The sequence below is a fragment of the Muscardinus avellanarius genome (genome assembly GCF_963383645.1).
Source record: "Muscardinus avellanarius genome assembly, chromosome: 7".
Taxonomy (NCBI): Eukaryota; Metazoa; Chordata; class Mammalia; order Rodentia; family Gliridae; genus Muscardinus; species Muscardinus avellanarius.
In genome coordinates, this window is record NC_137793.1 from 75,859,357 (window position 1) to 76,003,535 (window position 144,179).

The 144,179-nt window shown below is 39.7% G+C and overlaps 1 protein-coding gene and 1 pseudogene across 2 annotated transcripts; one reads left to right on the forward strand and one right to left on the reverse strand.

The window, feature by feature from the left end:
* Positions 1–29,616: 29,616 nt before the first annotated feature.
* Positions 29,617–30,349, forward strand: LOC308265106 (small ribosomal subunit protein uS2-like; annotated as a pseudogene). Its single transcript has one exon. The product of its transcript is annotated as a small ribosomal subunit protein uS2-like (transcript).
* A 1,575-nt stretch (positions 30,350–31,924) lies between these two features.
* On the reverse strand, positions 31,925–99,413 carry CENPF (centromere protein F; the record flags this gene model as incomplete). The annotated part of the gene is made up of 17 exons (XM_080699582.1): positions 31,925–32,131; positions 36,126–36,304; positions 38,344–38,820; positions 40,195–40,354; positions 41,058–41,210; positions 43,054–45,903; positions 47,781–51,169; positions 53,568–53,703; positions 59,379–59,501; positions 66,864–66,992; positions 68,364–68,489; positions 87,369–87,571; positions 89,245–89,536; positions 92,086–92,177; positions 92,549–92,670; positions 97,294–97,490; positions 99,252–99,413. 17 exons carry the CDS (start codon positions 99,411–99,413, stop codon positions 31,925–31,927), a joined length of 8,997 nt encoding a protein of 2,998 aa, XP_080555708.1.
* Positions 99,414–144,179: the final 44,766 nt, after the last annotated feature.

Sequence of the window (144,179 nt, forward strand, 5' to 3'; positions counted from 1 at the left end):
CACAAAAATTAAAATTAAAATTAAAAATATAAATAAATAAAAGGACTAAAAAGGAGGGCTGGGGGTGTAGCTCGGAGGTAGAATGCCCCTGGGTTCCATCCCCAGTACCACAAAAAGAAAAAAGAAAATTATAATAAACAACCATGATACTAGTTTATGTACCTCTATACTATATATAGTTTTATCACTATTTTTGGAGTGTGTTTCTTCTACATTAAAAAAAAAAAAAATGTTCGCTGTCAAACAATGTGCTAGGCCAGGCATGGTGGCGCACACATGTAATTCCAGTGCTCAGGAGGCTGGGACAGGAGAATTATAGCTTCACATCCAACTTCAGCAATTTAGCAAAGCCCTGCACAACTATTAATGAGACCTTGTTTCAAAAAAAAAAAAAAAACATGACTGGAAAGTAGCTCAAAAGTAGACCGTCCCTGGGTTCTATCCCCAGCACCACACACACAAAAAGAAAAGAAACAGTGTGCTTTATTATGCTGGCAGCAGCCTCACACATCTAATGTTCATCATCTCGTAATTGAATTATTTTCTCTTGTGCTTGATTTTATCTCATGTTTTATTCATTCTGGCTCTTGATGCTATAATATATATCAGGGGCATTCTACCTCTGTGCTACACCCTCAGTCCTATTTTATTTTTAGTCTTTTTTCTTTTTTTTTTGAAACAGGGTCTCACTAAGTTGTGGAGGGCCTCACTAAGTAGCTGAGGCTATCTGCGAACGCGATCCTCCTGTCTCCGCCTCCCGAATACTGGGATTACAAGTGTGCACCACCACGCCCGGCTGGCAGTTATGTTTTATACATTATATAATAGCCCACACACGCACACACATATAACCTAAGTGTGTGTAGCCTGCACCATGTAGGTTTGCATAAACATACTCTGTGGTATTCACACAATAATAAAAATTACCTAATTGTACATTTTTCAGAATGAATGTATCTCTATCATTAAGCAGCACATGATTGTATATGACAAACTGTAATCATATATAAAGACAAGATGAGGGAGCGGAGAGGTTAACAGGGACCTGCCCTAGGCTGGATGGGCAGAGCATTCTCCGTGGGAACCACATGTAAGCTGAGATCTGCAATGCAGAAGGAGCCAACCACAGGGAGGCTCTGAGCCAAGAAAGCTGTGTGGGGGGAGTCCAGGGGAGGGTTGAGGACATCCTGATAACCCCAACTCATTTCTTTATTACAGTATTTTCAAGTTGTAAAGGGAGTCTAAAGTATGGCTTATTCTCTCCATCTGATCTACCCATAGGCTGACAAATAACAGGACCCAAGTGCACCCACTGGACCTGCAAAGAGAGTACCCAGAATCCCATTCATCAATGCCTAACCTACCACCAACCGCGAGGGTACAGCAGGGTTGAAAGGCAGAGATTAAGAGCAAGAATTTCTGCAGAGATGCTGTGATTATGCTCTGCACCCCGTCCCTCCCTTTATCTCTCCCACGAAGGAGGGAGGCACGTTGTTTCACGCTCATGCTTTGAGACCTAGTGAGGGACTCAGGAGTCTACCCCATGGACTGGTGTCTGACCCACCTGAATGATTAGAGGTGCAAAGCTCTGCCATGTGGAGAAGCAGCATGAGGGGTAGTGCCCTTCCACACAGGCAAGGATGTAGGAGACACTCACATCAACCACGGGCCTCCTGGGTCTTGTGGAAGCCAGGCTGGAGCCACCTTCTGAGGCGCCTTGCACAAGAGGTTTAACCAAAACAGTCTTGTGGGGTGGAAGGCCAGCTGCCCAGAGACTGAGAGTCATGTCTTTGAGCAGCCAGCCATTGCCCACATCACAGAAATGGTCACTGGAGGTTCCCAAGGGAGAGTCTCCTAAAAACCCGCAAGATGTTCCCTAAGGGAAAACCTAGACTTGCATTTGCCAAGCCTCATGAGCAATGAAGACGGATCAAGAGAGTCCAGTCTCCCAGTGCAGAGCAATCCTTTACTTCCTTCTTCTCTGTTCTGAAGGGGCCGGAAGCCAGGGCTGAGCTGGGGTTGGAGGAGTAGGACTAGGTGTGTGTTGGGGGGGGGGGCTGATGTCATCTCCTCCTTCCTGGTTATAGGATGAAAAAGCCAAGAGAAGGGCACACTTACACTTACAATCTGACTGAAGGTCCAACTTTACTATGTACCTGGAACTGGATCACATAGAGAACTGAAATAGTACTGCCCTGGGCAGGAGGTACACAGAGGCCTCTCCATTATCCCATCATACCTGGAATAGCTAGAAGGCCTAGTCAAGAATATATCTCGGAGCCAGCAAGGTGGTGCACACTTGTGATCCCAGTATTTAGGAGGCTAAGACAGGAGGATTGCAGGTTCAAGGCCAGCCTCAGCAACTTAGTGAGACCCTCAGCAATTTGGGGAGACCCCATTTCAAAATAAATTGAAGTTGAGCATAGTAGCACACACCTGTAATCCCTGTACTTGGAAGGCTGAGATGAAGGATCACAGGCTCGAGGACAGCCTCAACAAGTAGTGAGACTTGAATCAACTTAGCGAGAACCTGTGTCCAAATAAGAAATAAAATTGGGCTGTGAGTGTAGCTTGAAGGTAGAATAGCTCTGGGTTCAACCTCAGTACCACAAATTTAATTAATGAATGAATTATTAAAAGGGCTGAGAGTAGAGCCCAAAGGTAGAATGACACTGGGTTCAATTCTCAGTATCAAGAGAAAAGAAAAATTGTATGTAGGAGCAGAGGAGAAAAAAATGTAGACCCTACTGAATTAGTTGGAAGATTTCTGGGTGAATTAGGAAGAAAATTAATTTTAACCATTCAACAATATTTATTGAATGCCTCTAATGCACCATGTACAATTCTAATACTTGGAATACATTAGTAAACAGATAAAATATCTTTTCTTATATCACTCACATTCTCTGGGGAAGAGGAGATGAAAGACAGTCAAGTAAGTGTGATAGGTATACTTTGTATAATATGATAAAAAGTGATTAGTGCAGTGAAAAACTGACGAGGTGAAGGTCCTTGGAATATTGAAAGAATTTAAATCAGATGTTTATTGTGGGCCTTATTCATGTGGGTGATATTTAAGAAAGGGGATTGCTTTAAAATATAATTCAGATCTTGTCACTTATCTGTGCAAAATTCTGAAATGGTTCCTGAACTCTTATTGCTGGGTCCAGGAACCATTAAGAGGATGGGTCAGCTGGGCATGGTGGTACAGGCTTATAATTCCAGTACTTGAGAGGCTGAGATGGGAGGGTGATAGGTTCAAGACCAGCATCAGCAACTTAGCAAGCCTCTCAGCAACCTAGCAGGATTCTGGTTTAATAAATAAATAAATAAATAAATAAATAAATAAATAAATAAGCCAGGCATGGTAGCACACTCTTGTAATCCCAGTACTTGGGAGGCGGAGACAGGAGGATCACAGGTTCAAGGCAGCCTCTGAAATTTAGCAAGACCCTGTCTCAAACTAAAAAAATAATAATAATCAAATGGGGTTGGGGTATAGCTCAGAGGTAGAATGCCCCTGGGTTCAATTTCCAGTACCAAATAAATAAATTTTAAAAAGGGGTTTGGGATGTAGCTCAGAAGTAGAATGCCCCTGGGTTTAATCTTCAGCACCACAAAAAGGAGGTAGAGCAGAAGCAGAGAAAGCTTCCTGGAGACCGTTGCAATAATAATAATGAAAGACTGGTGCAGAAGGTAGTTATGAGAGAGGCAAGAGGTGGACACATGCTGGATCTATTCGGAAAGGAATTTCCTGGAGGGTAGATAGGAATATGAAGAGAGAGGGAGAAAGAGTGTGATCAGACTGACTCCGTCTTTTTTGCCTAAACAACCAAAAACTCATGTGGGACAGACAATTGGTAGAACAGATTTTGCGATGACAAAAATTCTGGATCTGATGAACTCTAAGAGGCCCATTAGACCACCATGTGGAGAAGATGCAGAGAATATCAAATAATGGATCTGGAGTCCACAAGAGATCTGGGCTAGAGTTTTCCATTTGGAAGTAGAGACCAAGAATTGTGAAGAGTAACTCCACTATGAGAGGAAAGGCAATCCATCCAACAAGCAGGAGGGACTCATAAGAAACCTTGAATCCAAAAGAAAAAAAAAAAACTAAATTTGTGGAAAACCAGAGCAGAGATTCTACTAGATTTCATTATTCAAGGACATCGGCATACACATTCTTTGGTAATTTATCTATCAACAGATGACTGGATAAAGAAAACGTGGCATATACACACAACAAAACTCTACTCAGGGATAAAGAAAAACAAAATTATGTCATTTACAAATGGAAAAACGAATGGAACTGGAGAATAGTATGCTAAGTGAGATGACTCAGTCTCAGAAAGCCAAAGGTTGTGTTTTTCTCTCATATGTGGAAGTAGAGAGAAATTAGAAAACATAGGACTTTAACACAGAAAGAGACCTGTAGAATAGTTGAAGGGAGAGGGGAGTAGAAGAGGGAAGAGGGAGGACTGAAGAGGAGAACAGTCCACATAGTACTACAGCAATATGTGAAAGCATTGCTACCGATCTCAGTAGCAATAACTCATGTGGGGAGTGAGGTGGGTGGGTCGTAGAGGAAAATACGCCAAGAACAGTCTGTGTTTATGTGTGTGTGTGTGTGTGTGTGTGTGTGTGTGTGTGTGTGTGTGTGTGTGGTACTGGGGTTACTGGAAGCCCTTCTACCTCCGGGCTACACTCCCAGACCTATTTTTACATTTTTTATTTGGAAACAGGGTCTCCTAAGCCAGCGCGCATGGCTGGCTTGGAACTTGCGCGATCCTCCTGTCTCTACCTCCCAAGCGCGGGGATTACAAGCGTGCGCCGCCACGCCCGGCTGTGTGTGTATGTTTTTATCACATTGAACCTCTCTATGATGTATAATTGTAGTGCACTAACAAAATAATTTTTAAAAAAGAAGTTTTTGCATACTAGCTATACTCCTAAAGATGCTCTAGGTATTTTTGCTTGCATTTTTATGGTTTGTACTTCTTTATTTTTTATTTTTATTTTTTGCTGTATTGGGGGTGGAAAATAGGTACTGGGGAGCTACACCCCCAGCCCTAAATTTTTTTTATTCTTTATTTTGAAACAGGGTCTCACTGAGTTGCAAAGGGCCTTGCTAAGTAGCTGAGGCTGTCCGCGAACCAAGATCCTCCTGTCTCAGCCTCCCAAAGGCTGGGATTACAAGCATGCGCCACCATGCCCAGCTCGTGTTTTCTTCTTCTTCTCCTTCTTCTCCTTCTTCTCCTTCTTCTCCTTCTCCTTCTTCTCCTTCTTCTCCTTCTCCTTCTTTTCCTTCTCCTCCTCCTCCTCCTCCTCCTCTTCCTCCTCCTCCTCCTCCTCCTCCTCCTCCTCCTCCTCTTCTTCTTCTCCTCCTTCTCCTTCTCCTTCTCCTTCTCCTTCTCCTTCTTCTTCTTCTGTGGTACTGGGGATAGAACCCAGGGGCTCCTCCGGGCTACACTCTCAGACCTATTTTATATTTTATTTGGAAACAGGGTCTCTTAAACTAGCTGAGGCTGGCTTCGAACTTGTGAGATCCTCCTGTCTCAGCCTCCCAAGCATGAGGATTACAAGCGTGCACCACCATCCCTGGCTGTTTTGAACTTCTTAAAAAGAGAAATGCCCATGTATCTTCCATACTGAAGGGAAGAGGCTGCCAAGGGCAAAGTGTGTCTAGAAAATGGTATACAACCACTGAACCCTCAACACAGAAGATGTTGTGTTCCACATCTCTCCCTTGTTTTATCTTTACTCTTAATTAATATTGTCTGTCAATCACATTATCAGATTGCTGGCCTTGAAAAGATGGGCCTACCACTAACCTATCTTCCTAAGAAGTACCCAGGGCACTTTCAGCCTACATTTCCAAGACAACCTCTTACTCAAACCACCTTGACCTTCTTTGGAGCCCAATCAATTCTGGTAACAGAATAGACACAGTATCTTCCTGGTAGAACCAAGTAAATAAATATTCCAATCATTGTTTTCAATAAAGATTAATTTAGAAATCCTTAGATATTAGGATTAGGTTTTTCTCTAGGAAATTATTTAAAATTTAGAGCCCCACATTTCTCTGATTTTTTTCCATAGAGAAATATGTTAATTTCTTTAAACTAACCAGTCAGTAAAGAATCTTTCTGTCAGCTGGGCATGGTGGTGCAAATCTGTAATCCTAGTACTTGGGAAGGCTAAAACAAGAGGATTGCAGGTTCACAGCCAGTCTCAGCAATTTTGTGAGGTCCTCTGCAACTTAGTGAGACTCTGTTTCAAAATAAAACATAAAATAAAATTGAATGCCCTCTGGATTCAATCCCCAGTACCACCAAAAAAAAAAAGAGAAAAATATGTCTGTCATATTCTCTGTCTGTAAAGTATTCCTTGGTAATCCATGATTGAAGAACTCAGAGCTACATTCCTACCACTGTTTCCCAGTGAGCCTCTAACCACAATAAAAGGGAAATTTAGTCTCCCTCTCTGTGGCCCAGACAAAAGATTGCAACTAGCGGTCAGGAGAGCAAATGAAATGTCACTCTGACCCAAAGGTTTAAAAAGATGTAAAAAATTCATTATGAAAAAATGAGAGGACAAGAAAAATGGTGGTAGTCGTGTCTGGGGCTGGCTACCTTTCCAGGAAGGGTGGGGCTAGCACACAGCAAATAACAGAAGGTTTGTTCAGCTGAGATCTAGCCTGGAGGTAGAATCACCCTCAGCATCTCAGTCCTCAATCCTGTGGCTCTGACAGTAAGCGGAGTTCAGAAAACGATGGGGCAGACAATGAAAAAAAAAAAAACTAAAAGTGAAAACAGATACAGCCCAACAACACCCCCACACACACACACACATACACACACACACAAGCACACACACACTCTACACTAAAACTCAAAGGATTTAGCTTCGATTTAGAAGGCAGCAGAGAAATTGCTTCCAAATTAGCCTAAGAGGGTTGTTTACTTTGTCTTGCTCAAGTCTGATCTAATGATCCTAATGACTCTAAGTGTTCCTAAATTATTCCCCCGACTTGGTTAGATTTTGTATTGGGACCACAGTTTACACACACACACACACACACACACACACACACACACACACACACGCTGACTTATTCAGCATACAGTCAACAGAACTCTCCACTTGCCAGCATTCTGTGCCTCTTGTCAGTACAGTGAGTCTTGGAATTTCTACTCTAAACCCCCAATGTGGTTACAAGATTATGTCTTCGGAATTATCAAAGTACAGTTTCAGAGTTTATCTCTCTCTCTCTCTCTCTCTCTCTCTCTCTCTCTCTCTCTCTCTCTCTCTCTCTGTTCCTAGGGGCATTTAACCTCCAAGTTACACCCTCTGCCCTATTTTTTTATTCTTTATTTTGAAACAAGGTCTAAGTTGCGGAGGACCTCACTAAGTATCTGAGGCTGTCTGCAAACCACGATCCTCCAGTCTCAGCCTTCCAAATGCTGGGATTACAAGCATGAGCCACCACACCCAGCTTCTCTTTTGTTTTCGCCTTTTTAAGTTTATGTGATATTTCTCTCTGAATATCTCACCATAATACCTCATTGTTACTACCTGGTAGAACTTTCTGGAAGGATAAACATGTTATACAGCTGTGTTGTCTGATATACTACTACTAGCCACACATAGATATTGAGTAGTTGACTTAAAATTAATGTGTCTAAAAATAGACTTTTTAATTGAATTAATTTGAATTTAAGATTGATGTTAAAGAGCCACATGAGGCTAGTGGCTAGCGTGTATTGACCCACATGCTCTAGAATAACAAAGAAGACATTTTCCTAGACCTGGTATCTGCAGTGTAACAGAGAAGGTGTTACTGGCCCGTAGGCAGTCGCTGCCTTCTGGTACGAGAGCATCTGTAAAACCCAATGGCTCTATCCATGCCAAGCAGAAGAAGCCTATTTTTTACTCTATGGTCTATGGTAGGCTGCAGCAAGCCCGCTGAGGGACTATCGATGAAGGAGGACCATTAGTTTCCTAGTGCTGCCCTGGTAGAGTTTAATAACTGGGGAATCTTGCAACAATATACATCTGGTCCTAGGGCCTCAGCCTTGGACTGGGAATTCCACCATCGGTGACCCTGGTCCTCAAGACCTCAGACAGACTGAATCATATCACCAGCTCTCCTGGGCCTCCAGCATTTAGTGGGACTTCTTGACCTCCATAATCAGATAAGCCAGTTCTTTTATAAGTCTTCTGTTTATCTGGAGAATCCTGGCAGATACCGCCATGCCTATGAGATGCTTAGGAAACCAGGGTAGCATGAAGATATGGGGTTGAAAAGAACAAAAAAGAAAGATGGTCACTCAATCAGCATCTCTAAGGATCAGGATGACATTAGCTAGAATCTCAATAATACTATTTTGAGTATTAGATAGGATGCTCTTTACTTTAGGACAATAAGAAGAGGTGTCTATGTCCTGCATGTTGTTGTTGTTGTTGTTGTTGTTGTTGTTGTTGTTGTTGCTGCTTTTGCAGTATTGGAGATGGAACCCAGAGGTATTTCACCTCCAAGCTACACCCCCAGCCCTATTTTGTAGTCTTTATTTTGAAACAGAGTCTCACTGAGTTGCAAAGGGCCTCACTAAGTAGCTGAGGCTGTCTGTGAACCGTGATCCTCCTGCCTCAGCCTCCCGAATGCTGGGATTACAAGCGTGCGCCACCACGCCCGGCTGTTTTGGGTTTTTGTTTTTTTTTTTAGGGGGGTTGTTTTGTTTTGTTTTGGTCCTGGGGATTAGAACCAGGGCCTTAAACATACTAGACAAGTACTCTACCACTGAGCTACATCCTCAGCCCTTTTTCTAATTTTATTTATTTTATTTTATTTTGTGGTACTGGGCATGGAACCCAGGGGCCTTCTACCTCCAGGCTACACTCCCAGACCTATTTTACATTTTAATTTGGAAGTCTCACTAAATTGCGGAGAGCCTCACTAAATAGCTGAAGCTGGCTTCGAACCTGCACAATTCTCCTGTCTTAGCCTACCAAATACAGGAATTACAAGCATGCACCACTACACCTGGCCCTTTCTCTAATTTTATTTGCCCAGGCCAGCCTCTGACTTGCCATCCTCCTGCCTCCACCTCCTGAGTAGCTGGGATTATAGGCATGTGTCACCGCATCCAGTTGTCCTATGTCTTTCTATACCAGCATCTTGCACACTGCCTGATGCTTGGGAGTTGCCCAATAATTGTTAAGTGATAAACAACAACAAATGAATCTTGGGAATTACCATGTGATTTTAAAGTGCAGGAAAGGCCAGGCGTGGTGGCGCATGCTTGTAATCCCAGCATTTGGGAGGCTGAGACCAGAGGATCGAGGTTCACAAACAGCCTCAGCTACTTAGGGAGGCCCTTCACAACTCAGTGAGTCCTTGTTTCAAAATTACAGAAACTAGCCGGGCGTGGTGGCGCACGCTTGTAATTCCCGTGCTTGGGAGGCGGAAACAGGAGGATCGCGCAGTTTCGAAGCCAGCCGTGCTGGCATAAGAGACCCTGCTTCAAAAATATAAAATAGGTTTGGGAGTGTAGCCCAGAGGTAGAAGGGCTTTCAGGAACCCCAGTAACACCAAAAAAAAAAAAAAAAAAAAAATTACAGAAACTAGCCGGGCGTGGTAGCGCACGCTTGTAATCCCAGCATTTGGGAGGCTGAGACAGGAGGATCTTGGTTCGTGGACAGCCTCCACTACTTAGTGAGGCCCTTTGCAACTCAGTGAGAACCTGTTTCAAAATAAAGAATAAAAAATAAAGCGGGGGTGGGGGGTAGCTCAGAGGTATAATGACCCTGGGTTCCATTCCCAGTACCGAAAAAAAAAAATTACAGAAACTAAAAATTAGGACTGGGGGTACAGCTTGAAGGTATAATGTCCCTGGGTTCTATCCCCAGTACTGAAATAAATAAATAAATAAATAAATAAATAAATAAATAAATAAATAAAGTGCAGAGAAAATAAGGCTTACAGACAGTCCTGAGAAGTTAATTGGGAGTTGGAGATTCATAACCCAGGAAGAAAGATATTAAGAACTAAATGATGACATATGAAGAACAAGCATAGTTTCCAATAGTGTTGGATAAACAAATGACAAAATGAAGAAATGAATGAATGAATGAATGAAGTCAGAAACTCAGAGGTTTCTTACCTAAGGCACTGGTGGTATAACATTAGCTATTAAGATAGAACCCTCGGTATGAAATCTCACATAGTTATAAACACCCGTGACCATCCTGCTGATGTGTTCTGTGTCACCTACTTAAAGAATAGGGTCAAAAAAGGATGCTTCCAAAGGACATAACAATCCACTGCACTGCAGCTGCAACTGGCCACCAGGAGCAACATCCCCTCAGGCTCTCCACAATGTGTCCCGCTCTGTCTCTTTACAGAGCTCCATTTACCCACGTGGGAAGGGAAGATAACCTATTAGTACCCATCAGTTTAGACAAAGTATTGAATAGTGAGTGTCTATTGGTTGGCAAGTCAGCACTCCCCTCTGCATCTCTGCTTCTTTAGCTATCCCAGGTGCATTTCAAAAAACTTTCCAGCCTTCCTTAGCATGAAGAAAATAAGGAGAAATGCCAGTGGCAAGGGGAGCCCACTGGGCCTGTTTCAATGGGGAATTATCGGTTCCATGTCAATTGTTAAGTGTCGTCGGTAGCATCCCTGCATGTCTGCTACATGGCTGGTCCCCACAGATACTTGAGTTTGTCATCTCTGCTCAAGCCCTGGATGCCTCCCATCTTCATCCACAGATGTTCAATGAAGTTCCTGTCTTCCTTCTGCTGTTCCATGTATCTCAAAATACTTGACTTATTGACATTATCCTTATATGACCTTTAGGACATGTCTTTGTCACAGCCCCCTTCCCATGGAGGACCCTAAGCAATTCCTCAACCTCTCTACTTACCCATGCTTCTAACCCTCTTATTTGCTAGTTGTCCATGCGTTGGACAACTTCCCTATCTTTTCCCTTTCTCTTCCCCTCCCCATGGTTGGTGTTTATTACTGGAGTGTGTGTGTGTGTGTGTGTGTGTGTGTGTGTGTGTGTGTGTGTGTTTCATAGGGACATACATTTTACCTTCAAGCAACACCCCCAGCCCTATTTTTCAATTCTTTATTTTGAAACAGTCTTACTAAGTTGTGGAGGGCTTCCCTAAGGAACTGAGGCTGACCATGAACTGGTGATCCTCCTGTCTCAGCCTCCCAAGAACTTGAATTACAAGTATGCACCACTACATCCAACTTTATTACTGGATTTGAATAATAAATTCTTGAATACCCTTTGATTACCTAAAATGTAGGCACAATAAAGCAGGAAGAAGAAGGTTTTATTATAGAGTTAGATCCACTCAAAGATTACTATCAGTTTCCTAATAAAATTAAAATAATCACAAGATAAAAAAAAAGAAAACATTTTTCTGACTGGCTTTGTGTTTCTGTCTAACCAAATAAAATCTATAAAGTATTAGGAACTTCAGCTTCAGTGGGCTTCTATGGTGGCCATAATTTGGCTTGTTTCCAAAATAATAAACATTTGGTTCAGAAGCCTGTTCAAAGGAAATAAAAAGGCATAAAACCTCCATCATTCAATATGGCTTTTATTAGAATAAATTGATTATCCAAAAACCTAACATGATCACAGCTCTGCCAAGAGCCTGGCAAGCAGCAATTGTTGATATAACCCAACTCCTAATCAGCTATTTGCAACTAGTGATGACTTGATAAGTTTTCCCATGCATTGCTCCTTCAGCCAAATGGATGAAGAAAAGGAAGGGAAGAACCTGCCAAGGGAATAAAAAGAAGCACCAGCTCTATTTTTTTCTCTTTCTGATTATAAGAAAATGTGCCCATAAGCAAAGAAAATTACAATATCATAGAGTAAAAATAAATTTCTCTTTCTATCCCTGAAAGAAAAAAAAAAGTTGACTTACTAAACTATTCCTAAGAATGAAAGTATTAAATGAAGAAGTTCAGTGTCACAATGCTCCTTCTAAAGCAGAAATTCTTTTTTTGTGTTATAACATATCTAAAAATTTAAATCATTGCAAGGCCAAATGCCAGTTCAAAAAATCTTTCATTATTACTTAGTCATACTTTATTGAATGTTGAGTCCAGTTCATTGAGCTTCTAAAATTCCAAAAGCAAACTTTTAATCATGTACATTGAGTAATGATAAGCATGTCAAATTTTAAGAGAGAACTTGGGACATATTTAAGACACAGTAATGATTTACTAGTAGACAATAAAGTAAAAATTTTATAGCAGCCTTGAACAACAAAAGCCAGTTTTTCATTCTGTCTTTCACAATAAAAATTTTTGAAAATTAAAGAAAAAAAATCTTACCTCATTTTCTCTTGACTGATTTTGGTAAAAAAATATATTCAGTTAGTTGATTGACTCTCTGAATCTTTTACATGCTTTATAAAATCCCCCCAAGCTTCCAAGTAACTATCCTGATATCCCAAAGGAAAAACATATTTTGTATCTGCCTAAAAATATGATAAAATTGTCAAAGGTTCATAGAATTAGTTTTATAAATCTTGAAATATGTCATAGCACTATTTGTTCTTTAGTGGCATAAATTTTCAGCAAAGCGGTTAATTCCATAAATATTCTAGAATAAAACAAAGGAGAAAAGCTATGTATATATGGGTTTCATAATGAGTTTTAGATAGAACACCAAAAGCATGACCTATGAAAGAAAAAAATTATTAATTTCTACTTCACTAAAATTAGAAACTTCTGTTCTGCAAAAGATATGGTTAAAAGAATAAAGAGATAAGTCACAGACTGGGGTAATATCCTTGTAAAACACATATCTGCTAAAGGACCTGTATCCGAAATATATAAATAGCTAGGTGTGGTGGTACACGCCTGTAATCCCAGCACTTGGGAGGCTGAGACAGGAGGATTGCACAGGTTCAAAGCCAGCCTCAGCTACTGAGTGAGGCTCTCTGCAACTCAGTAAGACCCAGTTTCAAAATAAAGAATAAAAAATAGGCCAGGGTGTGTAGCTTGGAGGTAGAATGCCCCTGGGTTCCATGCCCAGACCCCCCCCCAAAAAAAAGAATAAAGAGCCGGCCATGGTGGTACATGCTTGTAATCCCAGCACTTGGGAGGCTGAGACAGGAGGATCGCACAGGTTCAAAGCCAGCCTCAGCTACTTAGTGAGGCTCTCAGCAACTTAGTGAGACCCTGTTTCAAAATAAAGTATAAAATAGGTCTGGGAGTATAGCCCGGAGGTAGAAATGCCCCTGGGTTTCACCCCTAGTACCACAAAACATATACATATAACACTTAAAATTCAACAACAGAATATAAATTATTTAAATAAGGATGAGATAGCAAATAAGCATAGAAAAAGATGCACAATTTCATTTATCATGAAAAATGTAATTTGAAATAAGAATGAAGCATTTCCATATACCAGTTAGAATCACTGAATCCAAGGCACCGATGATACTAATGCTGACAGGATATGAAGCCACAGGATTCTTATTTACTACTGGTAGGAATGCAAAGTAGTACAGCTACTTTGAAAGTTTGCATGGAAGTTTTGTAGCTAAACATTATCTTACCACATGATCCAGTAATTGCTCTCCTAAGTGTTTACCCAATTGACTTGGTTTTTCATGTCCATGAAAAATTCTGCCCATGAATACAGTAAACTTACTAATAACCATCAAGCTAAGAACTAATTGATGTTTCTCAATGGGTAAACGGATGTATGTGTTACATCCATACAATATTATTCATTGATTAAAAGAAATGAACTATTATTAATCTATGAAGAGACAAACAGAAACATGAAATGCATATCACCTAGTGAAAGTCTAGTCTGAGAAGCAACATTCTGAATACTTCTAATTATATGACTGTTATAGTTTGGATGCAGTTTGTCCCCCTCCGAGGTTTCTGTGTTGGAAACTTGCTCCTCGCTATGACAATAAGAGAGGTGATAGGACCTTTAAAAGATGGGTCCTAGGGAGAGGTCCTTGGGTCATTGATGGCACTGTCTTTGGAAGAAATTAAAGTAGTTCTCATGAGACTCTGAGTTAGTTTTCGCTAAAGTGAGTTGTTAAAAGTAAGCCTGACCAGCCGGGCATGATGGCACACGCTTGTAATCCCAGCATTTGGGAGGCTGGAGGACTGCAGTTTGAGGACAGCCTCAGCTACTTAGCGAGGCCCTTTGCAACTCAATGAAACCCTATTTCAAAATAAAGAATAAAAAATAGGGCTGAGAGTGCTGCTCAAAGGTAGAATCCATCCCTAGTATCACACACACACACACACACAAAAGTAAGCCTGACCCATGAGTCACTCTTTGGCTTCCAGTATGGCAATATCATTTACCATTCCCACATGTGCCTCCACCATTTTGGTCCCATCCACTATGAAGCCTTCACAAGACCTGAGCCAGATGCCAGTGTCATGGTCTTTAACATCCATAACTGAGAATTAAATTAACCTCCTCTTTATAAAATTTGCCTGCCTCAGGTCTTTTATTACAGTAATAATACAAAGACTAATATAATGATCTAGAAAATGCAAAACTATAAGCAACAATAAAATATCAGTGGCTATTATAATTTCAAGGGAAAGGAAAAAGGATAAACAGGTAAAGCTTCATGAATTTTCAGAGTAGAACTTCTCTTCATGATACTGTACTAGCAGTTATATAACATTGTGTATTTGTCAAAATCCATACGCCGGGTGTAGTGGCACATGCTTGTAATCCCTGTGTTTGGGAGGCTGAGACAGGAGGATCACGCAGGTTCAAAGCCAGTCTCGGTGGCTTAAGAGACCCTGCTTAAAAAAAAAAAAAAAAATATATATATATATATATATATATATATATATATATATATATATATATATATTAGGTCTGGGAGTGTAGCCCAGAGGTAGAAGGGTTTCCAGGAACCTCAGTACCACAAAAAATTCCATAGGAACTTATGATACATTAAAGGATGAAATTTATGCATATTTTAAGTCAGTTAAGAGGTAAGGGTATCCCAGGAAGGAATGTAGCCTGTTATAAGATAATCAATCTTACATAGTACGAAACAACAACAGTGAAGAGTGGAGGGAAAGGTGCTGAATTCGGGAATAAGATTCTGTAAGACTAAAAGCAAAAGGAACCACAGAAGAAATGCACTGTAGCTGACACGGTTGTTTCCTATGGGAATATGAGTTAAGAATTCTAATACTGCTACATATGTGTACTAAGTGAGCAATTACACAAATACATGATGGAATGTAAAACACCTGGAAGCCAAGTGTTGGAGTAGAAGTTTAGAGATATGTAAGAAGAGGAAGCCATAATCATCCATGTGATCATGAATGAAACATATATATATACACATATATACATATATATATATACACACACATGGGTTATGTATAGAAATGTGTGTATAAACACATTCACTTCTTTGCTTTGTCAGCTGAGAAAGCATAAAAGAAACAATACTCCAATATGAATAAGCACACTGCAGCATCAAAATCTAGGTTTGTATTATGAAGATCCAGCAGAAGAAGCCAAAGTTCTTTGGGAAAATGGCTAATTCTAGGACAGGGGCAGAAAATGTATAAGATGAGCCTGGAGCAACTTGTAGCCACAAAATAAGGAAGAGCTCGAGAGAAAAGAGGGGAACACTGATGGAGGGTGTTGAAAGGACACAGAAGCCAACTGAAAGAGTTCCCAATGTCCAAAGCACAAGTCATTGAAACAAGATCAAATGGCATTGAATTAGAATCCGAAGTATAAAATAAATACGATGAGTCTTTACTGATATAAATAAATGATTAGATAAACTTATAAATGGGGGAGAAGAGAAAATTCTCCCATTCAGAACAATTTTAAGTAACTTATTTAGGTACTCTATGCTCAAGGAACAGGAACAAAGCTTCTCGCACCCTAAGTGTGGGCTTCCAAAGAGAAAACAGACAAGAATGAGCAGAGTAATGTTGTAACAGAGAAACCTGACAGCCACAGCCCAGAGCCAGCTGATCCATAAACATTTCTAGAACAGCCATGAACATAATCATTCATTCGTGGTTAATGAGTGATTATGATTACTGTCCCTTCATTTTAAAAAATTCTGATGGAGAAGCAGAAGTAGCTATCACATGAGTAAATGCTGCGAGTACCACTTCTAAACTTTGAAGTTCTCAAGGGAGAAATTTTCCATTGATCTCAGGATACACAACCTGAGCCAAAGCGTCTAATGTCCATACACACTCATGCTGAGCAGTGTGACTACTTGAAGGGACTACTTAAGTCAACTCTGTTGCTCCCACTGGGGCTCTCCTCCCTCTGGCAGTAGGAAAGGCTCGGGGTCATCCAATCCTGGGGATAACGATTCTTACAGTGTTGTGTGTGGCCTCCTCCAGGGCTTTAGGAGTGTCACATGAGAGGGATTGACTTACATATTCCCAAGTCAATCTGTTTACTCCCAAGTTGGCCCCTCTTTTTAGGTTTGTGAGGGGTCAGAACAACACAGAACAGTATCGGTTCTTACATGATGGAAATGGAAACACGGGGTTCTTGTGTTAAACTATTAGCATCAAGCTAATTTTGTAGAAGAGAAAGTAGTTTCTAGACTATGTCACTATTTGAGACACATTTGGCAAAAATATGAAAAATATGAATTTATTTAAAACATTACATTATCTCTAAACATAGAAGATAACAAACGTGATCTGTCATTAGTTAAGGTCCAGTCTACAGAGAAACATGGTACCAGTTTTATTCCAGAGTGGAAGAGTGAGGTGTGGTGGCTCATGCCTGTAATCCCGGTACTTGGGAGGCTGAGACAGGAGGGTTAAAGTTTCAAGAGACCAGCCTCAGCAATTTAGCGAGATTTTTCACCACCCTGGCAAGACCCTATTTCAAAACAAACAAATAAATAAATAAAAAGGCCCTGGGGTGTAGCTCACAGATAGAATGTTCCTGGGTTCAGCCCTCGGTACCACAAAAATAAAAAAGAATAAATTTGATATAAAGAACTGCTAACTAGCCATTGAACTGAAGAGGCAAAATAGAACACAAAGAATACACAGAAGTCACAACTATAGTTAATAGCCACCATTTTTAAGGGCAGAGGTATAAATTATTAAAAAGCTCAGAGGAAGGGCCTCACTGTTGCGAGTTCTCTAAGGGAATGTGATGAGGTTGACACTTATTGGGAAGGCTGTAAACTGAATCCAGATGCTGCTACTAACATCAACCGTCACTGCCAGAGTGCAGAAAGAAGGCTGAGAGTGATGCAGATCAAGAAGCCAACATCAAGGAGCTGGTCCTTCCCCTGACTTCCCAGTGTCCCTCAAACACCTAATTACAGAGAAAGCCAGGAGCCGATCGCAAAGCAGAAATGCAGTTTCTTTGACAAAGCAAGTGTAGAAGGGTAGGTTGGAAGCAGAGAGGAAAATCTTTATAGTGGTATTTTCATAAGGTACCACTGAAGAAAGAGGGAAACATTTTAAAGCAAAGAATGTTAAATATATATACATATATATATATATATATGATGTATGTGTATGTGTGTGTGTGTGTGTGTGTGTGTGTGTGTGTGTATATATATATATATATATATATATATATATAGTGTGTATGTGTTACTAGGAGTAGAACCCAGGGGCTTTTCTACCTCCGGGCTATATTCCCAGACCTATTTTATACTTTATTTGGAAACAGGGTCTCACTAAGTTGCTGAGAGCTTTACTAAGTAGCTGAGGCTGGCTTCGAACCTGTGCGATCCTCCTGTCTCAGCCTCCCAAGCACGGGGATTACAAGCGTGCACCACCATGCCCAGTTCATATATATATATTTTTTTTAAATTAAGTAGGTTAAATATTTCTTCAGAAATCTTATTTATCTTTTTTAATTCACTTGGAAAACCTATTCTTCCTAGACAATAAACAGACAGATGGCAATCTTTCTAGAGCATAGAAGACAATTTCACAAACTTTAAATGTATGAGGAATGGATATCTTGGGTCCTACTGTACCTGAGAGTCATGTAAAATAATCTTATTATGAGAGAAAAGATGAAGTGCATGAAAACCTTCTGGGCTCCAACTTCCTGACCTTTCTGTGATGAGATCCTTGAAGTATATACCATCTCAGCTTATCTCATTGAAAGATTGGGAACTCGCTGTTCTAGATGACAAACAAATAGTTATCAAACAAGTGGGAGGAAAAGTGCTTAATTGGATAATAAGAATAGGTCTTGGATAATGAGAATATATTATCTTGGATAATAATTTCTGGGACAGAGTTTAATCACAGGGTAATTTTTCCATGAGGTGTTCACCCAGTCCATCAGTTGAAGCAGCTGTGGGCTAAGATTTAGTTGTTAAGATGCATTTGGTCTGGGCTTAACAAAAACAAGCCCTGGAAGGGGGCTTTTTCTATCAGCCAAGGCTAAGGTTGACAAGTCAATACATTTCTATCTTTTTCTTCTCCTTATATCCTATATATATTAAATTTATATTAAAATATAAAAGAGAAGGCAACTGTTATCCAAGTAAAAATCATTGATGAGTATCCATCGGCTGGGCCTTGTATTTAAGCTTGAAAAATAAAAATTCTAGGACACTGTATTGTCACCAGGGAGTCTTCATATTCAGATGAGAAAGTAGGTATATACATAAATATAGCACTTTTATCGTACTGATTGAAATGACAACCAAATGAGGCCACCAAGTCATCCCAAGAGGAGATAAGCAAAAAGGTGGTCAGAGACTGGCCAGAGAAGATGGGACTTCCACTGGGCACTGGAGAATTAGGTAGTGTTACCAAGGAGAACCGTCACCTCACAGATCTAGACTGGGCTCTACCGCTCATCTGCTCCAAAATTCGTTGGAGTCAAGTTGGTAGAAATACAGGTTTTATTCAAAATCAGCTTTGAAAGGAGCATAGAAAAACCTTTTTTTGGAATCGCCATCTTCCAAGACAGATAGCTTTTTTTAAGAGAAGAGGTGGCAAAGAGGACAAAAGGCAAGAAATATACATGTGCCGATTTAACTACCCAGAAAACCTGTCAGTTTCACCTCTCAGCCTTTACTCTCAGTATGAGGAAATGCAGAAAACAAAGTTTAGCAGTTAAAACAATTTGGAGCTTTAATTCTCAGTGTGAAGATGTTGTCTTTAATTGGAGAGGGAGTCAGTTGCAGGAGAACTTGGGATCAAAAAAGATCTCAAAGATGCTGAAAACAATTTGAAAGTAGGAAAAGGAGAAGGTAGATTAGAGAATTGAATCATAAACCATGTGACGAGGTTTGAGTAAATACTTGTTCTACGCTTTAGTGAAATATGTTTTGAGGCATTATCATAGCTACTGAAGCTTGAAATATAAAAATCATTTAACCCTAGAGTTTTCTCCTTTTTAGAAAAATCTAAAAGACTACAATTACATTGTTGTTTTTCCATGTTCAAAAATCTATATTCAGACTTCAAACTATTTATAGTTTGGCTTTTAAATTTAATCACTCAACCATACGTCAATCAGTAACTGTTTATTGAAGTTTTCTCCACACAGGGCCCTGTGTTAGGAAATCACCAAGTCCACAAAGAATTTTAGGGTATGTTCAGATTGGAGACATTGGACATGACTATACACACATACACACACATATATATGTATACATATATATTTAAAACAATGAGTGATGATTAAGACAATGTCTGGTGATTAGAAAACGAGCATAAAGTGTGGTGATAACAGTTGTGTTTTGCAGTATGGAATGTAGGTAGCATGTCTGCAATTAAAGTAACTGCCACCAGATAGGTGCCACAGAGGAGAAAGGAGAAAGAGGAGGAATGGAAAGGTTGGTTGGGGAAAAGGAAATGCAAGATGGCAGTAATCCATGGGATGCAGGAAGGTCTGTAAGGAATCTGGGACAATAAACAATCCAAGTGGCTGGGAATTAGGGTCAATGGGCACAGAGAGAAGGAGATGAAATCAGGAGCGTTTTAGAGGCTGGAATGAACAGTCCTTGGTGATTGATGATAGGTAAGGTCTGAGGCAGAAAAAGAAGCCAAAGATGTCACCCAGGTTCCTGGCCTAAGACAGAGTGGATGGAGTGCCATTTAGTTAATTGGAGGAGGAGGGTTGGTTGGGAATGTGGGGAAATATGTCATCTCTTAATGATGGGGGATATTACTTCTTTTTGGTTTTCTGTATTTCCTAAATGTGCATTCATTACTTATACAATAAAAAGCACAATAATTCATTATATTTAAATATCAATATGTAGAATAAAGGGATAAATTAGGTTTTGATTCCAGACTGTGTTGGAACCATGGGTGAATTCTTTTTACTTCTGCATTTTTAAAAAATATTTTCTAATTTGCCTACAATGGGTGGGTATATGAATTATATTTCATAATTAGGAAGAGAAACTTTGTGTTTTGTTAGCTTGCTTTTATTGGTAGAGAGTCAAAGCCGTGTTGGGATCAACAACAAATAAGTCAGCTTGGTCAGGAACAGATGAGTCATGGGTCCAGGCTGAGGGAAAGGAAAATAAAAGGGAGCAGGATGGAGACCAGCAGAGAGCCAGGGTCCAAATGTCACATTCGGACAGCCTTGATAACTGAGCCGATTCCAGAATGATTTTCTCCCTCTAGACCGCTGAGTCTAAACTGAGAAGATTTTCTCAAGAGAGGGAAAGTGGGGTACATGGAAAATTACTGAGTTCCAGAGTATAGCTTTTGCATGAAAATTTCCTTCCCAAATTTCATGCAAAGATGAATGTTTAAACACAAAGTGAATCTCATTGGTGACTACTGTGGGCACATGAAGATTTTAGTTTCCAATATCACTGGAAGGAATCATGAACCATTGTATCAGTGAGGACTGGTTTTTATTTTTGTATCTTCCTTACTGACCATCTCTGACCTACTACCCTTCAGATTATATTCATAACCAACTACTTATGAAATGGCTATGGTATCTAAGTCTTTAAAAGCACCCTGACTTCTCTGGAGACTAGGAAATAGTTAACGTGAAGATTTAGTAGATGAAGCCATAATACAAAAAAAACTTCTGTAATTGCTTATTTTCTTCAGACTTTGAGTTAGCAATAAACAGAGCAGAGAGTCTAGAAGAAACCCTGATAAATGGCTGTTTCATTGGCTATGTGGTTAGTACCTTACCTCTGTGGCTGTGCCATGAAAAGTTAGTTACTTGAGAAGAAATGTGTTCTCAATGGCTCTATTACAGATAAAAATAATTTTTAGAGTCAGGTTGGGTTCTTAGACATTATTTTCTTCTTTTTTTCTAGATTCTGTTACCATTCCATTGACTTAAAAAATATAAAACTTTACTTTTCCTCTGACCATTGCAAAGATTCTTCATCTTTCTCTATTTGATTTTCAGCAGCGTGTGACCCTCTAACACCTTTCTGTGAGATGTCTCTCCATAACTCAGTCTTTCTGCCAAGCAGTTAATGATCTCCAAAATAACAGGACAGCACTCCCACCTGAAGAGAGTAGTGAGGAAATATTTGGAAATGTCAGTGCTCATTCTCTAACTTTGCCTTGGTTTTCATAATTGTATAATTCAAGTAGGTTGTTCCTGTAAAGAGATGGAGTCTGGGGAAAAGAAGAGGAGGCCTTAAAATTCTGACAGGTTATATCTGAGGTAGGGGTGTGCGTGTGTGTGTGTGTGTGTGTTAGTTAAAACCCAAATTGAGTAAAAGGCACACACTGTTGTGTTTGAAAGCTACAAAAAGAGAAGCCCTAAATACATAAGAAGGCAGGGTCAGAGTAGGTTTGGAGAAAAACCTGGTGAGAGAACTGAAGTAACCCTGTGATCCTGACACCAGAATTAGAATGAGCATTTGTGCTCCATGTGCAGAGCCCTGTGATATTCCTCTAACCTGTATACACATCCGTCTCTGTGGCCACCAATCTAATCAGAGTTTCCTACTGGCTTCATCTAGTATTGTCCCCTGGTCTTAAAGGCAGAGCAGAAAGAGGGGTTTATTTCACCTGCTAAAACCAAGATAAACAAGCCCTATTTAAAAAAAAAAATTTGTGTATCTAGAATATACATTTTAGAATATAGTGGGTGGTAGAGAAAAAATTTTTTCCCATTCAGTATCTCAAATTTATCTTTAAAGCAATAGAGAATACTTAAATAATTTAACAATATTGTTATAATAAAAGTTTTAGATATCCCAAAAGTTATTTAATTTGGGGTGATTGTTATTATTTAATTATGTGACATTTGAACAAATCACAATAGGCAAAGTAATGAATCACCATAAAGGCAGAAATCAAGAGCTGAGTGCAATAGTGCACACCTGTAATATCAGATACATGAGAGGCTGAGGCAGGATTACATGTTCAAGAGCAGTATGGGCAATTCAGTAAGACCTTATCAAAAAAAAAAAAAAAAAAATATATATATATATATATATATATGGTACTGGGGTTTTTAGAAGCCCTTCTACGTCCGGGCTACACTCCCAGACCTATATTTTTATATTTTTTTATTTGGAAACAGGGTCTCTTAAGCCAGTGAGGCTGGCTCCGAACCAGCGCGATCCTCCTGTCTCCGCCTCCCAAGCGTGGGGATTACAAGCGTGCGCCACCACGCCTGGCCAAACTAATTTTTCAAAGTGCTAAGGACATATGTAGCTCAAAGGCAGAGCATTTGTCTAGCATGTAGGAGGTTCTGGGTTCAATCACCAGTATCACAAAAAAATAAAGTAAGAAATTTTAGAAATATCTCAATCAAAAGACATTAGAAACATATATACTTTCTTTATGAATTCCCCTGTGTGGGTAGGTTCATTTTGACAATAAAATTAGGTTTCATACAAGTGCTCCATAACAATCTAAGCAGAGCTGCTTTCATGACAGACCTGGGGGGAAGAAAGATCATTAAGCAACTAGATTTAACTTGGTAACAGGCCAGACTCAAAAAAGTATAGACAGAAAAAGTATTGACTGCCAAAAATAATCCGTAATCTGAAAGCTTGTGGATGAAATGACAGAATTTTGTATTTTAAAAATAATATAAGCCAGGCGTGGTGGCTCACACTTGTAATCCCAGCGTTTGGGAGGCTGAGACAGGAGGATCGCGGTTCATGGACAGCCTCAGCTACTACTTAGTGAGGCCCTTTGCAACTCAGTAAGACCTTGTTTCAAAATAAATAATTTTAAAAATAGGGCTGGGGGTGTCGCTGGGAGGTAGAATGCCCCTGGGTTCCATCCCCAGTACCATAAAAATATAATAAAAAATAAAGGGAATCATTGTAGAAATAAAAAATAATTTTTTTTTTTTTTTTTTTGGTGGTACTGGGGTTCCTGGAAGCCCTTCTACCTCCGGGCTACACTCCCAGACCTATTTTATATTTTTGAAACAGGGTCTCTTACGCCAGCGAGGCTGGCTTCTAACCTGCAAGATCCTCCTGTCTCCGCCTCCCAAGCGCGGGGATTATAAGCGTGTGCCACCATGCCCGGCAAAATAAAAATAATTTAAAATTTTCTAGCCAGGTATACTGTTAGTGGTGCATGCATATAACCCCAGTACTTAAGAGACTGAGACAGGAGGATCAGAGGTTGGAGGCCAGCCTCAACAATTTAGTGAGATCCTCAGCAACTTAATAAGACCCTTCTTCAAAATAAAAATTTTTTAAAGAGCTAGGGTTATAGCTCAGAGGTATACTACCCCTGGGTTCAATCCTGGGTTCAATAATAATAAAATAACTCTCAACTTTCGAACAGGACAAGAAGTTCAAGGTTGGCTCAGAAGTTTGTTATCGAGGACCCAGTCTCGTCCAGTGTCTAATTTGGCAGCCTCAGTGTTTCAGAAATGCCTCCTTTCTGGTTTCAAAAGTGGTTACTGCAGGGGTGGTCGTTATAACCAATTGCTGGCAAAAGAGAGTTGATGACCTTAACTAATGCTAATTATCCTCCCTCCTCTGGCGATGAGTCCATAGTCAATGAGCAGACTGCTGCCCAACTTCTGAACCAGTGAGGCTCCTTCGACAAGAAAGTAAATAAAGACAATTGAATCACCATCTCTGCCACAGCAACAAAAAAATGTTCTGTCTGAAGACAATTAAAAATAATGGCTAAACTTGGTTTACATAACATCTCTATTCACTACAATCTGGGCCACATTTGGGAAATCAGTGTGAGACTCTTCCAAACCAATATATTCTCTTCTTAAGTGAGTTTATGACGAACTCAAGAGGAAAAACAATCTAACTTTATTATACATATTAGAACAAGATTTGGGATGCTAATTTGGACTTCTGGTTTCCTTAACAGATCAGTAGGCAGAATCTTCAGTAAATCTTTTCAATAAGAACTTGTTTTGAGTTCTAGGAATGATGGATATCCTCCATTTGATAGCCCAGCCATGAAAATAGTTACATGCAAATCCATGAACATCTGGTATTTCCACAAAGGAGTCTCTGATGGGCTCACAGGTTGAATACTCAACCTCTGAAAACACAGAGCAGAGCCAACATGTATCTCACCCGTTTGCTGCAAGTCTGTTCTCTCCAAAGGAAAACGGCCTCCACATTCACTACACCCACTAACAAACCTGAACCATGGCATTTCTGTCCCTCCCCACATGTCCAAGGAAATGACCATAAGCCACTGTGCAGACATATATGTAGACTGCACATAAATTGCACAAAGGGAACTTAGCATTGTGGGCTAACACAGGGCACCCTCATGACCCTGTGCTGGCCTGAGTTCAAGATGACCATTAAAACAAACAGATGATATCCAGGACAAATAACCCCACTCTCTCCCCACCATGTGGACTGCCCAAGGAGCCAAGGTCTAGCAGGAGGGAGTAGGCGCACAGCCAGCAACTGCTCTGTTAGATAACACAGCTGTGATTTCAACACCAAATGCATCTGTTCACATTTAAAACTCAGGAATATCCCAATGGTTCGCTGGAAAGCCTGTAACTATGGAAAGCCACCCATTTTTCCATCCCCTTGCTTCTAAAAGTAGAAGTTCTCTATTCTTACAACAGTATAATTTTTACTAGAAATCTGGATACCAAATCCCCAACTCTATTAAGGGTTTAAATGAAGTAAAATACATTTTCCTTAGCTGTGGATTTGTCTTAATCCCTAACAGAAGGCAGTTTCCCCTGTGGGGTTCTGAATGAAATTCTAAAAAGAGGCTGCCAGGCAAGTAGCTGGCTTCTTAGCTGGCTAAACCCCTTTGCTGTCTGCTCGGGAGGACTACGGTAATGTACAAAGAGCCCGGACTGCAAGGTCAAGGCTACAGTCCTGTTCTGACACAAACTTAAATCTGTTTGGGCCTCTTCTTAAATGGCAAAATAAGACACACCTTGCAAGATTATTTTATATCAGAAAAGATAAAGCAGCTGGGCATGGTTGCTCACACTTATAATCCCAGTACTTGAGAGGCTGAGACAGGAAGATTGCAGGTTCTGTAGAGTTGACATAAACCAATTGTCATTTTGTCATTAGCTTTCTGGGCTTGAATTTAGGTACAATTTGCAATGTTGTTCCTCTAAGGAAATATATTCTTACTTCCAAACAACTGATTTATATTTGAACTTAAGGAGCATAAGTATAAGTAAATTTCATAAGACTGCATGCAGTATTTGCTTTCTTTGGGCACTTTTAATGAGCCAAACAAAACAGTATATGATTAATTAGCATGATCAGTAATTGAATGACATGTATAAATGTACAGTGATTAAAACTTATTGCAAAATAAGCATTAGTGATATTGAGTCTGATGAAAATTTTGTAGGACAATACTTGATCTGAACTTAATGTATGATGTAGGGTGAACAGGCTTATCTAACAATGTTATGCAGCACTATTTTTTAAAAATTATCTGCAATCAACTCTATAAAGAATAACATTTTATTGAGTGCAAAATCATCTGACTTTCATTTCTAATGTCAACATTATACTAAATTTTTATAATCAAAGCCTTATAGTCAGATTTTAGATTCCCAAAACATTCTTTGAAAGGATTTACCTTAATAATGCTTCACTTAGTAATCATTGTAAGTAGTTATAATTATTTATGGGTAAAAAATTTATAGCTGGTCCTTTATTTCAAAAATTCAATATAAAGTAACACATCAGTCACAATATCGTAGACTCAAAGAAATCTCCATTGCACACAGACAGTAGAAAAATTAATTATGTCATCTATCTGTACAATCAGAATTATCTTGAAATAGCCTGCTTCTAGAGGCAGAACAAACAAAAATGGTTGAAACTCACTTGGGTGCTTTCTAAGCAAATACTTCAACTCTCTGATCCCATTTCATCTTTCATCTAATGAGGATAATCCTCATTTTCCAAGGTTATTGAAAAACACATTATAATTATTAAGGTCTCCCAAGATCTAGCAGTCAGAAGTTCTACAGGTGTCTGTTACTTAATCTCAGCCTATAAAATGGGATTCTAAAGTCTACCTCACAAGGTATAAGATCTGAACAAACCTGAGAAAACACCTTGTGAAATGCATCTAACTTCCCACATGGCGCTAGGTAGTAGAGCCAAGGCCAAGTGAGTAGTGGCACAAGATGCACAGCTGGGGCTGGGCTGGACAAACTCTAGGACCCCAGGGTTTTCTAACTGGAATGGCTGGGTTTTGGGAAGCACCCAAGGTTCTATCCAGTGCACTTAGCATAGTCCTTCCTCCAAAAGAAAGCCCACTTATCAGATTAGAAGTGGAGGACAATATAGCTCAACTACTGACAGTTACCAACGTCAAGTACTTAGTGTTCTCTTCAAGAAAAAAATGCCTCTCCCTCCTCAACCACAAGAGAACTATGAAAAACATGCCGCAGATCAGCTTACTTTCTAACTGTGATGCAATAAACCTACAACCTGAAAGAATGGATCGGTTTGTTTTCCACTTCAGTTTCTTTCAAGATGTATTGCCACGCCCTAGATGATTCTGGAAGAACTTGGAAATTCTAAAATAACTATCAATGTTCTGAGTCACCATTAAGAGTAAATACTTAGAGGCCCTTTGCAGACTCAAACCAGCAGGAAAACGTAGGTCTCCTCTCCCAGAGTTAGGGAAAGAAGTGCCCTGACTTCTGTCCAGCTTCGAACATCTGAAAACTTGATTGCTTTAATAAAACAAATTGAAAGCCAGGTGTGATGGCACATGCTTGTAATCTCAATATTTAGAAGGCTGAGAAAGGAGGATTGCAGTTCGCGGACAGCTACTTGGTGAGGTCCTTTGCAATTCAGTGAGACCCTGTTTCAAAATAAAGAATAAAAAATAGGGCTGGGGGTATAGCTCAGAGGTACAATGCCCCTGGGTTCCATCCCCTGTACTGCAAAAATGAATGAATGAATATAAATTAAATAAATAAATAAATGTTATTGAGACAAATTTCAAACAAGGTATTTGGAGGCAAAGTGGAGTGGAGGGATGTCTCAAATCAGCCTACATTTTAATGATGTTTTTTATACCATCCTTATTGAAGATGCAGTCCCTAGCCAGGCATGGTGGGGCATGCCTGTAATCCCAGTACTGGGAAAGCTAAGACAGGATGATCTCAGGTTTGAGGACAGCAAGTAGCCTCAGCAAGTAGCAAGACTCTTAGCAACCTAGTGAGACCCCATTGCAATAAAAAATAAATATTGAAGCTAGGGTGGAGCTCAGAGGTAGAATGTCCCTGAGTTCAATACCCAGTTGTGTGTACATGTGCTCATGTGCGCGCACGCGCACACACACACACACACACACACACACACACACACACACACACAGGGTTTCCTTGTATTCCTGACAACTGCCAATAACACAAGAGGCCATTTCGCTTCCTGTAGGGTATGCAAGAGAACATCCCCTTGTACAGGAAGGCACTGGACTTGCAGTTCACTGACTGTGGTCCATTTCACCCTACGATTAGTCATCTGGGATCTTACTTGTAACTCAACTAGTTTATAAGGTACCTGATTGCTGGGAAGAGAGCTGGAAATGTAGTCTATTTATTGTTCATCCCATTGGCAGTTCAGCTCACATTATAACACATACTGCCAGCTTGAAAAAAATACTAAGTGACCTGGCCATCTCTTTGTTTTTAGATTTTGAAAAATCCTTTACAATTATAAAAATAAAAGTGTTAGCTGCTAGGCAAGTACTTTTAGATCAAGCTCCTATGCTTATGGGGTAAGAGTTGCTGCCCCTTTAAATGACAGTTAACTTTCATCCCAGTGATGATTTCAGATAAGGTCCTCCAGAGAAGACAACAGGAAAAGGTTTAAACCAGCCAGTAACCCAGCCCCTCTTCTCAGTGACCTAATCTCTACTTGTTATAATGCTAAATTCTCCACCCAAGAGACCTTCCCACCTACCATTTTTGAACATGGAAAGCATGGAGTAGCATGACCTGGAACGCAGTGCTCCAGAATGTGCTGCCTCCACATGAGTCTTTCCCATATGAATATTCTTCCCAGTAAGCACCCCTTGGCTTCTTTTGAGGGGGGTTAGAGGCACTGCTTTGAGAATTATCACCAGTGTTCCTCTTATTTGCTACAAATAATGTCTCTTCATTCTTTTATCTCCAGGTTGTTTAGGGCTTTGCATTCACTGAGGGGTGAACCCATTACATTTAGTTGCAGAAGTATTCTTGTAATGAAAGCAAGAGCTATAACACACCCAGGAAAAGACGAACATGCTTTACAGACCCAAGACACTACTCCCGGGACAGACTGAGTGGAACCTCCCAGTTACTAGAAACAGCCAGCAACTCTGATAGCCTGATCCCAGAAATGTCTATTGGGACCATGCTCTTGAGCACGTGACAGCCCTGGGATGATTTATAATGAATTTGTACCAGACCTCAACTCTGAGCAACCACAGAAACAAGAGGAAAGTAAGATATTGCTTTCATTAGATGAATACTAAGTTTGCTTAATAATATTGAAGCACTATCCAAAGTAGAAACCTATTTGCAAAGGAAATTTTTAAATATATATAAAATTTTCACATATATATATATATATATATATATACATATATAGTCAAGGGTTAAGCATCAGTCTGAACTGAAAGTAAAAAACAAATTATCTTTTAGCAATTCATGTGCTGAAAACTTTCTTACCCTAACTCAATGATATAAGAATTTATTCAAATGTTTCCAAACTTGTAAAAGTACACTGAGAATTCTACTACATTTAGAATGGCAATCAAGAATACAAATAATAAATGCTGGTAAGGATGTGGGGGGAAAAAACATCAATATACTGTTGGTGGGAATGTAAGTCAGCACCACCACTATGGAGATCAGTATGGAGGTTTCTCAGAGACTAGGAATAGAACCACCGTCTGACCCAGCCATACCACTCAATATTTATCAAAAAGAAATAAAATCAGGAATAAACCTAACACAAGATGTAAAAGACCTCTACAACAAAAACTATAAAACATTAAAGAAAGAAATTGAAGAAGATCTTGGAAGATGGAAAGATCTCCCGTGCTCATGGATAGGCAGAATAAATATCATCAAAATGGCCATTCTGCCAAAACTGATCTATAGATTCAATGCAATTCCCATTAAAATACCAGCGACATTCTTCAGAGACCTAGAAAAATCAATCATGAACTTTATATGGAGAAAGAAAAGACTCAGAATAGCCATTGTTGCCATTGAGAACCCTGCTGACGTCAGTGTCATATCCTCCAGGAACACTGGCCAGCGGGCTGTGCTCAAGTTTGCTGCGGCCACTGGAGCCACCCCGACCACTGGCCGCTTCACTCCTGGAACCTTCACCAACCAGATCCAGGTCACCTTCCAGGAGCCGCGTCTTCTGGTGGTGACTGACCCCAGGGCTGACCACCAGCCTCTCACAGAGGTGTCTTAACGTCAACCTGCCCACCATCGCGCTGTGCAACACAGACTCTCCCCTGCGCTACGTGGACATCGCCATTACCTGCAACAAGGGAGCTCACTCTGTGGGGCTCATGTGGTGGATGCTGGCCCAAGAAGTCCTGCACATGCATGGCACCATCTCCCAGGAGCACCCGTGGGAGGTCATGCCTGATCTCTACTTCTACAGAGATCCTGAAGAGATTGAAAAGGAAGAGCAGGCCGCTGCTGAAAAGGCGGTGACCAAGGAGGAATTCCAGGGCGAATGGACTGCACCAGCCCCCGAGTTTGCCGCTGCCCAGCCTGAGGTTGCAGACTGGTCGGAGGGCATCCAGGTTCCCTCGGTGCCCATTCAGCAGTTCCCTACTGAAGACTGGAGCGCCCAGCCAGCCACTGAAGACTGGTCTGCAGCTCCCACCGCCCAGGCCACGGAGTGGGTCGGAACAACCACCGAGTGGTCTTAAGCTGCCTAAAGACACCAGTGAAGTGGAAATGAGGTTGGCGGGAAATAAACATGAGTTTTTAAAAGCAAAAAAAAAAAAAAAATGTTTTGTAATTTGAAATGGCTCGTAATTTCTGCATGTTTTCAAAACTTTATCAATATATGGAGCTGGAAAATACCACCCACTTGTATTCTTACTGTTATGATTTAATGGGTAGACACATGATAGCTAGGCACTGAGCTGGACACAGTATATTATCCTGCAATTCTTTACGACTGATATTCTTGGGGGAGGGAGTACTAGGGGTGGAACCCCAGAGCTTTTCTACCTATTTTATACTTTATTTGGAAACAAGGCCTCACTAAGTTGCTGAGAGCCTCACTAAGTAGCTGAGGCTGGCTTCAAATCTTTGAGATCCTCCTGTCTCAGTTTCCCAAGCGCTGGGAATTACAAGTATGCGTCACCATGCCCGGTTATGACTGATCTTCTAAATCATCATTTTAATATACCTAAATAATCAGTAAATATGTTAGTATCGTGTTCAAAGAACTGTATTACTTATCCAAGTATTTTAACTTTTATAAGTAGTTGCTGCAGTTAGAAATGGTGCCAATATTCATAATACCATTTAGAAGCCAGGCGTGGTGGTGCACATGTGTAGTCCGAGTACCTGGGAGACTGAGACAGGAGGATTGAAGATTCCAAGACAGCCTCAGCAAGTGGTGAGACTTTTGTCAACCTAGTGAGACACTGTTTCAAAATAACAGTGAAAAACAGGGCTGAGGGTGTAGCTTAGAGGTAGGATGCCCCTAGGTTCAATCCCCAGTACCAAAAATAAAAAAAATAATAGTATCATTTAGGAATCATTTTTACAAAACATGGTATTTATTTATTTAGGAAAAAAGGCCATATTTTAATACAACATCAGCAGACACAACAATGCCACCAAAGAACTATAACGGTCTTTTAAAAGAGAGCACAGTGACAAAAAAAGAAAGACATGATATACCATACCTCTAAGGAGCCCACAACCAGACAAATCAGAAATAAACACACCTCCCACTGCCCCACACATCTGTACAGAGTGTATAAGCAACAATTTATAAGGCATATTGGAAGAGAAAGATGAATATACCCACATGAACATATGTACATGTTTTCCTTAGAAACAAATAACATGGTTTTCCCTTCTTTTACTTAGCTCAGAGAAACTCTTGATCGTCTAAAACTATTTTATCCTTAACATATGTAAAGGAAAGATCATAAAACAAAAGTTTGCATTTCCTGGGAGTTATCTATTGGAAGGGTAAAATGTTTTCGGCATTTTAAATGTAAAATCCACTTACAAGCAGAAGTTATTGTGCTTGCCACTACTGTAACATATTACCAAAGCTTTTACATAGTACTATCCACAGTGACTACGTGATCAGTGCTTTCAAACTTTTCTAATACTTACAAATGGGAGCTCTATACTTAGATTAGAAGAAATTATTTGCTCCCCCCTGATAAAGTGCTCCCTTTAAAAAAAGAGTCCCTGCAGGCAGACTGTCATCTGTTCAACTACTGCCAAGGCCCAGGGGTCTGACCCTTGAGGCTTCACTGGACCCTGCAGTTCTCAGTGCCCCCGGGCTCAGGTCCAGTGTCTGGGCTCAGGGCAGGCTGGCCTCGCGTGGTTCTCAGGCCCACTCCGGGGCTGTCAGCTGAGTTTCTTTCAGGAAGACAACTGACCGCCAAGCCAGATTTTGTGGTGGGTTCTCGGAAGGTGGTGCCTGGATTCACTGGGCTCTGTCCCGTAACCTTGACCTGCAACACACACATCTTTATTAGAGGTTTCAATCGCATGCACATGTCTTGTAAAAAGTAAAGCATTATGTCACTGAGTTAATCAGATGTATACATTTGACATTTTCTTGCCTGAGAACAAACCCCACCTAACAGAGGAATGAAGACGATGCCAGGAATGACCTCTTACAAGTCATCCAACTTTCCTCTGATGGCCAGAGACTTACTCCCATGGCAAGTGACTTACTCCAAGGCATTTTCAGACCAGAAAGTGAACTCTTAAAGTGCAAAGACTGCCTTGTTTACCTCTGTATCCCTAACAATATGCTTCATTATGTGATAAATGTCCAAAATGAAGATCAAAACCTGTCTCCATATGTCCTAAGCCCCTGCTGCCACTTAAAATGAGTATAATCCAAATAAGTAATACTAATTTCAAAGAGTAGAAGCTTTATTTTAAAATTCATAAGACCTAGAACCTGTTCCTTATATAAAGGTGTTTTAAGCATTCTCCTTATATTGTTTGTTTCCAAACTGAATTTGAATTAGAGCAGAGAGGGAGCTAAGAATAAAGTCCCCAAAATATTAATTCCCTCTCAGATGCCCTGTCTTTTAAAACAAAGATGTAACCCAGAAAATGTGATACTGAAATATTAATGAGGGCAGGGGAGCTGAGACGTATTAATGGTAGAGAAAAAATGTATGGGATCAAAAGAAAGAAGAGCAAGACAAAGTCTACAAAAACTTTACTCAACCAAAGTTAAAGGCAACAGTAAAAGATCCAAGATCTTTAAAAAAGAGAAAAAGGCCAAGCGTGGTGGCACACGCTTGTATTCCCCGCACTTAGGAGGCAGAGACTAGAGGATCATATAAGTTCGAAGCCAGCCGAGCTCGCTTAAGAGACCCTATTTCCAAATAAAAATATAAAAAAAATGGGTCAGGGAGTGTAGCCTGGAGAAGGGTTTCCAGGAACCCCAGTATCACCAAAAAAAAGAAAAGAAAAGAAAAGAAAAGAAAAAGAAAAGAAAGAAAAAGAGAGCTGGGCGTGGTATCACATGCTTGTAATCCCAGTACTGCTGGCAGGCTGAAGGAGGAGGAGCACAGGTTTGTGACCTGTCTCAGCTACTTAGTGAGGCCCTCTGCAACTTAGCGAGACTCTGTTTCAAAATAAAGAATAAAGCTGGGCATGGTGGTGCACATTTGTAAACCCAACACTTTAGTAGGCTGAGAGAGGAGGATCATGGTTTGAGGACAGCCTCAGCTATTTAGTGAGGCCCTCTGCAACTTAGTGAGACCCTGTTTCACAATAAAGAATAAAAAGTTGGACTGGAGGTGTAGCTCAGAGGTAAGATGCCCCTGGGTTCCATCCCCTGTACCACAAAAAAAAAAAAAGAAAGAATAAAAATAGGACTGGGAATAGCTTGGAGGTGGAATGCCCCTGGGTTCAATCCCCAGTACCGTAAACAAAGAAGAAGAATAAGAGGACACCAACAAGTGTTCAGCGCTGATGTTGAGAAGATGTGACAGATACTCCCTCAGAAAATGACTTCCAGGGACCCACTTCTGAAGCAAGAAGAAAGGAAAATGGAAATTATTTTTCCATTTATATCCTTTCTATAAGAAGTATGTGGCTTTAAAAGGCAGTTAAATACTTTTCATTACAAGAAAACATAGTGAATCTGGCCAACAGATCAAACCCCTGGGAAGTCTGCTTCTATTAAAACTCAATCATGTGCAGGACACTGAAAAGGACACTGGAGAGTCCTTGAAGGGCCAAGACTCAGTGGAAAATTACCATCCAGGGAAAGTTAAAGGAAAAAAAAGTTATACTGGTACAACTTTTTTTGAAAGACAACTAGTAATACCAAAGAAAAAGGTTTCCCTAGAATGCATCCAATACAGGAATGTTAAATCATTAGGTTCAACAGAGACAGAGAGAACACAACCAATAAAAACTCGAGCCAGCCAGACTTTTTTTAATCCCAATCAAATGCCTAAAGCATACTCCTTGTCTCTATTCTCCAGGCTCAATTTCTGTAATAATGAGTTGAAGAAAATGTACCTGTGATCAGTTTAAACCTGTGGCTTTGATCCTCACATTGGCTGGTTAGCCTCAGAATGGCCCAGAACTAGAGAAGGCCAAAATTCACCAAGTATTTAGTATGCACCATACCCGTCTTACCAGTGATGTCTCCAGCCACATTGGAGAGACAGCAAAGAGGTGGATGGCTCAGTGAAGATGCATGTGCACTACCTTGACAGCATTGACAGCACCACCGCCATCTATGACAGGCTTTATGATTTAGTGCTGACCCTCTGGCACTGACTGCCAAATCCAGGTTCAGGAGATCAAGTCTGCAATCACTGGCTCCTCTGTCCCCAACAAACTAAGGAGCTCCTAGGCATATTCAACCTCATGACATACACATGTAACGTGTAATTTACCCATTTATTTTCCCTTTGAACTCACCAAATATTAAAATGACCTAAGGAAATTCTCTCTCTCAAAATTTGGCCAGTCACCTTAAGCGAGAAATTATAATCTTTAGTGTCTAAGCAACTGCTTTAGAAAATCATACTTTGTTCTATATTTTTTAACTAAATGATGAAATATGCTTAACAGATGGGCAAGCATTTGCAGGACAAATCAGAAAATGCTTAATTAAACTGAAAATTACTAGGCTAGGTTTTGAAGAGCTTGAACCTAATTATGAAGTCTCCTACACCCTTCTCTCAAGAGGACCCACCACCGTTCACTCGCAAGTATACAAATTGCTCAGCATTTATAACTGCTAGTGCCTACTGAACTGCAGGCAGCTAATGCACAGAATACAGATCTGCAGGAAACCATGGTTACTACAATGGAGCAATGGACTGAACAGCAGTGTGGAGAGCAGGCCCCCTAGTGTGTGAAGCTTTCTCCTAAATTATAAATCTGAACACCACATGCATACTGCTTTTACCATCAATTCCTCATAAAAGGAGGAAAAAAATGACCCATGTGGTGATTTTATAAGATGATTTCCTAGGATACCTTTATAAACATGTTTTACTGAGGTCACTTCAAGACATTCACAGCTAACATTCACTCAATAAATGTTTTTTGAATGTTAGGCTTTTCATTAGATATGAGGACACAGGTAAACCTCAGACACAGTTACCTAATTCTACAAATCAGAAAACAAATTATTTTAGGAAGTAATAGCTGCCTTATGATCATGGAAGAACAAAGTACTAGCTAAATGTCAAAGATTTATGTTTTAAAGAAGCCAAATATTTCATTTGCTCTCAAGTATCAAACAGAAATAAACATTGCTTTTTACTGAAGGATAAAGGGAGCTCCTAATTATCCACCTATGAAATGACACATCCTATACAGGAATCCAAGCCTGCCTCCTCCTAACTCCTGTGAACATAAATTTGATTGCAGTATTAGGAATAAAGATCTGTAATGCAAACATTCTCTATGCTTTGAATAGTATTTTCTGGTCTGTTATTAAGGTACTCAGAGGAACACAGAGATCACAAAGATCCTCCCCTATCCACAATAATCACAACAAAGAAATCTACAAACAGAACTTCTTTCTTTAGATGTCTACTGAAATAATGCATTTTGCAAAAAGTAAAGAATTAAAGCCATTAAGAATCAGTAGCTGAGGCAGGTGAGCAAAAGTGACAAGTGTGAAACAAACACTGTGGAATACCCATGGCCAGAAGGAAAACTAACTTTTCAAATCCCCCAAGCAGTCATGCTTGACTCTTCCTACAAATCCAGAGTTTTCCCATAACAGAGCTATATCCCAGCAAACTATTTGTAAGTAGCCTGTTGGGTCTAAGATGAGGTTGTGCTGCGAGACACTGCAATGCTTATCCTCTGGCTCATTTATACCATATTAGGAAGAAAGGGCAGTCTTGAAAGGGCTCCTGAGCCAGAGGTGCAGGATCCAACACTGATCCAGATACCACTGTGATTTCTTGAAAGGAAAATAAGAGATGGATGTTCACAGTAGTTTACCTTTTGTGATCTGCTGCCACCAGCTGTTGGTTTGGAGGATTCTACAAGGTTTTCTTTACCCAGACTTGGTGGGGACAGGGCTAACTTCTGAGCAGCAAGGCGCGGACTGCTCCTAGTGGCCATAGTTGTTCTCCGCAGGACATACGGGCTAGTCTTTCCTGTTGGAATGTCAGCAAACCCTAAGGGCAAAAAGGTGACTGTCAACACTGCCAGGCCCAATACCATATACAATGGAAATGACATTTACTAGGCAAAGTTCTAACCAAAATAAAGGTAATGCCAACAATTCTTTCAGCAAGAGGACAATGTACTAAACTTCACAGTTGCTTCATAGTTGGAGGGTAATTAAGTTGAATGAATAAAAAGGCTATCACTTGTTAGAAACAAACAAAAAAAAATTACCCACAACAAATAAAGGGCGAAAACACTTTCACAGAAAAATAAAATCTGTGTTTTCTATGTAGATATTCTATCTTATGTAAGATGTGAAAGATCCCAGCAGGCCTTATTGTAAAATGTGCATTGGAGAAAATGAGAGGTTTTCATGGTTAAAGAAATTTAAAAGACCAGCTCTTGTTTAAAAAGGAAAAATATAAGCTGGGCATAGTGGCGCACACTTGTAATCCCAGCATTTGGGAGGCTGAGACCAGAGGATCACGGTTTGCGGACAGCCTCAGCTATTTAGTGAGGCCCTTTGCAACTCAGTGAGACCCTTTCAAACTAAAGAATAAAAAATAGGGCAGGAGGTGTAGCTCGGAGGTCGAATGCCCCTGGGTTCCATCCCCACACCCGCAAAATAAATAAATACATAAATAATTTTAAAAAGGGGAAATATAAAATGAAAACAGCAACCTCACACGCCTACAGTCATACAAGACTAGGTAGGACTGGCCTTCCCAAGAGAGACTTCAAACTCCTTCAGGATTATCTCCTTGGTGACTGATGACAAGGAGAGAAAACCAATCCCAAGGACAATAAATGATGACACGTCACACTCCACAACAGCATTAAGAGCTAAGCAATGGTTGTTTTAAAGTTTTTTGGGTTTTTTTTTTTTTGTGTGTGTGTGATACTAGGGCTGAAACCCTGGGCCATTATACCTCTGAGCTACATCCCCAGGCCTATTTTTTAGTCTTTTTATTTCTTGAAACAGGGTCTCACTGAGTAGAGAAGGGCCTAGCTAAGTAGCTGAGGCTGTCCATAAACTGCAATCCTCCAGTCTCAGCCTCCTGAACGCTGGGATTACAAGCGTTCACCACACCTGGTTATTTTAAAGCTTTAAAAAGCAAAAATCACCCAGAAAAAATTTTCCAGTCTGCTATGGAATTATGTTTTTGTATAAGATTGAGCCTGACATGGTGGCACATGCCTGTAATCCTAGCTACCTGGGAAGCTAACACAGGAGCAAGTTCAATGCCAGCCTAGTAAAACCCTGTCTCAAATTAAAATAAAAAGGACTCGCGATGTAGCTCAGTGGGAGAGTGCCCTGAGCTCAATCTGTAGTATCATAACTAAAGAAATAAGATGGAATAAATAGGAAAAAAATCTGTCCATGTGCTTGGACATTGCTACAGTATTAAATTCCTATGAAAAATTTTAAACTCTGACTTTCCATTTCTGTACATTTTTGTCTCATGAACCAGTAACAAGCAGTTCCTAAACGAGCCTGGTATACACTTGGGGTGGCCCTTAGTTTTAGTTTTTGGGTTTTTTTTGTTGTTGTTGTTGTTTTTTTTTAATTAAAAGTATGCTCCCGCCAAGGTGGCTGGCCTCCTTAGGCCAACTGTCCAGTTTGCCTATCTGGGTCAAACCCAACTCAGAGAGAGAATGCTGAAAGGTTGACTCAAATCCCCAAAAGTTGAAACAGGCTTTTGACCATCATTTTTCAAATCAACCTGCTCTTTTGGTAGTGTGGCATAAGTAATTAGTCTTTGTCATTCTCTAATGACAATAAGAAAAATATTACATATAACTTACCAATTTAAAAGTGGACTATGTTTTGGAAAGCTAATTAGGATTGTTGCTAATAAGAATTACTTTTTAGGATCTGAAAAGTAAATGCCTCTTTTTATGTGTTAATTTTTCAAAAAGAACAAAACACATAATTTTGGTTGTTGTTTTGTATTGCCGGTTCTAGAGACTGAACCCAGGGCCTCGTGCGTGCTTAGCCTTGAGCTACACACTCAGCCCTGCAATTTTGTTTTTAAATGATGCATACCTTTCTTTACAACTTCTGGAAGTCCCTCTGGCTCAAACTCAATATCTTCTTCATCCTCGGCAGAGTGAATACAGTTTTTGATGGTTTTTTTACTTTTTTTAGAAAAAGTCTCTGGGGTAGAAGGTGTTAGTCCTCCACCATTCTCCAAAATCCCACTGGACCTCTGCCTCTTGCCTGAAGCTTTACTTTTGCCAGATGATAGCTTCTTTTCACTACCAGAAGGGACCGGAGATGGCCTTGGAACATCTAAATTTAGCAAAGGAGAACTTCGCTGATCATGTTCAGGTTGCTGTGAACTCAGACGAGCAACTTCTGTCTCTAACATCTCTTTGGCTTTCTCTAACTTTTCATGGATTATAAGCAGGGCACAGTACTTATCCAAGTATTCATCTGCCTCCTTGGATTTTGCTTCCAGAGTTTCTTTCAGTTCTTTGATCTCAGTCATTAATTCATCTGCATTATCATTCACAACAGCACCTGTCCAAAATAAAGTACCGTCACATGATGTAACTTGATGCTGCTTTGCTTAACACTGAGTATTGCGAAACAGACAGTCTTGAGGCTGTGCTTTGAAGTTTCTAAACAGGCTAGGAAGATTTTTGTCGATTCATGTTTTTATAGATCAAATAATTCTTGTTTAGGAAGTATCTCATCAAGGTACATATTCTAGTACAATCATTGTATGCTCTTACTGGAATAGCTTAAATAAAACCCAACCAAATCTCAGATTTCTACTTCCGCCAAGTCACTAAACTTCCTTGTAGAGCTAATTAGATGAAATCAAATTAATTTTTTATATTCCCCTTTCCCCATCCACTTTTTCCAACAAATAAGTGAATGAACAACAAAAGTGAATAAAAGCCATGAAGTATCTATTAGATGGCTTTGGGAGACAGGAGGCGGCCAGCAGAGCCGGGTGTGGTGGTGAATGTTTATAATCCCAGTACTTAGGAGGCTGAGACAGGAGATCACAGGTTCGCAGCCAGCCTCGGCTACTTAGCGAGGTCCTCCACAACTTATTGAGATCCTGCTTCAAAATAAAGAATTAAAAAATAGGACTGGGGGTGTAGCATGTTGGTAGAATGCCCCTGAGTTCAATCCCCAGAAGCACACATACACAAAAAAAGCCAGTGGCAAAGAAAGTGTGAAAAGGCCCTGAAAACACCTGGAGGTAAACAGAGGGTCTACTAGATAAAGATGAGGGCCTTAGACAACTTATAGCTGCCCTCAGCGACATTAAACCCATCAGGAAAACTCCCTGAAAACCGAAGCAGCTCTCAGGGCTCTTCCCTGCCGGGGAGCCTGCAGGGTGGACCTGCACTCCAAGTGACACCACACTGGCTACCATCTATCCACACAGGAGGCAGGTTCTGCTGGGGGCCTAAGTGGAGAGAAGTGACAAGGACAGGTTTTTTGTTGTTATTGTTTTATTTGGCCTACACACCTTAATACATTTCTACACACCTTCCCTTTGGTTGACCCAGGAGTCTGAGCCAAGCTCAACCAGAATCAAGTATTTATAAAACTAGCAATGCCAATCTGCCTTCCACAAAGAAACAACTTCAACAGACATCAATATAAAAAATTCTTCCTAAAAAACAATTAGCCAAAGTCACCATTGGGTTTTGCATGTTTTATAAAAGATAAATTAATTCTATTTCAAAATGTAGCCTTCATTCTGCAGCCTATAATGACTCCAAGCTAAGTTAGGAATTCAAAAATTAAAAAACGGATACTGCTAAAAATTGGCACTTAAAATAGAGTACTAAAAACAGTTCCTATGCACACACACAGTGTGCTAATCCACCACTGGAGGCAGCCTTGCAATTGGCGCGCCCAGCTAACACCCACCTGTCTTCTGCTTCTGTACAGCCTCAAGTTGGGAGAGTTCCTTCTGCAACATTTTCTTTTCTTCTTCCAGCTGTTTACAGGATTTGAGCAACAATTTTATTTTTCCTTGGGCACGATCGTTTTCTTTTTTCAGCTTATTTACGTATTTTAAATGGTCTGTCTATAAAACATAAGCAATTTCCTTTAAAACATTGAATTTCTTTATAAGTATGTTGAAAAGCAATTACAAGACATAATAAAGAATCACATTGTAAATTCAAGAATTATGTACAAAACAGAACATCTGAAGATGCAAAAAACAATCCCTCTCCACTCAGTTTCCTACATTTCCCAGATATATAACGTAGTTCTGTCATTCCCTTTTCTTAAATATTATTTTTATTTTTACTTTTTTAAAATTTTTTGTGGTACTGAGGGTGGAACCCAGGGGCTTTCTACCTCCAGGCTATATTCCCAGACCCATTTTATACTTTATTTGGAAACAGGGTCTCACTAAGTTGCTGAGAACCTCACTAAGTTGCTGAGGCTGGCTTCGAACCTGTGCGATCCTCCTGTCTCAGACTCCCAAGCTCTGCGATTACAAGCCTGCGCCACCACGCCCGGCTGTCATTCCCTTTTATAGCATCCCAAGTATCTACCATGGTTCCTACAATAGTGTTTCATGGCTCCTTCTACACTCATAACAGTGTAGATGGTGGAGATTTTCACATATCTGGTCATGACACATGACATAAGCCTGGGGTCATTTTTTTTTAAAACTAAAAAACTCTTTGGAACATTACAGAGGGTCTTAGAAAAACCAAAAGGGATAGTGTGCACACTGAATTATTGGAGTGTGGTGAATCTGTCACAAAGAAACTTACTTTGCTGCTCTTGAGTTCTTCTACTGTCACTTTCAATTCTTCAGCTAGCCTGTTTTTCTCTCCACTAAATTCTTCTTTCAGCTCTGCTGTCTTCTGTACCATCTCTTCCATTTCCCTCTGTAGCTCAGTTTCCTTTGCAGTCATTGTATTCATCTGAAATTTAGTCTTCAGTTAACCACTCTGGTACAACCTTGTCCTGACATTTACTTTACCATGCAATACTGAAATGAAACTTGGCTCACCTTCCCTTTTCTAATCTACTAGACCAGCATTCCCAAAACCTGCTGGCAATCTTACTGTTGTTTTTTTTATCAGCAAAGATTAATAAGAGAGAGCAAAAAGGAAAAGAATAACAAGGGCAGATAATATTATTGAGTCTTATAATCATTCATAAAGGTATTAATTTGCCAGGCATAGTGGCATATATCTGTAATCTAGGTACTTGGGAAGCCGAGATAGGAGGACTCTCAAGTTTGAAGCCAGCCTCAGAACTTAAGAGAGGTTTTCAGAAACTTAGGGAGCCCTTGTTTCCATTAAAAAAAAAAAAAAAAAAAAAAGTCTGGAGGTATAGCTTGGAGGTAGAATACCTCTGAGTTCAACCCCCAGCACCACCAAATTATCAGTTCTTACATCTCTACCATTCCCCACTCATCTTTGAGAAATGTGCCTATGATTACTCAAACTATGTGCCTATGATTAGTAAAGTTTTGTTTGTATCCCTTGGAATTGAAACAGCCCAGTACAGTTTGTCTCATCTCTACAACTGCCATCTTTTGTGAGGTATACAAAATCTAAAATTTGGAAGAAAATAAAGAATTACAATGGCTGGCCATGGTGGTGCACACTTGTAAGCTCAGTACTTGGGAGGCTGAGATAGGATCAAAGGTTCACAGCCAGCCTCAGGTAAGTAGTGAGGCTCTCCACAACTTAGTGAGATTCTGTTTCAAAATAAAGAATAAGCCAGGTGTGGTGGTGCATGCTTATAATCCCAGTACTTGGGAGGCCAAAACAGGAGGTTCGTGGACAGCCTCAGGTATTTAGTGAGGCCTTCTGCAACTTAGTGAGATCCTGTTTCAAAACAAAAAATGAAAAATAGAGCTGGGGGTATACCTCAGAGGTAGAATGTCCCTGGGTTCTAACCCTAGTACTGCAAGAAAGAAGGGAAGGGAAGGGAAGGGAAAGGAAGGGAAGGGAGGGAGGCAGGCAGGCTCAGAGGTAGAATGCTTCTGGATTCCACCCCTAGTCCCACAATTTTTTTTTTTTTTAAGTAACAATGAATTGCATTTCCTGGACATCTCTTTTAACTATTTGCGTAGTAAAATAAATTAATCTGAAAGAACCACTTTCCTAGGTCAGTGATTAGTGGGCCAAAAAACTTAACTTTTCCTTAATAGTTGAGCCTCTTGGTGGCAGATCTCCCCTTTAATCATCAGCTAGTAAAACAGGAGACTGCACAAACAGAAAGAATAAATGAGGGAGCTCAAAGCACAAAGCCTTAAGGACAAACATGGGAAGCCAAGAGGCTGGGTGCAACCCAGGAAGAGGTATATCCCTTGGTTATAATTATATCAATATCATTAAAAGTTATTTCTCCTTAAAATGAAAAGGGTAGACTGAGGCAGGAGATCCCTTCTGATATTAACTAGTACCTGGTTATACTCTCTGTAGCAGTGGCTCTCAACTAGGTATAGGGAAACTACCACACTGATGTACTGTAAGAAAGGGAATTATAACAAGAAATAGGAATTGTACATAGTCCAAAGCTGTCATATTAAAAACCTGATTTAATCTATGAAAATACCCCACAGAACATGTCAAAGCAGTCACTATGGGCAGAGCTTACTCAACCTTCCTGTAGTTCAAGACCCCACAAACACAAAGCTTTTATGAAGTTTGGTTCAATGCAGCAGACAGCATCTAGAAGGAACTGTCATTCATAAAGTGGTTTCCCTCCATTGTGACTACTATCTAAGTATAAACAGATAATGCCACTTACTTTTTCAACAAAGGACATTTTTTCCATCTTTGTCAGATCCAGTTCCCTCTCAAGATCCTTGTAAGAATGCTGCAGTGCTTGGAAGGTGTCCTGCAAAGTGTCATTCCTGGATTGCAGCATTTGAACCTTCTGCTCCAATTCTACAGTCAGATTTCCCAGCTCTATTTTCTGCTTCTGCCAAAGTTGCTGCTCCCCTTCCACCTGCGAGAGTTTAGAGAGGAGCTGCTCTTGGTCTTGGATTTGAACTTTTAGCCGACTAACTTCTTCATCCCTCTTCTCAAGTTTCTGTTTGCCATCTTCTACTTCTTGAATGAGACCATTCATAGAAGACTGCAAAATAACATATTTATTTTTTACCTCATCAAGGCTCTGCAGCAACTGAGCCTTTTCAAGTTCAAGAGAGTCTACTTGATGACTCAGATTCTGTTCTTTCTCTTTCCAGGCCTCTTGCTCATTACACAAGGCTTCCATTTTCTCATTCAACTCTTTTAATTGTGTTTGAAACCTCTCTACTGTAGTTTCAGTTTCTTCTTTCATCTGTGCTTTTTCTTGCTCTTTATCCCGCAACAGGTTTTCAAATGAAGAATTTTGTGTCTCTAATTCAGATACTCGTTCTTGTTCTTTTTGTAAGTCTTTTGTCAGAATTTCTTTTTCTGACTTTGTTCGAGCAAGATCTAATTCCAAAAGTCTCAGGTTTTGTGCCATCTCTTGTATTTCTGCTTGTAGTGTCTCTACCTCTGCTTTGGAATTCTCTGCCTCAAGAACCACACGTTCTTGATTTTTCCCTGATAGCTCTAGTTCTCTTTCAAGGTTCTCAACTCTTTCTCTAAGCATATCTGCATGATGCTGACTTTCTTTCAGTTGTTCCAAGACCTGGAGCTGCTTCTGTCCATCCACTTCTATGCAGACTTTCAGCTTTTGAATGCTACTTCTCAGCTGATGCACTTCTTCCCCTGGTGGGTCTAGATTCTGTTCCTGTGCCTTCCAGGTTTCCCGGTCATTAAACAAGGTTTTTACTTCCTCATTTACCTCTTTGAATTGTACTTGAAATATTGCCACTTCAGCCTTACATTCTTCTTTTATTTGCATTATCATTTGCTCTTTTTCTTCTAATAGGTGTTTATATGAAGAGAGCAACTCATCTAATTCTGACACTTGGCCTTGTTTCTCTTGTAGTTGCTTTGTCAAATTTTCTTTTTCAGACCTACCTGTGATAAGGTCTAATTCAAAAACCTTCAGGCTACTGGCCATTTCTTCTATTTGTGCTTTTAGATTCTCCACCTCCGCTTTGGAATTCTCGGCATCAAGAATCACCATCTCTTGGTTTTCTTCTGACATCTGCAATTCCCGCTCTAGATTCTCCACTTTATCCTTCAGCGAATCATTCTCACGCTGGCTTTCTCTCAGCTTCTCCATGACCTGCACCTGCTTCTTTTCATCGGCCTCAATGCGGATGCTCAGTTTCTCGATGCCTCTTCTCAGCTGATGCACCTCCTCCTGGGTCGAGCCCAGCCTCACTGAAAACTCACCTTTTTCCATCAGCGCAACCTCCAATGCCTTGGAAATGGTCAGGTTTTCCTGTTCCATCTCGTTCAGTTTAGCCTGCACGCTTTCGGATTCCCTGACCAGCAATTCTTTCTCTTTGTTCAGTTGTCCGATTTGGCTCTCCAGTTCACCTGCTGCCAAGGACAAGGCATGGGAGTCCTTTTCCAAACACTGCAGCTGCTCCTGGAGATGAGCTTTGTCTTTCAGCAGCTCAGCGACATCACAGGACAGAGTCTCAAGTAATTCTGTTTTATCCTTGACCTCTGCCTCTACCACTTCAATGTGATGGAGACTCTCACCATGACGAGACTCTAGCTCTTGAATTTTCTCCTTCATCTTTTCTGCTATCTGGTCCAGTGCTTTGTTTTCTTTTGACACAGTATCTAATTCTCCATGAAGATGGTTTCTCTCACTTGTGACCACCGATAGTTGTTCTTCAAGACAAACTATAACTTTCTGCTTATTTTCACTATCTTTTTCTAAATGTAGCTTCTCTGTTCGAACAATCCCCAAGTCAGCTTCCATGGAGAGGGCATGCTGTTCAATCCTCGCTTTCTCACGCTTGATCCTATTCAGCTCATTTTCTACATCAAGACATCTCTCTCTCCAGGTGTCATGCACTTTGGCTACATCACCTTCAATAACTTCATGTGATGATTCATCTGTGCCCATTTCTGAATTAGAACCCAGGCCTTCTGAAGCTTCTAGTCTCCTGCGTAACTCCTGGTTATCACAAGAAAAGGATTCCAATCTCTCACTTAAATCAGATTTTTCTTTTTTGAGTTCCTCGACTATTTTTTCCAATTGTGTGCATGTTTTAATCTTGGTCTTTAGTTGCATCTCCTGCAAATCAAATTTTGAGTCTAACTCTTTTATTTCATGTAGCAAACTTTCAACTTTATTGTTTTGGTCCTCTATTGTGTGAAGTAATCTCAAATTTTCATCTGATGTTTCTTTCACCTGTAGTTGAAGATTCTGGATAGACACCTGATTCTCCAGAAAGTCCATGGGTACCAAAGCATTAGGACCAGAAAAGGACAATTCAGAAATGCATTCTGAACAGCCCTCAGCTTTGTCTTCTGCTGGAGTCTCATAACTGGTTTCTGAGGATTGCTCCCTAGAACTCTCTTCTGCAAGTCTGACCGCACCAGTCTCAGTGATTTTCTTGATCTCTGAACCAAGGTCCTGTGGAACATCTTCATCACAAATCTGATGAGTGTCCTGAATGGGTGTTTTTTCTGTAGTTTCTGAAGTATATTCTTCTGATTCTTTTATGTTACTGCTATCATTTTGTCCCCGAGCAGCCTGTAATCATAATATATATGTATGTATATATATATAACAAGAAGGTGTTTAATATTTTAAGAGGAATCAAAATAGACTCAGTAGGCTTAATTATTACTTTATAGAAAATGGTATCTGGATTCTGCTAAGTACATCTCTCTATATAGCCTATTTCCCACCACATATTTTTATTCTCTTTGTCCAACTACTCAACACAATTAAACCTTCAATAGGTTTCACCTACATGTAAGATTCTGAGTGAGGTATTTATCATGAAAACAAATCCTTCAGATCAGTCATTTTACCAATTAAATTTTAACATAGGGAAATTTCATCTTTTCTTCCTTTCAAGAATATTCTAGCCGGGCGTGGTGGCGCACGCTTGTAATCCCTGTGCTTGGGAGGCGGAGAAAGGAGGATCACGTAGGTTTGAAGCCAGCCGCGCTGGCTTATGAGACCCTGTTTCCAAATAAAAATATTAAGTAGGTCTGGGAGTGTAGCCCGGAAGTAGAAGGGCTTCCAGGAACCCCAGGACCACATATATATATGATAACTCTTAAGATAATGATTTCTTTATGATCATCAAATGAGAGGCTAAAATGTTATACACAAAATGTTTGGCTTCCAACCTCAGTATTTATTATATTCTTTCTGGAGTTCCCCCGCCCCCTAGGGCCTCACACATATGCTAGGCAAACACTGAGCTACATCATCAGTTCTTTTTTAATTTTTTTTATCTTGAGAAAGGATCTCAATAAGTTGTCCGGGCTTGACCTTGAACTTGCAAACCCCCTGCCTCAGCCTCCTAAGTGGCTGCATCATGCCTGGTTCTGATATTCTTTATTAAGAGAAGGCAGTAGAGTTCTATGACCAGATTCCCAGCCCAAGTACCTCATACTTGGTCCAACACTTACACTCCACATTCTTAGATAAATGATATGTATCTGTTTCACTTCCCTCTAATCTACAAAATGAGGAGCTACTATTTTAATTATTCCTGATACCACCTCACCATGACCCACTCTCATACAGAGTAGATAGAGTGGGACTTGTAAAATGTACAGCATTCTAAGCTGGTAAACTAGAAAGCACCATCATAAGTAACTGAATAAGAGCCGGGTGTGGTGGCACACACTTGTAATCCCAGCACTGGGGAGGCTGAGACTGGAGGATCGCAGTTTGCAGACAGCCTCAGCTAGTTAGTGAGGCCTTCTGCAACTCAGTGAGAACCCAGTTTCAAAATAAATAATAAAAAATAGGGTAGGGGGTGTATCTTGAAGGTCGATTGCCCCTGGGTTCCATCCCCAGACCCCTAAATATAAATATATATATAGTAACTATATATATTTATATGTATAAATATATATTTATATATATTTAATATATATTATATAATATATATTAAATATATTATATTTATATATTATATATTATATATAATACATGTTAAATATATATTGTATATAACTTTATATATATTTAATAATTTAATAATATAAAATAACTTCATATATATTTATATATATAAAGTAACTGAATAAATATATATTCTAAGAGTGAAAAAATGTCTTTTTAAATGACTAATATCAACACACATATCCTAGATTTTCTGACTCCATATTATACTTCTCCAGATTTTATAAGAATCTTTAATAATTTCTCATATAAGTAATAGTAGTTTAAATCTATTCACTATACAAATTTATTCCTCAAGTAAGGTTTACTCATTTATCTAAAGTTATAGTTGGTTTTGGAAAAACTTTGGTATATTGGTGTTATTTCCTTAAGCCCTAAAATTATTCTAATTTAGATTTCAGATCAATTTCAATTCATCAAACATTTCCTGAGTGCCTACTAGTCATGCCAACAGAACTAGCACCTAAGTCCCAGGTACTTACATCTTCTACATCAGTGCCAAGCAAAGACCGAGAACTCAGGTCCAACCCTTGCAGCTGGAGCCGGGCTACTTCAAGCTCCAATGACAGGTGCTTGGTCTGCTTCTTTTCTGCTGCCAACTTGGACTCCATCTCCAAAGTCACACTTGTCAGCTTCTCCTGCCACTGCTTGTTTTCTGACAAATACTGCTTCCTAAGGCAGTCAAGCTCCTTCCTTTCAGAGTTTAGTAATTGCTCAAGCTCTTGAATTTCCTTATTTTTCACAATTCCTTCACTTTCAATTTTCTCTTCCAGATCCTTCAGGGACTGCAAGTACACCTGACAGAGAGCCTCAAGTTCTTCTACACTTTTCACAGGGACAGACGGGATTTCTTTCTTGGTTAGAGTGTCTTCTTCTAGACCACTGCAAGATGCTTCATCTGCATTAGACAGGTTTGCTGAAACACTCTCTTCTAAACTACTCAAAAGAGATACGTCTTCCTCCTGTTCTAAAATATCTTTGTAAAAAGAGGATTCGCCAAAATTTGTCAGACTGGGGCTGTCTGTAAGGCCAGAACATGACAGCGACAAAACACGCTCCTCCTCTGGTTTCATTTCCTTTACCAAGGTGCCTTGCAAATTTCTCATGTTCACAGACAAGGCTGAATTTTCAGACTTTAATGTGTCAACATAGGACTGTAGTTCTGACATCTTAGAGCTCATCTGACAGTGCTGATCATATAAAATTTTGTGTTCATTTTGCAAAGATGAGAATTTCTCCTGTAATTCGGCAAAGTAGATTTGAACTTCTTTGTTTGACAAGGTCAAGGGTTCATAGGAGTTATTATCATCCAGAGGATTCAGGGATACAGATGTCTGTTCACTTTGTTTCCCAACAAATTCACTGTCTGGCATTTCTTTCACTGACTCATCCTGGAGAAGACCATTCTCATCATTTAATGTTTTAACTTCATTTGCTAGTTTCTCTATCTCTTCTGCCATTTTACTTGTTGCTGTGATGCACTCTGATCTTGAATTATTCAGCTCAGAGACAAGTTCCAACTTTTCAACCTGCAGTATTTCACACATTTTCTCTAGCTCATTCAACTTGTTCATTGCTGCCTGTAGAGAGCACTGCAGGTGTGCATTGTCATTCTGACTTGTTGACAATTCATGAAGCACTGAAATGTACTTTTCTTCTGAATCTTCACCATCATTAAGGCCACTAATTTCCTGTGAACAACTGTCTTGCAAATTTCCAGTTCCTAATTCTCCTCTAATTGCCTTTAATTCCTGTTGCAGGCGCTCTTTCTCCTTCTCACTTTCCTGAAGCTTTAATTCCATATCTCTCATCAAAGCTTCTAATTGCACAAACTTTGTAGTATAACTATCTGGAGAAATGTCTCTAACTTCAAGACCCATCTGAAGTTGAGGATTACATTTACTTATCTCATTTTCTATTTCTTTCACACAGTCCCTAATTGGTTCCAATTCTACATGCTGCTGTTCATGTTGAGGTTTTGTTAACTTTAGTTGTTCATTTTCTTGTAATAAGTTACTAACTTCCTTTTGCAACTTGTTTTGCTTTTCCTGGAAAGCCATTATTTCTTGCTTTAAACTGTCAGTCTCGCTCTTAGAACTGTTTTGGATGTCTGTAATCTCAGATCTCAGAGCTTGTTGCACTATCCCCAACTCTAGTATTAATTTCTGGCTTCCTTTTTCTGCAAGAGCTAATTTTGTTAAGAGTTCTTGTTGTTCCTTTGAAAATGTTTCCTTTAGTTGTTCCAATTCATTTTTTCTATTTTCACAAACATTGGTGCACTCAGTTAGCGAGCACTCTAATTCAGAGTTCTTTTCTTGAAGTGCTTTGTATTTTTCGCTGAGATCCTCAAATGCACTTCCAGTTTCTTCACATCTCTGTAGTAAAAGTAATCTTTCTTGCTTGTACTGATCTGATAATTCTGAAATACTTTTCTCTCGTTCCTCTATACAATTTGAAAATTTCTCATTTTTTTGGAGTAAATTCATTTTCTCCTGGCTTAAATTTTCATTAATTTCTTTGAGAGTCCCGTTTTCTTGGGTCAGCTCTTCAATTTCTTTTTTACTTAGAGAAATGATGGAACTCATTTCCTTTTTCTCTGAGCTCAGGGTTTCAGATAAAAGTTGTAGCTCCTTTAGAGAGCCTTCAAGTAGATGGTTGCTCTTTTTTAATTCTTCAATCTCTGCTCGCTCAGCATCTAACATTTCTTTCAAAAGTTCCAACTCTTTTTCCTTGTTCTCAAGAGCAACTAAAGTTTCAGAAACAACATTCTGATGAACAGAAGTATCTTCCTGTAACTTGCTAATGCGTTCACTGGTTTCAGCTACAAAGCTTTGATGCATCTTTTCTGCTTTAAAGAGATTTTCCTCTATTTCTCCTTTGATTAGCACCAACTCTTCACACTGTTTTTGCAAATCTGAATTCATTTGCTTTTGAGACTCTAAGGAAAACTCAAGTGAAACAACTCTATTTTGTAAGAGAGTCGAATTTTTTGGACATTGATCTGCATCTACTTGGCACTCGCTCCTTTCTGAAAGCACGCTTCCTTGTCCTCCCCTTAGATCTGCAAAGGTGTTATTCATTGTAGGCTGCTGTTCAAGAGCTAAACAACTCTGAAGATCCTCATTCTTCACCAGAGCAGAATCCTTGGATCTGAGTAGATCTTGAAGGCTCTCATATTCAGCACGCAAGTCTTGGTAATGCTGGTCTTTGTCCATTAGTTCACTTGACAGTAACTGAAGCTTGAGCTCTAGATCCCCAACTTGCCCAATAAGTTGAGAAGTTTTCAGAGACATATTTTCTACTTCCTTCTTGTGTTTTTGGTCTGACAACTCTGCTTCCTGCTGCAGCTCTATGTAGGCTTGTTTTTGTGTCTCTACCTCCACTGTCTTGCTGTCTATGACATTGTGAAGGTTTCTGATCTCCACACTGAGATTCTCTCTATCCATCTCCAGTGTTCTCACTCTTTCATTGTATTCTTGACTTTTTATCTGCTGTGCTTTGAGGCAGGTTTCCAAGTGATTAAGTTTACTCTGCAAGCATTCCTTTTCTGATTCTAACTGGTTTAGAAGTTTTTCATTTTCACTTTTCCAGTGAGAAAACTGGGTTTTCTCTTCTTTCAATTCTTCATATTCTTTCTTTTTTAACTCCAAAGCATTTAATAAAGCTTTGGACTCTTTCTCTATCTTGCTTAACTTATCATTCAGTTGTTCAATATGATGCTCTCTCTTTTTTAAAAGGTCTTGAGAACAATCTCTCTGCTTTTCCAGATCAGCCAAGGCAAATTTTAGTTTCTCTAAAGTCAAGGAGTTTTCCTGCTGGTTTATTTTGTCTTGAAGATCTCTTAACATGGTTTCCTGAGCAGTATTCTTAGCTATTTTAGAGAAAGAAAAAAAAAAAAGCTGTCAATGTTTTTAATAAATACCTATTCTATAAATCTGGTAGAGTACAGTAGCTCACCTATAATCTCAGCTACTTGGGAGGCTGAAACAAAAGGATCATAAATTCAAGGCCAGTCTCAGCCTCTTAGTGAGACCCTATTTCAAAATAAAATAAAAAAGGGCTAAAAAATGTAGCTCAGTAAGTAGAGTACTTCCCTAGCATATGAGAGGCCCTGGGTTCTATCCCCAGCATTACAAAAAAAAAAAAAATTTTTAAATAATGAATTCTTCTTAAATTCAAACAAACAAATACCTTCAGAGGCCCTGTAAAAATTGACATTATTGCTTATATTCATCATGGAAAAGGAATCACCTGATAATTACCAAAGTTTATATAAAGACAGTGAGAAAGATTATTAACATAATTGTTAATCTTTCAAGCAGCTTAATAAAAATGTTGCTATAAAGCTGGATGTGGTGGTGTACACTTATAACCCCAGAATTTGAAAGGTTAAGACAGGAGGATCTTGGTTGATGGACAGCCTCAGCTTTTAAGTGAGGCCCTTTGCAACTCAGTGAGACCCTGTTTCAAAATAAAGAATAAAAAAGAAGGGCTGGGGGTGGAGCTCAGAGGTAGAATGCCCTTGAGTTCCATCCCCAAAACCTCAAAAAAAAAAAAAAGTTGCAATAAAAAATATCATATCAAGGGAGTATTTTCCGGAGCACTTGAAACTTTACCTTTTTTTTCTGTATATATGTGTATTTCCTCCATCTTTTGAAATATTTACTCAAAGGGAGAAAGCTAGGAAACCAGTACTAAAATACAAATACCCACTTCACTCAGAGGTAATTCTAATGCCCCCCCCCAAAATAAATAACTATTCACTCCACCATTTTAGCCAAATATCCATGATGCTACATACTAGTTAACTCTCAAAGCTTATATGTGAGTATTCTTAGAAAATGATACCATCCACATTTCAGGCCCTCTCAGTTTTAGGATGGTAAGACAATATGAGAATCATCTGGAAGCTTCCATTACCACGCTGTTTTCTGTCCAACATCTCACTTCCACCCTTATCTCCTTCTAGTTGGGAATAAACACAATGTTTTTGCTGAACAGTGATAGGAAGGCTTCATATTCCTCAAATATGTTGGGAAAGAAAGTTGAGAACCTCTAGAGTAAATAATAGAGGTTGCATGCATTACAATCTCAAATATAATATACAATGACAACCATACAAATTCCTAGTCTGCTAATTTCAAGTCAACCCACCAAACACAGATGGCTTGTGGAATTTCAATCCACTTTGCTCATGAGTACCTCAAACAGTGACAATGGTACTCAACACTGAAAATGCCCTGGGCATTATACATTCTTACTCTTTTTCTGAAGAAAAGATAAAGATTGACGTTTCTGTTTCTTGTCATGGAAAATGAAAAACTTTCTGGGCAGATTTAGTCCCAGGTACTCAGAAGGCTGAGGCAGAAGGATCTCTTGAGCCCAGTTCAAGACCAGCGTGGGCAACACAGCAAGACCCCATCACATACTGATATATATTATGGGTCAGTTAAAAGAAATCCTAAATACATGATGCACAAACAGCCCTAGGTAAGAAAAAAATGTAAATAAAAGACATGTGCCAGAAACAAACAAACAAACAAAAAAAAGTGAAACAAATGACAGATCCACTTGCTATATACAGCATAATTCTCAACTTTAAAGTCAGGAAATAAAATCAATCATGTACATCATCAAAATACAATGGTCATTAAGGGTTTGGAAAACATGCATTTAAAACAGGGTTTTTCCATTCTAAGGGAAACAGTCTTGAATAAGGAGCTATCTGGATGTAACAAACACACTTGCGACACCAAGATAGCACTCTAGGGTGAGAAACACACTGAAAATTCAGTTTTGTGTAGCAATATTTATCCTTATGGTTTCAAAGTGTTGAACACCATGCATCTGGGGACTTTGTGTGTTCCAATTTTTTTTTTTTCCAGGTCTGGGGATGGAACCCAGGGGCATTCGATCTCCAAGCTACATCCCTGGCCCTATTTTTTATTCTTTATTTTGAAACCAGGTCTCACTGAGTTGCAGAAGGCCTCACTAAGTAGCTGAGGCTGTCCACGAACCGCGATCCTCCAGTCTCAGCCTCCCAAATGCTGGGATTACAAGCGTGCGCCACCACGCCCGGCTGTGTGTTCCAATTTTTACACTCTGGAAACTAAAAGGTAGGAGAGAAAACCTTCTCCACATCAACTTCAGGCATCTTTTTGGGTGAATATATGGAAAAATTCAAAGAGCTTTCTCTAATGTGCTAATGTCATCCATCATCCCTCACTGGGTAATCTTACAGGACTCATTAAAATACTAAGTTTACTTACCTCTCATTTCTTCTGCAAAACTCTGGCTCTGATTTAAGCACACTTTGACTTTCCTGAGTTCTTCCTCCAGGTGGCAGACTTCTCTGGTCCTTTGCTCAGATTGACTCTTAAGGAGACCATTTTCCTTTTTCATCTCCTAAAATACACATTTAGTTTTTTATGATCCAAAAAAATATTCAAGCATATTGTGGCTTATACCTTAATAAAAGTCCTTAGCAAAACTGTCTTTTTATCTTGCTAGGAGAGGAGTCACACCTTCCCTTCCAGTAACTAACAACTGTAGACCTTTTCAGGGTTTGAAAAACATGCATTTAAAACGGTTTTTCAGCCCGGCGTGGTGGCGCACGCTTGTAACCCTAGCATTCGGGAGGCTGAGACTGGAGGATCACGGTTCATGGACAGCCTCAGCAACTTAGTGAGAGCTTCTGCAACTCAGTGAGACCCTGTTTCAAAGTAAAGAATGTAAAATAGGGCAGGGGGTGTAGCTCAGAAGTCGAATGCCCCTGGGTTCCAACCCCAGACCTGCCAAAAAAAAAAAAAGTTGTCTTTGAGCTTTCTAGTTGTGATATGCCTGTTAAAAAGAGATAGTTCATAAGGAAAAACCAATTTTGAAGATTCTGGAAGACAAAAGTCCCAGCACACCTAATTGATCAAATATATTTTTGGAAGGCAGCTATGCTCACCATTATACCACCAATGCACTTATGATCAAATATATTTTTACAACAAATTAGTGTGTTAATAAACTATAATACTGTCAGGCATGATGGTACACACTTATAATCCCAGTACTTGGGAGGCTGAGACAGGAGGATTGCAGGTTTGTGGCCAGCCTCAGCTACTTAGTGAGGCCCCCACAACTTAGTGAGACCCTGTTTCAAAAGTAAAGAACAAAAAATACAGTTAGGGCTATAGCTCAGAGGTAGAATGCCCCTGGGTTCCATTCCCAATACCGCAAAAAAAAAAAAAAAAACCCACATTTCAAAATTACCAAAACTATCCCTCTTGAGAAGGAGAAATTTCTGAATCTTAAAGAAACAATTAAGACCCATCCTCCACAAACCTTCCTGCCTTACTGCACTGTTAGGAAACAGATGGCCCTGGCAATGCTGTGTTGGAAGGTTGCCTTCAATTATCAATCTGGTTACTACCAGCAGATGGGTACCGATGCAGCAAAGCCAAATTCAAGAGGAGGGAGAATCTGGCTAGTAAAAAGTACTTGAAAACTTGTTGGCAGCCTCTCTGTTCATGTATATACATTCACTTCATCATTAAAATGAGACAGAACCTGTGTATTATAATCCTGTCTCCTATATCCCAATCCTGCCTGCCTTCCACTAGTGAAACTGACATTCTGTCAAATTAAGATATCAATCAGAACTAAAGAGCAGCGCCAAAGGATCCCAAGGCTAACACACACCAGTCAGTGTTCAGTTTTGCAAAGAAAGATCACAAAGGTGGAACGATGTTATTGACTTAAGTTAGCATTGCTAGACTATAGGAAATGTAATCGCTTGTTTGTTCTCTAGGCTCAGAATAATTACCCATCCATTGAGATAACAGATGTGAAAGACAGAACACCTTTGACAAGAGTGCATTATTATCATTTCTTCCCAATTTTCTTTCTTTTTTTTTTTTTTTTTTTTTGTGGTCCTGGGGGTAGAATGCAGGGGCTTTCTATCTCCAGGCTACTTTCCCAGAACTATTTTATATTTTATTTGGAAACAAGGCCTCACTAAGTTACTGAGAGCCTCACTAACTAGCTGAGCCTGGCTTCGAACCTACGCAATCTTCCTGTCTCAGCCTCCCAAGAGCTGAGATTACAAGCATGTGCACTACCACTCCCGGCTCTTCCCAAATTTTAACAATTGCAAGATCATGATCGATGCTGAATGAAATCTACATTAAAGACTAACTAGCCACATAAAAATAAAATAAAAAAGACTAACTAGAATGTAACTACATAAGTTGACTTAGCATTTTTATTATAGTACCTAGAAAATATTCTTATGTTCAAAACTTAATCAAATCAAATGACACATCTGGAGGCTTCACAAGGAAGCTGGGAAGGCACATGCCAAACTAGACGCATCCCAATAGGAAGGGGAAAAGAAGGAAAAAGAGAAAGTAGAGAAAGGAAGAAGTTAGGTTTGTGTCTGTTGGTCTCCGTTTGTCTCTGTCCATAACTGGAGATACGTAAGTGAATAGTAAGCTCAGTAGAAAGATTCAGCATGTCTTTCTTTACCCTAGCATTAGCTTTATAAATATTTGTTTCTAATGAAGAAATGTTCAGCCAACCCTGGGACCCAGCAGGCTTATAATGCTATGGCTACGACCAACCCAAGAATTTTCAAAGGCCAGAATTTAGAAAATGAACATCTGAAAATGATGTGCAGGCTGCCATCCATGAGCAATTAGTTTTCTGCGAGGCTACAGCCACTTAAGACTTGATTGGGTAGCTCATTATCAACAATGAGTTAAGCATACAAGGATATGTTCTCCTAAGCATCTCTTGCATCCCCCCATGATTTCCAAAATTGGGCACTACTCTGGAAAACACAACAAAAATCCCTATAACCATAAGCCAGCATTAGAGCTTAGCAAGCAATTCCACCCAGATCAACTTCAGTTTAGGAGCAGCAAGGGAAGCATTACTTCCTAGGGCCAGACAAAATAAATTCCAACTACTATGTGGCATTTCATGATCCTATCCATGAATACAGCTTAACGTGTCCCCTGCTGGGGTGAAGACTGTCTCTGACTGTAGGATGAATGCAAAAGATGTGCTTTTCCCCTTCCACTGCACTATTCTTGTCTGCCAGACCAAGCTCCTTAGAGGACCTGGAGTAATACAGATCCCCATGCTTGGGAAGGCCCCTCATCTTGCCTGTCAAATGGTGGTACTTTACTGCCAAACCCCAATGCAATGGGAGCTGGCACTAGGAGCTGGATCAGCAGCTTATCTCAACCCTCCGCTTGCTCTGATATTAAATGTTACTTTACCCTTGATTGGGCTATTAGATCACTTTTCCAGCATTGATCATTTCTCATCGTGAGCAGCATGCTAGTTTACTAAACACGGACAAGGAAAATTTCAGTACAATTGCCACATTATTTTAGCATCCAAAACCTATAATCATGCTAAACTTGTTTGTACTTACTTATAATTAGAAACAGAAGGACACCCAAAGTGGCAGAATAATAGAACAGGCAAAATTTTTAATATAAAAAATCTCAAATGTACTGTCCTCTGGCCATGACCTTTTGTGACAATAGGTGACAACAAACAATGCTAATGAATGTGAAGACCAAAGCAATGAGCAGGTGGACTGCAATAATTTACTGAGCACTTATGTGCTAGGCACTGAGCCAAGCTCTTCATATACAATATTTACTCATGAATACAGCCTTGGAAAGAGAGTATTATTTGTCCCTGTGAAGAACTGAAAAGGGTAAGTCACTATTTTCAAGGTCACACTTCAAGGAGTTGGAAGAAAAGCAATGCAAATTCAGATCTTGCTTCCTTTCTCTACTGTCTCCATTTGTACCCCTAAGTTATACCATCACTCTTACTGGTAAGTCACTTATCTGGCTCCATTCCCTATTCAAAGCACAAGAGCCAACTAAACCCTTTCAATGCTCAAAATGTGTGTCTTCTTTTGACATCATCATCTTCGAAAGAAGACGCACGTGCAAACAATATGCATAAATACGTATACTAAATTCATTCCCAAACCCTGTGCTAGGGACTTTCCACACTGACTGCAGAAATCAATAAAATATAAGTGAAATGTGGTATGTGTAACTAATGACAGGCTGGAGTTCACTGCAGAGAGCTCTAGAGTAGACAAGCTAGACCTACCGGGATGAATAAGTCTTAAGAAACACTTGCTCAACAAAGTCCAGCTTGCTACCAGTTGAGCATGCCACTTTAAAGGTGCTCTGACTCTCTTAACCAGATGACTGCTCTTACAAAATGTTTCCACCAGGAAGCCAGGGGACTTGCAGGAGAGTTTCTGGCTGAAATAGAAGCTCACAGAGGGAAGAGTTCCATGCCAGTCTGCCTGTGGAAATGTTAGCAAAAGCATCTGTTGGTTGGTCCCAACTGGCCAAAAGGCAAACATTTGTTTTGCTGCAAACACTTCCATTTGAAAAGGTTAAAGGATGAAACTATCAGTAGATGTAAAGTTTCTTCCAATTGGGTTGCAGGAGTAGAGGCCCCAACTTTCTAGCAGCATCCCCTGCACAAACTAACTGCTTGAATAACCATCTCTTTTCTATGACAGGTGTTCTGCTTCTACAATTGTGATACAATCTGCAAAGCCATGGGATAAATGCATGTAGACGTTCATCTTTATTTAAATAATTTTTTCCTGTAATCTTTATAATCTAAAAAGTAATTGCACTGGGTGTGGTGGTGCATGCTTGTAATCTCAGTACTTGAGACTGAGACAGGAAGATTGCAGGCTTGTAGCTAATCTCAGCTACTTAGTGAGGGCCTCTGCAACTTAGTGAGACCCTGTTTCCAATTAAAGAATTAAAAACAGGGCTGGGGTGTAGCTCAGAGGTAGACTGTCCCAGATTTCAATCCCTAGTATGGAAAAAAAAAAAAAAAAAAAAAAGATTGCAGAACATTTAAAAACTACATAAAAATATATTTTTGCTGTGATGTCTAAGGGAAACCTCCACTGACCTGATCCTTTGTGGTTCCTGTTTCTAAAATTACACAATGTGGAAAATGGATTGTGGAAACTGGACATGGTAGCACATACCTGCAATCCTAATACTTAGGATGTTGGGACAGGAGGATCGTAGATTAGAGACAAGTTAGCAAAACTCTCAGCAACTTAGTGAAACACTTTCCAATATAATAATAATAATAATAATAAGTAAATAAAAAAGGGATGGGCATATAGCTCAGATGTAGAATGCTCCTGGGTTCACACACCCACACACACATTACAATGTTGATTTATGGCTCTATTCAAATTATTTCATTCTGTTAACTGTTCCTAAATGGTTCCTAATTATGCCCTTTAAGTAAACTCGAGGCAGCTAAATAAATTCAAAGAGAAGCCAAACTGATGTATGACTAAAACCCTATTAGTAGAAACATTAGGGGACATCTCACATTCATGCCACTTAGAAACTCTTCTCCAGCATTTTGTAGAATAAACAAAATCTCCAAAGACAGCATTAACTGGCGCTTGAGCGTGGTCAACACTTAGATTAGCACCGTTTCGTAACCCAGAGTTATCTAATCAACAACATGCGATTTCTTTTTCCCCCTGCAGTGGTGAGTAATAAACCCAGAGCCTTGCTCTGCTACTGAACTTCAGCCCCTTAATTGTTGTAAGAACTTTAAAATTATAAACTCTTCATTTGTCATTATTTTTCCTTAAATCTATAACTTTCCAAAGATTTTTACATTGCACAATTCAAAAGTTAACTCTTAGATATTCAAATAATATTTTATATAAATAATTTTGTTTCTTCCCATTCAGAAAACCCCTTCCTTTCTCTAGTCCGTCCCTTTACCTCCCAGATGATTTAAAACCATCTTTTCAAGTTGAATATGTGTTCTTAACAACAAGCCACATTTTTCTATAATTACTAGGGGCATATGAGTAATTATATCAAAAGGCAAAGTAAAAAAATAAACACATTGTATGTCATATGTTATATAAATCTGTACAACCTAAGTATATGCAGCATCTGGTGTAATACTTCTAGCAAATAGAAAAATATGTGTGGTTACAACAAACAATATAAACATTCCCTCTTGACATTCAGGCTGAGCTCCCTGTTTACCTCACTGCTTCTCCTCAGCTCGCTCTCCTTGGCCTGACTCGTCTCAACAGTCTGCTCCATTCTGCTGAACTTCTGCTTAAACTCTTCCAAATTTCCTTCCAACTGTTGCTTTACTGATGTGACCTATAATGGAGGAAAAAAGAGCAAAGTTCCATTTTTATGTTTTTTGTAAATTACCTTTTTTATTTTGCAGTACTGGGATGGAACCCAGGGGCATTCTACCTTTGAGCTACACCCCTAGTCCTATTTTTTTTTAATTCTTTATTTTGAAACAGAGTCTAATTAAGTTGCAGAAAGCCTCACTAAGTAGCTGAGGCTGCCATGAACCTGTGATCCTCCTGTCTCAGCCTCCCAAGTACACCACCCAAGTGTACACCACCATGCCCAGCTATCATTTATTCTTAAATAATAAAAACTAGTTCATGGAGTACAAAAATTCATGCTATTTTGGTTGAGATTGAATACATACTAACAAAAACATCTACTTTGGAGACAGCAAATAGATGAAAGAGGTTAGGTATAGGGGAAAAAACACAAAGAAAAAAGAAACTAAGAGAATATACACTCATCACTACTCAGTATCAGCAGGGAGAGTGGTCACAGGGACCCCAAGGATACTGAAATTCTCACATGCTCCAGTCTCTGATACAGAATGTTGTAGCATTTGCATATAACCTTTGTACATCCTCCCATGCACAGTTATATCATTTCCATATTATATACACTAACAACTAATACAATGTAAATGGTATGTTAATAGTTGCTATACTGAGGCAGGACTGCTAGCCCACGCTTGTAATTCCAGCATTCAGGAGGCGGAGACCTGAGTATCACGGTTCGTGGACAGCCTCAGCTACTAAGTGAGGCCCTCTGCAACTCAATGACACTTGGTTTCAAAATAAAGAATAAAAAATAGGGCAGGGGATATAGCTCGGAGGTCAAATGCCCCTGGGTTCCATCCTCAGACCCGCAAAAAAAAAAAAAAAAAAAAAAAAGAAAATAATAGTTGCTAAATTGTATTGTTCAGGAATTAACGATGTGAAAAGAATCTATGTATTCTTATTACACTGAGGACTAACCACATAGTACCTGTACTAGATTCAAGGCAAATGATACTCAAATAAAAGTGCTGAGGATCTAAGAAGTGGTGGGAGGCTACAGTAAGGTATGCTCACACATCCACTTCCTTCAGGTACAAGTGGCATAGTGCTTGGTGTAAAATTCAAGTTTCTGGAACTTTTGGGAACTTTCTAGAATTTTCTTTTTAAGATTTTTTTTTAATTTTAATGTAGATTTATTTTTTCTATCAATTTTGATAACAGGACAACAGCTTTGGTAAAGGTCATATTTTTCTCTGAACAATGAAAACATTGCAACCTTATTGAAATATGTAATAGTTCTGAAGGCTTACATTCTTAATTCCATAACAATATAAACTAAAACTTCCTCTAGTGTGGGCTACAATAAAAAGAAAATCACCGGGTGGCTGATAAGCAACAGACATTTGTTTCTCACATTTGTGGAGTCAGGGACGGCCAAGATCAGTCACCAACAAATTTGGTTTCTGGGGCAGGCTTGTGTACTGGAACAAGTTTTTTTCTTGTTTTTTTTTTTTTTTTTTTTTCCTTGTGTCTTCACATGATGCTTTAGGTATCTCTAGGCCTTCTTAACATGAACACCAATCCAGTTCATGAGGGCTCAGTCCTAATGACCAACTTACCGCCCAAAGGTCCCCACCTCATAATAGTATCATGTGATTTCAACATATGAACTTTGTGGAGGACACAGACCTCAGACCATGCAAAAATCAGTCTTAAAGGAAATAGAATATACTCATTACATAAAGCTATATGAGACAACAAAGACTATATGATGTCTTTACAAGAAAATTACAGAACATTGTAAGTACAAAGCAATTCAAAATAAAACATCCTCAATTGGAATGATAAACATTCCAAAAGGTAGAATATGGTTAAAGAATTAAAGTTCAAGGTAGTAGTTTACCTTAATAAACAATATAAGAAAAAAATTAACAAGTATGTGTTAATATATACAGAAGATGTGTGGCTGATTAAATTATCTTGGTAGCACAATAAATGAACAACAAAATGTATTAAAATACTATAACTGATTAAGTGTGGATTTTACTTAATTTTACAAACATATCTAAGAACATATGCTTTAATAATTATAAGATAATTAGCTGGTTTAAAGATAAAATTGTTACTGATTTAATTAAATCAGGTACATGAAAAAGTGCTTATTTTTGCCACTTTGAAATATGCTTTTACTGATTTGGCAGGTCTGGAGATAGAACCCAGGGGCATTCGACCTCCAGCTACATCTCCTGCTCTATTTTTTATTTGTTATTTTGAAACAATCTCACTAAGTTGCAGAGGGCCTCACTAAGTAGCTGAGGCTGTCCACAAACCAAATCCTCTGGTCTCAGCCTCCCAAATGCTGGGATTACAAGCGTGTGCCACCACACTCGGCTAAAAATATTTTTGAGACCTGGTGTGGTGGAACATGTCTGTAATCCCAGAACTCAGAAGGCTGAGGCAAGAGGATCACAGTTGCCTGACTGGGCAACTCATCAAGACTGTCTCAAAATAAAAAATAAAAAAGACTAGGGAATGGCTCAGTGATACAGCACTCTAGATTCCATCATTGCTGGAAAAAAATTTTTTTTGATATATTAAATCCACAGAGATGGAAGGCTGAGTATATTTCCAATATAGATAGTATAATAAAAAAGATTATACTCCTATATAACACAAAAGCATGCCTGTGTTTCATTTTGCAGAACAACAAACCAATTTTAAAAAGGACAATGAAGCTGGGTATGGTGGCACATGTTTGTAATCCAGCACTTGAAAGGCTGTAACTAGAAGATCACATAGGTTTGAAGCCAGCCTCAGCTACTTAGTGAGGCCCTCTGCAACTTAGTTAGACCCTGTTTCCAAATAAATACAAAATAGGGATGACTTCTGAGAAGATGGTGACCGAGAAAAGCAGTGTTTACGAGTCCTGCTAAAACTCGATCTCTGTTGCCACAAATCAGTGCTTTTCATAGCCAGAAAGCACGATCAGCAGAGAAATAAAAAAATGTAAACACAAGGGACAGAGAAAAAAAAAGACTAGAAGAACCACCAGAGACCAGAAATCAAGCCTGCAATGCGGGAGTGGAGCCGCGCTGGCACCATCTTCCCTCACAGCACCAGGCTCCAGAGAGGAAAGGTAAACAAGGAGCCAAAATGAGCAGCAGTGAATCATTCGGGTGTAATTCAGCAGTTCTTTCAGCACAATGAACATCTAAAACTCCCAGTGGCCAAGCTCATCACGTCTTCCAGGGACTCAGAACGGAGGTCAAAACCAGAAAAGAAATACGCCAGCCTCACGGCCGAGGGCATGTCAGGTGCACCATATTGCCAGCAGCGCCAGCCTCATGGTCAAGGGCCCGGCCACAGCTCCAGATCTGCGCGCACAATAACCGTGAGTGTAATTGCAGCCCCTAAAGGAGAAATCTCTTTACTGCACTCCCAGGGACTTACGTACCTTTGATAATCTCCTTGGGTCAGATATTTTGCAGTCCAACCCAGTGAAGAAGTAGAAGTGGCAAAGATACCACACCCTAGTCGCAGCTCTCCGTGGGAAAACGCCCAGCCCGGCACCCCAATGGTCTTGTGCAGCCTCGATTATACTTTGCCATACAACCCAGTAAAGGAGTAGTGGCAGCTGAGATTACAACAGACTCAAGATACAGAGCACCTTAAGTGAAGTTGTGGTGACCCAGGGAAGGCACAAAATTCTGAAATCATGGGAAAGAGGAACAACAATAGAGCAATGAATGCCCACAACCCCATATTATCAGAACCTGATAACACAGAAATTCAGAGATCTCCAGAAGATCAAATCAGGAATATAACTGTAGAAATAATACATGACTTTCAAAAAGAATTTAGAGAGAGTCTAAAAGAAATAAAGGAAGCAATCATTGAGGTAGAGGCCTCAATTCAAAGTATAAACAATCAATTAGACCACATGGAGAATACAATCTCGCTCCTAGAAGATGATCACTCCAAAAACGAACACATAATTTATAACTTAGGAAAAAAATCAGACACCAGGAATCTGACACTGAAGAAATATGGGCCCATTTTAAGAGAGCTAACCTAAGAATAATTGGAATAGAGGAGGGAAAAGAAGGTGAAACAAAAGGGATCAATAATATCTTCAAAGAAATAATAGCAGAAAAATTTCCAAACATAAAGCAAGTGGTCAATATACAGGTCCAGGAAACTCATAGAACTCCCTTTAGACAGGATCAGAGAAGAGGATCCCCACACCACATAACTGTCAAAATGACCAATGTGGAAGCCAAGCAGAGAATCTTAAAGGCAACAAAATCAAAGGGCCAAGTGACATTCAGAGGCAAACCAATTAGAATCACTCCAGACTTCCCAAACCAAGTCATGAGAGCCAGAAGGGCTTGGAGTAACATATTCCAAACTCTGAAAGAAAACAACTTCCAGCCCAAAATTTCCTACTCACCAAAACTATCTATCAAATTAGATGGGGAAATAAGAAGCTTCCATAACAAACAGAAACTGAAGGAATTTATGTCTTCCAAACCAGCGCTAGAGAAAATATTCAAAGAGATTAACTACAAAGAAGAAATAGGTAATAAACACCAGAACCAGAGAAACAAGATTTTCCATCCAGCAGACAACTAAGCAAAGAAGAATATATTCATGTGTTTATAGGTTAAAATCTTTGGAGATTTATTATTTATTTCAGTCTTTTACCTATTTCTAAATTATATTTCTAAACTGTATTGTTTGCTTTTATTGTTGCTAATTTTTAGGGTTTCTATTTGGAATATTAATATACCTTCAGATATAGCATTTGGAAATATTTTATCCCCATTCTATCAGTAACTTTTAACTCTGTTTACATTGTCTTTGGATGTACAATTTTTTTATTTTTTAGGAAGTTTGTTTATTCTTTTGTTGCCTGTGCCTTCGAAATCATATCCAAGAAATCACTGCCAATTTCAATGTGAAGTGTTATGACCCAGGTTTTCTTCTAAAAATTATTGTCTTAAGATTTACATTTAGGTCTTTTATCTATTTTGAGTTAACATTTATATATGGTGTTAGGTAAGGGTCCAATCTTATTCTTTTTCATGTAATTATTATTTTTCAACAATATTTAGTGAAAAGATTAGTATTTCCTTCACCAAATGTTCTTGGAAACTTTGTCAAAAATAACTTGACCATATATGGAAGAATTTATTTCTAGGCTTTTTATTTTACTCCACTGGTTTATATATCTGCCTTTATAGCAGTACGATAGTGTTTCAATTATTGTAGCTCTATAAGATTTGAAATCAGAAAATGTACATCTTCTAGCTTTGTTCTCATTCGAGATTGGGTATTTAAGAGTTCATATTTCATGTTAAGATAGACTTTTTCTGAAAAAAAATAAATGTATGATAGTTTTACCTTAAAAAAAAAAGAAAAAAAATATCCTCTGGTAAGAAAGAAAGCAAAAATACTGAAATGTTATCTCTAAGTGATCAACAGTTTGATATCAGACAGATGAATCTCTTATGTGAGATTATCATTGTTAATTTTGGGTAAATTGCTATAATATTAGATGTTAACCACTAAGCCAAGCATGGGAAGGAGGGATGGGGAGGGAATGGGGTGAGGACTGGGTAGGGGCTAACTGGGTGATGTGTGCATGTATGTCTACACAAGTTTTTATCCCATTATGATGTATGAATACAGTGCACTAATAAAAAAAATTTTAATAAAAAAATAAAATAAAATCACAGTTATAGCTGGGGGGAAATATATATATATAAAATAGGTCTGGAAGTATAGCTTAGAGGTAGAAAAGCCCCTGGGTTCCACCCCTAGTACCACAAAAATAAAAAATAAAAAGGACAATGAATAGAAATAAAAAAAATTTTAGACAAATAATGCAAATGGCTGCTGAATGATATAACTTTACTGTTAATCAAGGAATTCTGAACTAAAACAATAAGTTATTCCTTAATTAGCAAAATTTTTAAAATGAGGACTATCTCTGATTTACTAGAATGAGAAAAAACAGGCCCTGTCTTATAATGGATGGAAAAGTAAACTATTGTGACTTTTTTGGAGAGCAATTTGGCAGAATATATCAAATATTAGAACTTATATTCCCTTTAAGCCACCAGTTTCAAATCCATAAGTCACTCACATACACAAAAATACCTTCCCAAAGACATTACAAACAGTGTCACAGTGAATAAGAAAATATTGAGAACCTAAATACTCATCAGTAGGGAACATCCATCAGTACACATCCAATAAAAATAAGGTTCAAATAACAACAGAATGCTGCTTTTAGTTATACCAGAAACAAAAAAATTCCAATTATACATTTATAAATAAATCTTTAAAAAGCCTTCCCATCTCAGCATATTCTCCATCCCTGGTGCCCTCTACTGAGAAGTCAGCCTGTCTGTCCTTCTCTGTTACAACTTGAATTAAAAAAATTTAAGCTATATTTTTCATAAGAGACTTTAAATGGTAAATTTTTTAATTTAGAAAATAAACAAGCAACCACTAATAAATGAACTCTAACAATAGAAAGATATCTGACATATCAAGGTAAACTCATACATATCATTCTCTCTGGCACAAATGGTCAAGAAAAGAATAAACCACTCTACCTCAAATGCTCTGCCACTTTAAAGCTATACATACTTAGTGTTGACATGCCCCATGTAGAACAGTGAACCAAAAGACAACTGTGTACTGGGGAAGAGATCTGAGTGATAAAACAATGCAATTTAAAAAAACAAAGTATTCTTAGTTAGGCATGTAAGTTATGACCAAGGAAAACCAAGGTGACTCTTGGGCAGAAAACTAAAGAAGTAACTGAGCATGCCCTCAGACCCACCTAGGAAGAACATCCCAGGGCGTTCTACTTCTGGGCTACACTCCCAGCCCTATTTTATTTTTTATTTTGAAACAGGGTCTCATGAAATTATTGAGGCTGGCTGAGAAACATAATCCTCCCATCTCAGCTTCCCAAGAAATGAAATTACAAGTGTGGGCCACCATGCCTGACTCCACCCCTAATTTTTTTTCTTTTCTTTTCTTTTTTTTTTTTTTTTTTTGCAGATCTGGAGATGGAACCCAGGGGCATTCAACCCCCGAGCTACACCATCTGCCCCATTTTTTGTTCTTTATTTTGAAACAGGGTCTCACTGAGTTGCACAGGGCCTCACTATGTAGCTGAGGCTGTCAGCGAACCATGATCCTCCAGTCTCAGCCTCCTGAATGCTGGGATTACAAGCATGCGCCACCACGCCTGGCTTCCACCTCTTTTTATATTTGGTTAAAAAAAATTCTAATGTCAACTGTGGTAACATGAAATAACACATGGAAGGAAAGGGGTATTGTGAGGAGAGAGGAGTTAGCACCCTACTTTATCCAGCTCAGCCTGCAGGACATTGAGTGCATTCTTAGCTTGCTGTAACTCCTGGGTGAGTCTGGCTTTCATCTGCGTGCTCTCTTGGTCCAAGGTTTGGAAGGAACGCTGCTGACGGGAGAGTTCCTGAAAAGCAAAGGACACACACATTAAATCAAAGGCAGATAACAAGGGTCGAAACACAAACATCCTACTAGGCAGTGTTCCACCGAAAAGAGCACGAGACAATAGGGAGCCAAGCCTGCCATACTCTGAATGGCAAACACAATCAGCCAGAGCACACTGGCCCCAGTAATCAAATCAGGTCTCTGAGGAAAGGCAAGGAGTCGGCCAGCTGATCACATAGAAACCAGCTTGCTTCCGCGTCCAGATGGGGTTTAAACAACCAAAAAGTATAAACCACCCATGAGAGTCTTAAACATAAAAGGAAAAAAGTAAATGTCACCAATTAACTTTTTTTGTCTATGTAATACTAGGAATTGAACCCAGGGTCATGCTACCTCCAGTCTATACCCCCACCCACCCCCTTTTATTTAGAAACAGGGTTTCACTACTTGCTGAGGCTGCTCTTCATACTCCTACCTCAGTCTCCCAAGTACTGGGATCACAGGCGTGAGCTATCATACCCAGCTCACAAGTGAATTTGATAACCAGAGAAGGATACCATTTAATATTCCCTGCCTAACTGAAATCCCTGATACACGCTCAGACTGACTCACCCAAAGGACCAAGGAGCAGCAATACCTACCAGCTCACTTCCATCCTAACTCTGCCAACATCTTCCCCACCCATCAACTACCTTCAGTGCCAACCCACAGGCTTTAAAGAAAATTGGAAAATGTTCTACAATTCTTTCACTGAAGAGAGAATATTGAAAAGAATAAATAGAGCCAGGTGTGGTGGCACACGCTTGTAATCCCAGCATTCAGGAGGCTGAGACCAGGGGACCGCAGCTCGTGGACAGCCTCAGCTACTTAGTGAGGCCCTCTGCAACTTAGTGAGACCCTGTTTCAATTAAAGAATTTAAAAAAAAATTGAGCAGAGGGGTGTAGCTCAGAGGTCAAATGCACCTGAGTTCCATCCCCACAGCACAAAAAAAAAAAAAAAAAAAAGAAGAGGATTCTTTTCTACTCAACATCTCATCAGAGAAGTACAAAAAAGAAAACTCTTGACTAGTAATTCCCCTTTCTGATCAAAACCAGACCTTCTGCTCAAAGTATTTCCCCAAATAATCAAACTTTTTTTTGTGTGGGCCTGAAGATGAAACCCGGGGGCATTCAACCTCCAAGCTAACCCCCAGCCCTATTTTTTATTCTTTATTTTGAAACATGGTCTCACTAAGTAGCTGGGGATGTCTGCAAACCGTGATCCTCCAGTCTCAGCCTCCCAAATGCTGGGATTACAAGCTTGCGCCACCACGCTAGGCCCCAAATAATCAAACTTTAAAACACAAAGTCATGAGAGCCTTTCAGACAAACTGTCCATGAGACCACTGACCTCGTGAAGTTCCTTTTCTTTCTCCTTGATCTTCTGTTCCAGAGAGCACCTGGCACTTTCTGCATTTTGTCGCTGACAACTCAAATCCTCACTCAATTTCTTCAGCTTTTGCTCCAATGTGGAACACTAACAAGATAAAAATATTGCACACCAAACAAAAATGATTCAAGGAAAAGAGCAAATATTGTGTATCTTAGAAAAAAAATTCTTGGTCTCCAGATTTATTTCAAGTTTACCATTGTTTTGATCTTTTTATTTCATAAAAGGTTACATTTTAAACTATCAGCCAACTACAAATCACTATAATCTTCGCACACATATACTTATGCTTGGGAGGTATTAGTAAGGATATAAAACATTAACTCTTTAAGCGGCTATTTCAAAATTTGTGCTATGAAAACTGAGACATGTCTAGTGATTCATCTAACACAGTGCCGCATCAGAAGTAGAGGTTAAAAAGAAACGGTGTTGGCCCAGTTTAGGGATTGTACAGTAATAAGAGGGTACCCATTACCCTCCTCTGATAGTCTCCTTCAAGCACAACAGATTTTGTGGGGAATATGAAATTGCTTCTTTCCACAATGTTCCCACCCAGCCACTTTGCATTTCTGCAGGTTCACTGCACTCCAGAGTATTACAACTGAGTTTTCAGTCAAGCTGCTGTTCACAACACAAAGAACATTCTTTTGCCTTCCTACACAGTGGTCGTCCATTAAATAATTTTTTAAAACATGATCTACATGAAAATCTAAAATGGTCTTCTAAAATTAAATGGGAACAAAATAGTCTTCTTTTTTCTTTCTTTTTTTCTTTTTTTGTGGGTCTGGGGATGGAACCCAGGGGCATTCTACCTCTGAGCTACACCCCTTACACTATTTTTTATTCTTTATTTTTGAAACAGGGTCTCACTAAGTTGCAGAGGGCCTCACTAAGTAGCTGAGGCTGTCCTCCAGTCCTCCAGTCTCAGATTCCCGAATTTTGGGATTACAAGTGTGCGCCACCATGCCCAGCTAAATGGTCTTAATTCTTGAAATGGTGAAATCCATTTCTCTATACCAATCTCTTGGGCTCAAATCTGTAAACTGCCATCCAATACAACTCTAAAGACCCAAGGAGTATAAGAAAACTTCATAATGGGAGGGAAGAATTTCCCACTGAAAAGTTCCCTTATTTGAAAATAATCAATCTACAAATATATTTCCGAGACCCATCATAGTCTAATTTAAAGTTATTAGAAATCTGAGAAATTTAACAGAGAATTCAGAGGGGAAAAAAAACACTATGTAATACTTTGCTGGAAGATTAGTCAGAAACCAATTATTATCTAACCATAGACAAAAAGCATCAAAATTGGTCAATAACTTGATGATTTTACAATTATCAAAACTTTAAAAATATCAAATTTAGCCAGGTGTGGTGGTGCACAATTGTAATCCCAGCATTTGCGAGGATGAGACAAGAATATCACAAGTTCACAGATAGTCTCAGCTACTTAATAAGGCCCTTTGCAACTTAGTGTGACCCTGTTTCCAAATAAAGAATAAAAAAATAAGGCTATAGGGATAGCTCAAAGATAGCCCCTGGGTTCCATCCCTAGTACCACAAAAAGAGAAGATATATATATATATATGTATAATTTTATATATATATATAAAAGTATAATTTTGAGCCAGTGATATAAATTAACCCAATTCCTTGAACATTATTACACCTTTGTCATTATCTTTATTGTTGAGTTTTATATGCATTGCAGATATCATAACAGTAATAAAATGTAAATTCAACAAATATTTATTGAAAGACTATTATATGTCATGCACTGTCCTAGACACTGAACATACAGCAGTTACCATCTCAGACAAAAATCATTGCACAAATGATAGTCCAAAATTTTGATGGCTGACAACTCTCAGGAAACAACACATGCTACAAAATAGATGAATGAACCCTTGGTGCCCTCTACTGGCACCCCCTCAAACTGCAATAGGTCAGCTCACCCATTCCAGAATCAATCTTCTCCTACTAGACATTGTAGGTTTCAAAACACCTGTTAGAAGTACTTATATTTTACTTAATTTTTAAATGACATTATAATATCAATGATGCACAATCCATGTAAAACTAGCTAACCACTAGGTGTCACAAATGCTCCATAATATTCTAAAATAAGCACCCAGAACTCAAGTCTTGAAAATTTGTAGCATATGACCCTAGATACTCCTTTTAAGATTTCTGGGTCTAGCCAGGCCACACACTTATAATCCCAGTACATGGGAGGCTGAGACAGAAGGATCACAAGTTCCAGGCCAGCCTCAGCTACTTAGTGAGGCCCTCCACAACTTAGTGAGACTCAGTTTCAAAATAAAGAATAAAATAAAAATTGGCCCTGGGTTCAATCTCCAGTACTGGGGGGAAAAAATTCTGTTCTAGGTCTGTTGAAAAGTTTCAATACCCAAGTCCCTTTCTGGGTCTGACTTTTTCATCTGTCAAAGGTAGGTGATAAACTCCAAGTTTGCAACCAACTTAACATTCTTTCAACATGGATTTATGTCTTATATCCATCCCACAATTTGCAAATACTTGAAAATGACCATACTATAAATAGGATAGAATCACTTTAAAACACAGTTACATAAGCTTCATTTAATAAGTAATTCTAATGGTAGAGATTTGGAAACAACATGATTTGATGTCAGCAAAATATTTAACAAAATAATAATAAGGACAAGAAATAGTATAGACTAAATTTTCAGTTAGGTAGATTTGTAGCTGATTGGGGGGGGGTTAAGAAAGCACTGAACAAATAAGTCTTGAGAAACTGGAAGGAATACAAAGAGAAAGAAAGTCAGAGTTGTGTTCTCACTTAGTTCATAATCTAATAAGAAAATACCTCATCAAATATATTGGATAGAACAAGGATTTGGTGATTTTGGTCTCATCAAAACCAACGTGGTAAAAAGTAAAAAGATAAATTTATTCTTACATATAAGGAAGTCCTGGTTAGGCAGGAATTCAACTAAAAATTATCTCAAGTGAAAAAAGAACTCAATAATAAGCTCTTATAATAGAAGTAATATTTACTGAACTTTATTTATTTATTTTGGTGGTACTGGGGTTCCTGGAAGCCCTTCTACCTCCGGGCTGCACTCCCATTTTTATTTGGAAACAGGGTCTCCTAAGCCAGTGCTCGCAGCTGGCTCTGAACCTGCGCGATCCTCCTGTCTCTGCCTCCCAAGCGCGGGGATTAGAAGCGTGCGCCACCACGCCTGGCTTTACTGAACTTTAATATGCCATATTATAATACAATTTTAAACTATAAGTTATAATTTTCTCAATTATATTGAATAATATTTGTGAATTTATATCACTATAAGTTCACCTTGTATCAGGTACTATGCTGAAGCTGTTACAAATATCAAGTTTTACAAAGGCCTATGACCCCAAGTATTACTATCTATGCCATTTTATTGATTGAGCAACTGAAGCTCAGAAGCTAATTAAGTAGTTCCAAAAGCAATATAATTGAGATGTGGCATAACCAAGCCTAAATCTAAGTTCTTCTAATTTAAAAGACCAAAAGTAGCTGGGCATGGGCACATGCTTGTTTAAAACAAACTTGGGAGGCTGAGATAGGAAGATCACATATTTGAGGACAGTTTTTTGTTTTTTTGTGGTACTGAGGGTGAAACACAGGGGCTTTTCTACCTCCAGGCTATACTCCCAGACCTATTTTATACTTTATTTGGAAACAGGGTCTCATTAAGTTGCTTAGAGCCTCACTAAGTAGCTGGGGCTGGCTTCGAACCTGTGCAATCCTCCTATCTCAGCCTCCCAAGCACTGGATCACATCTGGCTAGAAAATCCTGTTTTAAAATAAAAATGAAATAAAGTTGGAGAATATAGCTCAAAGGTAAAATGCCCCCAATTCAATTTCCAGTACTACAAGACAAAAGATGAAGAAGAAGGAGGAGGAGGAGGAGGAAGAGGAGGAGGAGAAGGAGGAGGAGGAGGAGGAGGAGAAGAAGAAGAAGAAGAAGAAGACGACCACGATGACGACCACCACCACCACCACCACCACCACCACCACCACCACTACCACAGTACTGTATGGAAAAAATAAGCATTCAGATCAAGGGAAGCCATGGTCTCATTAAAGCTCCAATGTCCTTTCATATATCTAATCAATATTTATCAAGAGTCTTATAGTGTAAAACACTGTGATAGGAAAATATGAAAAATAAACCTGATATTCACTTCCAGAAAGATAGAATAAAATACTATTTCCTATTCCTCCCAACAAGAACAAATAAAACACTTGGCGCTATATTAAAAGAAACATAAGGAATCCAGGCATGGTGGCTCAGGCCTGTAATCCCAGTGCGTGGAAGGTAGAGACAGTAGGCTCACAGGTTCACAGTCAGCCTCAGCCACTTAACAAGGCCCTGCACAACTTAGTGAGACCCTGTTTCAAAATTTAAAAATAAGATAAAACAGGGATGAGGGTATAGCTCAGAAGAAAAATACTCCTGGGCTTAAAAAACATAAGAAAGCAGACAAATGAGGGAGCTCCAGACCCCAAAAAATAACTTATGCCACAGGGGGGGAAAAAAGAAAAACTTTGCCAACACAGAATGCCCCGTGCAGCAGAAATGTGCTTTAGGAATGAAAAGGAAATCAATACATTCTCAAATAAAGGAAAACTAAGAATGTTTGGCCAGCAGACCTACTCTAAATGAATGACTACAAGAAATTCTCTAAACAATGAAAATGATGAAAGGAGACAGAACTCTAGGAAAGAAGAACAAGGTAGGCAATGATACAGACAGGGTAATGAGCTTTTCCTGTTCTGGAGCTCTTATTTATTTATTTATTTATTTATTTATTTATTTTTGCATAATAGGGATAGAACCCAGGACATTCTGCCTCCAAGGTACACCCCTAGTCCTATTTTTTAGTCTTTATATTTTTTGAAACAGAGTCCCACTGAGTTACAAATGGCCTCACTAGGTAACTGAGTCATCCACTAATGGCGATCCTATGGTCTCCCAAATGCTGGGATTGTAAGAGTCTGCCACCACGCCTAGCTGTTCTGGAGTTTTTAAAATGTTTGACAAGCCGGGCATGGTGGCTCACACTTGTAATTCCCGTGCTTGGGAGGCTAGCCGCGCTGGCTTAAGAGACTCTGTTTCCAAAAAAAAAGTATAAATAGGTCTGGGAATGTAGCCCGGAGGTAGAAGGGTTTCCAGGAACCCCAATACCACAAAAACAAAACAAAAAAATGTTTGAAAACTGATGCAAAAGTTCTAACACTGTCAATATAGTTCTAGATAAGTGGGAAGAAAAACTTAAGACAATTAATGATATTATAAATGGAAGAAGGTAAAAGAATAAAAAGGGAGGTATATGTTTTCTAATTTATTAGCACTAGTAAAACAAACTGACAAATAGAATGTGATGTTATGTATACATAATGTAATATCTATAACAATCACTATAAACCTCTACAAATGGATTTACTGAAAAAACACTATCAATAAGCCAAAAAAATTCTAAAAAATGTTTACATAACCTACAATACAAAGGTAAGAAAACATAAGAGAAATAAAAAAAACAAAAAAATAAAATGGCAAATTTAAGTCATGACATATTCATAGTTACACTGAATGTAAATGGTCTAAATATACCAATTAAATAACAAATGGAAGAGTAAATTGAAAAACATGACCCAACTATATGTAGTCTACATGGAGCTCGCCTCAACTATAACAATGCAGGTAGATTAAAAGAAAAATGACAGGCCGGGGGTAGTGGCGCACGCTTGTAATCCCCGCGGTTGGAAGACTGAGAAAGGAGGATCTCACAGGTTCGAAGAAAGCCTCCACTGGCTTAAGAGACCCTGTTTCCAAATAAAAAAATATAAAATAGGCCTGGGAGTGTAGCCCGGAGATAAAAAGCCTCTGGGTTCCATCCCCAGTACCACCAAAAGAAAAAGAAAAAAGACAAGAAGAAATACATAAATTTAAGCCAGGTGTGGTGGAGCATGCTTGTATTCCAAGTACTTGGGACACTAAGACAGGAGGACTGTGGTTCACAGCAAGCCTCAGCTACTTAGTGAGGCCCTCTGTAACTTAGTGAGACCCCATTTCAAAATAAAGAACAAACCGGATATGGTGGCACATGCTTGTAATTCCAGCATTTGGGAGGCTGAGACAGAAAGACTGCAGTTCGAGAACAGCTTCAACTACTTAGTAAGGCCCTTTGCAACTCAGTGAGACCCTGTTTCAAAATAAAGAATAAAAAATAGGGCTGAGGGTGTAGCTCGGAGGTAGAATGACCCTGGGTTACATCCCCAGTAACACAAAAAATAAAAATATAAAAATAATAGCTTTATAACTATTAAAATAACTATAAAAATATTTATAACTATAAAAATCGCTTTTTAACTATTAAAGAAATTGAATTTATAATTTTAAATCTGACAAAAAAGGCATCTCCATTCCTCAACAATTTTACTGGAGAATTCTACCAAGTGTATAAAAAAGAAAATAAGGGTGTATTCATTTCGAGTCACTCCTCCATGCCAGTCTGGTATGGAGCTGTATTTCTATTTTCTCTCTTTCTATCTTTCAAATAAACTTCTTTAAATCTTAAAAAAAAAGAAAAGAATACCAAATGTACATAATCTATCAGAAAACTGAAGGGGAACACTTCCCAACTAATGTAATAAAACTACTATCAACTTGATACAATATGAGATAAAGAGGGTAGCATTAAAAGAACAGACTAATATATCTCATTATACACACAAAAATCCTAACAAGTTCTTAGCAAATAAAATTCAAAAACATATAAAAAAAAATTACACACCACGACCAAGTGGAGTTCATTCTAAAGTAAGGCTCATTCCAATATGAAAATCTGTCATCTATTACATTAACAATTATTTTATACACCTGCATGTGAATCTAAAATTATCTCAAAACAAAAATGTGAATAAATTAATGGAAGAAAAGAAGAAACAAAGAAAGGAAGGAAAAGACCTGAGTACAGAAAGCAAATAGGAGAAATGGGTCTACTACAGTGATTTGGTTTTTTGGGGGGAGTTTTGTTGTTTTATTTTTGGGTGCTGGGGGTGGAACCTAAGGCATTCTGCCTCTGAGCTACACAACCCCAGCCCTATTTTATTTTTATTTGGATATAGAGTCTCACTAAGTTGTGGAGAGGGACTCACTAAGTTGCTGAGGCTAGTCAAGAACAAACATGTGATCCTCCTGTCTCAGCCTCCAAAGTACCGTGATTACAGGCACGTGCCACCACAATCTGCTTAGAGTGCTGGTGCTGGTGCTGCTTCTTTTGTTGTTTTTACTACAGCCTTACAAATACTATAGAGTTTATTAGAAATGAATACCTTAGTACCTCAGATATGGTCTAACAAGATTAACTTTTGCAAGTTCCTATGTGATTCTGACAATTAGGCAAGTGTGGGAACCACAGGAGCAGAGCACAAATAGTAACAATAAAAGGGTCAAAGGGGATGAGAGAAGAAAATAGCTCACTGCTTCAAGAGACAAGGAAACGTGCTCACAGGTATAAGAAAGGCATCAAAAGTCAGCCTGGAGTGGAAGAAGAAAGGCAGATAAAAGCAAAGCACTGGGCACTGAGGAAGAACAGTTTTAGGAAACACCAAATCATCATGGTTGGTCTTAAAAGGTAATTTAGGACTTCCAGGCTGACAGCAACTGAGGGAAGCAGCACATATCAGTCCTGCTGACACCTGATCTCCACTGTATCAGTAGAGGAATAAAACGATAGGTACAAGGCTGCAAGGGGGGAAAAAAGTTAGACCAATCAGAGCAGAAAAAAAACCCGTTCGCTTTACAGCTGCGGTCACCACAGCAGTGCCATCTTCCCTCACTGCACTGACTCCAAAGACCAAAAGAAAAACAATCAAGGACCTGAAGTGAGCAACTGCAGATTATCAGTTATAAGACATCAGTTCCTCCTGCGCAGACTCCTGCTACAACTTCCAGCAGCAGCTGCCAAGCTCACCTCGCCCTCCAGAGATCCAGAGCAGTGCTCAACAAGACCTTAAGTTAAGCTGCAGTCCCCACAGGAGATTGCCCAGCAGGGTGCCCTCAGGGACTCGCACAGCCACAATAAACTCCCTGGGTCTGAGACTTTGCGTTTCAACCCAGCAAAATGTGGGATGAAGTCTACAATTTGCAGCAGTAGCGGCCAAGCTTACCACATCCTCCAGAAATTCAGAGCAGTGCTCAAAATCACCTTAAGTGAAGCCACATTCCCCATGGGAGAACGCCTAGCAGAACACCCCCAGGGACTCGCACAGCAGTAATTAACTTTCTGGGTCTGAGACTTTACAGTTCAACCTGGAAAAGATGGGGATGCAGTTTGCTGTTGGACATTGCAGAGGATCAGACAGACTCAGGCTCTGCATCAGAGGAAAGTGTTGGGGGAGACCTACGCTTAACACTAGACCCTAGGAGGACCTCCAGGATCACCACAGACAACCCAATCATGTGAACAGGGAGAAGTCAGACCAACCCAGCCCTCACTTTGGAGAACAGAGACTCTTACACCGAGTTTGGTCTAAGAGGCATCAGCACCTACAGATGCAAGGAGAGATCGAGACCACATCTGTGGAAAGCGTTTACCAATCATGGTAAACAGGAAGAAGTCAGACCAACCCAGCCCTCACTTTGGAGAACAGAGACTCTTACACCGAGTTTGGTCTAAGAGGCATCAGCACCTACAGATGCAAGGAGAGATCGAGACCACATCTGTGGAAAGCGTAGAGGGTGACCTGTGTTTAACATTAGATCCAGCCCCATTGATACTGGCCATCTACATAGACTGAGAAAGACTCAGAGAAACAGGCTTTGCAGCAGGAAAGGTATCGGTGGCACTCGGTATCTGCAGAGAGAGACTGTAGAGACCTAGTCTACTGAGTATTCATTTATTTGTACAGTTGCATTAATTTGTTGTTAGAGTTGTTTGGGTTTTTTGTTTGTTTGTTTGTTTTTTATGGTACTGGGGGTGAAATCCAGGGGCTTTCTACCTCCGGGCCATAATCACAGACCTATTTTTATATTTTATTTGGAAACAAGGTCACACTAAATTGCTGAGAGTCTCACTAAGTAGTTGAGGCTGGCTTCGAACCTGTGCAATCCTCCTGTCTCAGCATCCCAAGCACTGGGATTACAAGTGTGTGCCATCATGGCCAATATGACGACTATTTTTTTACCCTCTCCCCAAAGCATCTCCCAAGCTTCCTCCCTTGGATATACCTACTCTTCTCTCCATCCCTTTTCTGTTTTTTCTTTTTTCTGCTCTGCTTTTCTCTTCTTTGTCTTGTATTAAATCCACTTCATAAGTTAGTAGAGGAGAGCATAGGTTCAACACTACAACATATTGGCACAGGCAGTAACTTTCTCAACAAAACCTCCAAAGCTCAGGAAATTAAAGCAAGAATAAACAAGTGGGATAACATCAAACTAAAAAGTTTCTTCTCATCAAAGGAAACTATCAATAACCTAAAGAGGAAGCCTACAGAATGGGAAAGGATCTTTACCAGCCACCATTCTGATAGGGGGCTAATATCCAGAGTATACAAAGAGCTCAAAAGACTCTACACTAGCAAAACAAACAACCCAATCAAGAAATGGGCAAATGAACTAAATAGACACTTCACAAAAGAAGAGATACAAAGGGCTAATAGATACATGAAAAGATGTTCTTCATCACTGGCCATCAGGGAGATGCAAATCAAAACTACACTGAGATTCCATCTAACCCCAGTCAGAGTAGCAAGCATAAAGAAATCAAATAACAACAAATGCTGGCGAGGATGTGGGGAAAGAGGAACTCTTTTACACTGTTGGTGGGAATGCAAACTAGTTCAGCCACTATGGAGATCTGTGTGGAGATTCCTAAGAAAGGTGGGAATAGATCCACCATATGATCCAGCTATACCACTCCTGGGTATCTTTCCAAAGGGGTTGAATTCAGAGAACTACAGCAACATATGCATACCTATGTACATAGCAGCACAATTTGTAATAGCCAAAATATGGAAACAACCCAGATCACCATCAATAGATGAATGGATAGCAAAACTGTGGGAAATACACACAATGGAATTCTATTCAGCCATAAAGAAGAACAAAATTATATCATTTGCAAGAAGATGGAAAGCCCTGGAGAACATTATGTTAAGTGAGATCAGCCAAGCACAGAAGAAGAAGATACATATGTTTCCTCTAATATGCCCAAACTAGGAAACACAAAGAATACCAGTGGGACTCCAGATATTGAAGGGGAAATATTAGCTAAGTTTGGATGGTAAGATAGGAGAGGAGGAAGGCCGGTCTTGATTAATGAGGGTCTACACCTGAACATGTGTAAAATTATGAATATGACATGGTTAACCTGGACAACCATTGGTGGGAGGGGGGAAGGGAAAATGGGGGCGGGGGGGAGAGGGCACCAAATATAGTGTAAATGTATACTATTTATGTTCAATAAAAAAATTGTTATAAAAAAAAGAAACCCCAGTACCACCAAAATAAATAAATAAATGAATAAATAAAAAAATAAAAAATAAAAAATAAATCCACTTCATATTACTATACTAAAAACTCTACATTTGGTACTAGAATGCCACTACATATTCACTATTTCCAATTCCTATTCTATAGTACCTTACCAAACTCATACTCTCATTCTATTCAATCCTATCTGTGGCTTTACCCTATTCTTGCATTTACAACTTTATTTCCCTCCTAACACACTCTTCACTATTGAATACAACACAATTTGCCCTTGGATATACCAGCTGACACCTATAGAGAAAATAAGAAAAATCTATCAAAAGCAGCAGATACGAACTTCTGAAATCATGAGGAGGAGGACTAATAACAAGGAAGCAATGAGCTCCCACAACACCACAATAATAGAACTTGACAACACAGAATTGCAGGGATCTCCAGAAGGTCAAATCAAAAATGTAACTGTAGGGACAATACAAGATTTCCTAAAAGAATTTAGAGAGTCTGAAAGAAATAAAAGATGCAATCATTAAAGTAAAGGCATCAATTCAAACTATAAACAATTAGACCACATGGAGAATAGAATCTCACTCCTGTAAGATGATCACTCCAAAAACGAATGCATAGTATATAACTTAAAAAAAAATTCAACAGCATGAATTGGACGTTGAAGAAATATGGGCCCATTTTAAAAGAGCTAACCTAAGAATAATTGGCATAGAAGAGGGAAAAGAAGGTGAAATCAAGGAGATCAACAATCTTTTCAAAGAACTGCAGAAAATTTTCCAAACATAGAACAAAAGGTTGCTATACAATAACAGGAAACCCCCTTTAGACAAGATCAGAGAAAAGGTTTACTGCACCATATTATAGTCAAAATGACCAACATAGAAGCCAAGGAGAGAATCTTAAAGGCAACAAAAACAAAAGACCAAGTGACATTCAAAGGCAAACCATTTAGAATCAATCCAGACTTCCCAAACCAAGTCATGAAAGCCAGAAGGGCCTGAAGTAGCATGTACCAAACTCTGAAAGAAAACAACTTGCAGTCAAAAATGTCCTACCAGCAAAAGTATTTCTCAGATTAGACAGGGAAAGAATTTAGGTCTTCCAAACCAGCACTAGATAAAATACTCAAAGAGACTAACTGAAAAGAAGAAATAAGTAATATACACCAAAACCAGAGAAACAAGAATTTCCATCCAACAAACAACTAAGCAAAGAACAAACACTACCTCAAACAGAAGTTAAATCTCAATACGTTAGGAATTCAAATACATCTCTCAGCCAGGCGTGGTGGTGCATGCATGTATTCCTGCCGAGATTACCACCACCACCTCCTCCTCCTCCTCCTCCTCCTCCTCCTCGGCATCTGCGTGAAGAAGATCTCCCACACAGTTACTTGGCTGGCCTAAAGTAGGCGGAGCCCCGAGGGGAGGTGTGGTCTCTGGTTAAAATACTCCCCCACTTTTAGATATTCTTTCATAACTATTATTCTTTTGGTAATGATTCTTTTAACTCTCCACACAAATTGCTCCGGTGGTGTAAGATCAGGACTGTGAGAGAAACTGAGTCTGTGGAAAATAAATTTTCTAGTAATTTTTCTAAGCCTCTAAACACCCTCGGCTTTGTTCAAAGATCTAAATCTAGTCAGAATTCAGATACTGTGGAAGCAGTCCTGCTACCGCAATTACAAATGCAGAATTCCTCCCTATCTTTGACCTTCATTCTAACCATTACAATAGAGCCAAGGGCTAGAAGGAATCTTGACCTTTGCACCTAGTGATAGCGCTGCCTGGAGACAGGGCAACACCACCTGGTTAAAATAGCTATGTCAGAACAAAGGACAGATATAATAGATGTGTAAGTGTGAAAAGAAAGGAAATATGGTGAGAATAAGAAAGCATTTTTGTATGAAGAGGAGCTTATCCTAAGATTGTCCCAAATGGGAAAGAAAGAAATTAGAAAGATTAAAAGCAGGTTGCAGAAGGATTGTGGTGTGGAAATGGATTATTAAAAGAGGAATAGGTTTCTAATAAGCTTATCGTTTGAGGAAAAGTGCTCAGCTGCTAGAGAAATACATCTGATAACTAAATCTAAAAACTTCATGTTATTTCTTGGTGTTTACCTGCTAAACTGTGTTATGAGCTTGCTTAAGCTTTCAGACAGCAGATGGTATTGCAGACAAAATCCAGCATTCATCGAAATCCTCTAAATCATCATAAATGTACACGGATTTCCCTACGCCAACTACATGTATGAAAGCTGGAATCTCGGACTTCGTCCCCCATTCAGTTCAAAGGAGGTTGCTAGATAGAAAAGGACATTGGACTAAGCCCTAGGAATAAAAGTTCCGAAAGGGTTAAAGAAAACTCTTAAAAGCTGGATTCTTCAAGTGATTTTGGGTGTGACTTTTGTTCTTCTGGAATCTGCCCACTAAAAGCCTCTGCAGCTGCAAGGCCAAAGGGGCTGACTCGAAGCACAAGACCCACCTGTAGGGTCATGGGACTGATTTCAATCACAAGGACCTGTGATGTCACAGGCCTTACTTTTGTCTTGTTCAGGGTTGGTAATTTGCATGTGTATCTCACTATTGTATTTTGGGTGTTTGCACTTTTCTACTAGGGAATCACGGGAAAATGGGGAAATATAAAAAATCTTGTGTCTAGAATAAAGTGTTCAACTGCACAAGAAGCATGGATCCATGTCAGATTCTTTCTCGGAGAGGAATCTCTGCATTTAGCGCCATGAATAGGAACTTAAAGAAATTTATTTCATAAAAGGGAAAGAATCGCTGCAGATAAGTGGCTGCAGAACTACCACCCTAACTTTTGTCCACCTTTCTGAGATAAAATCGATATTGAGCAGCCGGGCGTGGTGGCGCACGCTTGTAATCCCCGCGCTTGGGAGGCAGAGACAGGAGGATCGCGCAGGTTCAAAGCCAGCCGTACTGGCGTAAGAGACCCTGTTTCAAAAATATAAAAATAGGTCTGGGAGTGTAGCCCGGAGGAAGGAGGGCTTCCAGGAACCCCAGTACCACCAAAAAAAAAAAAAAAAAAAAATCGATATTGAGCATATTTAGTGCTGGATTTATTATTCCCGACTGAGCAGGCTTGCAACACATTCCCAGCATTTGGGAGGCTGAGACAGGAAGACTGTGGTTTGAGGACAGCTTCAGATACTACTTAGTGATGCCCTTTGCACTCAGTGAGACCCTGTTTCAAAATAAAGAATAAAAAAATAGGGCTGGAGGTAGGATGGCCCTGGGTTCCATACCCAGTTTAAAAAAAAAAAAAAAACATCTCTTAATAATCACACTGAACATAAATGGCCTCAACTCCCCAATAAAAAAAACAAAGTGGCAAAATGGATTAAAAACCAGAATCCATCTATCTGCTGCCTGCAAGAAACACACCTTACAAGTAAAGATAGTAAAAACCTAAGGTAAAAGGTTGGAGCAAGATGATCCATGCCAATGGAAATCTAAGATAAGCAGGAGTATCAACTATGATATGAGACAAGTTAGACTTCAAGCCCAAGGTTATTAGAAGAGACATTTTTTACTGGTAAAAGAACAATCCAGCAAGAGGAAATAATGATAAATTCCAATATAATAATACTGGCAGACTTCAATATCCCTCTCACACCATTAGACAAAAGGTCAGGAAAGATGCCTCAGACCTAAAGGACACCATCAACCCAATATTTGACACATACAGGATATTCCACCCAACTACAGCAGAGTTCACATTTTTCTTAGCTGGTCACAGAACCTTCTCCAAAATAGATCACATCCTGGCCCACAAAATGAGCACTAGCAAATTAAAAAAATATTACCTACTTCTATGTGTCTTTTCAGACCATAATGGAATGAAACTAGAATTCAACTATAAGACCCAGAGAAACCACATAAACACGTGGAGACTGAACACCACATTGCTGAATGAAAAATGGATCATAGAAGAAGTAAGGGGTGAAGGCAAGAAATTTCTAGAAACAAATGAAAATAGAGATACAACATATCAAAACCTCTGGGACACTTTGAAGGCATATTAAGATAAAATTCATAGCACTGAGTACTCACATAATAAGAACAGAAAATCACCAAATAAAAACTTTTGTTATTGGTGATTTCAAGAGCTTTGACTACCTCAAAGCCCTTGAAAAATAAGAACAATCTAACCCCAAAGATAGGAAATTATTAAAATCAGAGCAGAAATCAACTAAGTAGAAAATTAAAAAATACAGAAAATCAACAAAACCAAAAGCTGGTTTCTCGAAAAAATTAAGATAGATAAACCACTAGCCAACCTAACCAAAAACAAGAGAATCAACCCAATTTACGAAGATAATAGATGAAAAAAGAGAAATTATAACTAACAGTGTAGAAGTCCAGAGAATTATCAGAAACTACTTTGAAAAATTATACTCCAACAAAATGGAAAATCTGGAAGACACTGACAACTTTCTAGATAAATACAATCTGCCTAAACTGAGTCAAGAAGATATAGAAAAATTAAACCAAACAATAGCAATCAAAGAGATTGAAACAGCAATAAAGAGCCTCCTACCAAAGAAAAGCCCAGAACCAGAGGGTTTCCCAGTGAAATTTATAAAACCTTTATAGAAGAGCTAATCCTGATACTCCTCAATCTATTTCATGAAATAGAAACAGGACTCTCCCAAATACATTCTATGAAGCCAATATCACATTAATATCAAAACCAAATAAAGACAGCTCAAGGAAGGAAAACTACAGGCCTATATCTCTGATGAACTTAGATGCAAAACTCTAAACAAAATACTAGCAACACACATTGAAAACCACATCAAGAAAATCATACACCATGACCAAGTAGGGTTCATCCCAGGGAAGCAAGGCTGGTTCAACATGCAAAAATCATCCATGTAATTCATCATATAAAACAGAACAAAAGACAAAAATCACATGATCATTTCAATAGATGCTGAAAAAGCATTTGATAAAATCCAACATCCATTTATGATAAAAGCACTGCAGAGAATCAGAATAGAAGGAACATATCTCAACATCATAAAGGCAATCTACAATAGCCTGAAGCCATCATATTTAAACAGGGAAAAACTTTGAGAATTTCTCCTAAAAACAGGAACAAGACAAGGATGTACATTATTACCACTTCTTTTCAATATAGTACTTGAGACTTTAGCCAGAGCAATAAGGCAAAAAAAAAAGGAAATCAAAGGAGTACAAATAGTAAAAGAACTCAAACTTTCATTATTTGCAGATGACATGATACTAAGAACACCCAACAAAATAAACCAAAAGGCTGATAAAACTAATCAACAAATTTAGCAAAGTGTCTAGATACAAAATCAATCTTAAATAATTGGTACACCAACCATAAATCCACTGAAAAAGAAATCCAGAAAACACTTCCACTCAGAGTTTCCCACAAAAAAAAAAATAAAATACTTAGGAATAAACTTCATCAAGGAGGTAAAAGACCTCTACAAAGAAAATTATAAAACATTGAAAAAAGAAATCAAAGAAGATCTCAAAAGATGGAAAGATCTTCCATGTTTGTTGATAGGCAGAATTAATATCATTAAAGTAGCCATACTTCCAAAAGTGATCTACAGATTCAACACAATACCCATTCAATTACCAAGATCATTCCTCACAAACAGAAAAGTCAGTCCTTAAATTTGTTTGGAACAACAAAAAACTCAGAATAGCCAAAGTGGTTCTCAGCAACAATGCAGGAGGAATCACCATACCTGATTTTACTATACTACAAAGACATAGTAATAAAAAGTATGGTACTGGCACAAAAACAGATACACAAACCAGTATAGCAGATCAGAAGACTTCAGAAACAAATTCACACACTTACATACAATTAATTTTTGACAAAGGGGCCAAAACATACACTGAAAAAAGGATAGCCTGTTCAACAAATTGTGTTGGCAAAACTGGTTAACCATATGCAGAAAAATGAAAATAAATCCTACTTTCTTGCCTTGCACAAGATTCAATTCAAGACAGATCAAAGACTTGGAAATTAAACCAGAGACCTTGAAGCTTCTTAAAGAGGGCATAGGTACAACAATGCAACACATAGGCACAGATAAACTTTCTCAACAAGACCCCAAAGGCACAAGAAACTAAAATGCGAATCAATATGTGGGATTGCATTAAACTGAATAGCTTCTGTACAGCAAAGGAAGAAATTTAAATGGCAAATAAATGCATGAAAAAATACTCAACATCATTAGCAATCCAAGAGATGCAAATCAAAACTACCCTGAGATTTCATCTAACTCCAATTAGAATGGCAATCATTCAAAACACAACAACAAATGCTGGCGAGGATGTGGTAAAGTGAGAACTTTACACTGTTGATGGGATTGCTAATTAGTGCAATTTGGAAAACAGTATGAAGGATCCTCAGAAGAATGGGAACAAACTTACCAAATGATCCAGCAATACCACTTCTGGGTATCTACCCAAAAGAAAGGAACCCAAACTACCAAACTAATGCATGCATATCTATGTTCACAGCTGCACAATTCACCAATGGCAAACTATGGAATCAGCCAAGATGTCCAACAAAACTATGGGATATCAACACAATGGAATTTTACTCAGCCATTAAAAAAAAACACACACACAATTATCTCATTTACAGGGAAACAGATGGAACTGGAAGACATTATGCTAAGTGATATTAGTCAGTCACAAAAAATAAGAAATCAGATACTCTCCCTAATATGCAGAAGCCAGGGAGAAAATAGGTCAAAGGAAGAACTCTAGACAAAGGAGATTCTATAGATGAGCAAATAAGGCAACCTAACTGAGGGGATGGGAGGGAGGAAAGGGGAAGAGGGAAGTTCTCTAATGCACATGATGTACTTTAACAAACATATCAATGTCAATCACTAAGCCAAACATGAGAAGGAGGGAGGAGGAGGGAATGAGGTGGAAACTGGATAATGGCTAATTGGGTTATGTGTACATGTATGTCTCTACCATCTTGCATCCCATTAAGATGTATGAATACAATTCACCAATAAAAAGAAATAAAATTATATTCAGACAAAAAAATAAAGTAATTCAGTTTTCTCCATATTGCTTGTTGTCATATACTATACTTTTATTTTTTTGTTAATTTCTGCCTCCTTTTATTAAGAGAATGCTCCAAGGGCAAGGATTTTTGTCTTTTTTTTAATTGACCTATCCCCCAGGTGTAGAACAGTTCCTGATCTATTATGGGTAATCAATAAATATTTATGAAATAAATCAGTGAGTGAATGAATAAATGAATGGATGAAAAAAAAACAGAGAACTAGAGAGGTAAATTGGGGCCAAGGGAATAAAAAGCCTTCCAAACACTTGCTAAATGGAGCCTTAAGAAGATTTTAAGAGCCGGGCATGGTGGCACACGCTTGTAATCCTAGCATTTAGGAGGCTGAGACAGGAGGATCTGGGTTCGCAGCCAGCCTCAGCTACTACTTAGTGCAGCCCTTTGCAACTCAGTGAGACTCTGTTTCAAAATAAATAAAAAATAGGGCTGGGGGATAGCTCAAAGGTAGAATGCCCCTGGGTTCCCATCCCCGGTACCGCAAAAAACAAAACAAAACAAAACAAAACAAACATTGTATGGCAGAGAGAAAGACAAAGACAGAGAGATATTGGAGACTGAATTTAGGGACATTCTGTCTCTGAGCTACACCCTAGCCCTATTTTTTATTTTGAAACAGTGGCTGAGGCTCACTAGGAACCTGCAATTCTGTCTCAGCCTCCCAAATCCTGGGATTATAGGCATATGCCACTGTGCCCAGCATCTCCAAACAGTATATTTCCAGGATCCCAAGAGTGGATCATTTTAATCCTAGTATATCTTCTACAACTCTTTTAAAGTGCCATTAGTTTAAGTGCCTATTCTATATATCATGCGCTCTGCAAGGTGTTGTACATCCATTATCTTCATTCTTCACCACCTCCCCCACCCAGAAATATTAGAGACCAGTGACTTGCCCAAAGTCACTCAACTGGGAAAAGACTGATCCCAGATCTGCCTACGGCTAAGTTTCCTACTTCAGATGCACCAACACTGCCTACTTCATGATAACAAAGACCATTGCTAACATTTTTTTTCTTTTTTCTTTTTTTGAGTCTGGGGAAAGAACCCAGGGGCATTCAACTTCCGAGCTACACCCTCTGCCCAATTTTTATTATTTATTTTGAAACCTGGTCTCACTGAGTTGCAGAGGGCCTAAGTAGCTGAGGCTGTCCACAAACCGCGATCCTCTGGTTTCAGCCTTCTGAATGCTGGATTACAAGTGTGCTCCAACACAACTGGCTCTAACATTTATTTTCTAAATTTAAACATAAAATACTCATCATAGAATTGTATGGAAACATGGAAAGTTCTCAATACTCTTTAAAATCAAGTACCTTGGCTGCCTCCTGGTCATACAATGCTGTTGTTCTCACTAGTTCATCCCTATTTTTGTTCAAAACTTTCTCTTTTTCAATTAAATCCACTTTTGTTTTCTCCAGTTGAAGCTGTAGCTCTTGAACTTTATTAACTTGGCCTTTCATTTCTTTTTCTTGTCCTTGCAGACGTAGTTCCAACTCATTATTCTTGCTTCTTAGCTCTTAAATGACAAACAAAAACCACAGTCCAATTCACATGAATTTCTTTTTACAAAATGTATAGAATATATTGCTTATTATACTCTTCTCTGAAATTTTTAGTGAGACAAATATAAACAATTTACATTACATACAGAAAAGAAATAGCCCATTGTCATTTTGTGTGTGTATGGTACTGGAGATGAAACATTCTACCTCCAAGCTACACCCCCAGCCCTATTTCTTATTTTTTATTTTAAAACAGGGTCTCACTGAGTTGCAAAGGGCGTCATTAAGTAGCTAAGGCTGGCCACAAATCACAATCGTCCTGTTTCAGCCTCCCAAATGCTGTGATTACAAGCACATACCACCATGCCCGGCTTCTTTTTTATTATTATTATTTTTTAAATCTTACGATGCAGCAGAATGAATCCAGTGGTGCTCGTACCACTGAGCTACATCATCAGCCTTTTATATTTTTTATTTTGAGACAGGGTCCTGCTAAATTGCTGAGGCTAGCCTCAAAGTTGAGATCCACCTGTCTCAACCTCCCGAGTAGCTGAGGAATTATAAGAATGAACAATTCACTGAGCCTGGCTCATTTATATTCAAATATCCTATAGAAAGCAGAGAATCGATTTTGTTTTCACAAAGAAGGAATGCTCTTCTAAAATACTAACCGTATCTTACAAAGACTGTAAAAAAATATATCTCACATAACACCGTTTTGAAATTCTTGTTTTTTTACACTAACAAATTAATATTTGTTTTATGCTCACATCAATGCAAATACGTGCTAAGCGTGAAAAGTTCACACTCCTATGTTCTCAGTAGCATGACCTCCAGTAAAGATCAAGACAGTGTGAAACTCCTACTTGCCAAAATTAACAATGATGTTTTTTCCTGTTTTTTTTCTCTACATACACACAGTAGTGGCTCCAATGGCATTGGCAGTAAGACAGCTCTCACCAGTGAACACTAAGGATGATTTTCAATATATCATAACACTGGAAATTATATTCTGCAGAGTAAATTCGAAAACACCACCTGGTATGCTTGGCTGTCAGTTGCAGCATGGTGCAGCAGCCAAGGTTACGGGTTTGCTCCCATATGGACAACCTGGCAGCACAGGGCAAAGCTGTTCTGCAGATACTGCCACACCTCTGGCTAAAGCCAGTTAACCAAATGCTTGTTCCTTGGGTCACAAGAGAAGCCAGATGAAAAGCAGGGAAGTGTAACCTGTAACCAATCTACTCACTCTGCTTCTGGAAAGATAGTTGATCAAAGCCCCTCAGTCTACTTCTAAAAGGAACCAGTTTTTGACATATTAAAAATATATTCCAAAACTGTGATGTCTTTTATTACTATCAAAAAGACATTCTTCAGCCTGGCATGGTGGCACACACTTGTAATCCCAGAATTTGGGAGGCTGAGACAGGAGGATCTGGTTTCACGGCCAGCCTCAGCTACTTAGTGAGACCCTGTTTTAAAATAAAGAATAAAAAAAAAGGGCTGAGAGTGTGGCTCAGAGGTAGAATGCCCCTGGGTTCCATCCCCTAATCACTGGTCTGAGATGTTAACCACTGATGTGTCTAACAAAATACACAACCCTGCTCCAGAATTTAAAATACCTGAAAATGTCTCTAAACTGTCTCAGGAAAATTTAATTTAAATTTAATTTAGCTCAAGAAGTTACCTTGATTCTGGGATTTGAGTTGATCCAAAAGGTGAGAATTGCTAGAATTATCACAGCAACTGCTATCAGCATCTCTTTTCCCTATTTTCAGAACTGATCTGCTTGGAGTCACTTCTTCTTCCCCAAAAATATGAGACGCAGAAAAATCTCTCCTCATTGGAGTTTTCTGAGAATTAGATGAAAGTCGACTTGGGGTCTTCTCCTGCTGCCAGGAGAACACCGACGATGAAGCCTGATGTCGGGCGATGTCTCGGTGGTTCATGGTGGTTTGGGGAACAGCCTGGCTTGCTTTCTGTAAAAATAGAAACACTTTTGAGCCCCCTCTGGAAATCTCAAAAAAACAAAGGCATAACTCCCAATGCACACCAAGAAAAAAAAATGTTCTTCAACTCAAGAGAACTATAAATCCCAACACCACTGATGATGGAAACTTCTAATGATCAAATTTCTCATACTGAAAGGGTAAGCCATATCATGAGGCCTGACCTGCTTAAAAAGGGCTAAGTCTTAGCATTTATTCTGCATCCTTCATAGACGCCATTAAACATGAGAGTGTTCACTGCTGTTTTATATTCAAAAATTGGCTTTCCTTTGCCTCTCTTTAGTTACCTCCTGTGTAGCTTTAGAAAAAGACATGTTAAATATTACCCTAAAGAACTCTTTTTCAAGACTCACTTCCAACATACTATTCCTCCAAATCCTGCTATTTAAGGTGCTTTCCATTACATAATTCACATTTGTGGCTTATCCTTTCTATTCTTTCTGACAAATATCAAGACTTGGCTGTAGAGGCTGCATTAAACTTTTTATAGCACTCCTCACAGTCCTCATAAAATAACTCTGGGAATCAATATAAGGGCAGAAATGGTACCAATAACTGAATTGGATGACAAAGCACACAATGTTTCTAGAACATCTGATTATTACATTTTATTCACTTTGTAAGCAATGCCTTTGCTGCATTATCAGAATAGTGGTGACCTTAAAACAATGGTTAAGCGGGGCCTGGTGGTGCACACTTGTAATCCCAGCATTCGGGAGGCTGAGACAGGAGGATCCCAGTTCGAGGATAGCCTTAGCTACTACTTAGTTAAACCCTTTAAAACTCAGTGAGACTCTATTTCAAAATAAAGAATTAAAGGGGGAGGGGGGCCGCTGGGGTTGTAGTGTGAAGGTAGAATGCCCCTGGGTTGCATCTCCAGTATCGCAAAAAAAAAAAAAAAAAAAAAAAAGAGGTTGAAAGAGAAAACTTGTTAAAGCTCAAAATTTTAGTTTATTACTCAAAGAAATACTTCATTCGAGTTCTTGGGAGGCTGAGATAGGAGAATAGCAAGTTTGAGGGTTTGAGGACAGCCTCAGCAAATAGATTCTCATGAAACTCGTGAAACCCTGTTTTAAAATTAAAATAAGGATGGGGATGTAGCTCAGAGGTAGAATGACACTGTGTTCAATCTCCAGTACCAAACACACACACACACACACACACACACACACACACACACACACACACACACACTAGTTCATTTTGATCCTCAATATTTAAATAGATCTACTTATAAATTCAGCATTAAACTGCTGAATTGTGCCACTTTACCAAATTCCTTCTATGTTTATTACTATTAAGTACCAAAGTGGGAACTGTGCCATAGGTCCAAACTGGGGATTTTTGTTTTGTTTTAGGAAATGACATAATGTGAACAGAGCACGAGTAAAATTCAACAGATCAACATATAGCTGTTATTTTTAGTTAGTCTCTGAAAGATTAGTTTTAGAGATCTAAATTTTAATCTTTTAATTTTGTTAACACTAAACAAACCTCTTCACCCACTGCTCTCTGCTAATTTATCTCTATCAAAATATAATTTAATACAGGTGTGGTGATGCACACTTGTAACCCCAGCTGAGACAAGAGGATCAAAGGTTTACAGCCAGCCTCAGCAGTGAGGCCCTCTGCAATTCACTGAGACCCTGATTCAAAATAAAAAGAATAAAAAATAGAGCTGGGGGTATAGCTTGGCGGTAGAATGCACCTGGGTTCTAACCCCAGTACTGTAATATATTACATGCATATACATTTACATATATATATTTTAATATACATAGTTTAAAATCCCTGTCATGAGTATATTTAAAAGAATCAGGAGGCTGTGTTGATAACATTCTCCTCTGAAATGAACAATTCACAAATATCAATCCGAGAGTCCCATGCCCTGGTAGATAGTTAACACATTTCATCAGAGCACTGTGTGGCAGCCACTGCCTCAGGGTGGCTGCACCAGTCAGCAATAAGTGGGCACCAGAGATGAGTCTCTGGCCCTGCCTTCTCCAAATATGCTCCTTATTCCAAGACTTTTTTTATCGTGATACTACATATTGAACCAAGGGGCATTCTACTTCTGAGTTACACACCCGGCCCTATTTACTTTTTTTAGTTAGTTTTTGAAACGGAGTCTTTTACCAAGTTGCAGAACACCTCACTAAGTTGTTGAGCCTGTGATCCTTCTGTCTCAGTCTCCCAAGTACTGGGATTACAGAAGTGCACCAGCAGACCCAGCTTCTTATCTCTAGATCTCAACAGGGAAATAATTATATGGCTAAGTTCCCCTAGAACTCCACGAAGATTTAATATTTATGGGCAAATTAACCTCCTCATTCTATTTTACCCAGTCCTATTTTCAAAATGAAAAAGTAATCACCCCCAATGAGCCAGAAATTATTTCTCAATATAAGAAAAATATGCCAGGCTCTACATCTAAAGGATTACTCTTTAAAAATAGTCTATCCCATATCAAAGGATTCCTATAATTGTACATTCTGTTATAGGACCCATAGTCAACTTACTTTAGCCTGCAAGGCTTTAACCTCTGCCTCTAATCTTTTCCGTTCTTCAACTTCTTTATTATATTTTTCTTTCAAATCTTCATACTTGGAACCTAAATGTGAACAATCAAATATGGTTTTATTTCAGTCACTGATTTAGTGAAAGAATTCGCAGATCCACAATGACTGTGAGGGTCTAAACATGAGTACCATAGCACATCAAGTAGAAAGCATTTTGTTTAGGACAACAGATCAAATTACTCAAATACTAAAATACACAGGTGTTTTAAATATTCAGAAATTGAATTTCTTTTCAAATACAGTACAAAAAGATAAACTCTCAACATGATTCAAAAGACAAGCAGATAAACATGCAAAAGGTAGCTGTATTTTTGAAACACCCAAATTCAAAGTTTATTTAATTCATTTCTTTCACAAAACACTATGGCAAGGATTTGTTTATACCAAGGAAAAAAATCTTTACCACTATAATATTGACTTGGTGTTAGTGGAGTTGTAAAACTCTTTTGTGGTGTATTGCATAGATTCAAAGAGACATCTGCAGACTGCGCAGCTTGTTGGCTTCTTTCAAGTTCAGATTTACACCTGTTAGAAAAGGACCCAAGAGGTGAAAAATCAAATTAGAACAAAGGCTACAGAACACCAGTTCCATACATTCCCAGAGGGAAAAAACCCTACCCATCCTCTAAGAACTCAAAACCATTCCACTTATCCAAGAGTCAATTAGAATTAATTTGATAAGTATAAGATATATAGATGCAGTCCCCTTTCTTCAAAGAACTGCATGTTAGAAAAAGAGGCCGGGCATAGTGGCGCACCCTTGGAATCCCAGCATTTGGGAGGCTGAGACAGGAAGATCATGGTTCGAGGCCAGCCTCGGCTACTTATTGAGGCTGTGGCAACTCAGTGAGACCCTGTTTCAAAATACAAAATAGTGCTGGGGGTATAGCTCGAAGGTAGAATGCCCCTGGGTTCCATCCCCAGTACAAAAAAAAAAAAAAGAGAGAGAGAGAGAAATATACAGCAATACTTACAATGTTATAAAGGCTATAATAACCACTATAACAGCAAAGAAGAGTTAGAGGGACGGATATACATTCCAAGCAAATTTTATATTCTAAGCCAAAAACACAGGGACATGAAAGAACCTAGAACTTCAACATGGGAGGAATGCCATGTCAGTGAAGCATGGGTTCAAATCATGAGAACGGACATTACTTAAGATACTTAAATGATTAAGTATCTTAAGTATAATAAGATACTTATTACACTTAAGATACTTAATCACTTCAAAAACATAGATTTCATCTACAGATCATGTATTAAATGACATTTTTTAGATACAGACATAAGGCCGGGCATAGTGGTGCACACTTGTAATCCCAGTACTTGGGAGGCTGGGACAGGAGGATCACGCATGTTCCAAGCCAGCCTCAGGTACTTAGGCTCTCAGCAACTTAGTGAGACCCTGTTTCCAAACAAAAATATAAAAAAAGGTCTGGGATTGTAGCTCGGAAGTAGAAGGCCCCTGGGTTCCATCCTCAGTGCCACCAAAAAAAGAAAAAAGACATAAAATTAATATAATACATCTAGAAAAGGTTTGGTTGGAAATAGTTACAAAGAAATGAGGAAAGTTATAGTTGTGTATATGTATAGAATACCCTATCCTTAAAGTAAATTCTGCACTTTTCAGAGCCAAAACTGGGAGGCTGAGACAGGAGGATCACAGGTTCATGGCCAGCCTCAGCTACTTACTGAGGCTCTATACAACTTAGTGAGACCCTGTTTCAAAATAAAGAATGAGAGAGCCGGGCGTGGTGGCGCACGCTTGTAATCCCCGCGCTTGGGAGGCTGAGACAGGAGGATCGCACGGGTTCGAAGCCAGCCTCAGCTACTTAGTGAGGCTCTCAGCAACCTAGTGAGACCCTGTTTCCAAATAAAATGTAAAAAAGGTCTGGGAGTATAGCCTGGAGGTAGAAAGCCTCTGGGTTCCACCCCCAGTACCAATAAATAAATAAATAAATAAATAAATAAAACTAGTATTTCTAAATCTAGCATCCAAAACATGCTTTCCAACATACCTAGTGAGCAACTTCCCTAGCATGTGTTTTCCAAAACTAATGTCCATCCTACTTTGTTCATTCAACAAATATTTGAGGGTCTTGTCAAACACTATGTATAAAGTGATGATCAAAACGGATAAGGCCCTATTCTCACAGAATTTGGGATGGTAGACACTAAAATAGAAAATATCTGAATCAGAGAGAAGGTTACCATTCTAACATGCAGTGTATAGATAGCCACCTTATTACATTGAAGAAATAAAATCAAAAAAAATTTTGTGCAGGAAAATTATCACCTCCATAAAAAGATAAATAAGAGTGATTTTTAAATGTTTTAACTTTCAAATATAGTTTTGTTGTTGTTTTTGTTTGGTGTGTGTGTGTGGTACTGGGGACAGAAGCTAGGAGCCTTCTACCTCCAGGCTGTACCCCTAGACCTATTTTATATTTTATTTGGAAACAGGTTCTCATTAAGTTGCTGAGAGCCTCACTAAGTAGCTGAGGCTGGCTGTGAACCTGCAATCCTCCTGCTCAGCCTCCCAAGTACTGGGATTACAAGCGTGTACCACCACACCTGACACAAAAATAGTTTTAATATGTAGACAGAATTATTATTGTAGCTATGCCAGAAAATTAAATTTCTTGGTATCATGATATTTATTAATTACAAAGAGAAAAACAGTAACTTTACCGTGAAGAAACCTCAGCTAAGCGATGAAGTTTGCAAATCATATTGAATCATGCACCTCTGAATCTGCAGGATTCTTTACCAAAAATCTGCAATCCGAACCCGGCCCAGCACTTCTGAATCAATTTCACATTCACAATGCCTGAAAACATCTTTTTATTATCACAATATATATATATATATATATATTTTTAGTGGTACTGGGGGTGAAACCCAGGGGCTTTCTACCTCCGGGCCATACTCCCAGACCTATTTTACTATTTTATACTTTATTTGGAAACAGGGTCTCACTGAGTTGCTGAGAGCCTCACTAAGTAGCTGAGGCTGGCTTCGAACCCGTGCGATCCTCCTGTCTCAGCCTCCCAAGCGCGGGGATTACAAGTGTGCGCCACCACACCCGGCCCTATTACCACGATTTAAAAGTAAAGTAAAGTAGATGCTACTGGTATCTAGCGGTTATACACCAAGAATCCTAGTGAGCATCGCGCAATAAGCAGAGCCCTTCATAAAAAATAGTATAGTCCAATATGTCACCAGTGCTGCTGCTGAGAAACCTCAACCTAATCAGTGAAAAAATTGCAGCCAAACCCAAACCAGAGAGTCACTCTCCAAAATACTGACCAGTACTTTTCAAAAATGTCAAGATAACTAACGACGAAGAATTATCACAGCTTAGAAAAGGCTAAGAAAACTTCAAATAAATGCAATGTGGAATCCTGGATCAGAATATGGCAGAAAAAAAGAACATTAGTGAAAAAATCAGTGAATCTAAATAAAGTCTAAGAGTACTGAATTAGGGTTTTCCCCTGGTAAAAATTCTATTTCGTTTCTATAAAATGTGAACAACTAGAGAAATTTGGGTGAAAGGTATGCAAGAACTCTCTACTATGTTCTCAACTTTTTTACAAATCTAAAGTTATTTTAAAATTAAGCTTCTTAAAAAAATGTCTGAGCCGGGCGTGGTGGCACACACTTGTGGCACATGCTCCCAGCATATGGGAGGCTGAGACAGGAGGATGCGGTTTGCAGCCATCCTCAGCTACTTAGCAAGGCCCTCTGCAACTCTGTGAGACCCTGTTTCACATATAAGGAATAAAAAATAGGGCTGGGGCTGTAGCTCGAAGGTAGAATGCCCCTGGGTTCCATCCCCAGTACTTTAAAAAAAAAGTCTGTATTTGTACTTGTGGACTCAATGATGAGGCAATTTACTCAAGTATTTTAGCTGTTACCATTCCTTATTATTTTGACAAAATTCCACCATTAGAACAAAATACCACTTCCTTTTTGTTTTGTTTGTACTGAGGATTGAATTCCAGGGTATTCTACCTTCAAGCCACACCCCCAGCCCTTTTGATTTTTTATTTTAAAACGGTCTCAATAAGTTGTTGGGGGTCATGCTAAATTGTTAAGGCTAGCTTACAATCTGCAATCCTCCTGTCTTAGCTTCCCAAGTACTGGGACTGGACTATAAGCATATGTCACTATACCCAGCTATAAGATACCATTTCTAAGATAACAAATATTTAGACTCCATTAGATTTACTTTCATTAACACCTCTAACTGGGGAATTTTTCGATGAAAAGTTGTAATAAGTAACTTTTTATTTCTTAAAATGACAAAAAAAAAAAAAAACTGGATGTGGTGGCGCACGCTTGTAATCCCAGCATTTGGAAGGCTGAGACCAAAGGATCACGGTTCGAGGACAGCCTCAGCTACTTAGTGAGGACCTCTGCAGCTCAGTGAGACCCAGATTCAAAATAAAGAATAAAAAATAGGGCTGGGGTGTAGCTTGGAGGTAGAATGCCCCTGGGCTCCATCCCCAGTACGGGGGGAAAAAATTTGACAAAAAAAACAAGCACTCATTTCAGTTCTTGGACAAGGGTCTTCCCTCTAGACTTTACTTTCCTTCCTCCAGTGACACACTACTTCAACCACTCTCTTCTCAATATCCTTGATTACTTTATTGTGGTCTATCCTAGTATCCTGGCCCCAAACCAACCTAAATCAATCTGTGCTCATTATCAGAACTTTACATCCCAAATGCTGTAGGAAACCACCCCACACACAGACACAGCCTACAGATTGGTTCCACTAAACATTTCTATCTCCAATCAATTGGGCCTTCAGTGCCCCACAATCCTTTCATAATCCCTGGGTTCTAGTTCTTGAGCCATCGGTACAAGTCATACATTGACTTCCACCTTTTCAGAGATCACTGTTGTTATGCCCAGTATCATACAACATCTTGCCTATAGACTGGCCTAAGAAAAATATACTAAGTGAATAAATGAATACGTGAACAACCATTTGATGAATTTATGTTGAGACATGTAATGACAGAATTGAATCACTATTTATGCCACCAGAGGAAAAGTACATGCAATGTATAATAAGTCAATCATTAAAGAAAGTAATAAATGCATCTGATAGTGCATAAATACCATTCGAATAATTACCTTTTAAGTTCCTGTTCCAGTTTTTCTATTTGTTTTTTGCCTGAACTCAGTTGTCCTTCCTGGAAATTTACTTGTGACTCCTTGACTTGAAGTTCATGAGAAATCTTCTGCTTAGTTTTCTCCAAATTTTCACATATTTCCATCAATCTTTGATTCTCCCTTTTCAAGTTTGTGCCCTCGTTTTTTTCATTTTCAACCTAATGGGAATCATTGAAAAGGAAACAAGTCCCTTATTTTGTGAAATTTACCAAAAATTATTTGTAGATCTGAGTCTAACACTGATTAACTACTAATTTTCTGAGATATGGCTGTAATATGCCAGATGTCAATTCTTTCTGAACACTGAAGTAGCCACACTCTGAAGCCTAAAATCAGAATGTTCTATAAAATTACATATCATATTGTCTCTGGTGAAGGCTACACCTACTTATCTTTGAAAAGTGGGCTTTAACATAACTTTAAGAATTTTTTTTTTTTCTCAGTACTGAGGATGGAACCCAGGGGCATTCTATCTCTGAACTACAGCCCCAGCCCTATTTTTTATTCTTTATTTTGAAAACGGGGCCTCACTCAGTTGCAAAGAGCCTCACAAAGTAGCTGAAGCTGTCCACAAACCACAATCCTCCAGTCTCAACCTTCCAAATGCTGGGATTACAAGCATGCACCACCACACCGAGCTAAGAATTTAAAAAAAAAAAAAACTTTTTTTTTTTTTTTTGGTGGTACTAGGGTGGTGGAACCCAGGGGCTTTCTACCTTCAGGCTATACTCCCAGACCTTTTTTATACTTTATTTGGAAACAGGGTCTCACAAAGTTGCTGAGAGCCTCACTAAGTAGCTGAGGCTAGTTTCGAATCTGCGCGATCCTCCTGTCTCAGCCTCCCAAGCGCAGGGATTACCAGCGTGCACCACCACGCCCAGCAGAATTAAAAATTTTTTTAAAAATAAAACATAAATCTCCCTTAGCGAGCCAGGCATGGTAGTACACGCTTGTAATCCCAGCATTTGGAAGGCTAAGACAGGAATATTGCAGGCTGGACAGCCTCCACTACTCCTTAGTGAGGCCCTTTGCAACTCAGTGAGATCCTGTTTCAAAATACAAAATAAAAAAATAGGACTGGAGGTATAGCTTGGAGGTAGAATGCCCCTGAGTTTCATCCCCAGTACCACAATAAAATAAAATACAAAACAATACAATACAATAAAATAAATCTCCCTTAGCAATTCATTTTCAAGTTTTGCTGCTAAAGCCAGTTATTATAAAAAAAAAATCAGAAATTTCTTCCACAAGCAAAAGTATTTTAGAAGCAGTGATTGTACACTACTTTGTCAGCTAACATGGGGGAGGGGAGTGTGAAGCATTTTCATTAATAGTCCTGCAGAGAACAGGGTAGGGAATACCAAGGTAAAAAGCACATTTTCTAAAAGTGATTACCACTTGAGCTACAAAAAGTCAACACTGTCCCTAGATTTGAAGCCAGAGATTTTGGCCTTGTTCCTGTGTAAACAAACATAATTCTCAATCCATTTTCCCAAACAGAAATTAAAATGGAACTCAGCAGCCCTAAATATCAGCAGGCAGGCAGAAATGAGGACTAAGGATGAGAAAATTTGAGGCAATTAAAAACATATGAAGCTGGGTGTGGTGGCGCACGCTTGTAATCCCCACACTTGGGAGGCAAAGACAGGAGGATGGCGCTGGTTCGAAGCCACACGCGCTGGCTTAAGAGACCCTGCTTCCAAATAAAAAAGTATAAAAAATAGGTCTGGGAGTGTAGCCCGGAGGTAGAAGGGCTTCCAGGAACCCCAGTACCACCACCAAAAAAAAAAAAAAAAAAAAAACATGAAAAGAGGGAGGGAGTTATCACTGAGGACTGCAAAAATTACTTTTCTCTAAATTTAAAGAAAATGAAATAATCCAAAAATGAATGAACATCAAATGCAGCGCTTCGGTGATACCTTCTGTTTCTGTTTCTGCAGTGCAGCCTCTAGAGTATCAAGCTGAAACTGTCTTTGCTGCTTTTCTTTCTTCAATTTGTCCAGCTGTCCTTCAAGCTCCTGAATTTTCTGTAAGGCTTTTGTAGGGAGACCTTCCTTCCATTCTTCCAAAGCCCAGCTCATCTTGTTCTCCCTTTAGTATTCCAACATTTATAAGTAAACTGGAAAGAATAACCAGACTGTCAGTCTCAATACAGTAAAAGGAAACTCGGAAATTAATGGGTTTACCTAACCAACTCTAAGAATCAAGTTTTGAAACATCACATTTCAAAAGACAATGCTGTATAATATCTACTCCATCCTCTGAAAGGTGACTACCGTTAACTCTGATTATGAAGTACATAACACACTTATTTGGTTTTCCCTTAGTTCTGTTTATCTGCTCAGTTTCAACTTTTTTATTCTTTCTTAGTTTTGTTACTGGTGCACTGTAGTCACACATGTTAATGGAGTACAAGATGGTAGAGGCAGACATGCACACATCACTCATTTAGCCCTTCCCCAATTCCCTCTCCCTTCACTCCTTTTGCATGTTTGGCTTAGTGATTGCTTTGGATGTGTTTGTGAATGTGCATCATGTACATTAGGAAATTTCCCTCTTCCCCCCATCCCCTCAGGTCGCCTTATTTGCTCATCTATAGTTTCTCCTTCATCTAGAGTTCCTCCAATGACCCATTTTCTCCCTAGCTTCCACATGTTAGGAAGGGCATCCGATTTCTTTCTGTGACTGACTAATCTCATTTAGCATAATGTTCTCCAGTTCTATCCATTTCCCTGTAAATGACATCATTTTGTTCTTCTTTATGGCTGAGCAAAATTCCATTGTGTACAAAGCCCACAGTTTTGACTTCTCACATGGCTACTTGCCTTCTACTGCTCAGTTATTTTTCATTAAGCAAATCATGAATATTTTGCTATAAGGTACCCAGGTGAAACAGGCCCTAGCTAAAGACAAAATGCAAAGCAAGTTATTTTGCAAATGCTCTTCTTCCCCTCTTCAAATCAACAATTACCACTTGCGTGCCACCCTCCTTCCTCTGGGAAACCTTTACTGAGATAAAAAGGGACAACTTACAAAAGATGATAGACATGAGGATAAAAAGGAAAACCGGTAAGCTGAATGCTTTTTCACTTCAATGTCTAAGATATAACTATATAAATACACTTAATATGTTTACAATATAGTACTAGCTATTGATATATCAGACCAAAGCGAATTTTGATTAGAACAGATGTTGACACATTAAGCCATCAGCTATTAATCATCTGTACTGAGCCACCAGGGCAAAAGAACAAACAAACAAATACATACATACATACATACATAAACAAACCTAAGATTTTGAGGAGCAGAGATTGGTTGGGAGAAGGGGTAGCAATGAAAAAAAAGCCCTGCTTGTGAAGGTGACCTCGAGAAGAATTTTCAAGACTAACATCCTATCGAGAAAATGCTTTATCTTTGTATCTTAAATATGCGGAGGTCATGCTTCATTCCTGAATCGCCTAATCCCTGTAAAATCCCCCAAACCCATCCCCAGCACGGCTGGCCTGTTTTCATGGTTTTCCTTTATCAGAATCCCCCGTCTGTACCTGAGAATAACCCCGCCTCCCTCTACCCCAGGCTCCTCACGGATGGGGCTCGGGTCATTTACTTCAGGCTCCTCCTCACATTCCACAACCTGGCACACAGGTGCGTCTCAGTAAATATGGAAGGGAGTAAAAAGAAAAGACAACGCTCTGGTAACTAACAATAAGCGCACCGCCCTGCCGTCCAGACCAAAAATCCACGCAACAAAATCCAGGTTCGGATTCAGAGGAGCCGGGGTTCCTGGATTTGGAAGGCTACTTGAAAATACCTGGTCACCTGCAGTTCTTCTGCCTTACAGAGGCGGAAACCGAGCCCCCGGGGTGTGAGTCAGGGGGTCAGCGGCTCTCGACACGAGCGTGAGGCTTTGGGGCCCGAGCCAAGGCCGCCGACGTCCCGAAGCTCACAGCGGGTCAGACCCTCGGGCGCCAACAGCCCGGAGCGCACCGTGGCCCGGCATCCCCGCCGCCATCCCCGGCACCGGTCCCCGGCTGGCCGCAGAACCGCGACCCACGCGGGACACTCACCCTGCAACCGCGGTCCCGAGGGCGTGGGCGAAATACTCCGCTCCGAGTCCGTTTCGACACAGCCTCCGCGGCCAGGAGCCCAAACACCAATTCAAACTGCCCGCGGCCGCCACCCGCAGCCCACTCGCCCGCTTCCGGTCTCGCCAAACTCGCCTCCACGCTCATTGGTTATCGTCATCAGCTGTGCGCCAATCGGCTTCCGAGCATCCGGTCTGCCGCCTCTGATTGGCTCTTTCGGATAGAGTTTAAAAATCAAGCCCCAGCTGCTGGAGCCGCTGCGCCAGGACTCAAAAGCTTTTCTGTTGTTGCGAGGAGACCGAGACCACGTGCTGTGGCTGAAGCGCTACTCTGTTTTGAACAGCTATTTCCGCCAGAGCCAGGGAATGGGCTTGCTGATTAGGGGGGTGTGACCTATATCGCCTGCAGCCCGTGGGAGTGTGCTGTTTGGTGAAAACGAATATACTGCAAATACCTACTTATATATTTGACATGCATTCTTCATCCAGCGTCATTTGTGTGTGTGTGTGTGTGTGTGTGTGTTACTGGGGTTCCTGGAAACCCTTCTACCTCCCGGCTACACTCCCAGACCTATTTGATATTTTTATTTGGAAACAGGCTCTCTTAATCCAACGCAGCTGGCTTCGAACCTGCGCGACCCTCCTGTCTCCCAAGAGCGGGGATTACAAGTGTGCGCCACCACGCCCGGCCTCAGCATCATTCTTAATTATTATTTTTGGGGGGGAGGGGAGGAGGGGGATACTGGGAATTGAACTCAGGCATTTTACCTCAGAGCTACACCTCAACCCTTTTTATTCTGAAACAGGGTCTAAGTTGCTGAAGGAAATGCTAAATTGCTGAGGCTATCCTCGAACCTGTAATCCTCCAGTCTCTGCCTCCCAAGTACAGGATACAGGCATGCTTACCATGCCCGGCTATACATACTTTAGATGCTCCTCTTGGAAGCAAAACACAATTTTATTTTGTTATTATCCCTTCAGAAAATCTGAATTTTTTTTGAGATATAACTTACACAAAACAATATGTAGTAATTATAGGTCTATAGTACAATCAATTGTAACAAATATATACACCTCTGTAAGCACTACTAAAGTCAGAATACCAATATTTCTTGACACCAAAAGGTTTCCTTCTACTCTTTCCCATATATCCACTCCAAAACCCAGACACAGGTAACCACTGATGGGTTTTCCGACACTTAACAGTAAATTAACATTTTACTAGGATTTTATATAACTGGAATTATGCAGAGTGTACTCTTTTAGGTATGATTCTTTCATTCAGCATAATGTTTTAAAGAATCTTCTCTATTGTGCCTAACTATGGGGGAGGTTAGTTCTTAGTAATATTTTTGTATGAATATACATGCAATTGGTTTATCCATTCACCTGTTCGCTGACATCTGTGTTGTTTCCAACTTGTAACTAGTATTAATAAATTTTCTAGCCAGGCATGGTAGCACACGGTTGTAATTCCACTACTTGGGAAGCTGAAACAGAAGGGTCGCAGGTTCACTGCCAGCCTCAGCTACTTAGTGAGGCCCTCTGGAACTTGGTGAGACCCTGTTTCCAAAAATGAAGAATAAAAAATAGGGCTGGAGGTGCAGCTCAGAGGTAGAATGCCCCTGGGTTCAAGCCCCAGTACAGGAAAAAAAAAAAAAAAAGACTTGGTATAATCTAACCTCATAAAATAAATTGAGAAGTATTTCCTTCTCATTCCTTTACTGAAAGAGTTTGTATAGAATTGGTATCATTTATTCTTTAATGCTTGACCTACAGTTTTCTCTGTGAGAGTTTCAAATAGGAATTTAATAATTTATTGAAAAAGGGTTTTTCAAATTTTCTAATTTTGGTTTAGTTTTTTTAATTAGTTCATCTTTCAAGGAATTTTTCTCTCCTTTTTTTTCTATTTTACCTAAGTTACCAAAATTATTGGTATAAAGTTTCTCAAATATTCCTTTTAGCTGGGCATGATAGCACACCTCTAATTCCAGTACTTGGGAGGCTGAGACAGGAGGATCGCACAGGCTCGAAGCCAGCCTCAGCTACTTAGTGAGGCTCTCAGCTACTTAGTGAGACCCTGTTTCCAAATAAAATATAAAATAGGTCAGGGAGTGTAGCCTGGAGGTAGAAAGCCCCTGGATTCCATCCCTAGCACAGGAAGGAAGGATGGAAGGAAGGAAGGAAGGAAGGAAGGAAGGAAGGAAGGAAGGAAGGAAGGGAGGGATTTTTGTTGCCTGAGATATAGCTCAGTGGTAGTATACTTGCCTAGCCTAATCAAGGTTCTAGGTTCAATCCCCAGCAAACCAAAAGAAGTGTGTGTGTGTGTGTGTGTGTGTGTGTGTGTGTGTGTGTGTGTGTGTGTTATTGGTGGTTATTGGTGATTGAACCCAGAGGTATTCTACCTCTGAGCTACACAACACCCAGTCCTTTTTTTTTTTTTTTAATTGTTGTTGTTTTGAAACAAGTCTCACTAAGTTGCTGAGGCTGGCCTTTAAATTTTATTTGTTTGTTTGTTTGTTTGTTTGTTTGTTTGTTTTGGGTACTGGGGAATGAACCCAGAAGCATTCTACTTCCAAGCTACACCCCCAGCCCTATTTTTTATTCTTTATTTTGAAACAAGGTTTCACTAAGCTGTGTAGAGCCTCACTAAATAGCTGAAGTTGGCAGTAAACCTTTGATCCTCCCGTCTCAGCCTCCATAGTACTGTGATTACAAGTGTCTGCCACCATGCCATTCTCTGGCGTTTAATTTTGTATGATCCTAGAGTATATAACTATGTTCTTTCTTTCATCCCTGATGACCTAATTTTGATAATTTGTGTTTTCTCTACCAAATATCTTTCTCTCATCCAGCTTGATTGTGGTCAATTTTATTAACCTTTTCAAAGAATTACCTTTTGATTTTATTAATTTTTCGCTAATATTGTCTATTTTTATTTCATTGATTTCTGCCCTTTAGACTTACTCTAAGATTGATTTTTTTCTTCTTTTTACTAATCAATTACTTAACCCAGAAGCTTAGATAATTGGCTTTAGAGATTCCTCTTTTTTCTAATGTAATATTTTAATTTTACCTGATCTCCCCATTTTTTGTTGTCTTTATTTTTATTCTAAATATTTTCTAATTTACCTTTCTTTTTTATTTTTTTGGCACTGAGGATTGAACCCAGGGGTATTCTACCTCTGAACAATACCCACAGCCCTTTTTTTAATTTTATATTTGGAAACAGGGTCTCACTAAATTGTTGAGACTGTCCTCAAACCTGAAATCCTCCTTTCTCAGCCTCCAAAGTACTGGGATTACAAGCATATATCACCACACCCAGCTTCTAACTTACCTTATCATTTTTATTTGACCTGTGAATTATTTAGCAGTATGTTGTTTAATGGTCAATTATTTTAGATTTTTTTAGTTTTCTGTTCAATTTTTTAATTTAATCCTGTTATTATCAGAGGACATACTCTGTATGCTTCCAGCTGTTTTCAGTTTAATGAGACTTAAATCTCATCGTATTTTCAAGCTTAATGGGTATTCCCTATGCCATTGAAATAATGTGTATTTCGCATTTTGTGCATGAAGTGTTTTATAAATATCAATTATGTCAATTTGGTCTTCTCTATTATTATGGATTTTCTGTCTAATTGTTCTCTCAATTGCTAAATGAGGAATATTGAAATCTCTATAATTGTGGGTTTTCCTCTTTCTCCTTTCTAATTTCAAATTTCTTCTTTCTAATTTCAAATTTTCAAATTTTGCTTCATGTAAGGTGAAACTCTGTTCTTATCTGTATAAATAATTGTTATTCTTACTGTGTAGCTCTGCGGTTTAGTATATCTTTAATTTATAAGTTTACCTTCAAACAATATTATGGCTTTGAATGTAATATAGCTGTATGTGCTTTACTCTTCTCAACTTTTGTGCTTTTTTGTCATACATTTTAATTCATATATTAAAAATCTGATAATAAAGCTGGGTGTGGTAGCACACACTTGTAATATCAGTACTTGGGAGGCTGAGACAGGAGGATCACAGGTTCCTGGCCAGACTCAACTACTTATTGAGGCCCTCCACAACTTAGTGATACCCTGTTTCAAAATAAAGAATAAAATATAGGGCTGGGGATGTATCTTAGAAGTAGAACACCCCTGGATTCAACCCCTACTTCTTAAAAATAAAAAATAAAAAATCTGCCAGGCATGATGACGCACACTTGCAATCCCAGTGCTTGGGAGGCTGAGACAAGAGGATCGCACAGGTTCGAAGCCAGCCTCAGCTACTCAGTGAGGCTCTCAGCAACTTAGTGAGACCCTGTTTCCAAATAAAGTATAAAAATTAGGTCTGGGAGTATAGCCCGGAAGTAGAAAAGCCCTTGGGTTCCACCCCCAGTACCACCACCAAAAAAAAAAAAAAAAAAATCTGATGTTTTTACTTAAGCAGTCAATCATATTTTTAAAAATCTTAAAAAATCTGAGCAATTAGTGTGTAGTAACCGAAAAACTTAACATTTCTAACAAACTTTATTCCAAGTTTTTTCGTATTATCATTTTTCTAGCACTAAATTTTCTTAGATTTTGCTTATTTTGTTCTCATTTTTATATACATTTTTGCTAGTAATTCTGTGTGACAGGTGTTTTGTTTTGTTCTTTTAATGCTTTAAAGATAACAGTTTTAAGCTGAGCGTGGTGGCACAGGCTTGTAATCCCAGCATTCTGGATTGAACTGAGACAGGAGGATCATAGTTTGCAGATGGCCTCAGCTACTACTTAGTGAGGCCCTTTGCAACTCAGTGAGACCCTGTTTCAAAATAAAGAATGAAAAATAGGGTTGAGGACATAGCTCAGAGGTAGAATGCCCCTGGGTTCCATTCCCAGGTACTGAAAAAAAAAAAAAAAAAAAGATAACAGTTTATTCTGGTTCATATGGTTTCTGATGAGAGGCCTATTTTTGTCTTATTTTTGTTCCTTTTTTTGGTGGTACTGGGGTTCCTGGAAACCCTTCTACCTCCGGGCTACACTCCCAGACCTATTTTATATTTTTATTTGGAAACAGGATCTCTTAAGCCAGCGAGACTGGCTCCGAACCTGTGCGATCCTCCTGTCTCCACCTCCCAAATGCGGGGATTACAAGCATGTGCCACCACTCCCGGCTTATTTTTGTTGCTTTCTAAATAAAATGTTCTTTTACTCTGGTGGGCTTTATAGAATCTTTCCCCCACCTCTTTTATTTTTGTTTAATGTTTGCCTTTGTGTGGTATTTGTCCTGCTTGAAATTGGTTAAACTTCTGAAGTTGTATATTTTTAGTTTTCTTTAAATTTGTAAAAATGTGTGCAAATTTTGCAGTACTGGGAATGGAACCCAGGGCATTCTACCTTTGAACTATACCCCCAGTCTTATGTTTTATTTTTTATTTTTTATTTTGAAACAGGGTCTCACTAAGTTGCAGAGGGCCTCACTAAGTTGCCAAGGCTGGCCGGGAACCTGCAATCCACCAAGCTTTCCAAGTACCATGCCCAGGTGTTTAGGCCATTCCTAAGACATGCTTCTTCTGGGGTTTCTGTTGAATTCCCCGTGTATTCAGCAAAGTCTTTCCACTCTGGTTGATGGGAACTCATTCAATTCTTGGCCCTGAGTGGGTTCTTAGAATTCTGTGACTCACAGTTCCCCAACTTTCCTGGAAGTCATTTTTTTCCAAAGCTCATGCAGTCTCGCCCCATGAATAGGCAGACTGATAGTCAAAGACTCATGGAGACCCACATTATATTCAGTTTTATCTCTTCCTAGTTGCTTCCTCTCTGGTTGTTTTTTTCTATGAATTTTTCCTTCCTTGGTTCCCTCCACCCAAATTCTGACTTACATATCTTCTTGTTTGGTCATATCACTACTATGATCTTCATCAACAACTTCAATTCTAAAACCTGTACCCCTAATCTAGATCTCTTTCTCTTAAGTCTCACACCTGTATATTCAACTGTCTTCTGGATAGCTCTACATGAATGCTTCAAAGAAACCGCAGGCCTACCTTCAGCAAGAACGGCCCATGGCCAACTCTTAAGTCCTATGTAAACTTGGCTTTTTCTAATAAAGCAACTTCATTCAGGCAAAAACAAAACAAAACAAAACTCAAACTCAACCTTGTCAATAAGAAGTTCCTCTACACCTGCTCCTTTTCCTATTTTCCCATTTCAATAAATAATACCCCCATTCACTCAGCTGCCCAAACTGGAAAGTTTAGTCACCCTTGTTTCCTTCTTCCATATTCTATCAACTCTGTCTCCCACAAATTTTCCCCAGATCTGTCCTGTCCTCTCCAATCTCACTGCCGAACACCTTGTCCTGCCTACCATCAATCCTTGCCTTCACTAGTGCATTACCTCAGCACCTTTCTAAAGCTAGGGCCTTCATGTGGAAGGGATGATACACAGGGACCAAAGTTGAGGACATTCAGGTGTGTCTACCTAATGCAGATCCTTGCAGGATGATTTTTCTAGGGAGACTCTGTTGCCCCCATCCACACCTCCCTTACTCCATGAACAAATAGCTCCACATCTCTCCTTACTCCATGAACAAATAGCTTCTTCCCCAAAAGAGTTGCAAGGACCTGGCTAACATGTTCCAGCCACAATCAGGGAAACATTTTTTGAAATCTTGAGGAGGTTGTGTAGACAGAGATCACAGCCTCAATGAGAAATCCATTACACAGAGTCCCGATCATTTGGGATCAGGGCCATGACATGAAGAACAACTTACTATTTGAAAAACGGCTCCTGTTGTGCCACTCACTGGGCCTTGGGGAAAACTGAGCACCTGAGTGTGGTATGTCAGGCGTATGACCAGAACTCTCCATTGCTTTGTATTGTCAGAACCACCACACCAGAGGTTCTCATGGGTACGGGAGTAAACCATTCTATCTAAGTCCCAAGCAGGTCTGATGAGCACAAGTAATTTACATAAAACAGGTAGCCATAAGTCAGCTCTGTTTCACTAGTACTCTCTAACCATGCACATATGGCCTTATGGTGGGATCCCCAAAACTAGAAAAACAACTGATCCTGGTTCACAGCTAGATTGGCTAACATATGTTAGTATGTTCTAAAAATAGACTCTTGCTACCCACAGCACCACTTTGGGGGAATTCCACCTGGTCTTTCTTGTTTCCTAATGTGGATGAACCAGCATATACAGAAAGGAGTTCCTGTTCTAGTGTGAGGTTAATCAACCCTGATTATCCTAAGAAGCTAGGCTTGCTGCTACATAAAGGAAGAATTGAACTTAGGGTCATTCTACCTCAGCTAGAACCCCAGCCCTATTTTCTTTTTTACTAAGAAATTGGGTCTCACAGCCGGGTATGGTGGCACACGCTTGTAATCCCAGCATTCAGGAAGCTGAGACAGGAGGATCTTGGTTTGTGGACAGCCTCAGCAACTACTTAGTGAAGCCCTTTGCAACTCAGTGAGACCCTGTTTCAAAATAAAGAATAAAAAATAGTGCAGGGGGTGTAGCTCAGAGGTCAAATGCCCCTGGGTTTCATCCCCACACCGGAAGGAAGGAAGGAAGGAAGGAAGGAAGGAAGGAAGGAAGGAAGGAAGGAAGGTCTCACTAGGTTGTTGAGAGTCTCACTACTTGCTGTCCTTGAACCTGTGATCCCATCTCAGCCTCCTAAGTACTGGGATTACAAGCATGCACCACCTCGCCCAGCTTCAGTTTTCTCTTTTTAAAACAGTTAATTTTTTTTTAAGCCAGTCATGGTGGCATATGCTTATAATTCCAGTACTTGGGAGATTAAAACAGGAGGATCAAAGGTTCATGGCCAGCCTCAGCTACTTAGTGAGGCCCTCCGCAACTTAGTGAGACCCTGTTTCAAAATAAAGGATAAAAAAATAGGGCGGGGAATGTAGCTCAGAGGTAGAATGCCCCTGGGTTCCATTCCTGGTACTACAGAAAAAAAATTGTTTATTTATTATGATATTGAGGATTAAACTCAGGGGACATTCTACCTCCATGCTATACCTCCCAGGACTTTCTATTTTTATTTCTTTTTATTTTTTGTGAGGAACTGGGGATTTAACCCACGGTCATTCTACCTTCAAGCTATACCTCAAACCCTATTTTTTTATTCTTTATTTTGAAACAGGGTCTCATTAAGTTGTAAAGGGCCTCACTAAGTAGCTGAGGCTGGCTGTAAACCTGTGATCCTCCAGTCTCAGCCTCCCAAGTACTGGGATTACAAGCATGCACCATCACACCCAGCTCACTTTTTATGTATTTATTTATTTTTGAAACAGGATCTTGCTAAGTTGCTGAGAGTCTCACTAAATTGCTGAGGCTGGCCTTAAACCTGCATTTCTTCAGTCTCAACCTTCCAAGTACTGGGATTACAGGCGTTCACCACCCTACCCAACCATCTGTTGTTTTCAAAATCTTTAGAGATTATAGTCCCCGCCTTGACAATACAGTGACAGAGTGAACTTACTCTGGGGACAAATGGATCTGAGCAGGGCAATGCTTATACCACATCCCAACTAGCAGGGTAAAGGGTGGATTCTCACAAATATTTTTATAGCATGCCTTTGGCCCACCTGTGATTTCAGCCACAGATGTGGTAGAATGTGCACGCTTAGACTCTTAATCCCTCAAATGAGAATCACGAGTCTCTCAGTATCTCTGCTCCAGGCTTCTCTCAGAATCTGAATGAGCCATCTTAGCCTGGAAGTGTGGGGGCGATTAGGATTTCCAGGAGCCACCATCGACATGTGGAATCAGGTCATGTAGACTCCCAAACTTATTTGTCTTACCACCACCCCCTTTTCACAAAGAAATACTACCTGCCCCTTGAAATCTGCCTTCTATAAGCAAATAAACCAAAGGATGCACCGATAAATTTGCATATTTTTATTTTTCTGATTTTCATTCCAGCACCTTCCAGAGGGGGGCGGTATTGCCCACCTTGGGAACCTATGAGCCAGTGGATAAACATCCTATCATCCCATCCTTCTTGAGGGTAATTCTGAGAGACTGAGAAGAATCAAGCCCTGGTACCTACTGCAACAGCAGCGATGTTGATCCTTATACTGACTTTTCCTCCGTCTTGGTCTCATTCCCCCCTCCCCCATTAACCACTTTGCTTCCTAGAATCATCACCCAAATAAATACTTCCCCCCAAGTCTTATTCTTTCCAAAGGAGAGATCCTTTGGAAAGAACCCAGAGTAAACAGAAAGCTCCTTACACATACGCTGCATTAATTCCAACAAGCAAAATATTCATCTTCATCTTAGCTTCCTAAGTGTTGCAAAAACTTTGGCTATGTGCATGGAGCCTCCGTCACCTCATCTGTGAAGTTAGATGTGTGGTCATCATGGGATTTGCCCAGCAATGGTGGTTCCTGCCAAGGGTTTCCCATAGAAGATGGCCATGCTTCATGCTTATTCTGTACATACCCAGACTTCTTTTAACTATAGAATGAGGAATCTAACATTCTCTGGGGCAAGAATTTATTTTCAAAGTTTTATTTTATTTTATTTACTCTGTGTGTGTGTGTGTGTGTGTGTGTGTGTGTGTGTGTGTGTGTGTGGTACTGGGGATTGATCCAGGTGCATTCTACCTCTAAGGTACACCCCCAGTCCTATTTTTTATTTTTATTTTTATTTATTTATTTATTTTTATTTTTTTGCAGTACTGGTGATGGAACCCAGGGGCATTCTACCTCTGAGCTACACCCCCAGCCCTATTTTTGGCTTTTATTTTTGAAACCGGGTCTCACTGAGTTGCAGAGGGTCTCATTAAGTAGCTGAGGCTGTCCGTGAACCGCGATCCTCCTGTCTCATCCTCCCAAATGCTGGGGTTGCAAGTATGCGCCACCACGCCCAGCTCCTATTTTTATTTTATTTTATTTTTTTTTGAAACAAGAGTCTTACTAGGTTGATGAGTCTCCGTACTTGCTGAGGCTGTCCTTGAAACCTGTGATCTTCCTGTCTCCGTCTCCCAAGTACTGGGGTTACAGGTGCATGCTACCACACTCAGCTTCAATGTTTGATAATAGGGGATTTTGAGTCCCTCTAGGAAAGAAAGTTGTGAATGATAAATATTAAATATTTGACAGATTTGTATGGTTTGAATAAAGTTGATGACAAAAATAATCAGTATGTTTTAGGTAAATTGATTGCAAATCACATGAATGCTATTGAGTGATATGTCCTGAAGCACAAGGAAAAAGATCCTAAGCTAAGTAAACAGACAACATAATGTTACACGCGTATATGAGTGTATCACTATGAATATCTCTTTTGTGCACAGGGAGGGAGAGAGGGAAAGGGGAGATATGGGGAAAAGAAACAGACCAAATAATACTAGTATATGCATCTATGAATGTAGCACCGTGAATCTCACTATCATGAGCTATTACAACCAATAAAAAAAAAATTTTTAATGCCTTTTCTATTCCCACCACTAGGTGATTCTCTATACCCAAGAAAGCCTTTGAAAATAACCTTTCCACACAGAACCCGGTCACGTTCAGCGTTCTCTTGCTCTCTCTCTCCCTCCATCCCTTCTGCAGGTTCACTCTCAGAATCTTCTTCACTCTCTTTTTAAAATAACATTTGCTTCGCCAGGCGTGGTGGCTCAAGCTTGTAATCCCTGCGCTTGGGAGGCGGAGACAGGAGGATCGCGCAGGCCAGAGAGGGTCTCTGGCTTAAGAGACCCTGTTTCCAAATAAAAATATGAAAAATAGGTGTCTGGGAGTGTAGCCCAGAGGTAGAAAGGGTTTCCAGGAACCCCAGTATCACAATAATAATAATAATAATAATAATAATAATAATAATAATAATAATACATTTGCTTGTTTAAAGGAGAGGAAAATAAGACAATCGCCTATAATCCTACTGCTTACTTAATCTTTCTTACTTAGTATGAAAAATAATAATACACATGATAAGAAATTCCAAACACTCAAAAAAAAATATATAACAAATGAGTCTGGGGAACTACAAAGAACGTTGAGCATCCACTAGTCTAGATCCCCCCAGGGCGAGACTAATTCACACAGCTAGTTACTGGCAAACTTTTTTTTTTCCATTACTGGGGATGGAGCCCAGGGGCATTCTACCGCAGAGCTATACCCCCAGCCCTATTTTTTATTCTTTATTTGGAAACAGGGTCTCACTGAGTTACAAAGGGCCTCACTAAGTAGCTGTCTGAGAACCGTGATCCTCCTGTCTCAGCCTCCCAAATGCTGGGATTACAAGCGTGCACCACCACGCCCAGCTGGCAAACTTTTTAAACAGGAAAGAAAAGTAGTTTATATATTTTTAAAAAATCACCATTCTAGAATCATAATTACATTTTAGAAACTTGGAGCATATTCTTAAGATTTTTACAATACTATTTCTTTTTTTTTTTTTTTTTTTGGTGGTACTGGGGTTCCTGGAAGCCTTTCTACCTCCAGGCTACACTCCCAGACCTATTTTTACATTTTTATTTGGAAACAGGGTCTCCTAAGCCAGCGCCTGCGGCTGGCTTCAAACCTGCGTGATCCTCCTGTCTCAGCCTCCCAAGCGCGGGATTACAAGCATGCGCCACCACGCCCGGCCTTACAATACTATTTCTAATGAATAAAGTAAAATATTTTTTAAAACATTTCAGAAGCTGAAAGGCATAGCTAAGTGGTAGAGCATGCATTTAGCATGCACCAGGCCCTGGGTTCAATCAGAAATATGACACACACAAAATACCTCTAATTTTAAAATTTTAGCCAGGCGTGGTAGTGCACACTTGTAATCGCATGGGTTCGAAGCCAGCCTCAGCTACTTAGTGATGTTCTCAGCAACTTAGTGAGACCCTGTTTCCAAATAAAATAGAAAAAAGGTCTGGGAGTATAGCCCGGAGGTAGAAAGCCTCTTGGTTCCACCCCCAGTACCACACACAAAAAAAATTAGCAGCATATCACTTTTTTTTTTTGGCGGGGGGGCAGGGGGTGCTGGGGATCAAACCTACAGGCATTCTACCTCTTAGCTACACTTCCAGCCCTTTTTATTTTTTATTTTAAAACATAGCCTCGTGCCAGGAGTGGTGGCGCACGCTTGTAATCCCCGCGCTTGGGGGAGACAGGAGGATCACACAGGTTCGAAGCCAGCCGCGCTGGTTTAAGAGACCCTGTTTCCAAATAAAAATATTTAAAAAATAGGTCTGGAAATATAGCCCGGAAGTAGAAAGGTTGCCAGCAACCCCAGTACCACCAAAAAACCAAACCAAAACAAAACAAAAAACATGGCCTCACGAAGTAGCTAGCACTGGCTGCAAACTCGAGATCCTCCTGTTTCAGCCTCCCAAGTACTGGGATTACAAGCATGTGCCACCATGCCCAGCTTAGAAACATACCTTAGGAGGAAATAATGCTTACCTAGTACCTATAACTTCCAAAATATTTAGATTATTTAAACTATGAATGTTTTAAAGAAAAACAATTTATTACATTTTTTTTTCTTTTTGATTGGGAACCTGATCCTCAAAGAATGTAGGTTTCACAAGTCAAGGCAATTTAGAGACCCTGTTTTAAAAAATAAATGACAAGTAAAAAGGCCCAGGGGTGTAGCTCAAAGGTAGAATGTCCATAGATTCAATCCCCAGTACCAAGAAACAAACAAAAAACTTTTTCAGTTGATTCTAAGCAAAATAGAATTCTACATGTGAAGGTTGAATAGGTATAGCTTGCTGAATTTCCAGGAGTGGTTAGCGTACAAATAGAGCCAGAAGAGAGATTTCCCCAGATGTGAGGATTTCAGTGCTAACACTGAGAGAGTCCCAACATGTCAGGATGATGGTGTCTCTACATTTGTTGATGAATCAGACTCTTGTGTGTTTAGGGGAGTCCTAACTGGTCTGTGGAGAAGGAATATCATAACTGCAGAGCCACTGAGGCATGTTTTCAGAAAAGGCACACTACATTTAGTATACTGCAGAATAAACAGACAGCAAAATTTGTGATTCCCTTACATTCCAATCCTTTCTTCTCAAACCACAACAACCCTGACAAATATCTGGTGATGATTCACTCCCAACCCTAAAATTACTTCTGCCTGAGCAGCATGGAGGGCCTGCCAGACTTCACAGGAACGCAGCCCCCAGCAAAAAGGCTGGGTATCAAAACTGTATGCTTAGTTCAAGCTGAGCACATAGCAAGTTCAATGAATACAGGTAGAATTTGTCCTGATACACAAGAGAGGCCCAAAGAGTAGAAAATTCATCAGACTTTACTATCCTGCCTCTCTAGTAAAATAATTGTCCAGAGGAGGAGGGAAAAGAAAAAGTTTCAGAAAATAACTGTTTCCCATAGCCGGGCGTGGTGGCACACGCTTGTAATCCCAGTACTTGGGAGGCTGAGACAGGAGGATCGCCATTCGCAGCCAGCCTCAGCTACTTAGTGAGGCCCTCCACAACTTAGTGAGACCTTGTTTCAAAATAAAGAATAAAAAAATAGGGCTGGGGATGTAGGTCGGAGGTAGAACGTCCCTGGGTTCCATCCCCAGTACCGGTAAAAAAAAAAAAAAAGAATAACCGTTTTCCTGTTGCCCTACCCATGAGCTCAGTTAACAAGATACAGGGTAAAGGAAGCATAGATAAACTGAGGGAAATTTCAGTTTGGTCTCTTTTACTTCTTGGAAGTCAAAGAAGGAGAAATTACTGAAGGAACCTAGGTTTCTTTCCTGACTGCATCAGCTTGCCAGATACCTAAGAGATCAAGGATACAAAATTGTGTCTTAAAACTGGGCATGGTGACGCACGCTTATAATCCTAGTACTTAGGAGGCTGGGACAGGAGGAGCACAGGTTCAAGGATAGCCTCAGCAAGTAGCGAGATTCTCATCAACCTAGCAAGACTTTGTTTTCCAATAGGAAGTTTTTTAAAAAATCAGGCTGGGAATGTAGCTTGAAGGTAGAATGCCTTTGGGTTCAATTCCCAGTACCCCCCCACACACACACACAAAAATTATGTCTCAGCTAGGCATTGTGGCGCACACCTGTAATCCCAATATTTGAGAGGCTGAGATGGAAGGATCACAGGTTTGTGCTCAGCCTCAGAAATTTAGCGAGGCCTTCCACAACCTAGCAAGACCCTGTTGCAAAACAAAAATAAATAAATAAATAAATAAATAAATAAAATAAATAAAATAGATCAGAGATAGAATGCCCCTGAGTTCAATTTCCAGTAATACACACACACACACACCCCTCCAGCACTCCAGCCTACCAGCTCTGAGACAGAGGCAAATTACCTAACCTTTCTTTACCTTTCTACCTAACAGGGTTGTTATAAGTATTACATGAAATAATCTGTGTAAAGCCCTTAGCAGCAAACCACATGGTACTTGCTATTCAGGAGCAACTATATCATCTAATTTGCCTATAATTTCTGCCGAAAGGACCAAGGTGTTTTTTCCACCTTATGGTTAACTTATGGTAAATTTAGACGGTATATTAATCACGCTGAGTTGGTTGTTGCCGAACTTGATGAGTCAGATTGTTTTCTTTCTTTTTCTTCTTATTTTTCTTGCACTCCTGGTTGAAAATAGAAATTCAGGTCAATGTTTTGCTTGAGGCAAAAAAGCTTTCTTCCCCACTTACCTGTCTGAAATGAGAAAGCAACTTCTCTTAACATCTGGCTGCCTATTCAACGGCACAGTTCCTGTGGACAGAGTCCCTTTGCAGTACTGACACAGGGATCTAAGGAGGGTATGCCTCTTCAACCAGACAATAGAGGTGAAAATTTAGAGCCTTACCTCCAATCCACTTAAAATGAAAAATATTAGCTGGTCGTGGTGGTACACACCTGTAATCCCAGTACTTGGGAGACTGAGACAGGAGGATCACAGCAGGTTTGAGGATAGTCTCAGCAAGTAGTGAGACTCATCAACTTAAGGAGATCCTATTTAAAAATAAAAATTAAAACAATAGGGCTAGGGGTATGACTCGAAGGTAGAATGCCCTTGGGTTCAATCCCGGTACCACAAAACAAAAAAAAGAAAGAAAAAAGAAAAAAAAATTTAAACTAGGTGTGGTGGCACACACTTGTAATCCCAGCATTTGGGAGGCTGAGACAGAAGGATTGTGGTTCGAGGACAGCCTCAGCTACTTAGCGAGACCCTCTGCAACTCAGTGAGACCCTGTTTCAAAATAAAGAATAAAAAATAGGGCTGGGGGGTATAGCTCAGAGGTAGAATGCCCCTGGGTTCCATTCCCAGTACTGCCAAAAATAAATAAATAAATAAATAAATAAAATAAAAACCCAGGAATAGGGCTGTAGCTTAGTGGTAGAGTGCTTGTCAAGCATGCACAAGGCATCCCCAGAACCACAAAACAAAAACTAGAACACCAGAATTCTTAAATTGAATTAATGCCTGTGTGGCCACCTATACCAGATAATGTTCAATACTTGGCTTAAACGAGCATACGGTGTCTTCTGGGAAAGCTTGCCCAGCCAAAGCTGATGAGAATCTCGGGGAGGACTTAGGAAGAGCCCAGGTGATCTTCCTACTGAAAAGATCCGATCTAAAGAATTGTTCTAATAGGCTTCTGGGTTGCTAATGATCATTCAGCCCTAATTAGCAATAAACGAGCATCTACTTAATTAACCCAAGGTCCTAAGGAATCCTGCACTAACTCCAGAAAGGTGAATGAGCTATTGTCGCTAAGTGGCATAACTTTAACAAAGCTGCCAGGTTTTACATTTTTCCCAGTCTTCTCCCTGGTGCATGGAACTGGGTGCTGGCTTCGTGACCTCAGGCCATCGAGTGCTGTAACATGTTGGCTCCTGCCGGATGGCAGCAGGTTTATTTTTCACGATTATGTAATCTGAATTCCTTTCCCAAGAAAGGATTTGAAAATGGGCCGTTGCGTTGGATTGCCAGCGAGCATGTAGTTCAAAAGTAACACGCGTGTTAACCCTGATATACAGACCCTTCTCTCAAACTGCCACCCCACCCCTGACACTAACTAGGGAACTGTAAATCAAGGGTGACCCTTAAGAATGTTGTCCAGTAGCTCTCTGAGTTTACACGAAGCATGAAAACGCCTACTAAGGAGTTGTAGGCGGGACATTCGATCCGCTCAGCCTTAAATCGCAATCTAATCAGCCAGGCAATCTAGGCAATTTGTTCATTAGCTCCCTTATAAATTTGTTTTAAAAACAAATATGGTGTGTTAAAATTGTGTAAAAAGGACATACTAGAATATGTTGAAAGACTTTAGGTTCTAAACAGGTATGTATGTATTTACTTTTTCGTGGTACTGGGGGTGGAACCTAGGGGCTTTTCTACCTCCGGGCTATACTCCCAGACCCCTAATATATATATATATATATATATATATATATATATATATATATATATATATATATATATTTTTTTTTTTTTTTTTTTTTTTAACAGGGTCTCACTAAGTTGCTGAGAGCCTCACTAAGTAGCTGAGGCTGGCTTCGAACCTGTGCGATCCTCCTGTCTCAGCCTCCCAAGTGCGGGGATTACGAGCGTGCGCCACCACGCCCGGCCTTAGACAGGTATTTATTGACTAGAACACTACTTAAGAGAGAGAAGTTCAGATTATTCTTAATTTCTCTGGACAAAGCTTGAAACCACAGTTAGTAACTGCGTGGAGCTTGCATTCCACACTCCAGCCACCCACAAACAAGCTTCCTGTTCTTTCTTGGCTGGCAGACCTGAAGGCCAGGGGATGAATGGTTTGATTCTTATATTTGAGGAATCTGCCATGGATTTCAGCCCTTAAGGTTTTAAGTGCCAGACCAGGTGTCATTAAAAAAAAAAATTCCTCCCAAAGATTTGGATTTGACTTGACGATATCAGAGGAAGTGGGACACAGATTGAGTTAGGTATTTGGATTAAAGATCATATCTAATAAAGATCCACATGACATAGAATTCAAGAAATAAATAGGTTAAAAAAAAAACAAGAAGAGAAAGGAAAAGTAAAATGTAACTTTAAAACCTGGTTCTAAAGTACTTCAACCTTTACTCCTCAAATCAGTTCTCTTTCCCAGGCCTGGCTCTCCCAAATTTCTGAGAAACCTGTAGATCTTAGAGTTAACTGAAACAAACTATAATTGCCCTGTGCATTGTTAACAAGACAGAGAAAATATTTTGAGAAACCTATAATTTAGGGCACTCCAGCTTCTCTGTCGATCAGACAATGAAGACCTCAATCAGCCCAAGGACCCTAAGGTTGATAACAGACCACTGGACCCCAGAAACTGCCTTGGGACTACGGGACCGAGATCATCCTCCCAGACCTCCTCCAGCCCAATCTTCATGAAAGTCCCCTATAAGAAAGGAGCCCTCCCTCCCCCAAATATCTCTCTCCCTCTTGAGATGGCTCACATTCTCCTTTGTGTATTTCCTACTTTCCTAAATAAACCTCTATGTCGCTGGTGTGTGCTGAAATTCTTTTTCATCACATCAGCCAAAGGCCCTGCCAGTTCTGAGTTCCTGAGTTGAGAAATGGACCCATTTGTCACCCCAACACGCACACCCATGGAAATCCCAAAAAGGAGTGTTTCAGAATGACGGAGAGTGCAGCCTGGGAAACTCTAAGCCTTCCCTGGGAACTCTTGGTAGGTTTCAGGAATGAAGAGAAAAGAGAAGGAGAAGGAAAGGGGAGGAAGAAAGAGTGGGTAAAAAAAAGCCCCTGGATTCTACCCCCAGTACCAAAAAAAAAAACTATTATGAGCTGAAATACTGAAAATAACTGAAATGCCGAAATACTGGGTTTTTTCCCATCACCCTCAGCAGCTGCTACCTCCATATTAATGAGGCCTCAAGTCAGAACCTGGCTGAGGGAAGAAGGGTGTGACCATGAAAGTTGTGAGCGTGTATATGAGTGTATGGGGAGGGGAGAGAGAGAGAGAGAGAGAGAGAGAGAGAGAGAGAGAGAGAGAGAGAGAGAGAGAGAAATCCTTTTATGGAGTGGCTAAGTCTGATTTAATTTTTTTCTTTTTTCTTTTTCTTTTTTTTTTTTTTTTTTTTGCAGTACTGGGGATTAAACCCAGAGGCATTCTACCTCTGAGCTACCACCCCAGCCCTATGTTTTTTGTGTTTTTTGTTTTGTTTTGTTTTTTGCAGGTCTGGTGATGGAACCCAGAGGCATTTGACCTCCGAGCTACCCACCCCACCCCCCCGCCCTATTTTTTATTCTTTATTTTGAAAAGGGTCTCACCGAGTTGCAGAGGGCCTCACTAAGTAGCTGAGGCTGTCCGTGAACTGCAATCCTCCGGTCTCAGCCTCCCAAATGCTGGGATTACAAGCGTGCGCCACCACGCCCGCCTCAGCCCTATGTTTTTATTCTTTATTTTGAAGCAGGGTCTCACTAAGCTAGAGAGGGCCTCACTAAGTAGCTGAGGCTGGCCATGAACCTGCGCTCCTCTCGTCTCAGCCTCCCAAATTCTGGGATTATAAGTATGCAACACCACGCCCAGCTGTCTGATTTGAATTTTAAGTAGAAAGCAAAATTAAGAGAATACTAGAACAGTAGTTACTCAAGTAGTGCCCTCAAATTAATTGCTTGGGGAAAAAAAACCTTTATAACCTTTTGTTTTCTGTACCATTCTTCCGGCAATTGTAAATTCTTACAGCAAGAGGACAGAAGCTTCAAGTGAGGTGATGGGAGGTGGTTGGGGGGATGAGGGAGATGGATTTTAACTTGGCTGATTTGGGGACTGATTTTCTTGGCAGTTCAAGCTAACAAAGGCATCGTGCTAACCAGCACAAGCCACAACCCAGCCACACTGAGGCCTGTCTCTAACCCTCCTTCAAAGAGGACTCTTGGGGGGTCTGTGTCCTCGGAGGCAGCCCCCGTCCCCTCTCTCCAGGGAGGGAGACGCCTCCTCAGTTCCTGTGCATTCCAAACTCTGAGCCCCTTTCCAAACTCGGCTTTGAATACTCTCACCTCATCTCGCCTTAACCCAACCCTCGCTTCCTTCCAGAAACAACCCCATGTGTTCCAAAAAGCCTTTCTCTATAGACAACTTCAAAGCACTCCTTTCCATAAGCCATCGAGTTGCTATGATTTGTATTAAGTATGGGAAAGGCTCTGATGGTAGTTGATCAAAGAGAGACAAAAGCCTTCTACTATCTTTCTTGGCTGCATGTTCTTTTTTTCTTTGTTTTGTTTTGGTTTGGTTTGGTATAGTACTGGGGCTTGAATCACTCGACCTCCAACCTATACCCATAGCCCTACTTTATATTGTATTTTGAGACAGGGTCTCTGCTAAGTTGCTGGGGGTCTCACTAAGTTGCTGAGGCTGTCCTCAAATCTGTGATCCTCCAATCTCAGCCAGTATACCTGAATATAGGTTTCTTATTCTTAAAAAGAAAATAATAATAGTAATAACTTTCTCAAATAATAACAATAACTTTCTCATCCCTTTTCTTTTATCATCATCTACTGTACCCACAGAGATTGAAAGTGACTTTCTGACATTTTACTGTTGTTGCATTCAGATGTTTTTTCAATTTCTTGATCCCCAGCAAACCCATATTTGGTTTTTGCAAAAGTTCTTTGACATTCGAATTTAAAAGAAATCCAAAGAATGAAGTTTTTCTCCAACAAGGAAGGACAGGATGAACCGAGGAAGAAATTAGTACATAAGAGGTATATTATTGTTACTTACATTCTTCTATTTTGGAGAACATACACAGATAGGTAACATGGAAATACTTTTCAGAAAAGTGCAATCAGGACACCAGGGAAAACTTTTTCTCTATTGACAAAAATATCCTAAAGTCTTTTTTAAAGAAATAAACAACAACAACAACAACAACAACAACAACAACAACAACAACAAAGAAAATAGCAACATTTGTTCTACTTAGGCCTCTCTGCATGTTAAAAAAATCTTCCTTAAAGATAGTAGAGGTAGATCCAGGGAACAGAGCTTCCATGAGAGAGGAGGAATTCTTTCCCATGAGTCTGGGCTCCTCTCCCTAAAGGAAATTGAGTGCAGTCAACCTGCAAGAGTGAACAGAGATCATTGGAATGCACTGATAATTCAGAATCTCATTTCCACCCCATTAATTTCAACCTTTCTTCTCTTCTTTTGGTACTTCTAAAGAAAAACAAAGTGGACAAATTGAAGATCATATCCTGTCCCTGCTCCCGCCTTCCCTGCCCCTCAGGTGTCCAGTCAGTTAGTGGAAAAGCATCAGCCTAGAAGGAGGCAAACAACCCGCGTGGGTCACAGCCCACCTAGCCTCTCTTTGTCACTTAACCGTGCAGACTGCAGGTAGCTGTCACACCTAATAGTGATTAGAATTAATATGAGAATCATAGCTAATCTCAGTCTGCTCCCAGTTTGTCAGTGCTCTATATTTTGCCAAGTTTAAGAAATAGCATAATGATGGCTAATGAAGTTATTTGACTGTAGTTAGTAAACTTCTGTATTTCCTTTCGTGTGTGTGTGTGTGTGTGTGTGTGTGTGTGTGTGTGTGTGTGTTACAGGGGATTGAACCCAGAAGCATTCTACCTCAGAGCTACACCCAATCTTACCTTATTTTTTAGTTTTGAACTAAAGTCTTACTAAGTTAGTGAGGCTGGCTGCAAACCTGCTATCTCCCTGTCTCAGGAACATAATGTGTTTTCATTGTTTCTCATAGAATGTGCTTACTAATATTGCCTACACTGGAAAGTGATTGAGGATCTGTCTCTCCCTAATAATACTTTTTTTGAGATACTGGGGATGGAATCCAGGGGCATTCTACCTCCAAGCTATACCCCTAGACTTACTGTTTTTATTCTTTATTTTATTTTTGTGGGTCTGGGGATGGAACCCAGGGGCATTTGACCTTCAAACTACACCCCCTGTCCTATTTTTTTATATTTTATTTTGAAACAGGGTCTCATTAAGTTATGGAGGGCCTCACTAAGTAGCTGATGCTGTCCATGAACCGTGATCCTTGGGTCTCAGCCTCCCGAATGCTGGGATTACAAGCATGTGCCACCACACCCGGCTCCAAATAATACTTTTCGTTGACATTTTGCAATATATCCTCATTCTCTTCTTATTTTTACTCAGAGACATGGTCTCAGTATGTTTCCCATACTGGCAGCAAACTTCTGTGCTCAAACAAACCTCCTTCCCCAGCCTCCCAAGTATCCAGGATTAAAGTTGCCCATTACTACAGGCAGCTCTAGTCTTCCTAATAAGGAGAGTATATAATTTCCCATAATTGTTATTATAGAAAAATTATTTTCTTGCAAGGAAATTTTTAGGATTCAGAAATACTAAATGATACGTTTCTTTAATTGCTAATTTGGGAACCTTAGGAATTCTGGAATGATCAGCCTCAAGTACAAAAAGGACTATTCAGTCACAAGAAGCCCTGGTGAAGAGAGAGGGGGGAATTAAGCCCTGATCCCCAGCTGCTTTACCATAGCTTCCTAGGACTCTGAATAGAAACAGTAGAACTAGAAGGAATAGAATTTGGAGAAGGTTATTTGTTTTTGTTTTTTATTTTTTTGTTTTTTGTTTTTGGTGGTACTGGGGTTCCTGGAAGCCCTTCTACCTCCGGGCTACACTCCCAGACCTATTTTATATTTTTGAAACAGGGTCTCTTAAACCAGCGCGGCTGGCTTCGAACCTGCATGATCCTCCTGTCTCTGCCTCCCAAGCACTGGGATTACAAGCGTGTGCCACCACGCCTGGCTTCTGGAGAAGGTATTTTTCTGAGTCTGATGGAGCTAGCTCAAAACTGGGAGCCAGGTAAACTTCTCCTCATTACCTGTTGTTTATCAAGACCTGCTAAGAAATCACAATTTCAAGCATCAACTCACAGGATAACAGCTGTCTCTATTGCTTGTGGAGTTCACATTTGACAGTGACATTTAAATATTATCTCTTAGGCCGGGCGTGGTGGCACATGCTTGTAATCCCCGCACTTGGGAGGCAGAGACAGGAGGATCGCGCAGGTTCGAAGCCAGCCGCGCGCGCTGGCTTAGGAGACCCTGTTTCCAAATAAAAATGTAAAAATAGGTCTGGGAGTGTAGCCCGGAGGTAGAAGGGCTTCGAGAAACCCCAGTACCACCAATAAATAAATAAATAAATAAATAAATAAATAAATAAATAAATATTATCTCTTATAGGTAAAATTTTGGCTTGGAAAAATACAGGTGAGGGGGTGTTTATAGAAACAAATCCCTAAACCAGAAATTCTATTGCACATCAAGAATGTTTCAGTCCAGGCCTGGAAATAGTAATAAGGAAAATATTGTAGGCCCTTATCAGGATACTGGTATGAGGAAATAAGATGCAGATGCCAACCACATAAAAATAAAGACTGAAAGAGTCCAATCTCTCTAGCAGGGTGTGATCGGTTAGTTTTATGTGTCAGCTTGGCGATGCTACAGGATCCAGTGATTCAGCCAAACACTTCTCGAGGTATTTTGTGGAGGTATTTTATAGATGTGGCTAATATCTACAGGCAGTTGACTTTAAGTAAAGGAGACTATTCTGGATCATATTAACAGACCTCATCACTTGAAAAGCTTTAAAAGCAAAACTGAGATTTCCTCCAGGAGAAGAAATTCTTTCTCAAGATGCATCATTAGCTTCTGCCCCAGAATTTTTAGCCTGGCAGCCAGCCCCACAATGTGCAAGTCTCTGTCTGCCTGTAAGTTAGTCTATCTAGCTATGTATTCATCAGCCTATGTATCTGTCTGTCTACCTACCTATCCTTCTACTTCTGTTTCTTAGGAGAATCCTGACAATCTGATCAGGAAGGACTAAGAAAATGATATTTAAACTCAGCCTTGCCAGGTGTGGTGGCGCACGCTTGTAATCCCTGCGCTTGGGAGGTGGAGACAGGAGGATAGTGCAGGTTCAAAGCCAGCCTGGCTGGCTTAAGAGACCCTGTTTCCAAAGAAAATATGAAAAATAGGTCTGGGAGTGTCGCCCAGAGGTAGAAGGATTCCATTCCCAGTACCACCAAAAAAATAAAATAAATAATAAACTGAGCCTCTGGTGGTTAAGAAGCCAACTGTGTGAAAAATCAAAGCTGTGTCCCTTGAAGAAGAAGAAGCATATCCAAAGGTGATGAGATGGAAAAGAGGTTGGCATAAATAAGAAAGTAAAGGGCTGGGGATGTAGCTCAATGGTAGAGAATGTGGCCTAAAAAAATTTGTACAGCTCATGTTCAATTCCCAGTACCACAGAGAGAGAGAGAGAGAGAGAGAGAGAGAGAGAGAGAGAGAGAGAGAGAGAGAGAGAGAAAATCAGGATATTTTAATGAGCTCAAGAGAAGTGGCCCAAGATGAAGTTAGAGATATTTGCAGAGGATAGATTATGCAAGACTTAGAGAAAAATATTTGGACTTACTTTGCAAAGTTCTGTAGGGAGACACTGGAGGTTATGAACTTGGAGAAAGATGGTTGTATCATGGAGAAAAATGAGATGAGGCCAAGACTGGAGATAAGACACTTAGAAGGTTACTGTAGTGGTTCAGGTGGAAAATGATAACACTTGGTCCAGAGTATTGGAGGATAAAGGAAGATGTGGGCCAACTTTCTGATGGGATGGATTAAGAAGGCGGGAGCTAAGGGCATCGAATGTGCTTCAGACATTTGCCTTCAACAATGGAGTAGCCCTGTTACTAAACACAATCAGGCAGACTGAGGGAAGAACAAAATTAAAGAATACAAATTGAGAGTTTAGTTTTGATATTGGGGCTCAGGAGAGAGGGCTCATAATGAGTTATAAATCTAGGAGTCATATATACAGGAGGAATTTGGAGCCCCATAAATAAGTGTGGTTAACCAAAAGACAGCAGACAGGAAGTACTCAGGACTGATCATGTGTATGGCAAAATTTAGGGATAGGGAGAAGAGTTGGGGTAAAGAAACAAAACAAAAAATTAGAGTGTGGCAAGAGGGGCTATGTTTCAAGAGAGAGGTTGTAGTCCACATAAAGCATTGCCAAGAAGCCAAGCAAAATGAGGTTAGAAAAATGAACATAAGGTTCAGCACCATGACCCAGCACCGTGAGCCCGGGGGTCCGGGGTGTCTGCTTACTTAGTGCTTTCTCATTTACCTTTCACAGCACATTTATCACAGTAGGGAGACTACTGTCGTGGCTAATTCCAGGTGGTCACTGCGTCTCCTAGATATTGGTTTCCAGCTGGGCATGGTGGCACAGGCTTATAATCCCAGCATTCAGGAGGCTGAGACCCAAGGATCACAGTTCACAGACAGCCTCAGCTACTTAGGCCCTCCATAACTTAGTGAGACCCTGTTTCAAAGTAAAGAATAAAAGCCGGGCTTGGTGGTGCACGCTTGTAATCCCCGCACTTGGGAGGCGGAGACGGGAGGATCGCGCAGGTTCGAAGCCAGGCTTGCTGGCTTAAGAGACCCTGTTTCCAAATAAAAAAATATAAAATAGGTCTGGGAATGTAGCCCGGAGGTAGAAGGGTTCCATCCCCAGTACCACCAAAAACAAATAAGTTAATTAATAAATAATAAAAACATAAAGAATAAAAAAATAGGGTAGGAGGTGTAGCTCGGAGGTCGAATGCCCCGGGTTCCATTCCCAGACCTGCAAATTAAATAAATAAATAAATATAGATAGATAGATAGATATTGGTTTCCAAAACCAGGTAAGAAAGGTCTGTTTTTGTTTGCTTGTTTGTTTTCCTGAAGGAAGAGGAAGGAAAGAAGTTGGTTCCTGAGTATCTGAGGATGAGAGGGGATGAGAAGAGAGATGAACAAAGGAAGAAGGGAAACTCCGCACTCCATCCTGGACTCAGAGGCCACATGCAAGCTCCGCCTACAGGACATATTTACATAAAAGATAGCTTGTAAACTGGCGTGATGGCACACATCCATAATCCCAGTACTTGTGAGGCTGAGACAGGAAGATTGCAGGTTTGAAGCCAGCCTCAGAAATTTAGAGAGGCCCTCTGCAACTTAGTGAGACACTGTTTCAAAACAAAAAATAAAAGCTGGGTATGGGGCACACACTTGTAATCCCAATACCTGGGAGGCTGACACAAGAGGATTACAGGTTCGAAGCCAGCCTCAACAATTTAGTGAGGCTTTCTGCAAAGTTATGAGACCCTGTTTCAAAATTAAAAATAAAATAGGATTAATGGTGCAGCTCAGATCTAGAATGCCTCTGGTTTCTATCTCAAGTACCACAAAATAAATTACAAAAATAAAGTAGAGCTGGGATATAACACAAGAGGTAGAATACCATGGGTTCAATCCCCAGTAACAAACACACACACACACACACACACACACACACACACACACACACACACTAAAAAAAAAAAAAAGAAAAAAAAGAAAGATTAAGTATTATAATTTCTGGACTAAGAAACTTATTCTCTCTTTATAGTGATTTTTATGTTCCTTCATAACTCTTAGCACAATTTGTATTTATGAATATTTTTATATAATAATTTATTTGACATTTATGTCCACTTGGACAATGACTTGATTTTTCCTCTCCACTGGTACTGGGAATTGATGAACCCAGGGGCATTCTACCACCGAGCAACACATCACGCCCTATTTTTTTTTTTTTTAAGTTTTGAAAGATGATCTCATTAAATTGCGGAGGAATCTCACTAAGTAGGTGGGGCTGGCCGCAAACCTGTGATCCTCCTGTCTCAGCCTCCCAAGTACTGGGATTACAAGTGTGCGCCACCATACCTGGCTGAGAGGCTGCTGTTGAAACCACTTGTGACTAGTGTCCAGCACAAGATCTGGAACCTAGTAAGAAATAGATAAGAGCTGTTGAGTTAATAAATGATGGTACTATGTGTAGCATAGAAAATTACAGCTATAAATTTGTAGGTATAAAAATGTTCACAAACTAAAGGTCAATAGTCAGTCATCTGTTTTCCCCTTATACTTTACTTTGCTATTTGGTTACACTGCCATTTTCCAGTAATAGACGCTTGGTAACAGGTGCTAGAAACTTAAATGGTATGGGAAAAACAGGAAATTGGGAAAAGTTTATGTATTAAAATTTTTCAGAGCTAGCATGGTGGTGCACCTTGTAATCCCAGCATTTGGGAGGCTGAGACAGGAGGATCACAGTTCACGGACAGTCTCAGCTACTTAGTGAGGCCCTCTGCAACTCAGTGAGACCCCATTTCAAAATAAAGAATAAAAAGTAGGGGCTGGGGGTGTAGCTCAGAGGTAGAAGGCCCCTGAGTTCCATCCTCAGTACTGCCAAAAAAAATTATTTTAAGATTTTAGAAAATGCAACTGCTTTTATATTTTATCTGTACCATGGAGAAATCTGTGCTGATATTTGGAGATTATAAGATTGTTTTTTATTGATGCATCTTGAAAAATCCAGATGTAATAATGTTCTAGAACTAAGGAAAGTCCTCTACGAATGTAGTTTCTATAACACTGGCCAAAAACATGGCTCTTCCAAATGGGATATTTGGGAAAGAGTCAGATGAGAAAACTACAAATTTGTAATATGTCTAAGCAGTAAAGCATTTATTTTAGAGGGATAAAAGAATTATACAATTTCAGAGTTAAAAGAGTCTTTAACCTGGACAGGACGGAGCGGATCTATAATCCCAGTTCTTGTAAGGCGGAGATAGGAGGATCACATGTTTGTGGCCAACCTCTGCAACTTAGTGAGACCCTGTTTCAAAATAAAAGGGCTGGAAGCTGGGTTTGGTAGCACATGCTTGTAATCCTAGCATTTGGGAGGCTGAGACAGGAGGATTTTGATTTGCGGACAGCCTCTTTGCAACTCGGTGAGACCTTGTTTCAAAATTAAGAATGAAAAATAGAAATGGGGGTGTAGCTCAGGGGTAGAATGCCCCTGGGTTCCATCCCCAGTACTGCAATAAATAAATAAATAAATAAATAAATAAATAAATAAAGGGCTGGAGATGTAGTTTGGAGGTAGAATGTCCCTGGGTTTAATTCCCAGTACCACAAATAAAATAACAGTCTTTCTACTTTCCCTACTCTATAGTTTAGGAAGTAAGGGACTATAAGTGATTCTTAGAGTCACACAGCCAATTGTTACAACTTGTAATAATCTCATATGCCTGACCTTAAGTCCAGACCCTAAATCATGGGTATGGATGTGAAATTTATGTAAATATTGAATTCCTACCTATCAACATACTGGTGCACAGAATATAAAAGACCCTGTGTTTATAATCCTGATGATTTACCTTGAATGGGAAACCACCACCAAACACATTTATTTCATAAGTCTGGAATTTTTATATTAGGTTTTGTACCACGCGACTCCTCTGATGAAATTTCAATTTTAGTACAAATGAAAAATGTCACTTTCTCCCCTTACAGTCTCTTGCTGAGACTCTGTGGTGAGCTCAACAGCTCCTTGTGTGTCAAACAGTGGGGCCATAGCCATGTGCACCAGTCACAGAGGCATGACGGCCAAAGCTAGGGCCCATTAGGGGCGTTCTTACACTGGGAATACAAATTCCAGTCCTGACAACTTTATTTTTTTCTTCTTGCATTATGGGGGATGGAACCTAGGGGCATTCTACCTCCGAGCTATACCCCCAGCCTTATTTTTTATTCTTTATTTTGAAACAGGGTCCCATTAAGTTGTAGAAGCCCTCAGTAAGTAGCTGAGGCTGGCTATGAACCAGGATCCTCCTATCTCAGCCTCCCAAGTACTGGGATTACATGAGCTACCACTGCCGGCTTCTGCCAATTTATTTTTCTTTCTTTTTTTTTCCATTCCTTTCCTTCCCTTTCCTTCCCTTCCCTTTCCTTTCCTTTCCTTTCCTTTTCCTTCCTTCCTTCCTTCCTTCCTCTTTTCTTTCTTTCTTTCTTTCTTTCTTTCTTTCTTTCTTTCTTTCCTTCTTTCCTTCTTTCTTTCTTTCTTTCTTTCTTTCTTTCTTTCTTTCTTTCTTTCTTTCTTTCTTTCTTTCTTTCTTTCTTTCTTTCTTTCTTTCTTTCTTTGCAGTACTGGGTACTGGGGATGCAACCCAGGCTCATTCAACCTTTAAGCTACACTCCAAGCCCAAATTTTTTATTCTTTATATTGAAATAGGGTCTCACTGAGTTGTAAAGGACCTCACTAAGTAGCTAAGGCTGTCCAGGAATAATGATTCTCCTGTCTCAGCCTCCCAAATGCTGGGATTACAAGCATGTACCACCACACCTGGCTTTCTGCCAATTTTTTAAATAAAAATTATATCTGCACATTTTTTGAAGAAACTGATAGTTTTGTGCAATTAAATATTAAATTTATTCAGGTACTAGGGATGGAACCCAGGGGCATTCTACCTTTAAGCTACACTGCCAGCCCTATTTTTTATTCTTTATTTTTCAAACAGGGTCTCACTGAGTTGCAAAGGGCCTCGCTAAGTAGCTGAGGCTGTCCACGAACTGCCATCCTCCTGTCTCAGCCTCCGGAATGCTGGGATTACAAGTGTGTGTACGAGCACGCCTGGCTTTTTATTCTTTATTTTGAAATAGGGTCTCACTGAGTTGCAAAGGGCCTCACTAAGTAGCTAAGGCTGTCTGTGAATCATGATCCTCCTGTCTCCGCCTCTCAAATGCTGGAATTACAAGCGTGTGCCATCACACTTGGCTTCAGTGTTTATTTTCTTGGCAACAATATTTAAGAAACAACCAATCTCAGCCAGACGTAGTGGAGCATACCTGTAATCCTAGTACTTGGGAGGCTGAGACAGGAGAATCACAGGTTCAAGGACAGCCTCAGCAAGTAGTGAGACTCATTAATCTAGTGAGACTATTTAAAAAATAAATAAACATAGTGATGTGGGTATAGCTCAAAGGTAGAATGCCCCCTGAGTTTAATCCCTAGTAACACACACACATCACACATACACACATATCTCCATAAGTATAAGGAGTCTATAAAAAATTTATTTTGTTTTTTGTGGTACTGAGGACTGAACTCCAGGGGCATTCTACCTTGAAGCTACACCACCAGCTATGTGTGTATGTGTATATATATATATATATATATATATATATATATATATATATATATATATGGTGTGGGGGGGGGTCTGGGGATGGAACCCAGAGGCATTCGACTTCCGATCTACACCCCCTGCCCAATATATTTTATTCTAAACCGGGTCTCACTGAGTTGCGGAGGGCCTCACTAAGTAGCTGAGGCTGTCTGGGAACTGCGATCCTCCGGTCTCAGCCTCCCAAATACTGGGATTATAAGCGTGCGCCACCATGCCCAGCTTCCAGCTATATTTTTATATTTTATTTTGAAACAGGACCTCACTAAATTGCAGAGGGCCTCACAAGGTCCCTGGGGCTGGCATTGAACCTTTGATCCTCCAGTCACAGGCTCCCAAGTACTGGGCCATGTGCTGCCATGCCCAGCTTTCAAAAAAAAAATTTTTTCCCCCTTAGAGTACTTGCTTTCTACAATAAAATTTATACCTATGGATTAATCAATAAAAGCATGTTAGCTGGGCATGGTGGCACACACTTGTAATCTCAGCATTTGGGAGGCTGAGACAGAAGGATCTCAGTTCGCAGACAGCCTCAGCTACTTAGAGAGGCCCTTTGTAACTCAACGAGACCCTGTTTCAAAATAAAGAATAAAAAATAGGGCTTGGGGTGTAGGTAAGAGGTAGATTCCATCCCTAGCACCACAATAAATAAATAAATAAATAAAGGCATGTCACTTATCAACATGCATAGAAATGTAACTCACTCTGTAGATCAGCTATGTTCCTGGTCCTTATTTTTAGCCTTTCTTTCTTTCTTTCTTTCTTTCTTTCTTTCTTTCTTTCTTTCTATGATACTGATATTTTAAATTATGAAGTTAGAATGTTTTATGTTCTTCATTCATAGTTCTTAGAGTAAAATGCTACTTTTTGGCTGGAAATGGTGTTCAGTGTCTCTGTCCAGAATTGTTTTCTTAAATCTTAAATGGTGTTCAGTGTCTCTGTCCAGGATTGTTTTCTTAAATCTTCTTTTCTTTTTTTCTTTCAATTGATGCTATTCAATAATTTTTATTGCAACTAGAAGATAATACATAACAGAAACTTTATGATAGATCAGGGGAAAGTGTTATTTACCATCAATGATGAGAGTTTGCCTTTGCCAATGTGATTACATATGAAGAATGCAAAATACAACTGCAGACACCCCAAAGCAACCCCAGCAAGTCCCTGGCATTCAGCCCACTGTGCCTGTTTCCATGCTGCTTCTTTGGGTAGGTAAATGTATTCCTTTTTTTCATAATTTGATGGTCTCATAATATACACTACTGGGTACTAGTGTGGTACTGGGGATTGAACCCAGGGCATTCTATCTCTGAGCTATACCCCCAGCCTTATTTTTTATTCTTTATTTTGAAACAGGATCTCAGTAAGTTGTAGAGGGCCTCACTAAGTAGCTGAGGCTGGCCGTGAACCTACAGTTCTCCTATCTTACCCTCCCAAGTACTGGGATTACAAGCACGTGCCACCAAGCTTTTATTTCATTGAACTTTTATGTCAAGCATCATTTAATTTGAACATTTTTTTAAATGAATACAGAAGATGTGATAATAATGTTCTTTCAATAAAACTAGCCATTGAGAAGGAAACAGTGGTACACACTTGAAATCCTAGCTACTTGAGAGGCTGAGGCAGGAGGATTGCAAGTTCAAGGCTACTCTGGGAATCTCGGCCAGACACTATCTCCAAATAAAATACAAAAAAGGCTAGGGATTTAAATCAGGTTGGAGGGTCACTGGGTTCAGGGAGGGAACGAAGAAGGAAGAAAGGAAGAAAGGAAGGAAGGAAGGAAGGAAGAAAGACTAGCTACAAAAAATTTTTTCTAGATGCTATTTCTTTTAAAGCCATACTATTTGTCTTTATCAAAAGCCAGTATTCATCCCAAATGCTATATTAAATATAGGAAGGGTTTATAAGATAATGACAAAGACCTGGTTTTTTGTTATCAATATGGAAGGTGTTTAAAAATCTCAACTCAAAATATGTTTCACTCAGCTGTGTATGATAACCACTTAGCAAATAGTAAGGGATTATTAAATGTTTTAAATTAATGTTAACATTCACTTATATACATAGAAAAGAATCGTCATTGCTCAGTACTAATCTGCTTGTAGTCTAAAATTGTTTATATTCCATACAAAAACAGTCATAGAAGTATTTATTAAGAGTTTGCTGAAAAATTGGGTAGAAAACATATTAACCTTAATTGGAAATTTTTCACCGAAAGACTACACTGATTTTATAGAACATATGGGGCTGGCTTGACAGATGGATGAGAGTAGGTGGTTCCTGGCATGCAGAGGACCCTATACATCCTTGCTTCTGTCAGAAGAGAGATAATAAGATCCATGTACATTAACCATGTTTCTCTTTTTAATGTTATTTATTTTTGTGGCACAGGGGATTGAACTCAGTCTCTCTTTTTTGTTTTGTTTTGTTTTTCATTTGTTTGTTTGTTTGTTTTTTCTTTGCAGTACTGGGGATAGAACCCAAGGGTATTCTACCTCTGAGCTACACCCCCAGTCCTATTTTTTAATCTTTACTTTGAAACAGGGTCTCACTGAGTTGCAAAGGGCCTCACTAAGTAGCTGAGGCTGGCTGCAAACCAGATCCTCCTGTCTCAGCCTCCCAAATGCTGGAATTTGTGTATGTCCAACCCAAAATGTAAGCTAACCACAGCATTTTGTGAGAATTAATGCTTGACCCTGCTGTTTTCTTGCACACACACCTTTGTCTGCATCTATTAGATGAATAAGAGAATTAGTGACTACCTTGAAGGAATGTTAAGGCAGAAATGGAAGGTAAAACAGACAAACTTGACTTTCAAATATATACTTTCATGTTAGCCGGGCGTGGTGGCGCACGCTTGTAATCCCAGCATTCGGGAGGCTGAGACTGGAGGATCACGTTCGCGGACAGCCTCAGCTACTTAGTGAGGCCCTCCGCCACTTAGTGAGACCCTGTTTCAAAATAAAGAATAAAAAATAGGGCAGGGGGTATAGCTCCGAGGTCAAATGCCTCTGGGTTCCACCCCCAGACCCGCAAAAAAAAAAAAAAAAAAAAAAGAAAATGTATAATGCCCCTGGGTTCCATCCCCAGTACCACAAAAAATAAAATAAAATAAAAATAAATAAAAAGACTAAAAAATAGGGCTGGGAGTGTAGCTTGGAGGTATAATGCTCTTGGGTTTCATCCCCAGTACTGCAAAAACAAAACAAAACAAAACAAAAAAACAATACTAGTTATCGCCTCTAAGTTATCTCACAATAATTTTTTAGTATCTGGTCAGTGTTCTCATTTCCTCTTAGACATCATAAGTGGCTTTTCATTTTAAAGTTTGTTTGAATCAAGATGCAAATAAGGTCATAACGCTGAGCTAGATGATAATGTCTTTTAAGGCCCTTTCGATCTATGGATTCCCCTTAATTTTCTTTTTTGGGATTGAAGCCCAGGTTTTGTGCATGCTAAGTACATGTTCTCCCACTGTGTCTCACCTCTAGTCCCAGACTCTCCTTAATTCTTTTCCTTCATTGAAATGTTTTTGCTAAGGAAAAAAAAAAAAAAAAAAAGCTTTCCTAAAGTTGTAGTTTCCCACAGCCTAGATTCTGCTGACTTCATCTCTGAGTCTGTTTGAACATGTTTCTCTATTCCTGTCTTTTTAGTAAATTGCTCAAATCTGTTCTAGAGGCTCAGTCAGATTCAAGCTGTCTTTCTCAAAGCAAGATGGTGAGAATGTAATGTCTGGTCTTCTCTGGTTTTTTTTTCTTTTTTTTTTTTTCTTTGTTTTGTTTTTGTTGGTAGGGGATGGAACCCAAGGGCATTCTACTCTGAACTATGACCCTAGCCATATATATATATATATATATATATATATATATATATATGTATATGTATATGTATATGTATATATGTATGTATTTATTTTTTGCTGGAACGTTTTTTATTTTTTATTTTTAAATAGGGTCTCACTAGGTTGATGAGTCTCACTACTTGCTGAGGCTGTCCTTGAACCTGCGATCCTCCAGTCTCAGCCTCCCAAGTACTCGGATTACAGGTGTGCACCATCACACCCACTAGCATCTCTGTCTCTGTCACATTAGCAGTCACTAATGCTCATGTCTAGATCTAGTACTGTATCAGAGGTCAAAAATGGTAATAGTCCCTGGGCATGGTGGCACAGGCTTGTAACTCTAGTAGTTGGAAGGTTGAGATAGGAGGATCATAGGTTTTTGGTCAGCCTCAAAATTTAGTGAGACTCTATTTCAAAATAAAGAATAAAAAAATAGGGCTGGGGTGTAGCTCAGAAGTGGAATGCCTCTGATACAACCTACAATACAAAAAAAATAGTAATATTCCAGTTTTATCATCCCTTTTTTCATAATCTAAAATAGTTCTATAAAAACACATCCTTATCTATTACTTGGTTATCAGTGGTAATCTTTTAAGAAAAACAAGGTATACGTTTTATTCCTATCTTGTCGTTAATCATTTTTTCAAAATAATGAGCTATCTGGCATGGGAGCACATGTCTGTAATCTCAATATGTGGAAGGCTCAGACAGGAGGATTGCAGGTTTGAAGCTAGCATCATTAATTTCTGAGGCCCTCAGCAACTTACCCAGAGCCAGTTGAAAAAAAAAAAAGTTGGGGGTATATCTTGGAGGTAGAGCACCACTAGGTTCAATCTTTAGTACCAATAATAATAAGAAGCAGCTAGTTTCAGTGAAGACTAATTTTTTTATACCGTTATCCACTTGTAAACTTAAACATAATTTTAATATTATGTTTAATATTATGTTTAATAATATTAACAGCTAACTGCTGTTATCTTCAATATTGATGATAAAAATTAACTTAATTTAGCCACTGAGATCTAAAGTAGTTCATGAGTTCTTTGGTCATGAGCTTAATGGTCTTTTTTTAAATTGTGATAACACTTAATATGATATTTACCCTTATAGCAGATTTTTTGGGAAGATACTAGGTATTCTACCTTTGAGGTACATGCCCAGCACTACTTTATTTTTACATATATATATATATATATATATATATATATATATATATATATACATATACATATATACATACACACACACACATACACACACATATATATATATATATATATATATATTTTTTTTTTTTTTTTTTTTTTTGGTAGTACTGGTAATTGAACCCAGGGGCATTCTACCTCCGAGCCATACCCCAAGCTCTATTTTTTTTATTATTATTTATTTTGCAGTACTGGGGATGGAACCCAGGGGCATTCTACCTCCAAGCTACACCCCAGCTCTATTTTTATTCTTTGTTTTTTGAAAAAGGGTCTCACTGAGTTGCAAAGGGCCTCACTAAGTGGTAGCTGAGGCTGTCCGAATGGTGATCCTCCTATCTCAGCCTCCCAAATGGTGGGATTACAAGCCTGTGCCACCGCAGCTGGCTTATTTTTTATTTTGTTATTATTTTTTTATTTTTACTTTTTTGGTGGTACTGTGGTTCCTGGAAAACCTTCTACCTCCGGGCTACACTCCCAGACCTATTTTATATTTTTTATTTGGAAACCGGATCTCTTAAACCAGCGAGGCTGGTTTCGAACCTGCGTGATCCTCCTGTCTCCACCTCCCAAGAGCGGGGATTACAAGCGTGCACCACCACACCCTGCTTATTTTTTATTTTGAAACAGGGTCTCACTAAGTCGTGGAGGGCCTCACTAAGTAACTGAGTGTGTCCTCATACCTATGATCCTTCTGTCTCACCCTACCAAGTACTGGGATTACAAGCATGCGTCACTATGTCCAGTTATTTTTATATTTTTGGAACAGGGTCTTACTAGGTTGCAGAGAGTCTTCCTACTTGCTGAGGCTGTCCTTGAACCTGTGATTCTCTTGTTTCAGCCTCCTAAGTACTAGGATTACAAGCATGCACCACCATGCCCCACTCTCATTGCAGATTTTTAATGCATAATATAATATTGTTAACTATAGGCGCAATGTTGTACAGTAGATCTTAAAAATGTACTCATTTTGTGTTACTAATTCTTTATACATAACTTATTTTTAGTAACTCCTCATTTCCTTGTTCCTCCCCAATGCCCACTCCCTACCTCCATCCTTGGCAACCACAGTTGGGCTCTCTGCCTCTATGTTCCTGGCTATTTTTTATACCAATGTAAGTGGAGTCATGTTCTGTTTGTCTTTTTGTGACCACTTTATTTCACTTAGCATAATGCCCTTAAAGTTCATCTAAGGCCAGGCTTGGTGGCACACGCTTGTAATCCCCACACTTGGGAGGCTGAGACAGGAGGATCACACAGGTTTGAAGCTAGCTTCAGCTACTTAGTGAGGCTCTCAGCAACTTAGTGAGACCTTGTTTCCAAATAAGATACAAAATAGTTCTGGGAGTGTAGCCCGTAGGTAGAAAAGCCCCTGGGTTCTACCTCCAGTACCACACACACACACACACACAAAAGTTCATCCATGTTATCACATTTTGCAGAATTTCCTTCTTTTTAACAGCTGAAAAACATAACATTGTATGTATGTGCCACATCTTTATTCCCTCATTTGTGGGCACATAGGTTTTTTACACATTTTAGCTACTGTGAATCATACGATAGTGACCACAGCCTCAGCTGCTCAAGTAGCTGGGATCGCAGACCTGTCACCACCATGCCCAGCTTAATAATTCTTCTTCATCTTTATCTTTGTCTTTTTCTCCTCCTCCTCTCTCTTCCTCTTTTATGTGCAGGAGGTCCAACTAATTCAAGTTCCTTGGGATAAATATTCAGAAATGGGGTTGTTGAATCCTATGGCAGTTCGACAATTTTTTAACTTTTAAAGGTCTGTTTGAACCAGGTGTGGTGGTACACACCTGTAATCCCAGTACTTGGGAGACTAAGATAGGAGGATCTCGGATTTGAGTCCAGCTTTAGCAAGGTAGTGAGATTCTCAGCAACCTACTAAGACCCTGTTTCAAAACAATAAATAAATAAATAAATAAATAAATAAACAAACAAACAAAGCTGGGCATGGTGGCACATATTTGTAATCCTAGTACTTGGGAGCCTGAGACAGGAGGATCACAGGTTCAAAGCTGGCCTTGGCAATTTAGCAAGGCTCTCAAGAAGCTAGTGAGACCCTGTTTCCAAATAAGAAATAAAAACAGGGGTGTAGCTTGGAGGTAGAATGCCTCTAGGTTCAATTCTCAGTGCCACAATAAAATAAAATAAAAAGGTCTAGAGTTGTAGCTTGGTGTTAGAATGCTCCTGGGTTCAATCCCTAGAACCACAATAAGTAAATAAATAAATGACTATACTATTTTCCATAGTGGCTCGGGGTGTAGCTCAGAGTTAGAATGCCCTTGGCTTTAATTCCCAGCACCACAAAGAAAGAAGGAAGGAAGGAAGCAAGGAAAGAAGAAAGGTAGGTTAGTTTCTACTAAATGAATAAGCTGGAGATTAGGTCAGGGAGTTTCCCTGGGAGGAATCAGAAAGGATAAAGATACAAAATAGAAAAACAGAAAGAAGAAATTTGGAGGACCAGCTAAATACCCAATCTGTTTTCTTTTTTTAGAGAACCCAGAAGAAAGAGGGAAAAGAGAAGAGAAAATCATTCCAACACTAATAACTAAGAATGTCCCAGTGTTGCATAGTGGCAAAGCCTGGAGGGAGCCCAGCCGTCTGACTCATATCTGGTCTCTAATATCGACTGCCTGTGAGATGCTTCATCAGATATCAGTAAGGAGGAGAGAGATTCAATGAGAATAGGGCATAAAGGGGGAATTATAAGGTAAACAAAATCAAGGTGGCAGTCCAGGACAGGAGTGTGTCCAGAGTATGGATAAGTCGGGGTCTCTCGACTCTATGTGACTGAAGTCCTAAAGGCACACGAACATCAAAACTCTCAGAACACAGAAACCTACAACCTGAAAGCAGCAATGAGAACAATTTATTCACCTCTCCAATCAACTTCTTCATCTATAATGGCAGAGAATAATAACGCTTACCTCACAGAGTTGTTACAGAGATTAAATAGATGATATAGCCTTCTGAGCACAGGAGAATACATGCCCAGGTATGCTCACGGAAAATAATAAAACAGAGCCAGGCGGGTGGCGCACGCTGGTGATTCTAGTACTTGGGAGGCTGAGGCAGGAGGATCACAGGTTTGAGGACCGCCTCAGCAAATAGTGAGACTCTCACCAATCTAGTAAGACCCTCTTTCCAAATATATAAAATAAATAGGGCTGGGGGTATAGCTCAGAGGTAGAATGCCTCTGGATTCCATCCCAGCACCACCCAAAGTGATAATAATGATAATGATAAAATTTTATTTATTCAAACTTTTTCTTTTTTCATAGTACTGAAGATGGAACCCAGGGGCTTTCTACTCCCGGGCTACACTCCCCGACCTATTTTACATTTTATTTGGAAACAGGGTCTCACCAAGCTTCTAAGTAGCTGAGGCTGGCTTCAAACCTGCGCGATCCTCCTGTCTCAGCCTCCCACGTACTGGGATTACAAGCGTGTGCCACCATGCCCGGCTTTATTCAAACTTTCAATGTATATATTTGTTGAAGCTCTTCTAGGCTGAAATGAGACAAAGATCACTACTGAGTTGAGACTTCTGGCGGGGCAGAGAGACAATGAACAAATGAACAGAAACAGATCACAGGCTGGGAGGTCCTGTAAGTGCTGGCAAGCAAGAGCGAGGTGAGGGACGAGAGGGCAGGAGTGAGGAGACACTGGCTAGCCAGGGAGAGAGGGAAAGGTCTACCTGGGGAGTGGAGTGAGCCGACAAGCCAGGAAACACCAGAAGGGAGGCGGTCCATGGTGAAGGGGCAGGAACGCCAAGGACTGAGGTGGGCCAGTGTGTGCTGGGCTTCCTGGAGGAATGCCAGCATTGTCAGGGCAGAGAGAGCCCGGGAGGAGGAAGAGTGGGAAATGAGATTACAGATGCAGCTGGCAGCCGGCTAGATCACTTAGGTCCTCGTCTGTCACCAAAATGTCAGTTGCTCTTTCACCATTTGAAACTGGTAGTTTTTTTGTACATTGCGCTAAATCGGAGGTGGTTAGTTACTCTTTCTAGCCTCTGAGATTTACGATGTCAGAGCCGAGCATGGTGGCACATGCCTGTAATCTCAGTATTTGAGAGGCTGAGACAGGAAGATCAAAGGTATGAGGCCAGTCTCAGCAATTCAGTGAAACTTTGTTTCAAAATAAAAAAAAAAAACAGGGGCGGGGGGCTGGAAGCCGGACGTGGTGGCGCACACTAGTAATCCCAGCGTTCAGGAGGCTGAGACCAGAGGGTCCCGGTTTTCAGACAGCCTCAGCTACTCCGCAACTTAGTGAGATCCTGTTTCAAAATAAAGAATAATGCTGGGCGTGGTGGCACACGCTTGTAATCCCCATGCTTGGGAGGCGGAGACAGGAGGATCGCACTGGTTTGGAGCCAGCCTCGTTGGCTTAAGAGACCCTGTTTCCAAATAAAAAGTATAAAATAAATACATAAATAAATAAATAAATAAATAGGGCTGGAGGTGTAGCTTGGAAGTAGAATGTTTCTGGATTTAATCCCAGTACCAAAAAACAAATAGACAAACACTTCTCCCCTGGGGGGGGGGTTATGATGTTAGAAGATACTTCTGCCTTCTCTCGGTAGCAAAAAGCTCCTCAAAATTGAATTTTCCAGGCAATTTGTCTTTCCCCTGCTGGCCACTGCAAGTAGCATTCAGCCCTCGGTGGCCACGCTGGTTAGTCCTCTCTCATCCCCTTGGTCCAGGTCCCCGGGTATTACTCAGACATGTTTGAGGAACCAGAGCCAGTCACACTGAGTCACCCCCTCTAGAGGGAGACAGCCAGGAAGCAGCCCAGTCTGGAGGGAGGCTTTGGTTTGGTGCTGCCAGACACTCTAACATAGCCTGGCCCATCCCAGGGGGCATCCTATCTTGCCTGCCAGACCAGGGTGTTGTGTGCTTTATTTTTGTTGTTGTTGTTTTTAACTTATTGATGCATTGTAATCATAACGAGGCTCAGAGTGACAAATACATACACACTGTTCACTGTGTGTTTCCTTCCATTTCTTTTTTTAAATATTTTTATTGGTGTATTGTAGTCACACATCTTAATGGAGTTCAAGGTGGTAGAGGCATCCATACACATATCACTCATTTAGCCCTTCCCTAGTTTGCACCCCATTCCCTCCCCATCCTCCTTCTCATCCTCCTTCTCATGTTTGGCTTAGTGATTGACTTTGATATGTCTGTGAATGTACATCATGCACATGAGGGTGTTGTGTGCTTTAGAATGGCATCCCAGCTGGGCGTGGTGGCACACGCTTGTAATCCCAGCATTTGGGAGGCTGAGTCCAGAGGATCGCGGTTCGCAGACAGCCTCAGCTACTTAGTGAGGCCCTTTGTAACTCAGTGAGAACCTGGTTCAAAATAAAGAATAAAATACAGGGCTGGGGGTGTAGCTCAGAGGTAGAATGCGCCAGGGTTCATCCCCAGTACCAAAAAAAAAAAAAAATGGCATCCTAAATGTGGTTCGATTCTTCTCTTCTCCATGAAGGTTATTCCTTGTTGCTAATCACAGCAGAAGGTTCCTCTACATCCTGTACCATTCACGAGGGTGTAATGTCTTCAGCTGCCACTGCCGCTGCTGCAAACCAAGGCACTCAATGCATCCCATTCCTGTTTTGCCTTCCCAATTTGTAATTGTTCTCAAAAGCAGCCCAGCTTTTACCTCTGTCAGTTTGCCTGGCATGATTATTTACTGACAACTTCATCTAGTTGTTGCAATTATATCAAGAAAGGAAGCTTAGAACCAAAGATTTAAGAGAAAAGGAAACTAATGAATTGCTACCTCTCAGGGCTGTATTTAAATTTAGCTTCTAGGGCCAAAAAGGGAAGAGCCAGTAAGCTATGAGACTGGAAATCAGGCTCATATTGCAAATTAGGTGCAGTTTCAGAGGGTCAGTGTTGCTGCTGCAAATATTACCAGAGACAGTGTTGTATCTAAACTGACTTTGTGTGTGTGTGTGTGTGTGTGTGTGTGTGTGTGTGTGTGTGTTGCTGAAGATTCAACCCAGGGAAATTTTACTTCCAAGATACACCCCGGCCCTATTTTGTGTGTGTGTGTGTGGGTCTGGAACCTAGGAGCAGTCAACCTCCAAGATACACCCCCTGCCCTAATTTTTATTCTTTATTTTGAAACAGGGTCTCACTCAGTTGTAGAGGGCCTCACTAAGTAGCTGAGGCTGTCTGCACCGCGATACTATTGGTCTCGGCCTCCCAAAGGTGGGATTACAAGCATGTGCCACCATGCCCAGCTTCCCCAGCCCTATTTTATTTTTGTTTTAAAACAGGGTCTCACTAGGTTGATGAGAGTCTCACTACTTGCTGAGGCTGTCCTTGAACCTGTGATTCTCCTATCTCAGCCTCCCAAATACTGGGATTATAGGCATATACCACCATGCCTGGTTTAGTTCCTTCTTTAGAACATCATTATTTTAAGAAGGTAAAGAAAGATATTTAGCTCTAAATACTTCCTTTTTGAATTTGGTGGAAAAGGACTGGAAAAAATGTGTGTGTGAGAGGCACACTATTGACTCACTTATTTGTGTGTGTGTGTATGTGTGTGTGTGTGTGCGTGTGTGGTACTGAAGGTGGAACCCAGGGGCTTTTCTACCTCCAGGCTATACTCCCAGACCTATTTTATATTTTTTATTTGGAAATAGGGTCTCACTAAGTTGCTGAGAGTCTAAGTAGCTGAGGCTGGCTTCAAACCTGTGTGATCCTCCTGTCTCAGCCTTTCAAGTGCAGGGATTACAAGCATGCGCCACCATGCCCGGAGACTTATTTATTATTTATTTTTGTGGTACTGGAAATTGAACCCAAAAGTATTTTACCTCTGAGCTCTGTTTTACCCCAGCTCTGTTTTATTGTATTATTTTGAAACAAATTTCACTAAGTTGTAGAAAGCCACTAGGTTGCTGAGGTTGGTTTCAGACCTGTGATTTTCCGGTGTCAGCTTTCCACACACTGGGATTCTAGGCATGCACAACCACACCTGGCTAACTATTGACTTTTAAATTTTTTTTTTAAGGTTTTTTGTAGCTGGGCGTGGTGGTACACGCTTGTAATCCCCGTGCTTGGGAGGCAGAGACAGGAGGATTGCACAGGTTCGAAGCCAGCCTCGCTGGCTTAAGAGACCCTGTTTCCAAATAAAATATAAAATAGGTCTGGGAGTGTAGCCCGAAGGTAGAAGGGTTCCATCTCCAGTACCACCAAAAAAAAAAAAAAAAATTTTTTTTTTGGTAATACTGAGGATTAAACCTAAGGGCATTCTACCTTTGAGTTATACCCCTAGCCTGATTCTATTTTTATTTTGAAACCGAGCCTTGCTTGGTTGAAGAAAGTCTCACTCCTTGTTGAAGCTGCCCTGGAACCTGCAATCCTCCTGTCTCAGCCCCCACGTACTGGGATTATAGGTGTGCTCCACCATACCCAGCTATCTAATGACTTTTAACCCAGAAGCATGTAGCTGACTTGACTTCTTACAGTAGCATGTTTAACAATCGCTTTCTTTATCAGCTAAGATCAATGATGTAAGGAATTTGCTTAGAATTCCTCCATCTTAGATATTATTAGCAAGCTGGCAGCTATTCCCATGCTTTACCACAAAATGGTAGCAAGCAGATATTTTGGAGATGAGGTGAGGATAATTACAGATATTTACCTGCCCTCATATAATTCTGGGAAGGTGCCAGTGGCTCCTTGGCCAGACGTACTAAACTCTATAACTGTGCACTTTCCTAGAAGTTGGCCCAGGCAGGATATAAACAGGATGAAGAGTGGTTTAGCTCAGGTTATTGGTGAGATATTCATAACTGTAAAAAATTAGGGCATTTCTAACCTTTTTTTTTTTTTGGTGATGCTAGGAATTGAACCCAGGGATGTTCTACCTCTGAGCTACACCCCCAGCCCTATTTTATTTTTATTTGGAAAGATGTCCAAAATGGATAAGATGTTGAAGGTCTTGCAAATTTTTGAGGATGGCCTTGAACTTGTACTTCTCCCATCTCAGCCTCCCAAATACTGGGATTACAGATATATACCACCATGTTCAGCTTATTTATAACCTTTTGAATTTGACATCATGAACATAATCTACTTCACAGTCCAAGAGAGCAGGGCATCATGCTAGTCAAGGGCAGCCTCCTGTGTGGGACAGGGACCACTGGACCAATTTGTTTCTTATTGGGTTTCACATAGCTCATAGGGGAAGAGCCACAGGAATTTTGGAAGGGAATGAAATAATAGTAACTAGGTATTAAAATCTTCACGAGGATTTGCTCTTTGATCTTAGAGCATCAGCTTCTGTGCCTCTTTGTACTGGGAATATTAAAAATATGGAGAAAGACTTAGAACAACTGGAAATAATTTATTTTCATTTTTATGGTTTATTATCAGCCAAGTAGAGCTACAGAGCTGTTTCCTGGTGAACTGGTATAATGATTTATTTCTCATTACTGGGTATTGAAACCAGCGTATACCCTCAGATCTCTTAGTTCACTCGCATTGATTTATTTACTTATTTATTTACTTATTTATTAATTTTTTGGTGGTACTGGGGATCCTGGAAGCCCTTCTACCTCCGGGCTACACTCCCAGACCTTTTTTTACATTTTTATTTGGAAACAGGGTCTCCTAAGCCAGCATGCACGGCTGGATTCGAACCTGCACGATCCTCCTGTCTCTG